The sequence below is a fragment of the Magallana gigas genome, chromosome 7 (assembly GCF_963853765.1).
Source record: "Magallana gigas chromosome 7, xbMagGiga1.1, whole genome shotgun sequence".
In the NCBI taxonomy this organism is placed as follows: Eukaryota; Metazoa; Mollusca; class Bivalvia; order Ostreida; family Ostreidae; genus Magallana; species Magallana gigas.
The window spans coordinates 20,749,746-20,865,000 of NC_088859.1; the positions used below are offsets into that span (position 1 = coordinate 20,749,746).

The 115,255-nt window shown below is 34.1% G+C and overlaps 8 protein-coding genes across 26 annotated transcripts; 5 read left to right on the forward strand and 3 right to left on the reverse strand.

Annotated features, from left to right (window-relative positions):
• The first annotated feature begins 323 nt into the window (after nucleotides 1-323).
• On the forward strand, nucleotides 324-6,079 carry LOC105335753 (uncharacterized). The gene is made up of 4 exons (XM_011439824.4): nucleotides 324-884; nucleotides 2,535-2,633; nucleotides 4,010-4,165; nucleotides 5,359-6,079. Exons 1-4 carry the CDS (start codon nucleotides 689-691, stop codon nucleotides 5,583-5,585), a joined length of 678 nt encoding a protein of 225 aa, XP_011438126.2. The 5' UTR covers nucleotides 324-688; the 3' UTR covers nucleotides 5,586-6,079.
• A 354-nt stretch (nucleotides 6,080-6,433) lies between these two features.
• Nucleotides 6,434-18,912, reverse strand: LOC105335754 (cell division cycle and apoptosis regulator protein 1). Its single transcript, XM_011439825.4, has 20 exons — nucleotides 18,541-18,912; nucleotides 18,054-18,235; nucleotides 17,730-17,956; nucleotides 17,488-17,605; nucleotides 17,134-17,245; nucleotides 16,760-17,015; nucleotides 16,405-16,630; nucleotides 15,681-15,961; nucleotides 13,339-13,558; nucleotides 12,637-12,720; nucleotides 12,172-12,306; nucleotides 11,936-12,016; nucleotides 11,561-11,755; nucleotides 9,712-9,852; nucleotides 9,500-9,562; nucleotides 9,204-9,315; nucleotides 8,448-8,620; nucleotides 7,957-8,107; nucleotides 7,382-7,609; nucleotides 6,434-7,137 (listed from the first exon to the last, which is right to left on the reverse strand). Exons 1-20 carry the CDS (start codon nucleotides 18,590-18,592, stop codon nucleotides 6,875-6,877), a joined length of 3,300 nt encoding a protein of 1,099 aa, XP_011438127.3. The 5' UTR covers nucleotides 18,593-18,912; the 3' UTR covers nucleotides 6,434-6,874.
• A 1,228-nt stretch (nucleotides 18,913-20,140) lies between these two features.
• LOC105335755 (3-mercaptopyruvate sulfurtransferase) lies at nucleotides 20,141-23,464 on the reverse strand. Of its 2 annotated transcripts, none has more exons than XM_011439826.4 (4): nucleotides 23,369-23,464; nucleotides 22,223-22,871; nucleotides 21,569-21,727; nucleotides 20,141-20,732 (listed from the first exon to the last, which is right to left on the reverse strand). In XM_011439826.4, exons 2-4 carry the CDS (start codon nucleotides 22,809-22,811, stop codon nucleotides 20,596-20,598), a joined length of 885 nt encoding a protein of 294 aa, XP_011438128.3. In that variant the 5' UTR covers nucleotides 22,812-22,871; nucleotides 23,369-23,464; the 3' UTR covers nucleotides 20,141-20,595. The 2 variants fall into 2 exon arrangements, with proteins under 2 accessions (XP_011438128.3, XP_019925969.3); XM_020070410.3 differs by having other exon boundaries at nucleotides 22,223-22,866; nucleotides 23,369-23,441.
• A 130-nt stretch (nucleotides 23,465-23,594) lies between these two features.
• LOC105335756 (uncharacterized) lies at nucleotides 23,595-30,362 on the forward strand. Its single transcript, XM_011439827.4, has 10 exons — nucleotides 23,595-23,770; nucleotides 24,783-24,920; nucleotides 25,168-25,272; nucleotides 25,508-25,578; nucleotides 25,776-25,848; nucleotides 26,019-26,117; nucleotides 26,407-26,643; nucleotides 26,889-27,009; nucleotides 27,136-27,202; nucleotides 27,315-30,362. Exons 1-10 carry the CDS (start codon nucleotides 23,627-23,629, stop codon nucleotides 28,549-28,551), a joined length of 2,292 nt encoding a protein of 763 aa, XP_011438129.2. The 5' UTR covers nucleotides 23,595-23,626; the 3' UTR covers nucleotides 28,552-30,362.
• A 2,071-nt stretch (nucleotides 30,363-32,433) lies between these two features.
• Nucleotides 32,434-40,936, forward strand: LOC105335757 (uncharacterized). The gene is made up of 17 exons (XM_011439829.4): nucleotides 32,434-32,592; nucleotides 34,501-34,587; nucleotides 34,717-34,883; nucleotides 35,031-35,201; nucleotides 35,522-35,663; nucleotides 35,818-35,959; nucleotides 36,150-36,224; nucleotides 36,351-36,439; nucleotides 36,541-36,711; nucleotides 36,799-36,977; nucleotides 37,162-37,306; nucleotides 37,490-37,867; nucleotides 38,008-38,325; nucleotides 38,724-38,906; nucleotides 39,611-39,801; nucleotides 39,942-40,119; nucleotides 40,516-40,936. The coding sequence occupies exons 1-17, from the start codon at nucleotides 32,535-32,537 to the stop codon at nucleotides 40,617-40,619; spliced, it is 2,778 nt and encodes a 925-aa protein (XP_011438131.3). The 5' UTR covers nucleotides 32,434-32,534; the 3' UTR covers nucleotides 40,620-40,936.
• Nucleotides 40,937-41,401: 465 nt separating this feature from the next.
• LOC105335759 (integrator complex subunit 3 homolog) lies at nucleotides 41,402-55,340 on the reverse strand. 11 transcript variants are annotated; one of them, XM_011439836.4, is made up of 10 exons: nucleotides 55,141-55,340; nucleotides 50,835-50,983; nucleotides 49,719-49,803; nucleotides 49,251-49,502; nucleotides 48,457-48,829; nucleotides 48,076-48,165; nucleotides 47,013-47,568; nucleotides 45,010-45,044; nucleotides 42,700-44,609; nucleotides 41,402-41,867 (listed from the first exon to the last, which is right to left on the reverse strand). In XM_011439836.4, exons 4-9 carry the CDS (start codon nucleotides 49,455-49,457, stop codon nucleotides 42,739-42,741), a joined length of 3,132 nt encoding a protein of 1,043 aa, XP_011438138.3. In that variant the 5' UTR covers nucleotides 49,458-49,502; nucleotides 49,719-49,803; nucleotides 50,835-50,983; nucleotides 55,141-55,340; the 3' UTR covers nucleotides 41,402-41,867; nucleotides 42,700-42,738. The 11 variants fall into 11 exon arrangements, with proteins under 11 accessions (XP_011438138.3, XP_011438136.3, XP_065922002.1 ...); XM_011439834.4 differs by lacking the exon at nucleotides 55,141-55,340 and adding an exon at nucleotides 54,111-54,233 and having other exon boundaries at nucleotides 47,166-47,568; XM_066065930.1 differs by lacking the exon at nucleotides 55,141-55,340 and adding an exon at nucleotides 54,111-54,233.
• LOC105335758 (transmembrane channel-like protein 7) lies at nucleotides 54,237-72,688 on the forward strand. 4 transcript variants are annotated; one of them, XM_066065935.1, is made up of 18 exons: nucleotides 54,237-54,382; nucleotides 57,286-57,467; nucleotides 57,748-57,917; nucleotides 61,964-62,024; nucleotides 63,151-63,232; nucleotides 66,733-67,028; nucleotides 67,378-67,535; nucleotides 68,459-68,609; nucleotides 68,886-69,047; nucleotides 69,392-69,558; nucleotides 69,956-70,100; nucleotides 70,385-70,482; nucleotides 70,622-70,735; nucleotides 70,979-71,054; nucleotides 71,444-71,574; nucleotides 71,817-71,984; nucleotides 72,307-72,385; nucleotides 72,520-72,688. In XM_066065935.1, the coding sequence occupies exons 1-18, from the start codon at nucleotides 54,340-54,342 to the stop codon at nucleotides 72,583-72,585; spliced, it is 2,349 nt and encodes a 782-aa protein (XP_065922007.1). In that variant the 5' UTR covers nucleotides 54,237-54,339; the 3' UTR covers nucleotides 72,586-72,688. The 4 variants fall into 4 exon arrangements, with proteins under 4 accessions (XP_065922007.1, XP_065922006.1, XP_065922005.1 ...); XM_066065934.1 differs by lacking the exon at nucleotides 54,237-54,382 and adding an exon at nucleotides 56,948-57,084; XM_034457169.2 differs by lacking the exons at nucleotides 54,237-54,382; nucleotides 57,286-57,467; nucleotides 57,748-57,917 and adding an exon at nucleotides 59,088-60,430.
• Nucleotides 72,689-73,560: 872 nt separating this feature from the next.
• On the forward strand, nucleotides 73,561-92,752 carry LOC105335760 (transmembrane channel-like protein 7). Of its 5 annotated transcripts, none has more exons than XM_011439842.4 (19): nucleotides 73,561-73,760; nucleotides 77,775-78,357; nucleotides 78,752-78,977; nucleotides 79,370-79,494; nucleotides 79,914-79,965; nucleotides 80,288-80,369; nucleotides 80,679-80,947; nucleotides 81,231-81,382; nucleotides 81,614-81,758; nucleotides 82,554-82,715; nucleotides 83,303-83,466; nucleotides 83,982-84,132; nucleotides 84,409-84,506; nucleotides 84,953-85,066; nucleotides 85,321-85,396; nucleotides 85,656-85,786; nucleotides 86,032-86,202; nucleotides 86,464-86,542; nucleotides 91,518-92,752. In XM_011439842.4, exons 2-19 carry the CDS (start codon nucleotides 78,119-78,121, stop codon nucleotides 91,590-91,592), a joined length of 2,511 nt encoding a protein of 836 aa, XP_011438144.3. In that variant the 5' UTR covers nucleotides 73,561-73,760; nucleotides 77,775-78,118; the 3' UTR covers nucleotides 91,593-92,752. The 5 variants fall into 5 exon arrangements, with proteins under 5 accessions (XP_011438144.3, XP_034313063.2, XP_011438141.3 ...); XM_034457172.2 differs by lacking the exon at nucleotides 73,561-73,760 and adding an exon at nucleotides 75,767-75,839; XM_011439839.4 differs by lacking the exon at nucleotides 73,561-73,760 and adding an exon at nucleotides 77,184-77,317.
• Nucleotides 92,753-115,255: the final 22,503 nt, after the last annotated feature.

The following is a 115,255-nucleotide window of genomic DNA, read 5'->3' on the forward strand; positions in this document are numbered from 1 at the left end:
AAGTGTTTAAAGATTAACTTTAAATACAAAGAATACAACTGTCGCAATTTTGTTGTACGTATCAATTTTAAAAACTTTTTAATTACATGTACACGCTTTTTCCATTTAAATTTTTTTCAAATTTTGAGAGATAAATAAGTAAACACTTTAACTCTATCGTGTTTCATTTATTTTCATTTTTCCGTTCTTGTCTAAAGGTATTCAAAAGTTGTGGACAGGTTACATTTTCATTAAAATTACTCATTAATCACAAGAAGGAAGTTTAATACGCAACAACTACTACTTAATGCACGCAAAATATTCTAATCAAAACCACCTCACGCATGACAGTGCACAGACGTATCGAACGGAAAAGTCAACATCTGTCGATCAAAAGGAATGTTGTACGATGTAAAGAAAAAAAGGAGGCACAGTACAAATATAGATTTATGTGTATAAATTACCTAGTTGACACAGTCATATGAAAAAGAGTCTCTTTAATTTAAAATTCGCTTTTGAGAACCGCCCCGTTTCCGACGCTCCTCGTCTCGCCATTTTGTATTCAGGTAAAATCCCAGGTATTGTGCCGTGACAGGGGAACCGTAACCGGTTATGAGTAGGTAACAATAAGCACAGGGCGCTGTCTTGACCACTGCTTCATCTCCCCCCGCTAAATCCAGATCTCTCTCTCGGCCCGTCACGGTTCAACATGGGACGTGGACAGTTGTGTCTCCTGTTCTTGGTCCTGTGTATGATTCTGATTTCTCTTGGACTTATCTTGACCAGTATTGTGACTGATTATTGGTACAATGTCCAGAACAGCAATTCCAATACTACCGTGGCCAATACGTACTCGTATTCTTTTGGCATGTGGAGGAAGTGTTATACTAAAGACGTACCTAAAGGTATGTGAATTTTGCCTGAAGTTATTATGCGATGTTTTTATTGATATTATCGGCTAAATACACGGTTACTATTGATAACCATCGATTTCTCAATTCTGTTCGTGCGAAGGGATTCCACATGTTTTGATATCGATCTTGTGTTGTCAACTTTGGGTCAAGTTTGTCAACACAAGCTTTTGTTATTAAAGAAAGTTTAGATCATTTGTTTTCTTCAACAATTTATCAAAATCATGTTAAAGTTAACATAGATGGCTACAATACCACTAAAGTTTTAACATGAACAAGTTTGTTTGGAGGAAAACAATTTAATTTACGATATAACATGTATGTTTTTAGTCAAACATTTCTCATTAATCACATTTTTTTTATTTCATTTGTCTTCAGCCTTGTAAAACGAGTTGTGTCATGTTTCTGTGTATAAATTTTACCTAGTACTCTAAGCTATATATGTAGTAAATGTTTGTAATTTTCAATGCTCCCTATATCAATTTATCAACACGTGCGTCAAAAAAATTGGGTCACACCCTTTCCTATATAAGCATGTATTCGGTAAATTCCTGGAAGGTGTGTCGGGTTTACATTGTAGTTATTCATTGGAACGGGTATATATGTTATAGGCCTTAAAAAAACTAAATCTTTTTGGTCGGGCGTATATCCGACTGCGAGTATGAAAGGAAAGCATTTAAATCTTACAGTGACACAAGGCCCCTATAGAGTGCCAGTGTAAAAACTGTTATATCATGTTGGTCATGAATTGTGTTGGTGGGTGGGTAGGTATGGGGTCGTTTAACAATCGCCACAGACTATTTTTGCATGAAAAATGCAATATTTTATTTTTACGTGGATAAAACTGCCTCTGCTGAACTGAAAGTCAAACAGAGAGAGAGAGAGAGAGAGAGAGAGGAGAGAGAGAGAGAGAGAGATGATGATGATGATGTAATAAAAAGTAATTCATTTTTAAAGTGTATTGAGGAATAAAATGAAATTGGTTCAAATAAAATATTAAAGTCGCAAATAGCACGGGAGATCATTTCATGTCGAAAGTATGATAATTAACTTTACAGATAGTGATTATTAAATTTTTTATTAAATTGAAAGTTCACAGCATTCATTTTAACTGTGGGAATAGCCTCACCTGAAGAATATACATGATACATGCTGCCCCCATCCCACCCAAAATTCGCATTCTTTACGGACACAAAAAATACAACATGTACATGTATTCCCTACGATGCATGCAGTTTGAAAGAATCTACTTATTAATATTACAATATATTAATGACCAGCTTAGATTACTATGGTATATATTACACTGTACATCTCCTTTACCAAAACTATTTTCAGTGACCAAATAGTGTGTTTTGCTGATGCTTGATAATCTGTCGATATTCAATGTTTTTTGTCATTTCTAAACCATGTATATTTTATCCGATAACACTGAAACAGTATAAAGAGTGATTCTTTTAATGGGGGGGGGGGGGGGGGGGGGGATAATAATTCTTTTTAATGTTAAGCCATAATATATCCAAAACATGTGTGTGTGAGAGATAAATTAAGGGTGGTTTTCAAAAACATCTGATGACATTTGTTAAAATTAAAAACTCACAGATTTTATATTTATACATGTGTATGTCCGTTTCTTGCTTTTAGACGTGCCTTATGAGAGACGCGTAAACAAATGTGCCTACACTTACCAGGACCTGGTACCCAGGACAATGCCATCCACGGACGAGGGGGCGCGGTATCTACGTGAGTATTAAAAAAACAACGACCCCACCCCCTAACCCCGCCTACCCCCCCCCCCCCCCCCAACAAATATTTTTATATAAATCATGTCCACTGACTGATTCATCTTGGGACTGTCGTTAGAATGATGTTTTTGATAGTCAGACTGAAACACTTGCTTTTTTTTTATTCAGCTGTAACGATTTTATATGTTGAAACCCTAGGCACTCCCAATCTATTACATTGTTTAAAATAGTCTACACCCAAACACTATAATTTGTTTTATACAATGACGTGGATGGGGAGGATCAATGTTAAAAGTGCGTCTAGAATCTTTAGATCAAGGTTGCTCACAGTCTGCGTTTCTTCGAAATGGTTTTAAATTACCGAAACACAAATGCTTGTCTTTTTAAGATGTGTTCCAGGTTTTCTATTACTCGTAATTAATACATGTATATCAAATTCAAAGAAAGAAAAGGTTTCCCAATAATATACTTTGTTCCGAAATAGCTTAACATTTCCTCTGAGGATGCCTCATCCACACCTATCCTTGTATAATTTATCTTGATTTGTTAACAACCTAACACAGGCGGTCCCTTAGTATCAGTCATATAGGTATAAGCCCCACCCAATCCCCGATTAGGATTGAATCCGATTGTCATGATTTGCGCGAATGATTTTTTTTTTCTGGTCAGAATTTAACGATACTACGTGTTGTAACACATTTTGAAAAAAAAAAATATGCTTTGAAAATGTTTTTCAAAGTGCGTGATTTTTCAAGTGCGATGGAACATACGTGACTGTTACAAAATACGTATAAACGCTGAAACTTTACTCTTTACGTTATGGTGATACTTCTAATGATAACTTATCTAGTCTGAACAACCAAGATATTTTTCGAGCAGAACTCGAATTTATTGTCTTGTCCAAAAGATTCCGTATTTAATTTTACCACTTCACTTTTTCCATTTTGTCAAAAGTATCTTTATCATAAAGAATTTTTTCATATGTCTATATAGCCAGTTCATACCTGACCAAACTGAACATGTATATTCTGCACCTATTTAGTTTCAAGGAATTACATATGAATTTCAAAAGTTTCAAATTTGTTTCCGCGGCATCTTTTTGTAATTCAATGTACCTTTATACAACTCTTTTATCCGTGTATTTATTGTTCGATAAAGCAATGTTTACACTGCAGTGGCGTCGGAAACAAATTGAAAGTGGGGGGGGGGGGGGGGCTAGACTTATCAAAAAACTTGACAAAAAAGGTCTTTGGTTATGGTTATCTATAACTTTGCAAAAAAGGAAGGGGGTTAACCCCCCCCCCCCCCCTTTCGATTCCGACGCCTATAATTGTTTACATCAGTGCTATTTATGTACACATTATATTTTTTCAGACTTGGAGCGGGCGTGGGTGGGCTGTGCTATAGCCTCGGCAGGGATTCAGATATTTGCCATCTTGACAATGATCTGTGGTCTGTGGCCGGCGGACTGTGCCAACGCCAAGAGATCGACCCTGTATCTAGTGACATCCATCCTCTGTCTCATAGCAGGTAACCATAGTTACAAGAACTATCAATTTGTCTCTCACTGAAGGTCTGTTCAGGAGGGTGTCGTAGGGATAAAAAAAATTTCGCGAGTGCTGAATCGTCTCTCATATATATTCAATTTCTTCAATAAAGACATGTACATCTAGTTGATTCAGATTTTAGTTTGATATCTCAAATAAACAACACTGTATGTTTTGGCATTTTTCATTAATAGTACCAAGCAGTTAGCACCGGTGCAAATTGTCAGTTTGACATGAAAAGAAACAGCACAGTGAATTTTTTTTTTACGATACATAAACCTTCAAATAATTTTTAAGACAATGTAGTAGAACCCAATTCATGTAACTGATATTATGATTTTCCAAATTTGTTCATGTTACACAAAATAAAAGGATTTATTAAATATATAATTATATATAATTCTTTAGAATGATATTTATGTCTCCCTCATGTTTGGTAATGGAAAAGATACGTCCATCTAACCAAGTGATGTTTCTATAATACGTTATCGTAGGAAGCCACGATTACCTTGTTTCATTTGATAGACCATTCATTTCAGTCTGTTGAATTTTATTATTCAACTTAGCTGTTGCTCAATCTAATTGTTTAATTGGCGACATGTAATGTTGTTTATCATGGATCCAGTGAACGCTTGTGCTTCTTAAATTAATATGAGGACATTATTTTCCCCCATGCTCATATTATCGAACCAGCTATGAATGCATTTAAAGAAGTTGCAATGACCTTTTCAGTACTTCGAGATTTGCTATAAAAACGAAGTTAAACTCTGGATGTTTAAAATTTTTGGTACATGTAAACCATTAAGTGTCCTTAGATGATTGTGCTCTCGATATTTGAATAGAAACTTCAGTTTCTCTTGTTTTAGACATATTAAAAAGTCATTAATTAGTTTTGTGTGTTGTCACAGACGTCATTATTTTGAACATTAATTGTCTCATGGGTAAAGAAATGTCACTGCAATCACAATTTATATAGTTTGACCGATTTCTTCAGTCCTAAATAATAGAATAAAATTTGCCAAAAAAATATATATATTAAAAAAACCTCAATGAACTACTTCTATCAACAATTATTGAACTTGATAAACTGACATTGTTTGAGAAAGTTACACGCCTCCATTTAAGCTTATTAGTATTTATGTTTTACCAATAATAAACTATTTTTTTTCCCTGCAGCTATGTGCGGAATAACTAGCGGTATCTGCTTCATCGCCCTACGTGACCTTGACTCCTCCTCTAGAAACATCTACCCCAACGGAACTACGACACTGTACGATTTCTCGTTCATGATGGAGTGGGCCTCAAATTCTCTCTGTATCCTAGAAGGATTCATCTTCCTGTGTCTGCTAAAGATGGACTATAATGATATAACGGAAACAGGAAAATATAACTCCTTCATGTGATTCTGTTCCGGCAAAAATCACTCGGAACATTTGTCGGACTTATAAACGTCCATACTGCCCTTTTCATTGGTGTTTCACAATGAAAACTGTAGTTTAAAGAATCGAGCAAGGTGTTTATTTTCGGAAATAATGATCATTTTCCAGTTTTTAAACCACCCATGGACAATTCTGGGTGTTAAAAATCGCATTCCTCTCTTTCCCATTTAGAATGGAAGTTATAGCAACATGTACTTGTATTATACTTCTGGACGAGAATCGATTGGTGTTTACCTTAAGAAGTTGTGGCATAAATAATTTAAATTTTAAGAAAAAAGTTACGTTGATTCTGAAAAATTACAAACATTTCAGTATGTAAATGTATATAATATGTATGCAATAAGAAGAACATTATATTTTTGTACTTAAAAACTTGTGTGTTTTATATTAAATACTCAATACATTGTATGATTATTTTTATGGCATTCATACTGATAAATCTATTTTTGTTTTGTGAGTTTTGGTTGTTGTTTTTTTTTTAAAGATCATGACACATGCTTTAAAGTTGGACAAAATGATAAGATCAAGAATTTCTACAATTTGTTTTTCATGATTTATATTTTTCCATTTTCTTACCAATGTATTCATTTTTGCTATACATATGTGGGAATGTAAAATGCAATAAATCTTTTTGGAATAACACCATCTCAGATATATTTTTCTTATTTCTTTTGAAAAAATCACACATAAAATTTAGGAATTAAACTTGTGGACTAAATTCATGACCACCAGAAAAGTAACAGTATAGACTTTATCAACATGTAAACATTCATTCATGTATTCAGGGGCATCAAATTTCAAGATAATATGAATTCTGTAATGTACATCTTTTATTTAAAAAAAAATCACAATATACATGTATATATATTCAATTAATTCGTTGCTTCTGATAACATACACATACGAATGTAAAACTAAAATGATCTTGATGCCATGAACAAAACTGCATTTTTTTTTTTTGCATGATGTCCACTCAATCCCCCCCCCCCCCCCCATTAAAGATTATATAAAACAATATAACACTATACTTATCAATCAATTCAAGGGCTCTATCAATCAAAGATATAGCCTTAAAACACACAGGAACATGTACAAACATACAATCCTGTATCATGAACACATTTAGTACATTTCTGCCAGCAACAACATATTTCATTCAATCAAAATCGACAGCACTCGCGTGCAATTAAATCTTAGGACCTGCCCTATACACGGAATACCAAGAAATAGGAAGTCTAAATGTAAACCCTGCATCATGAGTTTCCATTTGACTCGGGCTCTTTCTTTGCATCAGTAGCTGCAGTCTCTTTCTCACCGATGGCGTTTGTGACCGTGGACAGCATGGCGTTGAGGTGGTCCCGGGAATCCATCAGCGCCGCCAGGTACCGCTTACTGGTGGACTCCGAGGTGGTGGTGATCTTCTCCTGCACAGACAGCTTTTGTTTCAGGTTCTTTAACTCTGTTGACAGTTTCTCACTCTTCTCATCTTTGACATCAATGCTCTTCTTCATTTGATCTGATAATAATCATGTCAGCAAAATTAGCCCAGGAATGCATCAGCATTGTCTTGACATTTTCCAAGCAACAAAGGCTTTGTATTCAATAAATACTGCATACTTACATTACATACCAATACATGTAAAGCTGCTTTCATAAATATTACAGTAAAAAAAAACATAAGTGTTAGAAATGATGCCCTTGTTCGAGGGGGTGGGATCTTTCAGGGAATAATAATTAATACATGTAGCAGTTATGCGTACCTTTCTCCTTGTTGACCTCAATCATCTGTTTTTCCATCTCTGCCCTTGTCTTCTCGCTCCTCTCTAGCTGTGCCATCAGACTCTCCAGATCTATCATGGCTCCCTTGTAAGTGATCATGTGACTCTCAGCTCCCTCAGCATCCTTGGCAACAGGCGATTTCTTCTCCTGTTTTTCATCCACCGAGTCTGATTTTATGGATGAGCAACCAGGAAGGTATTCACTATTTCCTGCAATATATTCATAATCCCCATTAGATTTCATCAATGAAACAACTAAACATCATAAAAAGAATTAATTTACTATACTTTAGATAACTGCACATTGGAAATAGCAATGAGAATAAAGATACTTCATTTTTAATTTAAAAATCACATTTGAATTGGTTTAAACAACTTTAATAGACTTCAACTAAAAAAGTGAAAAATTCTTTTGTGTCTTGCATGTAATAGTAATTTCAAAGTTTTTTTTCACAGGACATATATTTTCGAATACTTAGTGTTGTGCATTTCATCAAGCAGTGCATTTCCAACTATGAAGCAACATGTAGAGTGCATATCATCCATGATCCCCCTACCTTTGGACAATTTCACTATGTCTGCCACCTTCAACTCTTTCTCCTCTAGGGCAGCCTCTTCTTTCTCTCCAGGTGTTGGCACAGTCTTGTCTGTCATCTTACGATAGTTCAAGGCATCTCTGGTCACCACTTTCTGTACAAGCTTTTTAACCTGTAAAAAATAGGCCAGATGTTTTTTTTTGCATAAAATTTCACATGTCCAAACTTCATCTAAACAAACTTGGAGCGGTGCAATTTATCCAAATCTTGACCAAACTGTAGATAATAAAAAGTTGACCACTTAAAATTCTTTATATAACTCCTACTATAATCAGAACAAAGAAAACCAAGATGTTTAGTGACAGACAAGCAAATAGGGAATATCCCAGTACCACATCCCCCCTTTTTTTCAAACAATACCCTTATCACATAGAACATTTGTTAATAAGTACAGCAGATGCATGACATGTCAAATTATCAATACTGTTATACTTAACATAGATATAACTTACCTGTGCCCGTGACAGCTGTAGTCCAATCGTATGGATGATTTCCTCTACATCCTTGTCGAGCAGGTACCCTGTGTGATTCTGGTCAAAGTAAGTAAAAGCCAGCAACAGAGCGGGCTCCCTGGTCTGGTATTTCTTCTTCTCTCGCTTCTTATCCTTATCTTTATCCTTCTTCCCTACAACAATAAATGATTCAACCAATGGTGCAATTTCAGATCTAAGCTCGATGTAGGGCTGGGACGATTCTGTACTTAGCCGATTCGGTACATATCACGATACATGAGATTCGATACGATTCATTGCAACTAAATGAAAACATGAATAAGAGTTTTAAAAAATTTCAATCTGTCGATGTATTACCGCATGTCCAAAGTTATTTTGATATATTTGAAATGAGCGTTGCACAATTTACAAATTACTTAAGCCTCATATACACTACTTTTTCATAAACAAGTAATCCAAAATTTGTCCACACTCCAGATTTAGCTTCCTAACAGTTTTGACAACTTTACAAGGTTTTCGGCCATCTTTGTACTTTCATATTAGGCGCTCAGACTAAAAATAGCCGATATATGAAGCTCGGATATTTTTGGAAAATAATAAAAGTTTGCTTAGGTATAGTTGTATTAATGGTAAATGTATCGATCCAAATATCGTCAAAATAAATACTGTGATGCACCGGTGCATCGGTGGATCGTCCCATCCCTAGCTAAATGTGAGAAAATTTAATTTACTATTGGCCTGAATTCAGAGATTTACCTTCTTCCTCATCTTCCTCTTCATCATCCTTCTTTTCTTGATCTTTCTTGTCTTCATCTTTCTTCTTGTCTTCATCTTTCTTCTTGTCTTTATCTTTACTTTCTTTTGAATCCTAAGTAAAATTATTCAAAGAGACTTTTAATATTGTCATATATTACTTCCGATTGTGTACGTTGAATTCCTAATGATTTGTTTGAATTGTCTGTGTTATCATCTTACATATAAGTGATTAGGTTGAAGTTCAAAATTAGAGGAATAATCTGAATGTACTTGTTAAAAACCCTATGATATGAAACCTTTTTGCTGGATTCCTGTTTTTCTTTTTCATCTGTCTTCTTCTTTTTAGCAGAACTGGCTTCCTACAATAAATAATGATAATGTTAAAATGTAACCATATCAAACTATTGCATCTCTTAAAATCTTTTAGCTCTTAAAAATACCTATATTATCCCCTGAACAATAAACATACAAGAATTGTATGACAAATCATCATTAACGTCTATTGTACCTTGCTGGACTTGTCGTCTGCTGATCTCTTTTCTTTCTTTTCTTCCTCCTTCTTCTCTGGGGCCTTCATGAGAGCCTTGTAGATTTCAAATCCGTAGTCCCTCATCAGCATTTCATTGAAGAGTTCAGCAAACAGTGAAACCTGGATGTATTTAACAAATCTGTGTGAATATCCAAGTCTAGCAACAACAACAAAAAAATCAATTTCTTGTGTTGGTTTACAAGAAATCATAAGTTGTAATATAATATTTTTTATACTGTAAAACGAGAAAATTTGGCGCTTACGTATTTTAGCGCAAACGCAAGTGCCAGTACATTAGCGCTATTATATTTTAGCGCATGCATCTTTTCTTTAAAAAGAATACAAAAAATGTTGTTGTTTGATAAACGATCACACCCAAAATTTAGTTCTGTGTTCACTCAAGCACGTGAACACAACGACTTTGATTTCTATCTCGCATGCACGGTAAACTGTCGTTGAGAACAATACACTTACTTTTGTGTAAATCGTCAGTAGATAGATATGAAAAATTCATTTATTGGCGATGATGTGTAATTTTTGTTGGTAAACAAAGAACTATATATGATATTAGTCAAATTTGGCCCCCAAAATTCGCTATTTTTAAAATGATTCAGGTACATTAACTTGTTGTGTTATTTTATAAAAGAGTTGACATGAAATATGTTTTTCACCCATTTAATTGATTTATATGCACTCACTGGCAGTATATGACGTCAGAAGTGACGCTATTTTTATAATTCAATCAAAATCAACCAAAAATTGACATTTTTCTTATCTTTTTTCGAATGGGAAATATAGAGCGACTCTTTGAACAAGAACGAACTTTTTGTCACTTACAAGTATTGGAAGGATACATCTTTGGTGAAAATATTTTGTTTGTTCAAGTAGTCGCTCAATGTTTCCTTAAAGAAAAACTGCCTCAAAACAAGCCGTTTTATGCTAAAAATGAGAAAATGGCGGGAAATGGTAAACTTTATGATGTCATATTTTTAAATTGTGGGCACTTAAATCAAAATGAAAATTATGAAAAAACTTCAAATGTATATTTGTACAAATAAAACAAAGAATTACAGTAAAATGACAATGTTCATTTTAGGGGGCCATTTTTGGCTCAAACCATATATAGTCCTTTGAGGTTAACGTGTCGACTTGTATAACACTAGAAGAGTCCCGAAACTAAAAGTGAAATCGAATGCTACATTTACCATGAGTTTCGATCACCATAAGAGAATCTTTTTTTTCACAGTAATTTTACATTAAAAAAACACAAAAAAGGTATCGTTTTGTTATCTTTATATTCACTAATCAGAGATCAAAGAAATTATGATCAATCATGTATTGTCAGCGTTAACGATCGCCATGCTTAATCACATTTTCACCTCGAGACGCTAAATGGAAGTTGCATGGGGAGAAGCCCAGTTTTCAAGGTGCTAATGAGAGATATTAAAAAGCAATTAAAACTAAATTAAATAATCCATGTTTAGGCACTTATACCCGATAACCCATACCGTTTACCTGTGTAATTGTTTAAACAAACAGAACCGACAGCATCTGATATTTAAATGAACACTTCGATATAGCCTTAAATATGGACAGACGTTATTGTTTTGCAACTTGAAGAAATTTAATACATATGGAAAATCGTTGGCGCACTATTAATTTTAGCGCTCGGATGCAGTTGCGCCAAAGACGCTAAAATTTGTAGTGCGCCATATTTTCTCGTTTTACAGTATTACATGTACTACCAAAATTCACTCAAAGACTGATACATCAGAACTGAATTAAAACCACATCTTTATAAAACCAGTTTCCACAGCAGTTTTCTGACCTCAAATGAGTGTTCCTTGTTATCCTCTGGCCTGTAGTCTAGTAGAACACTGAGGGACATGAGGGAGCAGTCAAACTTCCCTCCCTTGGCCACCGAGTTGGGGTGGACAATGATGACAGGGTTATCTGGCAGGGCGTACTTCCTCTCCAGCGAAGCTTTCTCTCTCTCTTCCTTTTTCTTCTTCTCCTCTTCCTGCTGAATAAATATCAACACGAAAATATCACACAAAATTAAAACACAGTAAGAGCTTGATTTTCTCCCCTTTTTTGAGACCTTAAAGACCTATAGCTGTTCTTGAGGTTCCTAAATTTTTAATTTTAGTCTAGATGACAAAATCAATATGTTATAGAACAAAAATTTTATAAAGTATTATACCTCTTTTTTCTTCTCATCTGATTTTTCTTCAGCTGCTTCCAAGTTCTTCTTCACTTCATCACTAACCTCTGAGCCTTGTTGCTGTTAAAACAACACACAAATAAATATATATGTCTTTTTCATCCAGTATACTATAACATGTATCAAGTTTTTTCTATTATACAGTTAACTTGCAAGTACAAGTTGTATATTTACTACAAGTAGTATTCTAAATATATAACAAGCTGTCCACTGACCGCCTCTGTGGCCTCCTGCTCCTCTTCCTTCTCCTGCTCTGTCTTTAGGGCTTTAGTCAGGCGAGCAATCAGCTGGGACTTCAGGCCTTTCGAACTCACTGACCTACATTCCAGTTCTTTTCGAAGATCCACTATCTGCATCACATAACAAAAGTTTGAAATATGAAACAAACCCTTGGTGTTACTTCACAGATGGTTTAACATAAATGTACTATCGCAAACTATTGATGGTTCTGGGATAACAGTGCGAGGGTTAAATAGCTCCCATCTTTCAACCTTTTAGTAATTTAACATACTGATCCACAACCACCCCACCTTCACTCATTATTTTGGGATAAAAGTTTGAGTGATGATTACCTTTCTCACTTTCAAACCTTCACTATAGTAATAATTAACATTTAGATACACCAAATATTTGATTGATGAACAACCCCCTTTCAAACCTTTTACTATATTGAAGCCCACCTTCATGGTTTTGGGGTCGAGTTCTGAGTGATGTGTGGGTTCCTTGTTCTCTTCAGTGGTCCCTCCCTCTGCTTCCTCCTCTTCCTATAAATAAGTAAACTTAGCATTTATAAGACACAAAAGTATGCATCCAAATGACTGCAGCCATGTTTAAATCTGTGTTACTTGTAATGTTTATCACAAAAATGCAGAAACCTGAACCAATACCAACATGGTGCGTCTCATTTAATTAACGTAGTACTTCAATTTTCAAATGTTAGATATTGTATGGGGTTTTTGTTTCAGTATCAAAAGTTGATATCTGTTCAGGAATCTGAAATGTTTTGTTTTTCATTTGGTAAGTTGCATGTAATTTGATAAACTGTGAGTAGATTTTTAATCATCTAAAAAAATTCTCTAAAGGCTGCATGTGGTATGAATGAAAAAATCTGAAAAATTCTGGATTCCTGATGAGGTCTTTGTTTGGATGAGAACCATGTTCATGAAGTGGAAGGTGCAATGCACACTAGGTCCAGGGAAAACTACATCTTTTTCTTGAGTTCAAAGCTTGGCCATAAAAACCTTGAAAAATCTTGGACACTGTGAATCAAACTGGATCATGCACGTTCCACGGCCAAAGCCGTGGCATGTGCCCCTAAGAGGAAAAAAACCTATATAAACTTAAGAAGAAAAAGCTGGATTTAATGAAATAGATTGCTGTGCCTGTGAATTTGCCTCTTTGCCTCCCTCTTTGCTCACGGCTGCTACTTTTTTCTGGAGTTGCTTTTTATAGGCTGCCTGCAAAGTTGCCCACTCGAGGCGGGTCGGATTACAGCTCCACACATCAGGTAAAAATATGACGGTGGTTTCAACACGGGCTGGGACCAATTTGCCCTTGTGCATCTCCTCTTGGCGTAGGTATCGCACCTCAGCAAACTGGTACCTGTGTGAAAGGTGTGTGGTACATTCAATACTTGTTCAGAACATGGTCAGGTTAGTGAAGCAGTATGTACAATCACAAAAAAATTCATACCTCGGAAGACAAAAACCATAATTTGCATATATATAACATATGTTGTGTGACTATAGAGATGATTCACTTTTCAAACATTTATTCAATACTGAAACAAGACACACTCAAAATATAAAATGGGATTGGGAATTTTTTTTGTTTAAAAAAAAATAGGAACGAAATAACTACCAGTATATTTCATCATCTTATATGATAAAGATGGAAGGATATCAAGCCATCGATTTTCCCCTTAATCCCTGTATCTATCAGTAACCATCAAATTACATGTATATTAATAAATATTCATTTTTCAACTCAATATTGAATCTGATGTATATAGGCATGCTGATAGGGTTGGATACTGTTAAGGATGAAACGGTAAGATACCATACCGGTATTTCTGAAACGATACGATATTTTTAATGATACGGTAAATGAAAATGATTTTTCGTTTTTTAATAAAATAATGTGTTTTTGACCTTTCAATGCTATAATTTATAAAGATAGTATTATATATTTACAATAAAATATGAGTTTAAAAACTATGTTTATGTTTCAATTTTTCAATGAAAGATCAACAAACAAATAACCTGAAATGAGACCAGACAACCGTATGCTTTTACTCAGTTGCCAGCCATTGTTTGGTCGCACTAATTGACGAAAGATCAAAATTTGAGAGGAAATGAACAACACATTTTTGCGCTATTTTGTCATTTTAATTTGCATTATTTGTCAGAAATTTAAACACTATTATTGTAAATGTATCTTTGGTTTTTATGAAATTTATGTATTGACTTATTACTTTAAATATTGGCAGTCGAATTAAGTATCGTACTAAGAATGATAAAGTATATATTTCTTTAATTAGCTTATCTTTTCAATATGGTAGACAGACATCTCAGCTCAACGACACCTCGACCCACGACGGTTGACACCTTGGCCCAGACAGGTCAGCCCAAATTCATTGACACGTCAGCCCATGTAAAAGACACCTAAGCCCAATGAAACTTTCGGTTTTAATGTCGTTGGGCCATGGTGTCATTGGGTCGACATGTCTGACATTTTTTACGCAGAGAATTCCATTTTAGCTAGTTTGATATCGCTTTTTGAAAATCATTCTAAATGTATGAAAAGGTCTCAAAGATAAAGAAATACCGTTATTAGTATCAGTATTTTTAAAGCAACTATTAGGTTCAGTATTGGTGCCGTGTACCGGTATCCAACCCATACAGTATTCTTTCATTTTTAACAACTTTTTTTTTACAAAATAAAACAAATGACCATTAAAGTTTGAAATATATCTTTGCTGAAAAGGGAAGGGGGGTTTAATTGCATTCAATAAATGACTATTTAGAGAGACAGTTGCTACTGTGCTCATTTTGTATTTGAACATGGCTTTTCTACATGTATATCTAATCATTCTAATGTCAACAAAATGAACACATAGCGACAAAAAAGTTTAAGCTGTAAATAACTCTTAGTTTATGAAGTCATATAATTCAGTTATTTCTTTGTCACTGGTACATATGGCAGACTAAAACAAAGGAAGAAAAAGAAAGCCAGAACTACAAGAGCACTCATTCATACTTATCCATTATATTTTTAACATGAATTTTAGAAATATATTTACTGTATTAAATTACTGCTTTGCAAGGTTTATAACATGAACTTAATTTTAAACATTTTACATAGATGGCTACTTTTGAGAAGATTAAACATTTTAATGTACTGTTAAGAGTAAATATATAAAATATGGTAGATTTTCAACAATCTTGAGATAAACAATAGTAAATTTAAAATGAAATAGTCAGGAGAAAAATAGGAAAAAAGAAAATTTGATGATAACTTTACAATGGTGTACAGTGCATGTTTTTCATGATTTTTACAGTACACATAGAATATTTTGAAAAATGAAAAGACAAGATATATACTTTCAAGCAAATATCATATGTATCTGAGCTAAGATGATAGCAAGTTTACATAACGATAAGCTGCTCAGCAGTAACTAATTATTTCATATCATTAGAAAATAATAACAAGTTGTTCAACCTACCACTGTGTGCAGCGTGTCAGGTCAATGCCGGTCAAAGCCTTCGTGGTCCGAATAGCTGTCCGAATCAAAACCTGGGGGTCATCCCGTGGGTTAGCTCCATCCAGGGAGGGGGACCATGGACCCCCTATGGCCATGGTTTCATTCTTCCCTTTGAGCCCCACCAAGAAATGAATCAGTCTGGTTGGGTGAACGAAGCCCTCCTGTACCTCTGGGGGGTCCTCAGCCAAAGCACAGGACTTGTGATACAAGTCTTCTAAATTGGGGCATGACATCAACATCACCTGCAAGGTACATGCATGTTTTACAGGGGTTTTTTTAATATTGAATTTCATTTACGGTTTTACCTGCATGTAGTAGCTATGAAGCCATGTACCGGTATGTATTGGTACAAAAATATAGTTTGAGTGCGGAGACATAGGTATGCAGGGATTTTCATCCATAAAAATCTTACTGTAGTGGAAATTGATTTTGAAGATTTTAATTACACACTTTTCATTGATTTACAGATGCATGTCTTTATAATGAGTGGTGAACAAAACATTTCACAGCCAAATGTCGGAGTCCTCTATCATTTGATAGAAAAAAATTTATACAAATCTGTTTTATTTTCTGTACCAATTTTACTCATTAAACTGCTGAAACTCCATCAAAACTTACAAATGGTGAATTAATTTGAAGTTGCACAATGGACTCAGAATTTTTAAAAGAAATAAATTGTGTTTACCTTAGCGCTAAACAAGTGGTCTGCATCAGGTGGATCCAGAACTGAATCATTGGCAGTGAGTGGTTCCACATCTTTGTGCATAACATGGAAGCCACAGTGGTTTCCAATCTGGAAAGGTCTGTAGCATGGGAAGGCTTCCGTCCACTCAAAACTGGCATTGAAGAAGTCACTAGGTATGTACAGATTAGTGTATCTCGACTTCAAAGAAACCACATTTGTTTCTTTCCTGGAAAAAAATCCCAAATATTCAAAATTGACACAGTTTACACAGAACTATTCTGTTGTCTATATATAAGACTTCAAATAAAATTTCTAGTCTTATTCTGACACCACATTCAACATGTTCAACACTTACATATCAAATGAAAGTTTTGGCACTTGTACGACATATCTTGGGACAATCCTGGGTCTTCTTCGGGCTGGACTCCTTTGATGGCTGTTACTGTCTGGTCTCTTGGATGGAGATTTCGACCTTGAACGCTTTCTGGGTGCCACAGGTCTCTCATTTCTCTCTCTTCTATCTCTGTCCCTCTTCCTATCTCTATCTCTTTCAAATCTGTCATTCCTTTTTGTATTTCCTGGGTTTCTTGGCATCATAACTTCATTAAATCCTAAAATTAGAAACATCAAAAGGTTGAACATTTTAAAAGATATGTTCAAACTATTCATCTGTTCTCCAAGATTGGGTCTTATTTTAAATTAATATCTACAATCTATAAAAACAGATACCTTGCTGCATCAATGGTTGGGGTGCTGGTTGACCTGGAAATCCTCCCATTTGATTCCCTTGCTGTACCCCAAACACAGGTTTGTTTAAACTTTGATGATTGTTCTGAGGTCCCTAAATAAATCATACAAATATATACAGTTGCATAAAATTACATGTGCATATATCCATTTTCTTTTTGTTTCACCTAGATCAATTTTTTTTAAAATTTTATTTCTGATTTTCATATAAATTTTTGGATCAGTTGAAAATGTGGTAGTCATTCGCTATTAAATCAGATTTTTCCCATGAACTGCATATAGTATATATTAAGCATATCATTCTCAATGCTTCAGACACTTTTGCACTATACTTACAACTTGATTTGGTAGAACTTGAATTCTAGTTGCATTCCACTTGAACGGCATGTTAGCATTAAAACTAGCCTCAACCAGCACTCTGTCGTTTACTTTTGGTGCTGAACCCTTGACACAACTGTAACAAAATAAATATTTAATCAAATTTCAATGCACAGTTCATAGACTTCAAGTTTCTTTTTTTAAGAAATAACTTAAAACATAACCCTATAGGGAAATGAGAAAATTATAAATATATCAACCTTGTCTGAAAGAACACATCTTCATCCACAAATCCAAAGTTGTCGTGCAGTTTGGTGATGGTGCCAGTAAATACTCTCTGTTTAGGTTGATTGGCCTGAACAGCTGCTGCTCTGGGAGCTGGATAGCTGACTGTGGCTACCTGTGTAGTCGCAAGGGTTGTCGGAATGGCAATACCTGGCTGTGGAATGACTTGTGCTTGTTGCTGGAGCGCAGCTGCTGCTTGTTGCTGCAACAATTTGTATTTTCATTAAAATGCCCAAAAATGAGGAAAATTTAATTTGAGTTTCTGTAAACCTTTCACACAGCTCCATTCATGATCTTACCTGTGCCTGCAATCCTAGAAGCTGTTGTGCTGTGTATTGCTGTGGGTTGACCACATTCTGGCCAGCATTAGCCATACCATACATAGGCTGGACTTGTTGCTGCTGCATGAGAGGAGTAGCCACCTGGGACTGAGGCAAACTGTTCATGTTTGATGGCGCTGTTACAGATGTGAAGTCTGTTACTGTCAGTGAAATTTATAGAAAATCAATAAACATTCTTCAACAATACTCTCTATATTAAGTATACAAGTTAAACTGCAGATCCTTACTTAAGGAGTTCAACAAACTCATTTATAAAACCTCATAATCCTGTCAACAAACTTAAACAAGGCCAAGTGATAATACTGAATGCAAAACAAATCGTTTTACAAAATAACATTAATCTGAGATATATACATATGAACAGGAAGTACTGAGGTCGAATAACTTATTTTTTTTGTGTAATAAAAACATGTCCTCAACTGGAGGACTACAGAATTTATAATACCTGCTTGTGGTCTTGCCCATGGTGGGTTTTTCGTCCCTCCGAACTGCGACATTTCCTCCTGATTTAAGAGGACAAGCTTATTCAATCAAGATGCATATGATTGAATGTGCTGTCCTTGTGATCTAACTCTGATCTGATAAATCTCAACAGCTTGGAAAAACGTGGTCGGCAAACAACCTTTTGTTATCGTTTTACTCCAGTTCATATATCAAATCATTGAATCCAAACAAAGCATATATATATGCACTATATAAAACAGAAATGATGGGGAACAAAGATTATAAAAACTGTCCTTGCGACCATAAAAATTATTTAAAGTATGTCCGAATGTCGAATCTGGGAAAAATAAGAAAGGTGGTTGCTAAAACTATTTTTAGAATTTATTTTCACAAAACGAAATATGTTCTTGGCCAACTCGTACAAATATCACAATTATTTCTTTCAATTAACGAGATATGGAAGAATAGCAATGTCCATTTTCTTTTTAAATAGTAAATGTTTAAAAATTAAAAATATATTTTTAACAATTTCATGTAACGTTATATCTAAGTTCGGGGGGGGGGGGGGGGGGGAATGTAATTTTTAGTATCTTACTTTATTTGCCAGTTAAAGCCTAGTAAGTCTACTAATCATCCTAATGGAAACCAAGGCATTGAACAAGAATATTATTTTTTAATAAAAAAAAATTGTCTATCAAAAACAATTTTGTTAAATAAAACAAAATCAAGTGATTTATTGATATTAAGAATTTTCATTTAATGATATAAAGAATTTATTTTATTGATACATGTATCAAGAATACTTTTTTTATTTCAGAAAATACATTAAACTATTTTGGCATAGTATGTGTACAATATACATTATACTGGGATACACATATATGTATTCACCAATACATGACGGTAAATCATGTTTAGATGTATCCTTTCTCACAGTACTTATTTAGATTTATTTTCACAACACATACTGAATAGATTTACTTACATTTTTAATTAGTACAATATCCATAAAATTTTTCCTATGGGAAACACCTTTCATGTTCATTCAACTTAATATCTATAATCATTATATTTTACATCCACCAATGACTGGGTAAAATAATATGCAATATATCATGCTAGTCCAATTACAACTTTGAAAACCATAAAATGGTATGTACCGGAGTAGCTAGTGTATCTATGTTCCCAAGGGACTATGTACAAGTTATGTCTCAGGAACTACATGCAGGGTTGTCTCTAAGACCCAGGGAGCGGGGAATTCCCCCACCTAAAGTGACGTAATTACCCAGCTATTTTTGGATTTTAAACACAATCTAGCTATAAGGTAGACCCCCAGACCCCTTTCTACTTTTTTATTTCTTCCTTCTACTTCAATTTTTAGAGACAAGCCTGCATGTTACATGTATACACATACACAAATATAATATCTGGTAGTTGAGACAAAACATTTTTTATCACCTTTTTATTTCAAATATAAACACAGAATAAATTCAACATGTCCATAGTATCAATTTAATACATGTGTATAATAACAAGATTATAACAAAGTCGACATATTACAACTTTTAAAGTCTGCCAGCAACCACTTTCTTTGCAGTTAAAAGCATTAATTGCATTTAAAGCAAATTAATTGATATATTACACAACAATCTGTAACAAACAAAATGTTATTTTAATACATATACAATTACATGTATATAATTTAACTGTGAACATCTATACTAGATGGTATATTTCATTACTATTATTATTCATAATAAGTATTTAAAGATCAATTTTAGAGTTGACATAATTAGATGTACAAAGTTGGATTTTGAGCATATTTATAATCATATTATATATCACTGGAACAATTAACCATGATTCCCCTACCCCCTTTCCCCCAAAACAATCAAAATAAATAGAAGAATACAACCCATGGGGACTGTAAATCATATTTTTGGAGTTTTAGTGCTTGAGAGAGGGTTCATGCAGGGGGGGGGGGGGTCATGTTACAAATCATCCATGCACCCAAGTCTTATGATCATATTCATAATGACTAGACACAGTTGCTAAATCAAACAGTGTCCTCTGGACAGTTTGCCCTTTGCTCTGGGGTTGATCTGAGGTACCATTCTACCCAGGCTCCATCATACACCGGTACAGTCTTCCCCAGCTGGAAGGCTGCAAAGGACAGAACACAGGCAGACACACCTACAAACATACAGTTAAACCATTCAGTTGCCAATGTTTCATTATCCAATGATAAATAGATTACATTTATGGAAGAATGTCATCAAGATTTGAATGGTCCTGTGCTTTGTTAATTAAGCTTAATCCTAATCCTACAACCTCAATTTCTCATTTCTTTTGAAACTTGTACTTATATACATTACTTTACTATATAACTATATACCATAACCAATTTGATTAAAATACAGGGCTGCATTTTACAAAAAAACTTATGACAAAGTCATAAATATTTAAAGTCTCGTAGAATGATCAGAAATGAGCAAAATTTTTATAAAACCATTTGTTTACAACTATTTTAATTCCCTTAATTATATTTTACATCTATAAGAATAAAACATTGATTGGTTTGTGATTAATTAGTATTCATTAATTTGGTCGTAAGTCATAAGTTCTTCTGTAAAACGCTACCCTGATTTCTAAGATAGAGCAAAGTGCCAAGGGATCTGACAATGACCAATTTAAAGGTCAGGTTCTGTGATGTCTGAATAAACTCATTATTTCATACAAGATAATTACATATATGACAATTAAATTCATCAAGCAATTACAGTAATCATTCCAATGTTGGAAGTAACATTGTTCAAAAAGACTTCAAAATATCACTTACAGAAAAGTGAAACTTGCCATCTGATTGGTTAAATCAAAGCTCATTCTGACGTCACTGAACATGACCCTCAATATCAAAGTACCAGAATATAAAATGAAATGACAAAAGCAATGTACCGGTACTCCTACCTCTCAGTAGATCTTGCATACAACAGATACATACAAACTCAAATGGGTCATGTAACACTTACCAGAGCCACAGGATGCCACCAACGGTTGCTCGAGATCTATCCCTGATGAAACAAACATTTCCTTGAGTTCCTCTGGTGATTTCAGGGTCCCTGCAGTCTTATCCACAACAGTTCCATAAGGAATATTCTTTGCCGATGGAATGTGTCCTGGTTTTATGCCTTTAGTATAAAATGATTGAATGATTTTATCGGTAAAACAACACTATAACAATCATTTTATAAATATGTGATAATGCGAGTAAAAAGTATTTGCATCATGATTTGATTTCTTCTGCTACAAAAAATCAATCTCTAAGAAACATTTACACAGCATTAAAAGACTTGATATACATGCATTTAATTATTATTATAATACATTATTAACTTCTTTCAAAATTTCTAGAACTATTACATAGAGCTCTCAATTAATATAAAGGGGAGACAGGGGTTGATTTTTAACTGCTTCAATAGTCAGAATTAGCTGCTTCAAATTAAAAATGAAATATTACAAATAATTCCAACATCCACATCTTGAAACATGTTATTCAAAACTTCAAAATTGGTTTACTGAGAGCCCTGCAACTAACCATCTATCATTTTCATGCAAAAATAATATTAGTGAGTTTAAATGTACATTTTACATGATTGCATTAGGTTGCAGCTAGGATAAAGTACCTGGTCTTGGCTCAGGGCCTGTTCCATTAAATCTGTCTGAACCCCTTGCATCAATTATTTCAAAAGACTTCTCATTTAGATTTCTTTCTATATCTTCAAAACTTTTTACCAATTCTTCTCTAAACTTGGGAATAAAAGTATCCTTTTTTACTTTCTCAATAATGTCACTTGTAGCATAACCATCTTCGCACCATTTTTTAAAGCCTCCATTCAAAACTGAAACCTGCTCATGTCCAAAAACATGAAACATCCACCAAGCTCTCTGGGCAGAGAAAAACCCATAACCGTCTGAAGCATCATACACAATGACATGGGTATCATTGTTTATTCCTAAATCTCCAACATATTTAGCGAAATCCTGTGGCTTGGGCAACATGTGCTCATACTCTGAGGAATGATCACAACAGTCTGTAATGCTGAAAAACTGGGCCCCAGGAATATGTTTCTGTTTAAATTCTCCATATGCATCCCTATTGGCCTTTGGAAGATGGAAAGTTGAGTCTAATATTCTAAGCTTGGAAGATGCATTTGAATTGGATATGCATTCAAAGAGCCATTTCGTAGAAACTAGAGATTGAAATCGACTCATTTTACTTGATTCTTTTATGGCATCAAAAATTGTTAACCTTCTCTTCAAAGCCTATCTATACTGAAAAAGAAAAAACTTTACACTAATTCATTCATAGCACGTACATGTAGCATCGTTTTTGAAAGATGAAGGGGCCTCAGGACAGACCCAAAACCTTTTAGTAAATCTTCAAAATCCTAATCCATTGTAGGAGCTAGTGGGAGGGTGTACATGCAGTACATAAATCTTCTTTTTTCTTGTTAATTTTCCTGTAAAAGTATTTTTTTCAAGCATGTCCAAAAAGTGGGGGAGGGCTCCTTCCAAATTTAACATTCTGTATGTGAATTTATGAAACATGTTTGAGAAAAAGGTAAGGGGGTCACCTCATGTTACATGCATGCTGCCATGGGTAAATACAGCTGAATTAGTGATGTGTTGTACATCATACAGCTGTCATACATGCACTTTCAAAAACCAAGTACATGTATATATAAAATCTGTTCATATAAAGCAGACTATTTTGTTAATATAAACAATTCTTTTAAAAATTATGTATAAATCATATATAACTCTAATACCAATAAATCAAATGATCCAGTGTCCTCTATCCAGAGTCAGTGAGTGGGCTGCCCATGTGTTTTGTAAACATCCCTTATATCATTAAAAATAATGGTATCATTTAAGGGAAAAGTAATTACATTTTTTAACAATAGATATATTTGCAAACCATATAGAAAATAAAATTCATTGCAAAGAAAAAACCATGTATTTATTCATGAATGAATTTCATTCAGCTCTCTTTTCATTGATGTAAGGGTATTTGTTGTCATGAAAATATGGCCGACGAGGAGGAACAGGAACCAAATGAAACGTCAGAGAATGTCGAATTCCAAACCGAGCGCTCGGTCAGACAAGCCAAAAAGAATGCAAGACTTACTCAAATTATCCTCAAGAATGAAAGAAATGCCACAACAAGACTTGTATGAGCAAATTTCATTTTTTCTTTTTGTTGAGTTCTTAATCCGATAACAGTTACAACAGTGTACAATGTGACAATGTCATATGTTTGGATAATGGGGAGGGTTTTAACGCGAAATATACCATCGATTGATCTGTCATGTATGCAGATAATACAACAAGCACTTAAACTGTTAAATGCATGTATAGAATATATGTACATTTTGTGTATTTTTATGGAGGTTAGGATGAACTACTACTTTATATTTTCTACTATTAACCCAAACAGTAACATGCCATAGTTAATACCAGGATTAGGTTTTTGATCCCCATTTCATTCTCTTGTTTGATTTTTACAGTTGTTCAATACTGATCGGGAGAAAAGCAATCTGATGTTATCTGATAAACACAAACCCAAAATTGAATTATGGAATATCAAATTTCAAAATATGTTTTGAACACATTTAGTCACTGGTCAGACCAGTTCGAATACCGGCACCTGATAGCTCAGTTTGTGGAGCACCTGACTAGAGATTCAGGAGGCCCGTGTTTGAATCCCAGTCCGTCATTATCTCTCCCATCCCTTTACATTTGGTGCCGTGACCAACCTCTGGAACTGACAGGTTAACTCCTGCAAGGGGAAGAGCCTGGGGTGATCTTTGAGGGCGAAGATCGTTTATGGGGGGAGAAATGTGACGGTCAGACAGGTTTGAATATCTGCCCCAGATAGGCCAGCTCAGTTGGTAGAGAACTCGTCTAGAGATTCAGGGGGCCAGAGTTTGAATCCCAGTCTTTTTGCTTCTGTAAAAAGTTAGAGTGAAAAACAATTATGTGTCAATGACGATATCTTAAATATTTTCCCCTTTATCTATTTCAATTGCACTTCTTTTACAGGTATGTGTATTTTTTATTTAAAATCATCCAAATATGCTGCATAAATATATTGGGACAGGCTATAGTAAAGCTATAATTATGAAGATGTACTTGATTTGCATAGAAATGCATTAACATTTTCATTTTTTTTATCATTTAAAGGTTTCTGGAATTTTAAAGAAAGCAGCAAATGAAAGAACAACAGAAGAAATAGATATTTTAGCCAAATCTCCAGAACTAACATTAAGATTACAGAAATTAGCAAAGAAAAGAGATGCAGCAAAATCAAGACATCTTGAGGTAAAACTCTATCCAATGAATAAAAATGATTACAGTTACAGTAATTGTAAATGGTATGCTAGTAGTAAAACAAATCTAAATGAACTGTTCGACTTCCTTATGCATTTGTTATTGTATGTTTTAAAAAAAGGGTAAGTGAAATTCTGTGTAAAATATTTACTGAATGAAGCCATTGAAAATTTTTAGATTACAATATAAGTTTTGACATTGATACGTTATCATATAAAGATTATGAAATTTAAAACAGGTTGAGGATCCAGAGGATGAGTTACAGTACAAGTGCCAACAACTTGCTGAAGCCATTAGAACCTCAAACAGTGTAGTTGTTTACACAGGTGCTGGAATAAGCACTGTAAGTAGAGCACCTACATCCCTACTTTTTGTATTCTTTAAAATTTTGATTTGATCCACCAGTATTTTCTTGTGTACTTGACCTCAATTTGGATGTTGTATGATATTATGGAATGGGCATACATATTGCTAATATGTACAAGTACCACAGTTACACATGCATTTTATGTGTGCAAGTACCAGTGCTTTTTTGTGGGGTTTTTTATGAGTGCATACATTGTATGTTTCCTTTCTAGGCTGCCTCTATTCCTGACTACAGAGGACCAAATGGGATATGGACATTGCTACAGAAAGGACAGCAGCCAGAGTAAGCTATGATACATATTGGAACATTCTTATAGCGATGAATCTTCATACAATTACAACTCTTTAAAACATTAAAATGTGAAGATAAGGGTAACAAGTGTTTGGTTACTTGCCAACCAATTAGCATTTTGTTGTAAGATTTTGGATTTACTCTGTGTATTTAGAACTTACTCATGTATTGTTCATGAAAACTTTCAGAGCCCAAGACCTAAGTGATGCTGAGCCTACCATCACCCATATGTGCATTACCCAACTTTACAGAAATGGCCATGTATGTTCATGCTTAAAAAATTCTGTACTTAATTGAATATTTTGTTGTGTTGTTAGTTCCTATAAATAGAATCTGTATCTTTTTAGGGTCTTTGCATAATAAATAATCAGATAGAGGCAAATTTATTTCTTAATTGGATTGAGGTTAATTTTGTTCCAAATCTGCTGCAGGTAAAGCATGTTGTCTCCCAAAACTGTGATGGCCTCCATCTGCGTAGTGGATTTCCCAGGAAATTCCTATCAGAGGTGCATGGAAACATGTATATTGAGGTATGTGTGAAAGTTTTGACTCATTCATAGCATATACTCACAGAAAATGTTAAAAATATTTTTTCAGCTTTCGTTGTGGTAAAATTGTTATTGATCAAGAAAATTTCATCTTTGCCATATGTAAAACTCTTTGTGTCATCATTAATGAACAGGAATTGGCCTATCTTTTATTGAAAAATCACAATTGTAAGAAGTTTCAAAGTAGGATACTATTATTTAAGAATGATATAAAACATAAAAGAAGAAAAAAATACATTTATTGAATTTAATTTTTTAAATACTTTCCTAGGTATGCAATCACTGTAAGCCTCAATCTGAGTATATTCGTCTGTTTGACGTCACTGAGAAAACAGGAGTTAGACGACACAGCACTGATCGGTCATGCCACAGCTGCGGGAAACCATTGAAGGACACCATTGTTCATTTCGGGGAAAAGGGTGGGCTGAAATCTCCATATAGGTGGAAGGAGGCTGCAAAAGCTGCCAATAACTGTGATATTATTCTTTGTCTGGGAACCAGTTTAAAAGTAAGAACTTAATCAATTCTATGGCTTGCAATAGATAGAAATTCTTACAGGAGCAATTTTTGTTTAGTATACATGTTTATTTAGCATAAAATACTTTTGTGTCCAAATACGTTGGAGCTTTAGAATATTTAGATTGAAGAATTTGTTCTGACATAACAATTTACAATTAGAATTCTATAACAATTTTGTAGATATTTTTGTCTGACATACCAATTTACAATTTGAATTCTATAACAATTTTGTAGATCTTAAAGAAGTATCCATGTTTGTGGTGTATGGATAGGAGACTTCAAAAACGTCCTAAACTGTACATAGTGAATCTCCAGTGGACTCCTAAAGATGACACAGCAACTCTGAAAATAAATGGTATGAATGCCTCCAATATTTTTTATTGTACAGTCACATTCATTTACATGTACATTGTGCATGAACCTTATATTTATTTTTTCTCTGTTTTACACAATGGTCATTTTGATTTTGTCTATTTTTAAGGTCGCTGTGATGATGTCATGAGAAGAATTTTTGAGATACTTCGAATACCTCTCCCATCATACAACAGGTACTTGTCGTTCTTGTTTCTGTAATATTCTGCATGTAGTCTTTTTTTGTTACATTATTTCATGTTTGCTGTCATTTTTCATTTATCATCATGTTTGTTGCTATATTTGAAGAGTGGAAGATCCTATTTTCACCACCTACTCACCTCTCCGACGAAATGAAAAACTTTCTACTTCAAAGAAAATACTCAAAGTACCAATTATCATTCAAAGGAGGAAGAACAGACGGCCGCAGAAAAAGGAAATGAACACTGTTGATGTGCCAAAAGAAGAACCACTGAAGCAGGAAATGTCTGTTGACCCAGTGACCCCTGTTGACCCTTTGACTGTGAACTGCACAGTGACAAGAACAGGTCATGTTCAACAACCCATGTCCCCTGCAGGCTCTGGGACCAGACCTTCCCCGTTACTTAACCCCAACAACTACTTGTTCCCTCCTACCCCTCCTTTCATGAATGGAACTAGTCAACTACCATTCATGCAACAGGTTTTTAATATCAATGCACTATTACTTGCCGCAAATCTTCAACGTATGTCTGGTCAATTTTCAAGCAGTGCTTGTGAGAAGTGTAGGATAAGACTAGATCCTAATTGTCAGTGTGCTAGAACTTTGCCTCAGGGACTAGGAGGACCCTTTCCAGGATTTCCTCCCTTTCTTCCATTCCTGCCACAACCGGCATTGCTGGATCAATTCAGGATGGGCATGCCATCTGTCTTGCCCCTGTGGCATCCTCCTCCTCAGGGAATGTATCAGACTCCTTCTACAAGTAGTAGTACTTGTAGCACACCCTCTTATAGGGTGCAGACTGTGCTAAATGACCATTGCTACCTCAACAAAGCTCAAATGCAAAAATTGTCTCCTCAAAGTAACGCATCATCTGCACCTGTCTCACCCATACATTCACCGAAACAGAACAAAGTCAAGCAAACCAAGTCTTCCTGCAACGAGAAATTAAACCTCAGGAGCAAGGTGTTGGAATCCCCCAAGTCTTCCCTCAAACAAAGTCGGACTTATACTTCTTCGGTGAGGTTTTCTTTAGAGAGTCCTAGTTCCAGTGAAGAGGATGAAAAAGACTGTCTTCGGCTGAACTTGTCAGATCCAGGCATCAAAAGGGAAAATTCTGACTCGCCACTAGATAAAGAGGACCTTAGCGATGACAAATCAAAAATTGCTGTGATAGCAAACGACAACTTGACCTTTGGTAGATCCGTTTCTGAACAAATCCTCAACAATAAGACTGAAGGTGAGGAACCAGAGGTTCCAAGTCGGAAACGCAAAATTGTAAGAAGTACCTCAGTACCAGGATGGTTCGGAAAGGGCCTGAATTTAAAAAAGAAAAGAAGATTTTAAGCAGTGGAGCTGTTATTAGTCAAGTGGACATTTTTTAATGTTTTGCATTTTTTGATTGAATTTTGTTTTTTTGTCAGCTACTATACATTTCATGCAGGTGCAATATTTCCCCCCTTTCAAAAATGAAGTATATTTTTGCTTATCACTCTGGGTAATTTGGATATTTCACAACATGATCTCATGATAATTTTTTGGTATGAAGACTGATGTTCGTGGACTTAGTCAATCAAGAGAAGAAGATATTTATGTACCATTTTGTATGCATGCATTGTACTTTTGACCTTTTTTTCATGTACATTTTCTTTCTTGTTGTAGATGTATTTAAACAAATTTGTTGCTTTTGTAGTGAAATTTTTGAATGGTTTTGGGTCACACTGGCATTTTTTTCCTGTGTGCACGATGGTATTTAAATAGGCCAATTCAGCAGATGCTGGGTTTTTCACTTAACCTTTTAAAATTACTGGATTCGCTACTAATGCTGAGTTTGTGTTATAAAATCTTCAACAGAAATACACATTAAACCTTTAGAACAACATAATAGTAGTTCTGAAAAATTATTCTCCTCAACTGCTGTTAGAAAACTATATAATCTTAAAAATCTATGTACTGATATTTAAATATGTACACATCCAAATCATTCCAGTTTTAAATTCAAAGATACAGGTACATGTAGTTTATTTTGATTTCACATATTATTTTTACATATCATTTAAAGGCCTGAGTGAGTCTAGCTCACTTGAAAGTCAGGTGAGCTTTTTTGAATAGAATCTATTCATTTGTTGGTTTTCAACAATAATTCTTTTATTTTTGAAGTGAATGTTGGAGGGGTGATAAAGAAATACAGTGTATTTCTTCATTTATTTCCCAGAACCATACATACTTTAAAGCAATATGAGCTGTATTTTTTAGAATTTTATTTTGATGCAAAAACCTGCTAGTATGATAAGTCTGGATATAACTTAAACTTTTATGATAAATAAGGTTTGAAAAAAAAATCATTAATTTTTGTCAAAGGAAATATTTTTCTTCTAAGGAATATATAGCAAATCAATTTTTGTACAGGACGACAGTAATTCAATTTTGCTCCAAATAAGGCTTCTTAACAGCCTTTTCCACAAAAATATGGCTAACAGAAACTTTAAAACCATGATATTTTTGTCATTTTATTAGAAAAAAACATTTAAGTAAAAAAAAAAATTCAACATGAAAAATGCAGATCATATTTCTTTAAATCAGTATTTGATTTTATAGAGCTGAATTTTTAATTTGAAAAAATATATTTTTGTCTGTTGATCAAAGCTACCTTCTTGTTTAAACTCTGAAATGATACAAAACATTCTTAGATTTTTTTTTTTCAATTAAAAGTAAACCCTTCAATATCTTATTGAATATTTCTAAAGATATAGAAACTTGTTTATTGTTTTGGCAATTAAAAACAATAAATAATCAAAATTTCTACCTAGGAACTCCCAGAAAAATTCATTGTTCTCTGTGTTTCATCATTAATTATAGGAATTTGCAAATCAAAGCTTTTCCCAAATGCACAAAAAGAGAGCGTAAGTATTTGATGCAAGGTTGGCATGCATATAAGTTGTCCTTTTGGCCAGTAGAACAAATTTGTTTACTATATGTATTTTTACTTTCACTTTTTTGTCCTGTTGAAGGAGTTTGTAGTGTCTTTTATTCTGTGTCAAGTAATGTTTATGGGTGACAGACATCACAAATCATGATTTAATTTAATAATGATGAGTTTTGTTGACTTTTAATTTTTGGAAATAGAAATAAAAAAAAAAAACCTTGAGTATGGTCTCTGTATGGAGTTATGTCTCTTTTTTTTTAAAGAAAGATTTTTAAAAAAAACAACTTTATACTTGCTTGTCTTGCAAGACTGGTACTTTCCAACTTGATTATGGAATAGCTGACTAAATGATGTGGACACTCCTGCTTGCATATGGTATATATATCAAGCTCATCTTGTCTTACTCGGTAAATATATAACATGTAAAAGTACATGACCGTTTGCATCCAATGCAATTATTGCAGTCGGAGATTTGCCCTCGGCTGCCATAGAGACACGGAATTCATGACGAGGCATACCGAAAGTTTAAAAATTTAACCAACATAATAAATCATTGTCTATTTGAGACGAGCTTGTGTTCAACAGGCACGGATTATAATCAAATTTTCGATTCGGGGTTTTTGGGACTCGCACCTTCTTAGCAGACTTTTCTTGGTAGGGACACACATGCGTAAACGCCAATTCGTCTAGCTTTTCTAAAGAAGTTCTAGCCCACTCAATTCGTATAAGATTGTGAAAAAGTCAATATAAAGATTTATAAGACTTGGGTCTAAGAAACCAAATTGACATGTTTAATTATGCATACACGTCTTGGATAAGAGAAGAAATATATAAAACGCAACAATTTGCCCTTTAAGATTATTGGTCGTATCACTATTACTACCATTATTTATTTGGTGTATGCTGAATGTGTTTGTATGTTGCCATGCATTTTTTTTTTCCAGATTTGCTCTATAAATTATAAAGATAAACAATGTTTATATATATATATTCCTTGCTTCTTTGGGACTCTTGAAAATATGCGTTAAACATGTTGTCGTAAATATACAGGCGATATCAGAAAAGCGTGTTATTTATCATAAATGGACGAGTGACTTCATGCATACGTAAAGACGGAATCAGGTGTCGTTGTACATGGAAGTCGTCAGGATGCCATGGGTATCCACCGACCGTCGGTTTTTCCGATGTGTGGGACAGGGTCCACTGAATCATTGACATTTTATTAAAATCGATATCTCAAATTTCTTTAAATGTGATTGATGAAGAGTGAAAATTGCTGCATGATCACCCGTGGATGAACTTGCGTCAATATTCAATGGGGGAAACAATCAAACAATGCATTTAAAGGTTTTGATCGAAAAGCAATACATTAGAGCCCGTCCTTGATTCGTATTATGATTTGTTATACTTTCATGTTAAATACTGAAATCTGATTGGTTAAGACGCAGTTAATAATATTTACTATTACCCTCAGCGTTAGCAACGCACTTGGCAACGGGTAACATTAAAAAATGTTACATGCGCGAAAATTATGCGCGTACGGTTCGCTGTAGAATTCACGTTATTCCTATATAAAAGCAGTAAAATTTTCTTAAAAATTTTAAAAAAGACATTCAGTATAACAAAATAAATAGTGCCTGTTTGGGAGGATAACAGTTGAAATTGACACCCCTCGAAAACCATTGTCAACCTCCGCTTCGCGTCGGTTGACAATGGTTTTCTCGGGGTGTCAATTTCAACTGTTACCCTCCCAAACAGGCACTATTTATATATTAGCACCTCTAATTGATGTAGAAGATGGTTTTTTTTTACTTTTATATTGACATAGTGATGTATAGTTTTTGTTAATTAATAAATGATAATAATTTATTCGCTACCCCTAGACCATTCAAAGATTATGAAATTACTAGTTTTAAATAAAAAGTAAAGGTGTGTGAAATTTCAAATTTTTTCGTTAGGTTGGTTTTAACTGAGGTATAATTTGTGAATTTTTTTAAAATATTTTCTTATTCACCCCCCCCCCCCCCGGGTCAACCTTCAAACAATGGTATTAAATATCAAATCGAGAATTACATGTAATAAAACTTATTTCTTGCAGCAACATCACAGTGAAATGATTTTGATTTCCCAACGTAAATAATATACATATAAAAGACTTATGCTGTTTTGACAACTTAAAACGTTCTACCCACAGTGGTATATATTTTTCTTATCAGCCGCCAGTGTCCAAACAATGACAATTCTGACTCTTTCAAGGGGTTCGGGGAGATTTAAATGTGCGCCGAACTTGACGAGATTCAATCAGTTCTGCGCTAGTGCCATTCGATCACCAGGATGTTTAATTCTTTAAATGTACACGTAAGTCTTAAGATCGAGTTGTGTATATGCAGTTGATCGAAGGAACATGGCTCCACTACGATCTGTGGTGCTGTTAATAGTGTTCACGGGGATACGATCGGAAAGTGAGTACTTTACAGTCATTTACATGTATATTATTCTGTTGTTACGTATACACGAGTTCAGTTGCAGTGAGAGAAAGAGGTTGGGGGAGGGGGAGAGTTGTCTTAAGGATCATCACTGAAATCTGATCTTTCCTCACTTTTTCTTAGAAAGAAAGATTTCGATGTAAACCCTACTTACTTTTACCAATTCCGTGTATTTTTTTTTTCACAGTCGTATATATTGTTAGCCAGTATATTCATTCTGTTGTAAACGAACATATACACGAGTTGAGTTGGAGTGAGGAAAAAGAGGGGTGCCATTTAGGATCATCACTGAAATCCGATCTTTTTTTCACATTTCTTAGAAATATATATTAAGCTGCGATGTTAAACATTATTTATTTATAAATCTTACGAATACTAACTATAAGTCAAATAAACTCATGTATGTTATCTTTAACATTTCTTTTATTGTTTGTACATGTAAAATATAGTTTTTACTGGAGTGTTTTAATTCCCCTTATTCGCTTGTATACCCAGTAAATGAAAAGGCTTACATAAAAGGAGAGAAAGAAAAATAGGACGCTGTAGAAAAAGAAGAATACGCTATATATTGAAAATTTCTGACAATGAGATTTAAAGTTTATGTTGTTTATTATTTTCAGTGTAAGTAAATTACCGGAGCAGAACATTTCCATAAAATATGTAAAGGCCTCGTTCTCCAAGAACAATTCGATCACCACTAATTGATTTCAATCAATTTGGGTGCGATACGCCGAGTTTTTCTCACTGGTTTACCAGTTTATAGATTTGAGTTTTTGTTGGTAAGCGATTTGCACAAACATCCCCAGGGGATAGATATATTTTCGGGACTCAAAGTTCATTACAGGATTTTAAACTGACCAATTTCTTACGTCAACACCAGCAATACAATGTAATTTGTCCCCTTTCACATTCTCTCTTTTCTTTCTTCGTGAAGTTCTTTGCCGTGGTTTGTTTTCATCTTTAAATGGCATTTCTTGGATTAGAGTGTGATTCCTTTGACCACCCATTGTCCTGATAGAAAGTGATATATTTGAACTAATTCTGCAGGTATTCATACCTGCATTTACCTATACCTTTCACTACATGCTGCACATCTGCCCATGTCACCATAAGTCTCTATACATTTATTTGATTTTAAAAAGTAGATAAGAGTTAGTTACTATAATAATTGTAATTAGTTGTCAGTTAAATTTTGATTTTTTTTAAAATACATACTTAGCCTTTTTGTTCACCAAATTGGACTTGTTATCGGTTAAGTGGATAAGGACCCATAGTTCCAAATTGTTATAAATATTTATTTTGAATATATTTAAATCACGCTTTAAACGGAAATATGAAGTTAATCAAATCGAATGAAATCATAGTTTAAACTGATAATATGTAAACTTTAAATGTAACTTATATGTCGTTTAAACAGTTGAATTTTGATTCTTCGTTTAATGGCATTTGATTTTGCAAAACATTGATTTTTAGATAAACGCTATTTAATGTTTACTTAAAAAACCACATGCAGGCACATGTAAATTGTATATACATGTATTTTGTTTACATATAGCATATATTTTAAGAGCTCTTTTTGCTCGATCATTGTGTTTTCAACTAGTTAACAATACTTGAAAATGGTGTTATTAACATAATGCATTATGTACACATATCTCAAAGGAAATGAGATTTTGTCATTAATTGAATAAACTGTAAGGGTAAATCAGCACATCAAAAGAATAACAAATGAAACATATAAATCCAGAAACCAATATTCTCTCTCTCTCTCTCTCTCTCTCTCTCTCTCTCTCTCTCTCTCTCTCTCTCTCTCTCTCTCTCTCTCTCTCTCTCTCATTTTGACTTTCCAAACTATAAACGTTTCTGTTATTCTGTTTGTTTCAGAGACCATTTTCGACGCAGATTCATTCACAGTGGTAGATCCCTCAACGATCAGCGATCCAACCGAATATGAGGATCCAACAAATTGCGGTGCGGATCAAAAAATTATTCATTACTCATAACAATGAACGTTTTCTTTCGTTTGATTTTAGGATTTAGGATTTTAGAGATAACTATTTTTCTTTATGTTTATCGATTTTTTTAAATTCTAATATCTAGGGAGCAAGTTATACAGTATGGCCGTTGAAAAGGATAAGAACATGGCGGTGAGCATTCGAGTGGCGGACTTCAATAAAAAAAATGCGGACTATTTTCGGGCCCATCCGTCCCTAGCTTTGTGTCTGCAAAAAGTTTTCTCAAGAGTGTACGACGTCACAAAAGAAAAGGTAACATTCTTAAAATATGTTGATCATATTCACCCATTATATAGCATTGACAATTATTTTTTAAATAAAACTCTTTTTTGCAAACAACAAATACGTGTACATTTATTTAAATTTATACACTTATATTTAATCGTTTTACTGTTACAGCTTAAAATCGAAAATGGATACGAAACTAATACGGTGGCAAGCAGTCATACCGATCCCGACAAGAGAAAATACCTCCGCAGCGGATGTGGTGCCGTCATATCGTATAGAACTTCCGGTGACATCAGCGAAATATCAAAGGCTGCTTTGAATTTATGTCCCATCATATTTGAAGTAAGTTTACCCCCCCCCCCCCCCAATATCATTATTTTAATTGTACTGATATTACCACATATATATTAGAGCTCTTTTTAAGTTTCTATTTATAGACTAGAAAAACTAAGATTTTACTTTCTTCAATACTAGTACCTTATATATATAGGCGTTCCGATATACATGTGTATGCTGATTGTTGATAAAACCGAAAAACTAAGTGTATAGCTGAAGATGTGTTAGCGAACAAAATGGAAATAATGCAATGATTTTAAAATAATACCTTAACCTTATCAACAGTTACTTCATGATAAAGTAATGTAAAATAATGATATCAACAGGAAAACCAAAGGGACATTGGTATTTATGTAGACTCCACCAAAGTCTTACTGTTTATGACGGGAGACATTACCGCCACTCCAGTATATCAAGGTGGTGGCCTTACATCGACAAGTGCACAAGCTCTTGTGAACGATGGGTTGGGTGAGTATCTCAAAAGTTGCTCCGGGTTTATTACCAGTTTTAAAAAAAAAACCTTCATTCAGTTTCGAATTGAAAAGTATCTAAAGAGGATGATTATGGGTCATTTTGAGATGAAGTGAAAAATAAAAATTGTTTCTTTTGGAAAAACAAACAGCTCCTAAAAGCATTCCGGATTGCAGCAATTTTCCGGAAATTTCCTCGGGAACAGAATATCCAACAGGGAAAACTGACCCCACGTCTGTTGTGGGGGTGGTAGACGAAGCTGTCACCCCGGCGATGGATACAGACGTTAGAAGGTTGGGATGATAACTTGACCATAGCCCCCAGCCCCCAGCCCCCAGCCCCAAGCCCTCATCCTAGCTATAAAAAAAATTGCTAATCACTCATCAGACATCTTTGTCTCAAGAATGAAAATCTAGCTACTCAGATATGTTTTTTGTTTGTTATACCCTTTATAAACTTAAATATTGCGATTGAACATTGCAGATTGGCTCAATATTTTGGAACGGATGTAGATTTCGCAGGATGTCAGCCTTATCCGGGAAATTTCCTGACTAACAGGTAAAGCAATGAAATCTAGAACATAATAAATATTTCTAAACAGAATGCATTCTTTCAAGTTGATAGAATTATATAAAAAAAACAACAAAAAACCACACACACACACACAAATCCATCTTGTTTCAGATGCCCAGTTCGCGTGATGAACCCACGACTTTTCAATGTCCTCGTCAATTTGAAAGCTTACGCGAAAAATGCCAATTTAGGCGGTCCAGGTTCGTTGCGTGATTAAATTCTCTACGGTATTAAACATATTATGTGATAATATCCAATATAATTATAATATCAGATACTAAGATATATATTTGATAAACAGGAGGCAAAATAACTGTGGATGAAGCTTGGAACGAGGGAACAGACTCTAGCAGTCTGCGAGCAGAAGGACGGATGATCAAAGTTAAGCTTTCTGCTGGAAACACAGCTGGGAACCTTGGAAAACTCGCCCAGTTGGCCATCTGTGCTAAAGCTGACCATGTTTCAAACTCAGGTAAGTAGAAAAAACAAAAAACACGAGTGTTGGAAGTAAATGCATACAGTTTATAAAGTTGTAAGGTAACAATTAATCTTTAAACAGGCTCTTACATTTTGATATCGGTGAAGAAACAGAAAGGAAGAAAAGAGGTCATGGTTAATTTCCCAAAAGCGAGTTTGGTGTCTGTTGAACCACCATCTTCCAAAGCGGAAGTGTACGCACTGCCCACAGAAATGATGGACGAGGAAGACCAATATCCACTATTCGACTCCAGCGGAAGAGTACGGTTTTATATTTTTGAAAATAAAATTCCATTATCGAATTTTTTTTTTTTGGGGGGGGGGGGTGGGGTGGGTGGGGGTGTTTTAATAATTTGCCAAAATTGCTTGTCGTACCGGTATTTGAACGATAAAAACGATTCTATGAAATTTCCAATGCATTCCGTACTATGTTACTTTTTTACAGTTGGATGTTCAAGTTAGTCAAGGGGCAACGCTTTCAAAATTCATGGCCAAGGACACCCAATTTCGCTATCTCCGTTTGGAGCCTGCCATTGCTCAGTGCTATTCTAAACTGATATACAATGAAAACAAGTGGCTAAACGCTTCCGGTAAAGAATACTTAGAATAATTGTTTTTTAAAGGAATTTCATAATCAATTAATCAATGCAACAACAGAATTTCTCTTTAATTCAATGAAACTCCCTACAATGTTTCTTTAACAACTTTCAGTAACCGGTATCCAATGTCCTCCCCATTTCAATATTTTGTATATATATTTTTTTTGTGTTAAGACCCACCAATTGATATCGACATTGTACGAGCCTTCATGTCTAACGAGGAGCAGAAGTCACTGATTCAGAGTTCCGACGAGCGCTACAACACCCACACTCTGGGTCAGGCACTGGAGCTGAGATACGCCAGCACCGTCCAGAATTCCACGTCAGTCTACAACAACGTCAGACTACTGAAAAAGATCGTGGACGTCTGCGGTCCAGTATTCCATAACTACGGCTTCAACATGAACCTCGGGTTATACCCCAAGTCTGTCTATGTCAGCATGGATGAGGATCAGTTCCTGTTTTGGTCCAGCTCCGAGTCACTGATCCCACAAGGGTTTACCGAGCAAGAGTTTGATCTGTACCTTGAGGCCAGAAGAGAGGCTGCACTACGTAAGATCTTGCGTATCTTAAAATTTTCGAAACTATGAATTTTGGAGTTTATACACAATTTTTGGAATTCTTCTTGAGAATTTTACCCATATGGATGAAAAATTTAATTTTTTTTTTTATGATTTATTTAAATTCAACAGAGTCGAGAATCGTAGACCCAGACGATCTGAAAGAAGCCTGTTTCGAACCGGCTGTGCCACAACGTCAACACATCCGTTACAAGTACAAGGAACCAAAAGCTATTCTGCGAAAGAGAAGGAGGAGGAGGCAGACAGCAGACGCGTGTGTGCCGTCTGATAGTACCGACTTCTGTACCTCCACCCTCAAACACAGGCAGGCCGTGGTGGATGAACTGTGGACCCTGATGTCCAAGAACAAACACATTTACCACGAACCAGAGAGTGAGGTGGAAGACGCACTGAAAGGATGCTTGTTGGCTTGTGGGACTTGTTTGGAAGGTACGTACAGCAGGGTGGTATTTATAACCATTTTAAGCCTTCCTTATTGTTATTCCTGTTTTGAAGTTCTTTTGTTGCATATATCTTATAAACACATTAATTCCCTACATTTTTGTTGTGTGCAAATACATGTAATTATCGAGTAAACGATAATAGGTTTTAGAGATGTTAATACGGCAAGGAATGGTTGATTTTTTTTTTAAAACGGCGGCTTCAAAAGCAATTTTTTTTATATCTCATTCAACTCTTCCAGTGATTGTTTTGATCTTCCTTTTATGATTAGGTCACATCTTTAAACCCTGAAATGAATTTTGAAGACTGATCGACCTTTACAATATTAACGTTTTTATCTTATCAACCTACTCCAAGCAAATTCTGATCAAATGTTTCCCATTAAGGCGCCATCTACGAGAAAAAATTAGAACACTGCAGCAACTTGATTCACTGGATGCCCTTTGACCTCATGAATGACCAAAAGGATATGACGAATTTCTTCGCACGAGACAATTTGGATACATTTGCCCTTGCATGTGAAGGCAGTGGTCATTGTTTATTGCGGGCACCCATCTTCTCTATTCTTGGTAAGTGTATTAAATTTCCGGATGTAAAAATAAGGACAACATTTTGATTATGATCAAAAGTTCTAAGCTTCGCGCATATTTCACTTTTAAAATAAGAGGCCTATTATACAACATTACTTACCTGAGCAACATATTCACTTAAGTAATTGAGTTCTAACTTTAAACAAAGTACATGTAGCTAAATAATTTTACTATAGTTTCAAATACAAATTTATACAACATTTAAATGTAAAATTCTTTTAATTAAACTGTTTTGCAGTCATTTGTTTTCATAAATTATAGTCTCTATTTTCTTCAGAAGAATTTTAAAATGAATTTCTTAGTAAAATCAAATCACTTTCCCTCAATTTGCCTCTGCATGACCATTCGGCATTGCGTTGTAAATAAACTTTAATATTTACATATTTCGGGCTTGATTGGATTTGATCACGCCCGATCTAAATTATCACCTCATAATACTCACAGAATGATTCCTTATTCCTCAAATAACCCTTGAACATGCTTGATTTAATAATTTAAAAAATAGTCTCTATTTTCACTTTTCATTTTATTTTTGACCAGTTAGTAAACTTTTACCATCGTTTTCTTCGGAGTTTAATTTTTAAATGCCCCTTCCCCGATTTTGGCCTCTCTCTGACCCATTCTGCTTTAATTGTGTACTAATAAAAGTGAAATGTAACTACTGCCAACAAAAAATATTACAGCTCCTAGCGTGAAACTTCGATATCGGCCAGACCCTGCCAGAAGTGTAATTGAGGACCTGTATTCCTCCGAGGAGAATCCCAGCCCCATGCTTTCGCTACTTGAGGAGTTGTATGCCATTCACGCTATTGGGGTCACCAAATTCTGGGTCAAGGACGAAAAGGAAATCAGTTCAATGAAGCTTGCCTTACAGGTATGTTTTTCTTGAAAAAATTGTTCCTTGACTATCATATTTCAAGGTAACAAATATAAAGATCATTTTAATAAAAAAAAATGAAAAATTGTCAAAATTGAACGTTTTTGCATGTATTTTACATGTATCGTTGTTCATAGGCAGCGCTGATGTACAACCCTGATGTCACAGAAGTCCACATCTACGTCACACAGTCCAACAGCAAGTCCCCCGTCCAGGGGGAAGTTGAGAAGTTCGTAAAGGAGTTTGCCCAGGGTGGCTGTCCCACGTATACCCGGGAAATTTTGTCGCCTTTCCGAATTATGGACCCGCCCCACAGTACGTTCACGATTATTAAGATTACTATACCTCTTGAAAAAAAGTGGAACTATCGCAATTTATTTTTAGCTAAAAATATTTTGTTGGCAAAAACATAGAGCCTTCCTGAAAGAGCTCGTGTATAGAGTATAGTACATTTGTTATAGAATATATAAACGTGGAAGTGTTTCAAAGTTTTTTCCGAATTTTTCACGACTTCAGTAATTTTTTAAACAAGGTACCGTAAATAGACTGTAAAGACAACTTTTGTAAATATTTTGATCTTGGGTTAAAAATACCATACTCAAAATTTTTTTAAATGGTTATCGCAAAACTTCACCCCGTAAAAATAACCATGTTGATTTACGCAAATTCACAATGCCTACGTATTTTCTTTACTATAACAATATATTGCAGGTGTAAGAAAAAGAAGTGCCTTGCTGCTAGGAAAAGGAAGCGAAGAGATGATGAGAAAAAGTCTCAGCCGAGAAATTGACGAATTTTCTCGAGAGGCCCCTTAGAGCCCCCCATGTAAACAAAGCTCTTTTTATAAACTTTTTCAAGCAAATTGTGATGAACTATGAGTATTATGATTATAAAATGGCATCAGATTGGTTGTATTTTGCTGAAACACGTGATAATAATTGTTATTCATTTGTTAAATCCAAAATATATTGGTTTTTTTAGTCGGAATTAATATAACAACAAAAAACCTTTCTCAGTAAAATGAAGATCGATGTCATTTTGAAATATTCAAACACTATAATTATGTTGACTGTATGTTTCTTGCATATTGTTATCTGTCTTCCTATTTTCTTAATACACAGTGTTAACTCTGTTTTAATTTTGATCAATCAATTGGGGTTTTGGGGAGTTTTATTGGGGGGGGGGGGGGGGGGTTTGGGGGGGGGGGTGGGGTGGGGGTGTTGTTTGTGGTCGTTTTTACATTTAAGATGTTGAGGCAAATCTGACTAAAAAGACTCATTTTTTCTTCCACAATCTTTATTCCACTTTCACATCCTTGTAAATTAAAAAAAAAAGACAGGAAAGCCTTTTATCACAAGTCATAAAATTTCACAAATCAAAAACAATTTAATAAATAATAATTCTTATTATATATACATTGCCGTGTTTCAAGCTAATACAAAGATATCCCTTTTGCATCCAATCATGCTAACACATTTTGACACATCAGCATCAAATAAACGGTTACTCTCTAGTGAACAACCCGAAGACAACAATGATTAAAGGGAGAGTCCGTCTACACACAAGTCAGGCCACAAAATACGGTTTTTTTTGTCTATATATATATTACTGACTATTTACAAAGGGGTGTATGTGTTTGCGCATAACATTGAAACGACTTCACAAGACAGACACAAGCGTCACCAGAGCGAACACGTAAATATAAAATCACAGTTTCTTTACGTTATTGCAAAAAAATAAATAAATATGTCTTTATAGCACCAATTAAGATAAGTGATTGTCATTGCCGCTGCATATATATTTTTAAAGATTAAATTGCGCACGCATCTATCTACAAGCTGACTTCCGCTTGTCTCGCTATGATGGCGGTCTCTAGAATTCGGATACACCGTATCCATCCTCCATTGTCGGTTGGTAGTCATACGAATACGTCTTCTGTGTCGTCTGGACAGTCTTTGTTGTGATTGGCTGGTTCCCTTGCCCCGATGGGTACACTTGTCGCTCGTTTGTGCGCGTTTCATTGATCATGCGATACACATGAGATTGGTTCCAGTCTCGATCACCTATAGAACATACCCATGATAAATTTAATAAAGAAACATGAAAATCATATAAAAATTAGATAAAATAATTTCCATAATATCAATTAAGAGGCAGTAATCAGAAGAATAAGCGAAATAATACGAAAACGAAGCTAGCATAGCTACGCAAAATGAGTAAAAGCATTTGTACTGAATCTAAAATCTAAGCAAAACTCGCATCAAACCATACATATTTGTCAATATGCCGAAATTTAGAATGAAACAAAAATAAATGAAAACTATTGAATCTCATTACTCTGAACATTTGAGTACAAGTTACAACATTGAAGTGTTTCAAAATTGAAAACTTACTATACGCTTCATTCCTTGCAACTTCCGACGGAATCTTTTATCATTGGCAAATTCGAAAGATGCAAACACAAACATGCGGTTTTGCTTCATACCAAGCAAATTGCATGCAAAACTTCTGTTGAGAGTATAATGAAATTACATAAAGTTGATTGTCACAATTATTAATGCTTATGAAATTCTTTTTTATTTCAACAAATGAAGGTATAAAACAAAATGAAACATTTTTTAAATGATGGAGAAGTATAGAAATAAATAATATCAATTTAAAACGTAGCATAAAAATAACCAGAAATCATATGTTGAATAAATTGCGTATGATCCACAAAAATAACTTTTTGCTGAATAAAAGAAAACAAATCTGGCAAAAGAAAACCGCAAACAAGAGAGGATTCAATTGCTGAGAATTCTATAATAGTCAGTTAGCACAAGTTGTCTAGAGGGAGAGGATCTGGCGTCACTTCAAATAACCCAGGAGCCATGCTTGGAAGGAGTAAGAAATTACCGAGGGCAAATGTCCTCAGCCAGGGCACAAGGTCGGTCATTAGGTCTCCCACTTCTTCGTATTCAACTTTCCTGGTGCCTTTTTCTCCTGCTTAAACTGTGATAAATCCAATCTCTCTTTCTTTTTTGGTTTTTTCTCCTCTGCAGAATCGATATCGGAATCTTCCACTTCCTTTGAAGCAGCTGCATCCTCTACTACTTCATCTTCAGGGACCAATGCCTCAGTTTCTTCTGCAGGTGTTTCTTTCTGTTGGTCTTGTGTTTCCTCTGCTGGTGTTTTGGACTGTTCAGTTTCTACAGGTTCTGCTTTTCCTGATTGGTCGTTTGTCTCTGACTTCTCACCAACACTAGCTTCTTGCTGCTCATCTTTCTCTCCATCATTAGCCTTGTTTTCTTCAACAGACTCTTCTACTTTTGGAGTAACCTCCTGCTGGTTATCATCTTGCAGCACAATAACAACTTCCTCCTCTACCTGTGATCCACTAACATTCTCGTCAACATTACTCGTTGATACTGAATCCTGTTCTAATACAACTTGTTCTACCATATCCTTCGTATCCTCATTAGATTCTACAATTTCACCTTCTAGTGTGATAGTTTCATTTATAGTCTGTTCCTTTGATTCTATATTTCCATCGGTTTCTTCGACAGTTTGCTCTACTGTTGGCTCTTTTGCATCGCTTGTCGAATCTACTTCATTACTTTCTGCTACAGTTTGATCTTCAGTTTTTACTTCCTCAAGATCTGGTTTTTCCTCTGATACATTTTGCTGTTCTTCAGCAGCCTTTTCTGCTTTCTCCTCCGCATTAGACGCGTTATCGTTCTCCTCACTGGCTGCTGGTTCGGGTTCAGATTTTTCTTTTTCCTCAACTGAATGAGATTCTTTCAAAGAACTCGTTTCGTCATTTTTACCCAGTTCCTCTGTATTAATTTCACCTGTTACCTCTGTGTTATCTAACTCCCCCTTTTCTTTGAGTGACTCTGTGTCAATACAAGAGTCCACCTCACTAGTACTTTCTTTTGATTCATCTACCTTCATATCTGTGGACTGTTCAATTTTGCCTGAATCTTCAACAACAGGTTCATTTATGTCGGATGTTAATGCTTGTTCTAATTTATCATTAATTGTCGATGAATTTTCACTAGATTCATCTATAACCGCTGGCGCACTTTCAGCTTTAGTTGAATCTATTTGATCTACTAGGTTCTTATTATCAGCAGCATTGCCATCGGCTGCTATATTTTCATCTGATTCAACAGTAACACATTTACCTTCAGCATTATTAGAATTCTCATTATTTAAAGAAAGTGTTACCGACTCGTCTACATTTTGACCTGATTCACTCCTATCTGATGGCTGATCTATGACCTTATCTTTATTTTCATCAGTACTTGTGGAAACATTATTCATACTAGTATCATTTAATACCGACTGTTCAGTTCTATCATCAGGCGGTTCTTTATTCAAAACTGGCGGTGACTCGTTCACCTGCACCGTTTCCTTGATTTCTCTGCTTCGACTTCTTTCAGTTTGAATGCTCTCTTGTCCAGCTTGTGTCATGTTTTGCACAGGTTTGGGAGGAACAACTGGTCTTGTAACGGGTTTGAGAGGTGGTGCTGGTGGTTGAGCAAGACCTTCAGCTGGAGTGATTCTAACTGGTGGCTCAACCTTCGAATATCGTGGTTGTCCTTCGACCATATCCATTTCTGGTTGATACTGCTCATGTATTTGAGCAATGGGCACATACTGGGTGACCGGGGCCTGATAATCATTTGGTTTAGGTGCCATGTTCTTTTCGACTGTTTTTCCGATTAAGTGTTTGTGTTGGCTAAGTAATTGGTATAGATACTCATCGGAATCGTCTACTGCGAACATGGTATGCGACATGCCCGATCCATCAAAGTACTCTCCTATTAAGATGCAACATGAATATGAGTTTACTTTTGTTATATTTTATACTACTTTATATTAGATGAATCATTTCCAACCATGACATTTTGGCATAGCAAATACACATGCATGTTTACACAACTTTTTAAAAAAATTTTACGACAGCAATTTATGAAACATGCATATATATTAGCATCCCAAAATGTTTTAACATTCATGCTTCAATGTCAATAAGGTGTATATAGCAGCTACAATCATTCCATCTCTGAACAGCCTTGAATATAACTTCTGGAAACAATCAACAGGCTATCATTACAACATTGGAAATAAAGCTATGGCCAATGTCAGGAGAATTAATTTATACGCTACAAACACCAAAAGACATTGTGACAAGGGAGAAAGGGGGTGCGGATTCCTTACCCGGTTTTGGCTGTGGAGACACGGTGGATGTTGTCCTGTTAAAAAAAACCAAATGAGAATATGGGTAAGTCTAATAATTCGTGTAATTTTGTATAGATAACAAAATTCATCTCTAGTATTTATGAAGGTAGAGAAGTTGCCAGACTGTGAAATCTTTGGAATTCGACAAGTCATTGGTTGTTGTATATTATCAATTCACAAAAGTTCCGTGCGTAACGTAATTTTGTGGTAAATTCAATAGTATGAATAAATGATTAAAGTGTTTAACTAAGGATTTGGGCTGGCATAACGTTGGTGAGGATGTTTTCCACAAAACCACGAAAATTTAAGCCACAGCGAATACTAATAATTTCAGAGCAATTTACGAAGGATAAAATTTTATAGAAGTGACAGCTAAAACATCCGCTAGCTTGAAATACAATACATGTTCTTCAGTATGCATGTACACATCTTTCTATAAAATCTACTAACATGACCATGATATGTCTCATATGTATTTCTATTACACCATGCTAGTACTTACATGTACATGAATATACTTTAATGCCATTTTCTTAGATGGACTGGGCATATGAAATTCAAACAGCTACTTTAAAAAATGTTATATCGGATAGAGAATTTGGTCCTTTTAATGTTACATCGGATGAAGACGTTTACTCAGAATGAAAAAAAACTAACAGAAAATATGCAAAATTATAAAGACCAAAACATAAATTCTTAACTTTTAATATTAGAGTACTGCCAAAAATGCTTTAGCGGAAAACAAAATCTGCAAAATTTAGTCCGAATTTCCTCTGTTTGGCTAAAAGTCTATTTTTGTTTGGGCATAATTCAATAATATAGTAGAAATATCGAATATTATGTCAATAATAATTCATTTCACAATTACTTTTTGTATTTAGAACAAATTTTACTCATGACATTGAACTTTATAACAATCCGAATTTGAGAACTCAAACCCTGAGTAAACAACACCCTTATGTTACATCGGATGGAGAATTTGGTTCTACTTTTCAGGTTATGCAAATAAGTAGGATTTAAAAAAAAAACGGTGATAAAGTTGACGAAAGTATCTCGGATTGATCATTAATCTTATTTATATCCATATACATTTGCATGAAAACAAAATAATTGCGTAAATACTTTTTCCGATCAGCCATCATTCTAACGAACTGTTGAGATACTTCTCAGATATCTGTACGGATTTTTTTAAAGATGCTATAGGAAAGTTTATATCAAATAATTTTTTTTATTCAAAGGCCTCCATTTTTTGTAAGACACATAAAAGACAATCAAGTCCTTTTTATTAAATAATTGTTAAAGGGAGATACATGGGTAGTGTTTTGTCGGTCGAAATGAGAATGCATTTGAAAGTTAAACTGAACTGGTGACTTCGTCTGTTTGCATTTCATATAGAAATCCAAAACATTTTGAATTATGTTTGTTAATTACTTATCTTAGAATTTTAAACTGACCAGAACGAGAATAATTTATTGTGGAATTAAAGAAAAAGATTTGAATGTTTTGTTTGAATACAAGTAATTATAATGCATCATTACGAAAACAATGCGCCCGGGGTTTTTTTTTACTTGTACGTAAATGTATATCAATTTCATATTAATATCCTAAAACATGTATTTTCTTTTAGAAGCGAAAATAGGAGCTAATGTAAATGTATACCCTGGAATGGCCTGACTCAATCTTGTGCTTCTATTGAAACCCATTACCAAAAAGGAATTAGTTGCTCTCAAACATGTATACCAGTCCTGGGGTAACTCGATGGGCGTGGTGGCGGAAAGGGGAATCGTTAAAGAATACGGTATTTTATGTTGAGTTATTTGGTACATAGAATACTAAGGAACTTGTTACTAAAATAAGCCGGATACGTTAAATTACTTATAGCTGGAGTAATTTGTCGTCATGCAGATACTTATCAGGCGGCTACACTACTCTTCCATGCTGGTCTGGAGGGATTGAAAACCCAGACCACCCTACGGACTTACGTATTTTGGCCGGGGTAACCGATTTGGGAATTGTAAGTATCCTCAATATTTTGATTCGAGTACAATCCCATAGGAGAATTGTACTGCAAGTGAACCGCCTTAGCGCCATCTTGCGGCGGTTGTTCTTGCTGCGCCTCGTCATTGGGAACAGACCTGACAACAATCTGTTTCTGTGGCGAAGCTGCCGGCTTTCTGGGCTGCGGGCTGCGTGATGGTTTGGGCGAAACAGCCGGAGCGGGTCGCCCTCTGGATTGCTGTTGCTGACCCTGTTCAAGCACGGATGGCATGATGTATTCTTTCTTCTCTTGTTCCCAAGGCCTCGGCCCCCCTGAGCTCTTCAGTGTTCCAGACCAGTTCTTTGAGATGCTGCTGGTGTCCGGCTCGTCCTGGGGCGGTGGGGCGGCGTTCACGGGTACGTGCACGACGGGGGGTGGCCGGGGTCTCTGCTGTACGGTAACAGCTGCTGGAGTGGGACCCTTGGAAAAGTCCGTTCCAAACTGGGAAGCTCCAGCGCCCCCTGGAGATCCGTATGTCCTTCTTCTTCCGCTTCTATTTACTGTGCAATAGATTATACAAGTAGAATTAACATAAAACACAGAATCGTAAGATTAAATGTTTAAAAATTAACAGAATGTTCATTAAAAAATAGTCTCTAACATACGGCAATCTCCTCAAAATATTCTTTGTTTATTTCTTAAAATATTAAACTCTTTAAATGAAAATTACCGATGCTAATTAAACATTGCATCTGTACAGAAATGATTAGTAGTTTTAAATTACTGTATTTTTTTGTAAAATTATATAAATAACTCTAAAACAAAAAGTTTAAACTGCAAACTCTATTAAAAATGACTAAAATATAAAAACCAAAACTAAAACAACTAGTAAAGCTAGTTATGTTTGCAGAGAAAATGTTAAACAGGCCTGCAAAGGAAAATAAAGAAAGTAAAAGTAATTCAATGCTGTGCCATTTATATTAGAAGGTGCCAGAATATAAAGTAAGTCTGACTAAATTCTACAATGAAGGTGCTTCTAGCTTCTAATAGATCTCTATTTTTGTCACCTCTTGGTTGGTCCTTCATAAACATTTTTCTGCGTTCCCAAACAGGACAGTTTGGGTAATAATATTCGTCTTCTGCTCCATTAACATTCACTGAACATGCAAAGAAACATGGTCATTCGGAGGAATGTTTCAAAATGAAAAAAAAAGATCTCGAGAAAAAAATCCAAACAGGTCAAGGTAAAGGTTTGGGACATTGGTGTATTTTCGTAAAAATATCAAATACAAGAAAACTCTGACTGCGAAAATACTTGCATACCATATTTGCAACCATCCACACGGAAGCAAGAAGTAAAGACATTTCTATCAGTGATATATTTAAAAATGGAAGGAACGTTAACGGGAAAAAATGGAAACAAGGGTTCAAAACACTACACTACTCACTCTGCGGTTGCTTCTCCGGCTTATCCTTGAACACGCTTCTCCTCTGACTGACAGGGACATACTCATAGTCCACCTCATCATTAACAGGATCCTCCGAGCGCACGTAGTCGGGCTGGCTCATTCCAGGCGAGATGTATTGTGACGTAGGAGTCGTAGGGGAAAAGGTGGCCGCGGAAGTCTTCTGCGGCTGGTTGAGAGAATACGGCTGATACTGAGGAGACCGCGGCGACTGTTGTTGCGGCGGTGCTTGATATTGCTGTTGAGGCGGTGCCTGGTATTGTTGATATTGTTGTTGCGGCGGTGGCTGGTATTGCTGTTGTTGCTGTGCCGGTTGTTGATATTGCTGGTATTGTTGTTGCGGTGGTGACTGATACTGATATTAAAAAAAACATATTGTAATCAAAATATAAACCATTCCAATTGCTGTTATAGTAAATATATATCATATTGCATACATTCAAAATATCTTCCTGTCGAAACTAGAATTTCGTTAGTCTCGAATTCATGCTTTGACATAGGTTGCCCTTTAAATCCATTCATTAACCCCCAGTTATACTTTACGAAGGCAATTCATCTGATCTTTAAAAGTGTTCGCTATATGCATCTGACTTGCAGCGCTCATTATACAGTCCTCAGAAAACGCACGTATAACACTGCTAATTTACCAGTAATATATCATGCAGTGTTCCTAAAATAAACCATTAAAGTTCCTACGGTCTTGTAGTGGGCAGATAACCACGCGATCCCCATTAATCAAGAAATTCCACGCGAACACGACCGTCGAAATTAATCACCTGTTGCTGATACTGAGGGGCAGTGTCCTCTCTTTGCTGCATGGAAGGTTGCGGTGTGTATTGCTGTGAATAGATGGAAGGTTGAGGGGACCAGCCTGGTTGCTGGGCCCGGGCCCCGTAATTGCTTCCGAAATTCGATACTCCTCCTCCAAACTTGTTCATCGTGATTTTCTTTGGTTGATGACCAGCGAAGGCGGGAGGAGGCATGATTTTAGGACCGTGGTCTGAGGATCGTCTGATTGGAATTTGAATCTGGGTTTAAAAAATCATTCATATTGGTATAAGGAACATTGTTAGAATTTTTCCCAAATGATGTGTCAAATGGGCGGTGTAAAATTGTGCAATGGAGAAAGATAAAAGTGAGATCGCTTGAGATTAAGATGATTTCATATGAAGACTATAAATAAGAGAAAATACGCATTCGCTTGTTTGTTGATTTTGCATTCAAAGCTCGATACAAGTACTTACAGAAGCAGTCTTGTGGACTGGAAGAGGCGGGGCTTTTGTTGGACTCTGTGGCTGAAGAGGTCTCACAGAGGCTCCAGAGGGTGGTCTGAAGAAATCAAATTAAAACATACTTGTAATATAGACCATAATTAAGATCTTAAGAAAAACCAGCTTGTAAAATAATACTATAAGCCATAAAAAATAAAAAATAAAACATAAATAGAACTGTAATACAACTTAAATTCTTAATTAAACGACGTACACTCTCTATGAAGATAAAACTTTGAAGTAAGAATCCAGTCTAGATATAAACCTGCCGTTAAGAGTGAATCATTCGGCTTGCAAGACGAAGAGAACAAAAAGTGAAAAATGTGTGTAGGTAGGAAGGAAGAGAGAACGGGCATTGTAATAAAACACATATGAAGCTACACAGGGCTCCAGAAATAGAAGATAAGTTTTGCTGTTTTCTATCATGTCGGGTTGTGTCTGTGTGTGAGAATGTGTACATCTAAATGGTTAGCTAGCTGATCTCTCGATCGCGCGCGTGCTTGTAATCACCAGTAATTAATGCAGACGTAGGCATCGTGTGAATTCTTTGACAGAATCAATTATTGGTACCGCGTACTTATCGATAGCATCATTCTTTTCTTTAAAGCTCTATGTACATTCCCCAGGTAGTGACGTGAATATTTTCATCCTACACAATGATGTAATTTACATTCTTAATGATGATCGGTTTAGCAGACGAACATCGTACAAATTAAGCCAATAAAGAAATGCAAATAAAATAGAGCAGGTCGTGAGATGCCGCCTCTAACCGATTTCTTAACTGGAAACACTTCTCTAATTTGTCTACAACATATCTTCAATTCAATGATTGTTTTCTTAGTATACATCGTGTTTTTAAATGGTATGCTCTTTGTAACAATGTGTTCCACATGTCTTACACTTGCTTTTACATTCTTTCCGATTACAGGTATGCAAATTTGATTCCAAAATATGTTCAAAACCTACATTCTCCAGATTTATTAAATAAGTTTTTGCGTCTTAATTATTATTAGACTTTCAACGTCAATGCACGCAGACTGAAAATGAATGGATCTTATGAAAAGATATGTTGATGCGTCAATGCGTCACCTGCTGACGAGTAGTTCGACCTGTCCTCCACCAAACTTGATGCTGTCCTGAGCTTGTTTATGCGTCAGCGTCGATGCGTCACGGCCGTTGATGGCAAGAATGACGTCACCCCTCTGGAGTTCCCCTTCTGCAGGACTGTTCGAAAATACCTGCCAATTAAATAACCCACTATGAAATTCTCTTTTAATGAGGCAACTTTCTGTTAAAACCAGGAATTAAAGCGAGAAATATATCTTTTTTTATCTGAAGGCTCTTTTCTGAAGGTGTGCGTATTTGCCAAGAATAACTGTGGTGATGTACATTATATATTACAAGGTTGAATTTGGCTAGGTGTCAGACCTTTCAACCGCTATGAGAATTTGCCTCAATAAATGTCTTTCTGAATCTCTCAGATCCGCATACAAGTCGAATACGATTGTGATTATAAAACGCACATAACTTAAATGTTAAAATATACTATTTCTAAATATAGACAAAGGAATAGTATTAGTTGGTTAGCATCCGTATCCAACACAAACGAAAGATTTATTACACTGCAGAAAAATTCATTTCCGGATGAAATCACTACACGCCGGTCCTTTTTTATCAAACCCAGCATATAATATTTCTTAATGAGACAATAAGCCTATAACATTGGGAAAATTGTAATAACTATTTTACAGTCAAATGCACACGAGAACAGCAATAGAGAAAAAATACAGGCAGAATACGTAAATCCTCAGTTAATCAACCCCCTACCGTAATGTCCAAAGGCTCAGACCCCGCCCTTCTTGGTAAAATCCGAATAGTTGTGGAAGCCATTTTTTAGATTTGGGATACAAAAAAAAGGTGTATAACCAGGAAGGGCAAATATAATACCGATAACAATAGCTCTGTATTGTGACAAGTGGGAAATTAGATGGTTGATATAAAGAGTAAGAGAAAGCAAATACAAATTGCAGCCGACAGGTACACACTACCGGAATCGGTGCCAGATTCGTCTCAGCTCATATGCATGTATTCCGCATACATTGTGTAAACAACCCATTCCGGCATCAAGGCCGGTAATGCGTTGGTTGAAAGGCAAAGGTCCGGGGAAAGGAATTTATTAATTTTCTGCACGGTGCTTGGGCATAGGAACCATCTGTTGAGTTATCCGAAAGGGTCGTTGCACCATACAGGTTGCATCCCATCCAGCACAATTCGATAGAGTGGTGCTAACTAAGCTGCACTATTTGTGTGCGCTTTAGCACATGGTTTTTGAGTGGTGCTATAACGAAAGTGTTGCATCAAATTTCATTCGTCAAACGGAATTTACTCCTTCTTGAAGCCTTTTCTCAACTGTTTTCGAATTATTTGAGACAAATCAATGTATATTGAATAAATAATACATGTTGCAATAATATACTACTTAGGGTGCAATGTTATCGAAATATTTTTCTACTTTCAAATTTTAGTAACAAAATTGTGCATATATACCGAGTATCTAAAACAAAAAAATGTGAGCACGTAAATATGTGAAGAAAAATATTTCATCACTACTCTCAATATCGGTATAAAAAATTATTTATTATAAAATCTTTTTAATCTTCTTACTATCATTGATCTGTATCTTTGGAATCTGATTCGTTACGGCTAAATTCTTCCAGTAGCGATGACGTCATATGTGAAAGTCGAAAGGAATGAACTTGAGCATGCAGTTTTGCGTCAGCAAGAATCAAACCGGAAGCGCTTGCAATTTTTGCTGAATCAGGTTGTAAACACACTTGTATATATCAGAAGGTCTCGACATTGGTAAAAAAAATTATCAATCGGCAATATCTGCAGACAACTGGCAGATTAGAATTATCAATAGAATTGACAATAACATTTATCAGAACCCCACTCCCCCCCCCCCCCCCCCCTCCATTTTCTTTCCTTAAGTAAAAAAAAAAACCTATTCCAATTTTCATTTCAGGCAGATTGATGCTGAAAGATAAAATACCTTCGGTCTGATTCATAATGAAAATTTATTTTAAGAAAGGAACGAAACAAAACACGATACAATCATTAAGATAACGTTTTTTCGTTTGAACCTAAAATTATCCAAAGTATTTCAACACTGCATTACATGAAATAACTTTAATCCTGGATAAACAACGTCTTTCCAGTAGACTATCAAACTAGTGAATCACCGCAGCCCGCCAATTTTCTATTCATTATCTTTTTTCATGTACAAGAGGAACATTTTTGATAATGGCAGTGGTCTGTAATCCACTTCTATCGGCGATGATGAAACAATCTGATAGATATATCGGAATGTGCGCATGGTATTGCATCCATTAATAATTAAACAGCGGGAATCGTAGGATGGTTTTTTTTTATCTGGGAGAAAAGTTCCAAGATATTTAATCTTTGCATGTTGGTTTTTTAAAATTTATTGAAGTTTACGATTGTGCAATAGTAATATTTTGAAATATTTCAAAAATTCAGAATTTCGTACAATTAAATTTTAAGACACTTAGTTAATTGTCATTGAAAGCTGTAAAACCCTAAATACAGTCAATTTCATCTTAAAAGAATGTAGAGTTTCTTCATGCGTAGCGACAACCAAACAGATCTTAACTTTACTTTCCTTATTTTTTTTTCTTCTATAAATCATGAAAATTTGAAGAAGCCAAAAGAATCTACGAAAGATCTCCTCTTTCAAGAGATCTTAATAAGATTTAACCATTGTGGTTTACTCTAAGGTAAAAATATTTACAAAAGAACCACTTCTCTTCCGCTATTATCAGAATATTAAAGACAATACAGAAAGGTCTGGCATATTGGACATCATGGATTGAGACTTCATATATATACTAATTAGTACCAATTCATCGTTATCTAATTAGCAACATCTCGGAACGACACGTGTAAGTAATGACCGATCAATGCACGAACAAACAAACGGTTTGTGATGTGCAGCACTGGCTGAAGTTTCATCAACTGCACATCAATTAAGTTTTAAGTGCGAAAGGTGTGTGCCAGGAAACCCCGATGCCAAAAAAAACCTCAACCGTATGCCTCCTCACAGCAATATGAAAAGTAAAGAACAAAAAATATTCGACTCACCTCGGTAAAATAGGAAGAAGGATAGAAAACAGGGAGATCCCGATAGTGGAACTGTAATAGCGGGGATATATTTCCCTATCAGAAACCGTTAATTGACAATTACACCAAACGTATTCTGTCAGTCATTCCTCATCACCAGAAGTCTGTGCGCTATACGCCTGCACGTGCATATCTATATAAGGATAGGTCGTCTGCTATACTCACCCTCTGCACAACGAGTTCTTGATTTAAATCGTGTCCTCCTTGAAGTCGAAAACCCCAAGGGGTTTCGAACGAGTCCCTAAAAAGCCGGACCAGCATCGCTTTATTTTGTTCAATTTTCAAGTTGCCATCCTGCAAAAATATAAGATTTATTTATCATGGGATCAGTTTTCACCTTCAAGCGAAACCGAGGCGGCAAGACGCTTCTTGGAATGCGACTTATGCCAATCGAATGCAAGGAAAAGTTGTAAATACAGCTATCCGCAAAATCAACGGTAAGATTTCTGCCAAGAAGAGGAGAAGAAATGGTGTGTGTGTGTTTGGTTACATGCAACACTGATGTTTATTGCGCAGAACAAAATGCTTTCTCCGCAATATTATACGGATACTATATGAATACGAAATGATAATGAACCCGATAATGCAGGTGTCATAAAAAATGATAATTCACTTCATACATAAAACAGCCTTGATTTTTTTTTTTGTTCTTTTAACCTTTGAATTTATAAAATATGCTCGGAATGTAGTCAAGCGTAGAGTTTGCTCTATTGTATACCATTATTTATCAATTATAGGAATGATAAAACAGACAGCCTTTGATATATACCTCGTTTTACACATTTTATCTTTTTCTGGTACTCAGTCGATATCGATTTTCTTAGAATGAAAGTGAAGTTTTCTTGGGAAATATTCGAATAAGGGTGGGGTGGATGGGTGGGGCGGGTGTAAATTTAAAGTTTTATTATCCTTGAGCGATGCCATTGCAAAAGGTTTTTGTGCCTATAAAGTAGATTCTAAATCAAGTACACGTACTTTGCAAAGACGAAAAGATTATTACATGCACAAATATCTCCTTAAGTTTGCAGAAGTGGCTATGGAGAACACATGTTAAGTAACAGTGAAACACAAAACAGGTGGAAACGAAGAAAAAACCACAAATTTGCAAAAATCAGCAGGATTGTGGATTTTCATTGCATGATATTGATATGGTCAAATTGGTTTTTTTATAACTAAGTATGAAATGGTTACAAACCTGTGTATCAGTCCTCGAGGTTCTGTCCCAGCTTCTACAAGTCCCCTCACAACTGAAGCCAATTATTGGAGGCACACGCCATCTCTAATTATCAGTTACCTAGATTTTCGCGGTAGGATCTGGGAGTGTTGCACAATATCTAATGGGGAAAGGATCTATTGGTTCGCGACCTGCCGATTTGCCATTCAGCAAGTAGTTGGGGCGCTGTAAGAGTATGTATTGGTGTATATATCTATATGTTATAATAGGTGGTATAGGTAAAACATATGCTGCCCAGGACAAACATTCTAGCCACGGGGAAAGGGATAACAAGGGGATCAAACGCGTATACAATCCCCTGTACAGCAGACTCCGTATACAAACGATAGAGAATGTGATTTATCTTATATCGCTCGGTCTCTTTATGACAGATATGCTGCTGGAAAAGCTACTCACATTCCCTCATGCAGTAAACCAAATATTACCTTTGATCTTTTTTTATTTACAAAAAATATTATTTTTATGTATTGTATTTTTAGATACATGTTGCCAAAATTTATCAAAAAAGATTTCGTCGTCCTCAATCTTAATTTACTGCTCATACCCAAAGCATTACCAATTTTTTTTTTACTTTGGGTTTTGAAAAAATATCGTTCGTAATAAGACCTATCAATGTTCGAAATGCAAGCTAGAACATTACTTTTCAAGGTGTCTTACGGTTTCTTATGTGTAACAAAATTAACCGGCGAGAATTATTATCATACCTCAATGAATTTTTGAAGAATAATTTATAGGTCATACACATAAATATATACACATGAGCATTTTATAGTGCATAACTTTCGGGTTGGAATAGATTTCAGTGTGTGTATACTCGTGTGTTATGCCAGTATTACATGTGCGTATTATATGAGCATGTAAACATGCATATGTTATCTGGTTCAGCCTGTATATTTCATTCAGAATGCGGCGCAACACCAACGAGGTAAACAACATATGGAGACATGCAGAGTATTTGTAGATATGTCAGTAACAAGCATGAGAGAAACGACAACATGTGATTGTCAGAAAAACATATACGCAAAAAAAAAAAAAAAAAAAAATGTGAAAAAAAGTAACTACATAAAAAATTAAAATGGCAATCGATTACAGGATTGTCAATCGCATTTAATCGCAACTCGTTTCGACCGATTAACTGATTTGTGACAAATAGGCCTATAATATCCTTCTTTGTTTTAAATTATTGTTATTAACCCAATAATAGTGATAAATACCGGTACAGAAAGTACGATATATCAGTGACTTTTATGTGTATGTGTAAACCATAATATTATAAAAATATGTATTTATATAATATCATCATGATAGAAAAGAGCCATCTTGAACAGTAATGAATAATAGTTCCCTGACATTTCGCATTGAATTTAAAATAACGATATCAAAATGCGATGAAATCTTAAATTATAAGTAGGCTATATCTATTTTAGCCTATAGACATTTTACCCGCCTCACTCATTTATTTCCAGTTTGATTTTAATTTTAGAACTTCTGAGTTATGCTTAGATATATATTAATATTATAAATTTACAATATTTGTTATTATAATTAAAAAGCTGGTATTATTTGTCAACACAAAAAGAAAACATGCGCGGATCTAGAGGGGGGGTCGGGGGGGTCCCGACCCCCCCACAATTATCCTTCGGACCCCCCCTGGAAAAATTTTCTGGATCCGCGCATGGAAAATATCTTCACAAACAGTGAACACAGTAGGCGCTATATAGGCCGAGATTTAGGCTAGGGCGTAACGTTATAGTATTTTCTGAGTGACGTAAAAATGACGTCATGTTATGGTGTCAACTATATGTTAGCCTTTTTCATGAGATTTTTGAAAAGACCGACAAAAGATGAATCAGACAAAGCAAGCCAAAGAGCATGAAGATGGTCCCATGCATCTTCAGAAAGAAGGTAAATCATGCGTTATCGGGTTCGGTATTCCAAACCATTTGCGGGAAGTTCGGAAACAGCAACTGTCTGCATGGTCTGCATAGGCTTACTATTCCACATCACATTCATCTGCTACAGCAGCTCTAAAGCCTACTGTATGTTGTCGATTCGTACTGTTTTCGTTTGCTAATAAAAAGTGTTGTTTTTTTTAAAATTTTACAGACAAAAACGAAGTCGAACAGAATGAATTGCGCTTCAGAAGAACTAGTCAAGCGGCGATTTTGGCCCAGCTTCCAAGCAGACAAACATTTTTTTCGGAGGCTGGTTTTACCTTGGGACGACGTCTGTCATGCATCGAAAGACGAAAGTCACATCTCCACCAAAGAGCATCCATGACACCTTCGGTAATATTCTTCTTTGAATCTTTTCAAAAGAAGATATTGGATCCCATTTTGTTGAAAAGACCATCTTTAATCAGTTAATCCAACATTCCTCTGACTTATTGTAAATGTCTTAAAATGATAGTGACACAGGCATCTGATGTTATATGTTTTTTCTCATAATAAAGATTTAAACCCTCTACCTAATTATTAGGTATGAAATGATAATTTGATATGTTCTTTAAATATGTAAAGCACCCTCCTTTGATCCAGAATTATATTGTTCTGTTCTTTAAATATGTAGATTGCTGTTGGTATGGAGGATGATGATGCTGAAGAGATGGTTATGGCCAACAGAAGAGTATCTCATGCAGTTAGCATCACGGATGGTGTTAAAAGTATTACAGACCAATGGGAAAGAACACAAAGCATCAAGGCTATGGTAGCCAGCATCCACACAAAGCGTAAATACAGGTAAAAGACAAATGTTGATTTCAAAATCCATGCTTTTGAGAATGATATTTTTTATGGAAAGAATGGTTTGTTGATTATATTACCAGTAATCATTATTAAATTTCTGGTTTTTCATTCTATTTTAAAAATACGTAAATCAAAATGTAGCATAAATGATAAAAATAAGCAGATTCATTTGTTCTAGTGGTAGTGATTTTCATTTGCTTAAGGCATGCATACTGAATATGCAATAATTAAAGTTTACCTCTTCTCAAACTTTGAAATTTATTTAATATCTTCATTATCTTGTATATGTTCTGATGACCATGACATTAGTTCATGCAAAACTGAGGAACAAAACATTAAGATATATGTAATTGGCAATGTATGCATGAAGTTTGTACAATCATCATTGCTCTCATTAGATATATTTCTAAGATTTAAGATATTTTAAAAAGATAAAAGAAATAAATAGGTCAAAATTTATTACATTTTATCATGATTATTGAAGAGTCCCCAAAACCTTTAACTTGCTGAGTGATAGTATGAACGAGGAAGTAGATTGGGGTATACCTGAGGGATCAGTGTGTACCTTGGACATTATGGAGTGTCAATGCATGCACTTGATATTAGCAGGATTATCCTACATAAATTATATTATTACCAGCTTACTGCTGCTTTTGTTTACTTACACCTGGCACTTGCAAAATCATGGAAGTATTTTGATTTTTGAAGTTTGCATTTCGTTCTCTTTGCAAACCTGGAATTTATTCTTATGTAACGAATAACCCCCCTTACCCCAAACACACACATACATACAGTCGATTCCAAGGAGTTGATTAGAGTTGAGTACAAAATTAACAATATAAATGTGATTTGATATGTCGGTATAAATTATTTAATGGATTTGGCAAAACGGAGAGAACTCTCTTTTGATGCATGGTTTATTATTCCTTTAATTAAAAACAAGGTTTAACAGGGATTAAATCAAGAAAGTATTCAAATAATGCTGTTTCAGTAAATACCAATGTATTCAGGCTATAAATTTACTTGTAACACATTTTGGATGTATAAATATCCAATGTGTGAAGTGCACCTTCTTATCTTATCTGTCACAGCTTGCATAATGATAATTTAAAATATCATAATCATGCACATCACCCACAAATTTGACACTTTACATGTTTGTGACCAAGCTGGCTTCTTCTTTTGAAATTATTAAATTGTTTTATGTTCTTGTATCATGCAGTGTGTGTTGACACACAAATAGAATGTTTAGAGTTCGATCGGTTTGTCTTATCAGTATTGAAAGCCTTATCATGAGCATTGTGCATGGGGACTAGGGCCTGTCAAAAATGTGTACCCTCTCAGCTTAGATATAGTGAAGGGCTGCAAGGAGTCCTAGATACATATTGCTTTTTTTATTCTCGTCTGTGTTTTAAAATGGCGTATCAGAGGCAAAACGGGAGTTACGATAATTATGGTGGTCAGTCAGTTGAGGAACAGTATAATTCAGGATTTGATGATCTAAATGACAGAAGGGGTGACCGTCAAAGTTATCGCCAGTTTCAGAATAAATCTTATGATAATGGAGAGGACAATTTTGATTCTTACCAGGATAGAGACTTTGACTCTCCAAGGAATGGTGGCTATGATTCCTCATGGAATAGAGATTTTAAGTCAAGACCAAATGGAAATTTAGATTATGAAAGGGATAGAGAATTTTTAACAAGTGATAGAGACTTTCTTCATCCAAGTGGTAGGGATTTTGATGTACCAGGAAGTAGGGATTTTCATTCTGAATCACAAATAAATAGAGATTTTGAATCACCAAGATATAATGATTTTGATTCGCCAAAAAGTAGGGATTTTGATTCAACAAGACATAGAGATTTTGATTCAACAAACACTAGGGATTTTGATTCACCAAAAAGGAGGGATTTTGACTCACCAAAAAGGAGGGATTTCGATCCACCAAATAGTGAAAATTCTCATGGCCGACAAAAATTTCATGAGGAAAGATCATACAGGGCTCATGACAATTATGCATACAGTGATAATGAAGAGGAATACCAAACAAAGATTTCCTCCACACAGGCAAGGGGACACAATTCCCAACAAAGGGCTTTTAATGAAAAATATAGAGAAGATGACCAATTTGAAGAAAGGTTTTACAGTGGAGATAGTCAAAATTCTGATAGGGAATTAACAAAAAATTTTGGAGGTAGAGATAGAAATAGTGAAAATGGCAGTGATGATGAAACATTTAGCACTAGAATTGGATTTGACCATTCAAATTTGGATGGAAAAGATACTGTAATTGTCAGAAAGAGAAAACCTACAAACATTTCTGATCAGCATAGCGAGTCAGATTCAAGCAGTCTTAAAGCTATCTCGAAATCAAGATCAATGAGAAAATCAGTCAATTTGAATACATTGCCAAGCCATGAAAGAAGAATAAAAAATTTTCAGGCAAGGAAATTGGAGGCTTTGCGTGATGCAAAAAATTTAGAAGAATATACACAAATATACAGGTATTATAAATAATGGGTTTTTCAGTGTTATATTGAGGAACAATATTTATAGTCTTTTCACCATATTTTTATGGAAACTCTTCTTGAAATTAAATTTATTCCCCTGTTCGTTTGTTTTTTTGTTCGAGACTCTTGTGTAGGGCACCCATAAATTGTTTGTTTCTCAGATATAGGGGGCATTTACTTTGTTTTCTTGTCTTGACCAGTGCACCACATGTCTAACTATGATTCTTAGAAAGTGATTTGAAATCTGAGTTCGCCTCAAAATGTGTACCAGTCGGTTACTATGGGTGATTGAAGAATAAGATTTAAGCAAACATAGATGTAGATAAAATATATTATTCCAGGTATTGATTTGTGTTTTAGAATTTTACTTCCGAGTTCCAATGTCTTATCTGGAAAGATAAATAACAATTGCTAATGCTGATTCTCTCATTGAGTATTTGATAAGTTTTATTTATGGGAGAGATTTGCTGATTTGCTTAAACCTTCACATTTTAGACACAATTTTAGCTTTTTGATTTAGACAAAGAAATCTGTTCAACATTTATCTTTAACACAGATAGATAATGCGTGAAAGTGAAATTTGAGAGAGATTGCATCATATATAACAGCTAGATTGCATTATATAGAGAACAATTAATTCAATTTTTAGCTTTTTCATTTAGTAAATTGAGTTATGATTTTGTCACCTATGGTAATTCCAATTTCATCAATAGAAGATATAAATGTAGCAGAATAATGGTTTCTTCATCCAAATGGAAATTAATTGACCATCTCGATCAAATTTCTCTTTCACACATTATCTATCTGTGTTAAAGATAGACGTTTAAGAGATTTCTTTTTCTAATCACCACATTCTCTGAATTGTCACTCATCAGTGTTGCATGAAGTTGAACCAGCAAGTATTAACATACGTATTATTCTTATACTACTGTTATATTTGTAACACATTATCCGAATTCTTTAAAATTTAAACTAAGATCATTGCATTTAATTATAAACAAATTTTTATTCTCCATTGCAATGTTAATTCTGACATTCAATTTTTATTTGTGAGTCTTCATGTCTGGAACCTGTTTCCAGACATGAAGCCTCACAAAGCTCCTGTAGCTTCTAAAAAGAATTTTTTAAAAATGTTTTAACCGAATTTTTTTCTTTAAAAATTGGAGTGCTCTAAAAATATTCAGGGGACTATAATAAAGATAACATAAGAAAGTTACTCTGAAGTATATGACAAAAACTGACTATATAAGATTTGTGATTCAGACTTGACATTTTGAATTTATGAACAGAGTTGGGCAAGGTCAAGATTAAATTGTTGATTTCCTAGAGACTTACTAAAAGATTGTTGCTTAGATTCACAGCATTTTTATTTTCATGCACAACTAAACTTTTAAACATGTTCATCGTGTAGCTTCCATTGACATCTTATATTATTGTGAAAATTTGCAATTTTGATGTCCACATTAGGCTGTAATATCATTTTCAAATCATAATTAAAACTAAGCTGTCACAAATTTTTTTTGATAGAGATGAAATTTTGCAAGAACCTGTTCAAAGAACCCAGATTTGGAAATATCAACAGAAAAAGGTATTCAATGTCCATCTAATATTTGATGTATAGTACATTATTACTTAAATAAGTTTTCTTGAATTAACTTAAACTTCCCTCTTACTCTTTGTATGAAACATGGTTACAATGAACACATTTAATGATTGTATGCTTTAAGCAAATTTTAGTATCATTCCCCAAAACTCAAAAAAATATATAAAATTTATGGGGAATTAAATTTTTCATTAAATAATTAATCAAAATGAACCATCTTTCGCTCTTTGTTTCAAAAGCTGTAATCATGATAAAAGAAATAGAACTTGATTACCCTTCTTTTATTGCACTGTAATACGTATATCCTTTTTTTTTTTCATGTGTCACAAAATTTGCGAAAATGGAGAAAATATGTAGCATTTTTAATTTGCGTCAGTCATTTTTTGCGATTTTAAAAGTGTCTGATAGAAAATAATACAGGATATGATTTCTGCATATTCAATATTTTGCAATTTGTAAGAGATCGCAGAAAAATGTGAAAATTAGATCATTGCAAAAATCACCGGATATATGGTATGTTAAAATAGTAATTAGGGGCTGACATAATATATACATGTATTGTATCGCGCATGAGCAGTTGGAGGTGTCTGCAAATGGTATCAATTAGGTAGACTCTGACCGCAACATATAGTTTTTATCCTAAAGACTGTTTTGAGCAAAATCGCAATAATTAACACATCATCTGCCAAGTTTATTCAGTCAACAGGGAAGTTAAGTTCAAAACTCTAGTAGTTACAAGGAATGAAGTGAGCCCTTAAATCTCTCTCGTGTGCTTTATATTTAACTTGTTTCGGTTTCACAAAATACCTGTACTTTATTACTGTAGATTCCTTATTTTACGCGAGTACTTAATTCCGCAATTCAACGGTTTTCCATCAATTCGCGAGAACATAAAATCGCGAATGTCTAAATTTTATCAAAGTTTCATGTGTTTTACATATGTTTGAAAATTATAAGCAAGATTTTAAAATTAGCGAGACTGGCTTCTTTGAATTATTTTAAGCAGATATTAATTCCTCATGTTAAATTAGAAATTTACAGTATTGAAAGAAAATAGTTTGAATTTATTAAAGCGTTTATTATGTATATAAACCCAATATGTTTATTGTAGGCTTGGCAGAATTTTAAGCAGCAGACTAAAAATGTGTTATATCAGTTGGAGTTATGGTCAGGAGCATTCAAAGAAATAGAAGGTACATGTTTAAATGGGCTGCAATATGGAAGACAGATAAAAAAGATTTTAACACTCAAACACAGGTCTTCATGCATTTACGTGTTTTGATTGCCTAAAATAGTCATTGTTGGAAACCCTTGGCCAGTACAGTAAAACTCAGTTATAGCGAAGTCCTAGGGACCAATGGATTTACTTCGTTATATCCGTAAATATACCCCCGCTCCGAAGGAGAGGGGGTATACTGTTTTACCCTTGTGTGTCTGTCTGTCTGTCCGTCCGTCTGTCCGTCCGTCTGTCTGTCTGTCCGTCTGTCCGTCTGTCTGTCTGTCCGTCCGTCCGTCCGTAACAAAAATTTCTGTCGCATTTATCTCAGCAACTATTTATCGCAGATGCTTGAAATTTTTACACAGTGTTTGTTAAGGCATGCCATATCGTGGGATATATTTTTGTACCAATCGGACGTCAACTTCCTGTTAAATGACAACTTTACTTATTTTTTAACCAAAATTTTCAAACAAATTTTCGTCAAAGATTTCTCAGCAACTATTTATCGCAGATGCTTGAAATTTTTACACAATATTTGTATAGGTATGCCATATCGTGGGATATATTTTTGTACCAATCAGACGTCAACTTCCTGTTTAATGAGTAGTTTGTTTATTTTTTAGCCAAAATTTTTAAACAAATTTCCGTCAAAGATTTCTCAGCAACTAGTTATCGCAGATGCTTGAAATTTTAACACACTATTTGTTTCGGCATGCCATATTGTGGGATATATTTTTTTACCAATCAGACGTCAACTTCCTGTTAAATGACGACTTTGTTTATTTTTAGCAAAAATTTTCAAACAAATTTTTGTCAAAGAATTCTCAGCAACTGTTTATCGCAGATACTTGAAATTTTTACACAGTATTTTTATAGGCATGCCATATTGTGGGATATATTTTTGTATCAATCAGACGTCAACTTCCTGTTAAATGACGACTTTGTTTATTTTTAGCAAAAATTTTCAAACAAATTTTTGTCAAAGAATTCTCAGCAACTGTTTATCGCAGATGCTTAAAATTTTTTACACAGTATTTATATAGGCATGCTGTATAGTGGGATATATTTTTGTACCAATCAGACATCAACTTCCTGTTTAATGAGTAGTTTGTTTATTTTTTAGCCAAAATTTTTAAACAAATTTTTGTCAAAGAATTCTCAGCAACTGTTTATCGCAGATACTTGAAATTTTTACACAGTATTTTTATAGGCATGCCATATTGTGGGATATATTTTTGTATCAATCAGACGTCAACTTCCTGTTAAATGACGACTTTGTTTATTTTTAGCAAAAATTTTCAAACAAATTTTTGTCAAAGAATTCTCAGCAACTGTTTATCGCAGATGCTTAAAATTTTTTACACAGTATTTATATAGGCATGCTGTATAGTGGGATATATTTTTGTACCAATCAGACATCAACTTCCTGTTTAATGAGTAGTTTGTTTATTTTTTAGCCAAAATTTTTAAACAAATTTCCGTCAAAGATTTCTCAGCAACTAGTTATCGCAGATGCTTGAAATTTTAACACACTATTTGTTTCGGCATGCCATATTGTGGGATATATTTTTGTATCAATCGGACGTCAACTTCCTGTTAAATGACGACTTTATTTATTTTTAGCCAAAATTTTCAAACAAATTTCAGTCAAAGATTTCTCAGCAGCTATTTATCGCAGATGCTTGAAATTTTTACACAGTGTTTGTTAAGGCATACCATATCGTGGGATATACTTCTGTACCAATCGGATGCCAACTTTCTTTTAAATGTCGACTTTGCTTATTTTGCATATTCACATCAGAGCGGGGGTATCACTAGTGAGCATTGGCTCACAGATATCTTGTTTGTTATATCCATATAACGAATTGGTAATAATAACTATTGCGAATTCACTATTTACATGTTTTCTTTCACCAGATTATAATTTTTGCTAATTGAGGCTTAAAATAAGAATACATTACTTTAATACCTTTAATAATTGGATTGTAAAATGAAAAATTGATATGAAAATAAATTCATTCAAATGTTTATGTTAAATGGTAAATCGAACTTTTTAATTTGTGAAGAAATTCATCATAAAAGTGTTAAATTTTGTGATAATTCACCTCTATGGGACTCAAAATCAGTTCACTATATCCCTGAATTTAATATATCCAAATTTGTTTTAACATTAAATTTTGCAAAGGTTTGATAAGAATTTTACTTGGGACTTAAAAAAACTTTGCTATATCCAGGAATTCGCTATATCCGTGTTGGTACTAAATGATATTTACTGTACACATCTCTCATATTTTATGTGTATTAACTAGCAATCATTCAGCTCGGATCTGTTATTGTTCTTATAAAAATTTTATGCTCTTTTTCTGATTGACTCCTTCACAGTTTTGTGTAGGAAATCAGCTGTCTTAGATTTTATTATACCCCCCCACAAACGAAGTGTGTGTGTGGGGGGGGGGGGGGGGGGTATATAGGAATCAACTTGTCCGTCTGTCCGTCTGTCTGTGCAATCATGTCCGGTCCATATCTCTCCTTTGGAGAAACATTGGAAGTTCTCACTTCACTCAAAGATTGCTTATGACCTAAGGATGTGTCATGACCTTGACACAAGGTCATTTGGGCAAGGTCAAGGTCACTGGCAGAAAAAATACAAAATTCGTGTCCGGTCCATATCTTTCTTATGGAGAATTATTGGAAGTTCTTACTTCACACAAAGATTGCTTATGACCTAAGGATGTGTCATGACCTTGACCCAAGGTCATTTGGGCAAGGTCAAGGTCACTGGCAGAAAAAATACAAAATTCGTTTCAGGTCCATATCTTTCTTAATTCACACAAAGATTGCTTATGACATAAGGGTGTGTCATGACCTTGATCCAAGGTCATTTGGGCAAGGTCAAGGTCACTGGCAGAAAAAGTGCAAAATTCGTGTCCGGTCATTATCTTTCTTATGGAGAAGCATTGAATTTTCTATATTCACACAAATATTGCTTAGGACCAAAGGGTGTGTCATGACCTTGACCCAAGGTCATTTGGGCAAGGTCAAGGTCACTGGCAGAAAAAGTGCAAAATTCGTGTCCGGTCATTATCTTTCTTATGGAGAAGCATTGAATGTTTCTACTTCACACAAATATTACTTATGACCAACAGTTTAAAAAAAAATAGAGCAGTTGTTATTCATAGAAAATGGACGGTGAAATAGATTCATCCAATATTTTCTATAATTGGAAAAATACACGCATTATGATTTTTATCTTAGCGGGGGGTATCAATTGCACAATTGCACACAGTACCTCTAGTTGACTTTTAGACTTGTGTCTTTTTAATTGTCTTTTAGGTTTGCCTTAACTTTTTTTTTTTATTGTCTTAAGGCTTATCTGTATTTTATATTTTTATTTTTTTTGGGGGGGGGGGGTGGAGATCGAGAGATAGGCACTATAGGGATGTCTTTAAATCTTTTGATGCATCTTGATTGTAGGTCAATTTGGGACCTCTGTTATGACCTATTTTCGGTTCATGAGGTGGCTACTGTTCCTCAATTTCTACCTGATGGTTGTCATGCTCGGTTTGACCATGGTTCCTTATGTGATCAAAATAAACCGTCCCTGGAGTTTCTTGGATTCCCCACACCCAAACAATACAGGGTCAAACTTCACTGGTGATGATTTCTTTGAAAAAGCTCTTAACTGTACTAAGAATTACATTGGGTTCCTGGATAATCAAACCAATTCAGAGGATTGGGGCAGCAAAGCCTTGGACACACTGCAAGGAACAGTAAGAATTGTCTGATAGTTCCAGACTGATTTAATACATTTATTCCTGATTACTGATAAACAAAATGGCCATCTAAAGGTATGAGAATTCTGTAACTTTTATCTATTTATTTTTTTTTTTGGGCAATTCATATTTCGCAATTTCATTTTGTTTTCTTATAGCAATAATTTTTTTCTTATTTTAGATTTTTTTTTTTCTTATAACAATAAATACTGATATCACAATTTTGTGCACATTAATTTTCGGAATGTGAAAGCAGTTGCAAAAAAACGGGAAAAATTAGGTAATAATAAAAATAACCAGATGCTGTATAAATTAATTATTTTGGTTTGTTTTTTTCATTCATCAGGGTTGGATGGAACACACAGTGTTGTTTTATGGGACCTATTTTAACAAGACCTACAGTCTGCCCTTGGTGGAGGGCCGCTTGACCTACAACATGGGTTTGTCTTACCTATTGGCCACTGGAGCAGCCTTCCTCGTCAGCTTCTTCCTCCTTGTCAAAAAGTTTGTACATTGTATCCTACATTGAATTATCTTCCTTTCCAAACAGTTAAACATTAAATGTTACTTAATTTGTGTTAAATTGTTTGAAAATCATTCTAGATGTCTGCAATTTATGTTTTGACTACCAATTTGAAATGGGTAAACATCATAACATAAATACCGGTAAGCCTTTTCTTGATAACTGTGGTACTTCTCTTTTGCAGGTCAAATATATGTCTTTGAAGGCAGATACATTAATGACATTAATTAAACAAATGCAGTTCTTATGTACTTCCATCTCAAATAAAACATAACATTAACACCCCATTTTTCTACAATATTTATTATTTTGTGAATATTGATGTCCGATACAGTAGTCGCTCATTAAAAAAAATTCCTTCAATTTCAAATACCATAACACACATTTTCATCAATCCAAACCACACCATTCGCAAAACTTCACGAAGTTTTGCTACATGACAAGCACCTTGTCAGTAACACTAGAAACTGTGCATCATATATGCATCTTTGCAACATCTAACATGTTCAAAATATTTAGATTGAATATTTAATTCTTAAATAAAATCAACTTTCTCGTGCCGTCCGGAATCGTCAGAATGAATACTACTCGAACTAACTCTACCCGTAATCACCTTCGAACTCCGCCTACCTCATGAGTATTCATCATTACCACAAAAGAAAATATTTTCAATCTAAATCACTACGTTCAAACGAAAGAAAATATATTTTTTGTATTTTGCCAAACTATATCAATTTATCCTTAAAAACTAGTACACTAGCTACATGTAACAGCAGTTATCATAGCCGTTTTTATATTATTTTCAAAATAACTGCAATTCAGTTATGAATACAAGTAGATTTCTAATGTTTGTACATGTATTTATCAACCATAATAAGCTGACTGGTGATTGTATTAATTCCAGCTCTGCAAAAGGTGTGAAGTCTAGTGTACTGGATGAGGGAAGTGGTCAGATGACCCAGTTCTGTAACAAGGTGTTCGGCGGCTGGGATTTCTGTATATCTAACCAGAAAGCAGCCAAAGAAAAGCACAAAAATCTGACCCAAGAGCTCAGGGTAGGACTGATAATCTTTGTTACTGGGGGTGTAGAAAAATCGTTTCTAAAATTTCTTAATTTTTGAAATTTTATTTTAGTTTGAAATTAAAATAACGTTTTGCAGTGCATTTTCAATTGATATTATTATAAGTGTTTTACTAACAAATGCTTAAAAGGGAGTAAATAAAAAAAAATATCCCAAAATTCCTTAGGAACAAATGTTTAGGGAATTTCAACTTTAGCTAATGAATGGTTAAAATACATATTTTACATAATATGTTTTATCATTCGATAGGGAGATCTGGACAACCAAAAATTACTGTGGAAGATAGAAAATCGGACCACTCGGGAGAAAGCCAAGCTGTATTCCATCAGGGTGGTGGTGAATACAGTGGTGCTTGGGTTCCTTGTTGGTTCCCTGTATCTGATTTACTACGCCAACAATAAATTAATTGATGTAATATTCTATTATTGTTATTGAAGTATTCTTTAAAAGAGTAATACACAGCTAAATTACAAATCTGACCCTTCACTGACCTTGAACTTTTCATTCACCAACTTTGAAGTATCCATCTTTAAAAGTTAAAAAAAATATGCATGGTAGTCAATGTTAAAGTTGTATGCAGACACAAATGTACATTGTAGTTTGTCCAAACCCAAACCCCAACCCCATCCCTCCATTTGGACATAAAAATAGTATTATACATATCTAAGGCTCTTGTCCCATTATGAACTAATATTTTATGTATCAGATTAAAAGGAAAAATGTGATAAAAATTCAGTTTTCCTTTGCTGTTTCAGTTACAGAGAGAGTTTGGGGATGTTCATCCAATTGTGCAGACCCTGATTCAGTTCATGCCCTCGGTCACTATAACACTCCTAAACATCATTGTGCCCATTATATTCAAGAAACTGGTGGAATTTGAGGACTACATGCCTGCTTTTCAGATGCAGATTACTCTGTTAAGGTAAAATGATATTTACAGGTAGGCTAATTTATAGATTCCACTGACTTGCCCAAAAATTGCATTATTGAATATTACAGCTAAATCAGAATTAAAACATTTTGTATAAATTGGAGAAAATATGTGTATCATGTACTGGGTAAGTTTGGACTTATGCTGGTACAACATAAAATTGCAAATCTCTCAAATGTTAACTATACATTATGCTTTGTTTATAAATGGCTTCTTCGGGATGAATGGGTTTGTCGATATAAACACTATATATAGTCTTGAGGAAAAATTATTTCAAGAAATTAAAATTTGAAGTTTGACATGTAAATTTATATCATAAATGTATTAAAATACATGCATATAATATTTGGTATCAATAAAGAGTTCTCATTTGTGTTTTACATTGTAGAACAGTGATTTTGAGGCTGGCCTCTCTTCTAGTTCTGATGGGATCTCTGTATGGAATGGTTGTGAAGGATCACGACCATTTTGTTGATGACTGCGGAAACAAGAGATGGCAAACTATAAACAACACCTCCGAAGCTCCCATCAAGGTAATCTTTGAATTTATCAGATACGGTGAACAATTCATCTAAATATGCTGTCCTAAACCAAGTATTCATTTTGGAAAATGAAAAATTAAAGTACTCCCTGATAAGACGGGTTATAATCTATGTGCACAGAAGTACATAGGATGAATCTTTTTAATGTGGAGTGGGGTTACTTAGCTCCCTTAGATTCATTGTTGGTGTGTACCAAAAATCCCAGAAACATTTGATGCTGAAATCACAAATTTCTCAAAGTAAATACATGTTTAAAGTGATGATTTTCCTTGCAGTGCTGGGAGACTTATGTGGGCCAACAAATATACAAACTTATCATCCTTGATTTCCTTGTACCATTCGTATTGACTTTTATCGTAGAGTATCCCAGAAGGTTTGTAATACATATAAATTTACACTTTCAACAAGAGGAAGTGTCTTCCTATTTGGGGGAAATTACATTTGTTCATTCATATTCGATTCCTTAACATATTACAAGTATATTTTCTTTTCACTGCATTTATTATCATTAGATTGGTGTACCAAAAATTCCATGAGAGGTTTAAAGTGGTGAATATGATGGGACAACAGGAGTTTGACCTTCCCAAGGCAGTCCTTGACCTTGTGTACACCCAGACACTTTGTTGGTAACCCAATTTTCTTCTTCTGTGACAGCTAGAATTTTATTGTAGTACTTAGTATAAGTATGATTTTCATAACCCAAACATTTGCAGTGAATTCCTAATTGCCAACAATTTCTTCAATTAATCCTTTTCAATGAAGAAAAAATCTTACAAAAATTTTAACATTGAAAATACCTAATATAAACAAATATAAGAAATATATCTTGAAGTTTAAATTCTGAGTGTTGATTTAAATGTATTCTCCAGGATGGGTCTGTTTTTCTGTCCATTTATCCCAATGATGTCACTTGTGAAGTGTTTCATCTTCTTTTATGTAAAAAAGGTTTGTGTTGATAGCTTAAATTGTCATATATTAACTTGTAAAAAAATACATTTATTGGAATTAAATGATTACCAGTATATTTAGCAAGTTATAAGTTAACTAAAACATTGTCACAGCTTTATTGATGAAATGAATTTGAAATTTTTATTAATATTAAATTCTAAATTATTCATGAGTCTGCTAAAAGAAATTGCATTTCATTTTGATCCCCCCCCCCCCCATAAATAATGCTGATATTTTATTTTTCATTTTTTTTTTTGTCATTTAGTAAAATTGATGTCTGAATTTTCTACAGAATTATTCATATAGTATATAATGTCCATTCCTGAATCATTGATTCCTTTTAGAAACTTCAGACCTTATTATCAATAACTTGAATTTTTTTTCAGGGGACTGTTCTTAATAATTGTATCCAACCGGTCCGTCCCTTCAGAACCTCCAAGTCCAACTCCTTGTTCATTGCTGTTCTCTTTATCTCTTTTATCATCTCATGTGGACCAATGACATACATGATTGGAACGTTAGTACATCAATGACAATAATTTTCAACACTGTGAATTAAACAATCAAATGGTTATACTATGTATTAAATTTTCTTTTTGGTGTAAATTTTTATCATATAATTATCAGAGTTAGCTCCCATATATTTTTGCTTTAAGTGTGTATGAAAAATTACATAGCACTTAACTTGTTCGAGTATGTGCAATTTTTTCATTACATTTTATGCATAAAAAATTTGCTCAGTTGTTTTTTATCTTGCAGAATTTCACCATCTCAGAGTTGTGGACCTTTTAGAGTGTACAGTGTTGAGAACTTCATATTTTTCGACACTATCCGGAACCTCATTTTCACATTTCCGTCCGATGCACAAAAGTTCTTTCATATATTTGGGACCATGGCATTTTTTATTCCTGCGATAGGTTTAACATGGTGAGACAGGTGTTCCAAGCTTAGTCTAACAGTTTTTTGCTATATTTTGTTTGGAAAAAAGAAGTAATTTGAGTGATCTAGCACTAATGTTCAGTAAAGTACAATAAAATGTACAGACATTATCATTATTACCGGTATATATCATATATAGTACATGTATTAACATTATTTTAATATCAATCGCTTTTTATCATTTTAATATGTGGTACATTGGTATAAGAATGCGTAAGAATCAAAATACATGTACAATTTACTGTTGCATTAAGCTACCAATATTGATTGTGATAAGAAATTGTTATCAAAATTTGCTTTCTGTTTGCAGCTTTTTCATGTATTATTACTGTGTGCAAGCCGTTGGATACAAGAGAAGAGCCAAACTGCTGAAAGAAGATCTGATAATGGTAGGTAAATCCTAAATAAATCCTCTTTTTTACTTTTTCTCCATTCATACCTACCACATTTATTAATGAATCAATTTCTTTATTAAAGACCATTTAAGAAACTTACTTAGCATGCCCACACAATTTTATTGTAGGAGGGCAAAGACAAACAATTTCTCCTGGCCAGAGTCAATGAAGCATGGATGTATATAGAGGGGTGATTGTGCATGGATTCATAAGAACTTGTGTTAAACTATTTGATATCTCTGTTGCAATAGTTTATACAAGAGCATTTAATTTTGTATGTAAACAATTATTTTATTTTTTTTTACAAAAGAGGGTTGTTAATAATTAATTTAAAAATCAAAACTTATTTTTTATTTCATATTGGTTATGATTTATTTTTTAAAAAGAGTGACTGGTTTAATGAAATTTAATGAAATGTTCATGATTTACAAAATGTATGTGTATGGAGAGGAGTGAAATAAGAGTTGTTCCCCTTTATACAGAATTTGATCAACTAGAGTTTGTACATCTAATAACATTCCCAAAAAATTACTGAGCAAATAAATCTTTTTATTTGAAATTTCATTTACTAGTAATAACAGAATTGTGTTACTGAGTAGGACTTAAGGACTTTACCAGGTAATTATTGTTAATGCATGCTTTATCAAATCAATATACTAGTACATGTACATGTATATATTGAATAAAATATAAAAACTTTTAAATTTGAATTCTTAATTCACTGGATGGTTAAACTCAAATGTTTATTCATGCAAATAAAGATTACTTCAGGTGCACAATGACTGACGTAAATGCACTTACAGATTAAGTTAAATTCTATACTTTGAAGAAAAGAAGGAAAACATTGTTATCAAAAGAGGGTTATTCATCAAGATAAAAATGATTTAGACTCCAGTCAGATATGTTGTTATTCAATGTGTCACATGAAAGTTTCTAAAAAAAAAATGTTTTTTTGGTTTAAATTTTGAAATGACTACTTCACAAAGTTATTAATAGAATAACGTGACATGAACTTCTAATTCATGGTTTAGTACTGTTTAAAAGGCCTGCATGACCACACGAGAATAAATTCATGTATATATTCACCAGTTGGCAATAACAATAAAAAAAAATATCCCTACAGGGTACCCCAACTTTTGAACAATACGGCTATCAAATTTAAATATGAACAGAAAATCAATGAATGCAGCCGGGCGGTACTTTAGATCTGGTGTTTCCTTCGGATGATAAGAGCTAGGACACACCCCAGTAGTTGGAGTTTTGATCAGGGTCAATAACTGCTCCATCGATTACAGGTAAATGTGCAGCGTGTTACTGAAGGAAACATTAACATACCCAGAGAAACTGTACAGGAGAAATTAAACTACAGGTAAGTTTTTCCTCTTTTTGAAGATGTTCATCCAAGCATGGTTATAAACACTTGGTGTAAGTGACATATGGTTGAGGTAATTTTATTGAAGTACATTGTATTAACCTGCGTTTGTGTTGTGGGTCAGAGATTTAAATTCAAGAATGCTAACATCTATGACCCTTAAGTTGACAACATTTATTTTTATTGCCCCATGCAGTCCTTCTTATTTTTGTATGGTTATAAAGGTTTATATGTTTATACGTTCATCTGAACCAGGAAGATGTAATTGAAGACAGAATGCTGGGTTATCATTTCAAGAGTTTAACATGTATATGGTTTTTGGTATCAGAAACATGTACAGTTTTATAATTAAGGAGCTCAGTTTCAAGCTTATACACTTGTTTTAATACAAACTTTTACAATCATAATACAAAGATTGGTGCAACTGTGTGTATTAAGTGTAGTCTCTGTATTAAATTTTTGAAAACAGTATTGTCGTCTCTTTAATTGAAGGGGAATTTTGAAATACAGTTTCACAACAATTAAGAATAATTTGTGTCGCACAACAACCTGTTTGCTTCTTTATTGAACTCTGTTTGTGTGCGTGTGTTTTGGCTTGGGTTTTTTTTTCGCATCCATTGATTCTATCACTAATCCATATAATTGTCCTAGTAATTGCCCAAGGGAATAGGGTGGAATACTTTGAAGTGTAGTATTACTCATACAAACACAAGCGGGTGTCAACCGTGGAACCAATTTGATGGATATATTGTTTGACATCTCTCACTATAAAGTAAGTATATTGTATATTGATTGCAAGTTTCTTTTGTTTCTGCTGTGTATTTGGAGAAGTATTTGAATTGCATCCTTTTGTGCGTGTCAGATATCACCTTTATTGTTTTCTTTATGACATGATCTTTTACGCCCTTTGTCTTGCTATCCCGGTCATTTCCTTATATATATCATCTCTGTCATTGTTTGCCTGATAAAGGGTATCAGGTACAGAAAGTTGTTGACACAATAAAACCTACAAACGTAATAAAAATATTGGTGAATTATTCTCACCTCCTCAATCATTAAAAAATAACTAATCTATGTACATACACATACAGTAATGCAAATAAACTCCTGATGAGGCAGATTTGCAGCAGTAAAATTTAAAAAAAAGGAATACCTAACTTATAAACTGATTCCTTTTTCAAAACCATTTATTACTTATTAACCTCGTATCACACCGCCGAAACACTAAATTAGTGTAGAGTCAAGTGAATGGAGGTGCGTGGCTGATGGGAGCCACCTTTTTGAAAAAAAAAACCCAAAAAAAACAAACAAACCAAAGAAAGTTTTGGAGATAGTGTAAAAGAAAATGATGTTTAAGAGATTTTAGGATGGATAGACCAGGATTGTCTAAAAAAAAATTGAAGTAGAAGGAAGAAATAAAAAAGTAGAATGGGGGTCTTGGGGTCTTGCTTATATAGCTACATTGTGTTGAAATGCAATAATAGCCGGGTAATTAAGGCATTATAGGCGGGGGAATTCCCTGCCTCTCGGGTCTTAGAGACAACCCAGGTCTAATAGACTATATATAATGATTAATTATATCAAAACAAGTGTTAGTTGAATATAATGGATGTATATAGTAAAATCAAAATCTATATAAGTATTCTATCGAAAAAGCAGCCCAATTGAATATAGGTAGCTGGCACCAGAGGCTATGTAACTGATCATTGCACCATTAAAATTTTTGACATTTCAAAACCAGGATATGCTACCAGAAAAAGGAAGAATGAATCTGTAAAGTTAATGGTTTTTCAAATTAGTTGAGTCAATTAAGGTACCATACCAGAGGAAGAAAAATACATGGGGAAGATGATGTGTAGGTTTCAACCAGAATAAAGAAAAAAGTTCATTGTTCAAGGAATTTAAGAGAGTTATTAAAGTGAAAGCCCAAAGTCTCTATGTATTAAGTTGAAGTGTGACAGTTATGTAATATGTATGGTCTATCTCTGTAGAACCTGTTATGTATACATGTACAGCAAATGTTTGTTTTAATAGCAAGGACATTGTGTGTGAGAGAAAACTTGTTCTTCTTACCAGGTATATGAATGTATATATTTGTGTTCTATTTATCAGGTATATGTATGTACAGTGTATATTTGTAAGTTATAACTCAATATTTTCACATGCCAGAGTTCTTTTCAGTAACAAAAAATTAATAAAACATGTATTTGGCATATAAAACCAGGTCAGGTAATTGAGAACCCCACTGGTAATTGATAGTCAAATAACACTTTGCGCAACTGAAGTAAAGAAATATTTAACACAAAAATGCATATTTAAAAAATGTCTGATATGGCACATGAAAGCCAGTCATTAGTGTTTTAATAATACAGTTGTACTGATAAATTGTACATGCAACCATGTTGCACATATTTATCTATATTATATAATTCAACCTAAAATGGTGTCAACTTAGCCGCAGCTGCATGTATTTGAACCGGCCTGCAGAGGTCAGTATGACTAAGTTTATCAAAATGTCAAATGAAAGTTCATCAATCAGAAACATTGCATTATGGTCAATTGGCAAGATGAAAAGTAATTAATTAACCCGAGCTAAATAATTATGAACATGCCGATAAGTCTGATCATTCACCCCCCCCCTTTTTAAAAATATCCCATTTGCCATTTTTTTACTGTACAGTATGCACTAAATGCATGGCCAATGCAAGTTTTTTCAATTTCTGTCAGCTATAAACTGGTAAGGATAAAGAGACTGCGTTTCAAAAAGAAAATTTGATTCTTCCTTCAATGAGTAAGACAGGATAGAGTCTCATCCAAATAGTGCATGACATGCATGTTTTTGTCCGTATAAATTACCCATAATATATCAACAGCATGTCAGAAATTAGAAGGACAATATTTCATTGTGATATTAAAATTTCATGTGTTTTTATGGCCAGTGATATTGATGGAACACCTAAACTTTGTTTATGATAGTACCTCAAACTTATTAATTTGTAGTTGTATAAGATTATATCAGATACAGTCTGCAGATTAGAAATTTGGATACTGTTATTGATTGAATTATTTATTTGTATAGCCAAAATTTATAGTTGATGCACTACTTCCTTAAACTTGCCAAGATTGTGTCTGCAATCAGGAAATCTTTTCGATTAAATAAATACCAGGTACTTAATCAATATGGTAGTTTTAGACTATGGATTCAGTGTTAAGAATTTCAAGCATTTAAAATTGTGAGAGAGAGAGAGAGACTGACTGACTTAGGAATCAGGACCGGAAGGCCAATATACATGCATTTCTCAAAAAGCATCCCCACCTACTTTGATCCGTATGTACAATTATATAGGATTAATTTCTCTTCAGGTTAATAATTTTATTAAAAATGTGTTAAGTAAGACAACTCGTGTTGCAGTATTGAGTTATCTCTCTTGTCATTGAAAAAATGTAAACAACAAAGATGGCTACGGGTAACTCAAGTGGTGGTGACAAGGGATATGGGGACTTGTGTAACACTTTGTGTCCTGAAGAGAGGGAGCCGCTGATGTCAGCGGAAGGTACGGCTGTCACAGCGAGCTGTCAGTAATGTTTACAGTGTATTTCTAGTTCTGAATTTCCGTTTTATCCATGAAGTATGTATGTATAAACAAACAGCTGACATGTCGTACGGTAAACTTTTTGAGGAGAACAGTAGTAAGTTTGTTTCATGCTTGAGTAGTTATTACGTACGTCATTAGGTAATACATTAATTTGAAAATGATTAGACAGACAAATATCTTGTAAGGAGTGTTAAACTGTACAGTTTGTATATTTTACTACAAGAATCATGGGTGAATTTTTAACTTTTTGAAAATTAATTTAATGAAATAATCACTCTTTCCACATTCCTCCTTCTTGAACAAACATGGTTGTTTTTAAATCCTGCAACTAATATTATGATGTTATTTGTTTGAAAAAAAGGGGGCACAATATTATTACAAAAAATCATTCAAATTTTAATTATTTTGTAATAAGGACGCAAACTTGCTAAGAAGAGGAGGGAGCTTGGAGATGACGTATCGACCTCTTCGGATTCTGAGTTGGTCAATAGACGACCTAAATCAGAGACGCCACCTGTAGACGTCTCAAAGCTGCGCAAAGAGAGGGATAAAAAATATCAATCTCAACCATTGGAATTACTAGAAACAAGTTCATCAGTTGATTTTGACAGATGGAGAAAGGATCACACGACAGAACAATCCGCATCTAGCAGTCCAGATAGTGATAGGAATAACACAAGGGAACGAAGACAGTTGAAATTTAAGTCACAGCCAGAAGAAATAGAAGAATTCGAACTTTCACATTCCTGGGATCACAGGATGTATGATGGTAGGGAACATCGCCCCAGGGCCTCAGCCCCTCCGTTGGGTTTTGATGATCAGCCAGGGCCTTCCAGGAGAAGAGATTATCAGTCTGGCCCTCCTGTTGGTGAACCTCTCATGGACTATGATGAGGGCAGGTATCCTGATGTAGATAGACAGAGACAAATGCCTAGTTCCTCAAGAGATGACAGTGCCAGGTATTACCGGGGAAGCCAGATGCCCCCATCTGATTACAGGTACCGGTAATTTTTTTTTTTGTGTACTAAAATTTTTTGAATTGATATCAAATAGTATGACAAAAAGATTGTTGCCTGATTGTGGCCTCTGATTTTGAGGTTCATCAATATACCGATGTGTGTGGTTATGAAATTTTTTTGGTAGTTGTTTATTTGTAGTCAAAATAAAGTTATGGGAACATGAATGCATGCAGACACAGTAACGTCATAGTTGAAAATGGAGAGTATTTTTAAAAAGATGATTCTCTCTATTATGTTGAAAAAAAATTTGTGTCATGTACTTTTGCATTAGTCTGTTAGGGTAATCAGTTTTTTAAGGTGGCCTAAAATCAGTCACTTTTTTTATTTTTTTTTAAATTATTTAATTTATCATTATTATTTTTTTTATTTTTAGAAATGACATGGAAAATAACAACATCAGAGACAATGGAGAAATCCAACTCTCTGATGTGTTTCCGAGTATCAACAAATCTGATGGAAAAGGAACACTGATCCGACATCGCCGCAAGTCCAGCAGGAAGGGAGGGTTCGGAGAAGTGGACTACGACTCGGAGGAAGACGATGGCAATACGCTGCCCAGCCAACGAGCCATTCAAAGGAATCGCACAAAGTCTATCAAAGTAAGTTCACATGCAAATTTGTTGCAGATTTTTGTTTTAAAAAATTGTGTATAAGCATAGACTGTACAAAGTACTGGTTGTTTTGTTGTAAAGTGAATGAAAATGTTTAAAAAATCTTATAAATACTGTGAAAATGCAATGCTAAAACAGATTTTTAGTGGAAGGAAACATGGAAAAAAACATGGATTTCTTTGATATCTGTGCAACTTTTAGCTATTAATTTGACACATGCACATTTAAAAATGAGATTGATGATGAATTTTGCTGAAATTGCTGAAAACAATCTCATTCAGAAAGCCCTTTCCTTGAAGCTTTTCTTGTTAGGCATTTTAATTATAAATTAGTTCATGGAGTGATTGATCGTTTTAATTTTTCATTGCTCTTTTGTGTAGGAGAGAAAATTAGAATTAGAAGAAGAGAAGAGGACCCATCCTCGCCCCAAGACTCTGGCCGAGAAGTACCACGATTTAAGGAACAAAGGGACGATAACAGCAGGGGATGTGGCCACCATTGTCAGGTTGTTATATAGTCACTGGTACTGCGTTTGTATTGATAATTATTAAAGTGTGTTTAAGTATTTAACATTCCCCTATGAAGTTCAGTACTTGCTGAATTGTAGAAAAACTTATGCAACCATTCCGACTTTATTATAATAAATGCCAATGTTTGCCTCTAAATGAAATGTAAATTATTTAGGAATACAGTAAAACATGGTTAAAGCGAACACACTTATAATGAATTGACGCTAATAGCGAAGTGATTTTTATTCCAGATGACTTTATTAGATGTTGTAAACTTGGCGGATACAACGAAATACGCTTAAAACAAAGCAAAATCGCCTGTCCCTGGGACTTCATTATAACCGTGTTTTACTGTTAATGGCAAATCATTGGATTCTCTGTTTTTGTTGCTTAATTTATACTTGTTGTTTTAAAGGGAGTCAACTCTAACTCGAATGCATACATTGAGTGGTACAACAGAGTCTAAGGTATTGTATACTTGGAAAATGAAATTGTTTGTTTTCTAAGAATAATTTAATCCATTGGAAGCTAAAATTAGCAGACAGTCTAAAGAATCCCTCTTTTCTAAGCTGAACCAGAAAATATTTCTTTAGAAGGAAACAAAACGACAAGCTAAACCAAATATTAGAAAAAACATTTTTTTTTATATTTGTAGCATTTTTTCAATAGCAAAAATTTTTTCATTAAATTGAAAAACTTGGCTGTGTCAGTTTGTTCTGTGCCATCAATCTATTTTAAGCTGTGCTTCAAATACATGTACTATTATCTATATATGAATATTTCATCAAGGCATGGCATAAATTCCAAATCAGGAAAAAGGCTTTTTTGGACAGATTCACTATATGGGCAGGGACATTGAAGGAAGTGGAAGGTTTGTTTGTTTGCTTTTTGGTTGTTTTTTTTACTAAAAGTAACGTGGTTGATGCAGGATAAATATAGCAAAGGGAAAATTGACTGAAATTTTATTTAAAATTTTTATTATGAAATTAGAATTAAGAACAAAAAAAAAAGTAAATTTGGAAACATGCTTTATTTCCTTTTGATAGAAATACCAAATTGAATATAAAGGATGTTATGAATTTTTATGTGCCCATGCAGTAATATATTTAATGAGAAATACATGTATATGAGTACATAGATATAGATGCGGTGTTTTCATGCTGCATATTATTCTTTACAGGTCAGTATGGCACAGCTGCAATGACCTACTTCCGTTTCATTAAGTGGTTGATGTTTCTGAATATCTACATAATGATTATCATGTTTTGTGTGATAACTGTCCCGTACCTGGCCCTGGGTCCTTTTACCTTTAACTCCTCCCTCACTGATGCGAATGTGTCGGGATACAGAGAGGCCATAGAATGTACAACACAATATGAAATTTACCATAGCAATCTGACGGAAACGGAGAGTATAGGACAGCAAGTGCTAGACCTACTACAAGGCACTGTAAGTTCACACAGGTCAATTATAATCCTTGACCTTTCACCTTTTGAAAAGATTTCCAACCAGCTTTTTAACACAAGTCATTAGTGTTTGAAAGCAAAATTAATTTTTTTTTTTAAGTACTTCAGTAAATGCTGGTAAAGTTACAAGAGTTGAAGTTTTTAATTATGTGGAATAAATTCTGAACAGGTTTGTTCTGACAATGTAAAGCTTTTTTGGATGTATGAAACAATTAATGCAATAAAAGATTGTCACTACTTAAACACATATTTTCTATTTGTTGCAGGGTTGGATGGAGAGAAGAATTTTGTTTTACGGAGTCTATTACAATAAGACGTACACTAGTGGTGACGAGACATATACTTATAACATGGGCCTGGCCTATATGCTGGCGTTTGGAGGTTGTTTTCTGCTCTCCTTCTTACTTATTGTCAAAAAGTAAGTATAAAAGTATTGGTATGCAATTGCATCATAAATTTTTTTTCAAAGCAATGGCTTTAAAGCTTATTATAAAATGTTGAAAAAACCTGAAAGATATTTCCATTCAGAGAACATGGAGTATTGTGTTTCACAATGTTCAGAAATTTTTTGAAGTTGAGTAAAATCACTATTTCTTTTTTGTTACCAATTTCATTCAAATATGGTTTCTCTCTCTCTTCCTCTCCATAGTGCCTCAAAAAATGTAAAAGTTTCACTGGGTTCAGCTGAAACTATGGCAGTTTACAGCAATATGATATTTTCTGGCTGGGATTTTTGCATCAACCAGCGAAGGGCAGCCAAAGTTAAAAGGAAAAACATCTTTACTGACATACAGGTAGATGTGACTGCATTTTACGATATATAAGAAGCTTTTTCTGTATGTTTTATTATTTTGTTTACAATAATTGCTTCAGGCGTATAGTCTGTCCCAAGATATTTATGCAGCACATTTGGACAATTTTTAATAAAAATACACATAACTGTGAAAGATGTGCAATTGAAATAGTTGAAAGGGATAGTTTCCAAGATAATTTCATTGACACGCTATCATCTTTCACTCGGAAAAAATTCACAGGAATGAAAACAGATTTCTTACGGAGATTTTTCAACATTTATTATCTGGGCTTGCTGTGATACAAAAATCACATTTTTTAGCATTGCATTGAAACCTGATAAGCTAACAGGGGCATTTCAACTGAGAAATCATGGAAATTTGTTCATACTTTTGAATTAACATCGTTTGATGCCTGAGGTATTTATAAATATAAAGCAGTTAAGCAAAATGTGAATCCAGGATACTTGGAACAGAGTATAATTTCCCTTCCTAATTGACTTGTGCATCTGTAGACCCTAACTGTGGTTTCATTAATTTTCGTTGGAATCAATTTTCGTGGATTTTCTGAAAACCTTAGTTTCAAGGATACGTAAATTCATGGCCAATGATCCTATCAATACAAAATGTTAGTCAAAATTGAACTTCAATGAACATTTAATTTCGTGGATCAACTTAACAACGAAATCCACGAAAATTGGTATTCAACGAATATTGATGAAACCACAGTATCTTTTGAATGTGTTTTATCTATTTAAACTGTGTATTTCTGTGACATCATTGCATTGATCTGAACAGGCTGAACTTCATGATCAAAGGAAAGAATGGAGAAGACAGAAGAGGTCAGGGGTAGAAAATTTCAAGTTGTATGCGATTCGATTCCTAATCAACCTCTTGGTGCTGGCTCTGTTAGGAGGAGCCCTATACCTCATCACATTTACTGCTGAGCAGATGATAGAGGTAAATCTTTAATCAGTTACTGTAAATTCCTAATTAAATGCAAGGAATTAATATCCGCATAAAATCGCAAGAGGCACCCTTTGCGGATTTAAAAAGTTATACTGGTACAATGTAATGATCAATTAATCATTACGATAAGAAGTATTTTGGAGTATTACATGTATTTACATGTAATTTGGAGTTGCAATCAAGTTCTTTAAAGTTACTCGTTAATGAGCGCAGAGGGTACAGTAAATTAGGGATGGGGTTGGGGTAATCATGAATCATAAACGATCATGAATTTCTGCTGTAATCTTGAGATTTGTTAAGGAATATGTGTACAATTGGGACTATATCAACACAAATGAATACTAAGACTCTTAAAACAACTGCAATATTTACAGTACATTTGTTCTTGAAAATAGGCTTGTGATGAGTGATGAATTTTTAACACAAACATGTAATACATCCAACAGTTCTAACATTCATCATGCTTTGACAAATAGACTATTCATTGAAATATACACATGTATTCTTTTTATCATACTGTAGTCACAAAGTGGTTATAAATTGCCTGCATTCTTATATCAAATTCCGTTATGTTTCAGCTTCAGAACCAGAAGAACCTGTCTGAGATAGTGGAACTACTGGTACAGTACATCCCTTTTGTGACTATCACGGTCCTCAATGCTGTCCTGCCCATCATCTTCCAGAAGCTGGTGCAGTTTGAAGATTACCGATACGAGTTTGGCTTTAAACTCACTCTAGCGAGGTATGCATTGCTGATTTGTTATGATGTGCCCATTTTGACTTATGGTATGGTAAATTCAGTTTAAGTACGATGTGTCTGTTTTGATTTATCATCATGATAAATTCAGTTTTAGCATGAATTAGGTATAGAACCATGAATGCACATCCATATTCCAAACTAATATACTAACTATTGAACATGCTATAGAGATGTTCCATTTCATATTACAGTAAAACACGGTTATAGCGAACACGCTTATAATGAATTGACGCTTACAGCGAAGTGATTTTCATTCCCCGTGACCATATCACATGTTGTAAACTTGACGGATATAACGAATTACGCTTATAACGAACCAAATTCGCCCATCCCTGGCGCTTCGTTATAACCGTGTTTTACTGTTACATTTATTACAAACATCAGATTTACATGTATCTTGTATTGCAAAGAAAATAAAAGGCATGTATTTATTATTCATCTTGTCTAGATATAGCAAAAACTGTTAATGAAATTCCTAAATGAATTATGACTTTCAGGGCCATTTTACTGAGATTAGCTTCTCCGATAGCGTTGATAGCTATTCTGTACAAGGAGCTGATAGAGAGGCCGGATGATGATTCTTCTTCCTCCTCGGGTCAGTGTGGCAATAAACAGTGGATATCCGACTCCAGCAGAGGGCGAATCATGGTAATATAGAATAGTCTGATCTGATTTTTTAATCTATAAATTTCAATTTTAAAAAAGAAAATTTGAGGTTTTTGTTTTTAGATATAATCCTAAAACTATCACAAAATTTTCAGTGTTCTTTACATGTGGTATATGTTAGAGTTATTTCCCTTGCTTGCATGTCTGTGAAATTTTATTTTAAAAAGTTTTCTCTGCAGATATTAAACTTACTAGTACATACATGTAATACATTATATATTACAATTTTGTATTAATAACAATTTTTTGTTTAAACAGTGTTGGGAGACCTATTTTGGACAACAGTTGTATAAATTGGTCCTACTGGATCTCATTGTAGAAACAGGAATTATTTTCTTCATGCAGGTACCAAGATGGTAAGTAGTAAAATACTTTTTTCAAAACATATTTTCCATTCAAGATACATGTACCGGTATAGAAACACTCAACTTTCTTAATGATGTAAATGATAAATCATGGGCCTTTGTGGTAGAAGTTTATTTAATTACTCTCATCTTTTAGTGTGACAACATTTCTCAAAAGTGGTAAATTGAAGCAAGCGTACCATTATACTATAGATTCCTTATTTTACTCGAGTACGTAATTCCACCATCCCTTCGTTATGTATCAAATCGCGATAATATGAAATCGCAAATGCGGAATTTTTATCCTTAACTCTTATAGTTCTCAACTCTCATAAAATAATAGCGAGATTTTAAAATCCGCAAGGGGTGCTTCTCGCGATTTTATGCAGATATTAATTCCTCACTTTTAATTAGGAATACAGTAACCTGTAATAATTATATATTATTTCTTTACACAGGTACTTGAACAAAAAATATGGTAAGACCAGTAAGCTGGTGAAGCTAGTGGGACCACAAGAGTTTGACCTGCCACAGAGTGTGGTGGACATTATATACACACAGAGTATCTGTTGGTAAGCTGTAAAGAAAAAATTTCCGCGTACATGTTTAAGATCAATGCTTGAAATGTTACGATCTTTATCATGTAATTCAATACTATAAAAAATAATAAAAACCACAAAATCTCAAATCATGTATAGTTAATTTATTGCTGTTTACTGCTGAAAATTTTTTTAAAAAAAGTTTATTGTTGTTTAATGTTATGATAAATGCATGATCATATTATGCTTATAGTGTAATTATCAATCTCTGATTTTTGGAATTGCAGGTTAGGGATGTTTTTCAGTCCTCTCATTCCATTCATGACATTTGTCAAATGTGTTCTCTTCTTTTGGGTCAAAAAGGTAAGTTCAATTTCTGTTCTATAATAGAAACATATTCATTTTCATAATATCAATATTGAAAATTCATATTGAAGTTTTATATGGTGACAAAAAAAAAACCTCATTATAGTTTATTTATGTCAGTGAATGAATAGATTTGTAGTTGCATGTTTCAAGAGATGTCACTACTTTCGTTCTTGTAGAGAACATTAATAATATTTGAAATTCTTTTTTTTGTTGCTTGCTTGCATGTGATTAGGGCAATGACTTTTATTTTCAGTTGGCTGTTTTGAAAATAAATGTACCACAAGAACGTCCAATCAAAACATCCGGCTCAAACTCACTCTTTATGTTGGTGCTACTTCTGTCTTTTATCATTGCTGCTGGATTGCTTGGATACATGATTGGAAAGTATGTAAACAAAAAAAAATTAGTTGTGTTAGGTACATGTACTTGTGTCCTTGGTTCAAACTTAAAATCAAGATTCCCCATGAGTTAAATGTATTCAGTGACCTTAAAACTAAAGCTTTCCTAAATACAATATGATTCTCTCCTTAGCCTTTGTACATATGTAATTTTCTTTCATCCTAATATCCTCTTTGAGTTGGTTACCATTTTAATGATATAAAATTTGATTCTTGTACCTTTATTCTCAGCATACCTCCGAGCCAGAGTTGCGGACCCTACAGAGTGTACAGCAATCAGACGGGGGCGGTCATGTTTAATGTTGTCACCAACACGGTCCAGAACTGGCCCACAGAGGCCAGGGACGTGTTCGAGTTCCTGGGGACGGTCGGCTTCTTCATCCCAGTGGTTATACTGCTTGTGTAAGTTGTACTGAGAAATTATCTACTGTACTGAAGTTACTCATCATTCTGTTATGCTGAAGATAAAAATATGACAATGTCAATCCATGAAAAGTTAACTAAAAAAACCCAGTTGTAATAATTTAGAAATTTATCGCAATTGATAATTTCAGATTGTCAAGATAGACTGCCTCTTTAAAGAGGAAAATTTAGAAGTTACTCAAATACATTTTATATAGGAGCTACATGCATATCTTTATAAATGTTGTTATGTCCTTTCAGTCTGTTGATGTACTACTACTGGCTACGTGGCCAGGGTTACAAGAAGACAGAGGAACTGTTACAAGAGCAGCTTAAAATGGTGTGTATAATTATTGCATTTATTAAGGTCTTCCGTTTCCAACGGAAGACCTTATAGTGATTGTTAGGTTTTTTCTTTCTTTCTTTCTTATTAAGGTCTTCCGTTACAACGGAAGACCTTCTAGTGATTGTAATTAAGGTCTTCCGTTACAACGGAAGACCTTCTAGTGATTGTAATGTTTTTTATTATTATTATTATTATTATTTTTTTCCCAGTTTTTGTCCACAAGATATCTCAGAGATGGCTGGATAGATTTACTTGAAATTTTCAGGATTGATAGAAAATGATCATATCTCTAGGCGATTTTTTCATTTTTTTTAAATTTATTTCCTGTCGTCCGTTTCCTGTCCCGCGACAAAAAGCTTGTCACATCGAGATCTCAGAAACGATAAAGATTTGAACATCCAAACTTTGAGGGATGATAGACCTATAGTTGTAGATGTGTTTAAACATTTTTGTTTTGTTCGGCGTAACTTCCGGTCGTCACCGGAAGCTCTTCAAATGTTTTTGTTTTTACGTATTTAATTTATTTTCCATAGAATACAGATATTAGTATAGATCCTTACATATGTCATCCATACAATGTTGAATAAACAAAAAAATTCTACTTCCGGTGAGATATCTCGATTATCTCAGGAAGCTTTTTTAAAACATAGTTTGTACCCGCAAGTTCTCAGGTACTGTACGTGATCAACACACGAAACTTTTACTAAACATAGACATTTGATTGAAGATGTGTTTAAACAGTTTTATTTTGTCTTCCGTCACTTCCGGTCCACAGCGGAAGAGTTCAAACAAATCAAACTGTTTATCCGTTAAACTGTTTTAATTTGATAGTTTTAGCTACTTCGATGAATAATAATGTAAAAGAGGAAAGTAACAAGATATAAAAAAATTAAATTTCATTAAGCACTTCCGTTTGTCCGTTTCCTGTCCCGAGACAAAAAACCTTATATCGACGAGATCTCAAAAACGGTAACGACTTCAACAACCAAACTTTTAAGGATTATAGACCTGTGTATGGACACGTGTTAACACTATTTTATTTCATCCGGCGTAACTTCCGGTCTTCACAGGAAGTACACCCAATTTTGATATTTTTAAAAATATTTTGGTTATTTAGCATTGAAGTAACATTTTAGCTATAGAAATACAAAAAGTCATCTACACATGGTAAAAAAAAATTCTACTTCCGGTGAGACATCTCATATATCTCAGATAGCCTTCTTTTTTAAAAACAAAGAATAAATAAGATCTCAGAAACTATGATAGATCAAGACACAAAACTTATATATATTATATTCATTTTCTGTTTCCAAGATAACTGGATTTCTTGTGCAGATTAATACATTAGGAACGGAAGACCTTTTTGTTGCTATAGCAACAAGAGTCTAGTGTTTTTTATTATTATTTTTTTCCCATTTTTTGTCCACAAGATATCTCAGAGATGGCTGAATCGATTTACTTCAAGTTTTCAGGAGTGATAGAAAATGATGGTATCTCGAGGCGTTTTTTTCATTTTTTCAAAATGGATTTCCTGTCGTCCGTTTCCTGTCCCGCGACAAAAAGCTTGTCACATCGAGATCTCTGAAACGATAAAGACTTGAACATCCAAACTTTGAGGGATGATAGACCTATAGTTGTAGATGTGTTTAAACACTTTTGTTTTGTTCGTCGTAACTTCCGGTCGTCACCGGAATCTCTTCAAATTTTTTTGTTTTTACGTATATAATTTATTTTCCATAGAATAAAAATATTAGTATAGATCCTTACATATGTCATCTATGCAATGTTAGATAAACAATATAGTTCTACTTCCGGTGAGATATCTCGATTATCTCAGGAAGCTTTTTTAAAACATATTTTGTACCCGCAAGTTCTCAGGTACTGTACGTGATCAAGACACGAAACTTTCACTTATCATAGACATTTGATTGAAGATGTGTTTAAACAGTTTCATTTTGTCGTCCGTCACTTCCGGTCCACAGCAGAAGAGTTCAAACAAATCAAACTGTTTATCCGTTAAACTGTTTTTATTTTGATAGTTTTAGCAACTTTGATGATAATAATGCATAATAGGAAAGTAAACGAGATATAACCAATTTAAATTTCATTAAGCACTTCTGTTTGTCCGTTTCCTGTCCCGAGACAAAAAACCTTATATCGAAGAGATCTCAAAAACGGTAACGACTTCAACAACCAAACTTTGTAGGATTATAGAGCTGTGTATGGACACGTGTTAACACTATTTTGTTTTATCCGGCGTAACTTCCGGTCGTCACAGGAAGTACACCAAATTCTGATTTTTAAAAAATATGTTGGTTATTTAGCATGGAAGTAACATTTTAGTTACAAAAATACAGGAGGTCATCCACACATGGTAAAAAAAACAAAAAAAGTTCTACTTCCGGTGAGACATCTCAAATATCTCAGGTAGCCTTCTTTTAAAAAAACAAACTACCCCCAAGATCTCAGAAACTGTGAGAGATCAAGACACAACATTTGTATGGATAATGGACATTTGAATGAACATGTGTTGAACGGGTTCCATTTGGTCGTACGTCACTTCCGGTTTTCACTCTGAGCGTTCAAGCAATAAAAGGTTTTTTGTTTTGTTTTGTTTTTTAACATTTTACTCAATGTGATGTACAATAACGTATCATGGGTAAATGTACTAAAATACGTATTTTCAATTTCTTAATCACTTCCGTTCGTTCGTTTCCGGTCCCGAGACAAAAACCTTTTCTCAACGAGATATTATAACTAACAAAAACTTGAACATCCAAACTTTGAGGAAAGACAAGGCAATGTATGAAGATATGTTTACTATGTTTTGTATGATCCGGCGTAACTTCCGGTCATCACAGAAAGTACTCAAAAAATGACGTTTTGTCTTTTTGTTTTGTTTATTTCTTGGGAATTCCTTTACAGTATAAATTATATCCGTTTTCTGTTGACAGGAGAAATGGATCTTTTGTACAGATTTATACGTGAGGAACGGAAGACCTTTTTGTTGCTATAGCAACAAGAGTCTAGTTATTATTATTATTTTTTTCCCCTTTTTGTATCGTGAATATCTCAGCGATGCCTGGATAGATTTTCCTAAATTTTTTAGCGATGATTGAAATGAAAAAGATCTAGAAGTTTGTGATTTGAGTTTTTTCTAAATTCATTTCCGTTCGTCCGTTTCCTGTCCCGCGACAAAAAGCTTGTCACCTCGAGATCTCAAAAATGGTAAAGACTTGAACATCCAAACTTCTTTGGGATGATAGATCTATAGTTGTAGATGTGTTTAAACATTTTTGTTTTGTTCGGCGTAACTTCCGGTCGTCACCGGAAGCTGTTCAAATTTTTTTGTTTTTCTGTATTTAATTTATTTTCAATAAAATAAAGATATTAGTATAGATTCTTACATATGTCATCTATACAATGTTAAATAAACAAAAAAATTCTACTTCCGGTGAGATATCTCGATTATCTCAGGAAGCTTTTTTAAAACATATTTCGTAACCGCAAGTTCACAGGTACTGTACGTGATCAAGACACGAAACTTTCGCTAATTATAGACATTTGATTGAAGATGTGTTTAAACAGTTTCATTTTGTCTTCCGTCACTTCCGGTCCACAGCGGAAGAGTTCAAACAAATCAAACTGTTTATCCGTTAAACTGTTTTTATTTGATAGATTTAGGCTACTTCGATGAATAATAATGTAAAATAGGAAAGTAAACAAGATATAAAAAAATTTAATTTCATTAAGCACTTCCGTTTGTCCGTTTCCTGTCCCGAAACAAAAAACCTTATATCGACGAGATCTCAAAAACGGTAACGACTTCAACCACCAAACTTTGTAGGATTATAGACCTGTGTATGGATACGTGTTAACACTATTTTGTTTCATCCGGCATAACTTCCGGTCGTCACAGGAAGTACACCAAATTCTGATTTTTTAAAAATATGTTGGTTATTTAGAATGGAAGTAACATTTTAGTTATAGAAATACCAGAGGTCATCCACACATGGTAAAAAAAACCAAAAAAGTTCTACTTCCGGTGAGACATCTTAAATATCTCAGGTAGTCTTCTTTTAAAAAAAACAAACTACCCCCAAGATCTCAGAAACTGTGAGAGATCAATACACAAAACTTGTATGGATAATGGACATTTGCATGAACATGTGTTTCACGGGTTCAATTTGGTCGTATGTCACTTCCGGTGTTCACTCGAAGTGTTCAAGCAATAAAAGGTGGGTTTTTTTAACATTAGAATTTTTTTTAACATTTTACTCAATGTGATGAACAATAACGTATCATAGGTAAATGTACTAAAATACGTATTTTCAATTTCTTAATCACTTTCGTTCGTTCGTTTCCGGTCCCTAGACAAAAACTTTTTCTCAACGAGATATTATAACTAACAAAAACTTGACCATCCAAACTTTGAGGAAAGACAAGGCAATGTATGAAGATATGTTTACTATGTTTTGTATGATCCGACGTTACTTCCGGTCGTCACAGAAAGTACTCAAGAAATGACGTTTTGTCTTTTTGTTTTGTTTATTTCTTGGGAATTCCTTTATGGTATAAAGTATATCATATCCATTTTCTGTTTACAAGAGAAATGGATCTTTTGTACAGATTTATACATGAGGAACAGAAGACCTTTTTGTTGCTATAGCAACAAGAGTCTAGTTGTTTATCTTGTTATTAAGTGTAGAAAGGCATGATTGATGACATTGTGGTAGTTCAGATTTGACATGAATGTATATTTATACCACCCGTGTAAGATAAAGACTTGATATTTTAAAACAAATATCCGATCAATACATTAAATGTGGGAATGTGGGAATTCAAAGCTGATGTTTTAACAAAGTAGGAAAACTATATCAAATTTCAACAAAATTGACAAGACCATATACATATACAGTACAAAGTCAAACTATTGAGCTGATTTTTCGGGTGACATTTTTTTTTTCAGGAGGGAAGAGACAAGAAGTACCTACTGGACAGAGTCAATGAAGTCCTGACTCAGAATGCAGATCTGTTGTCCTGAGGAGGTGGTGTCAAAACCTACATTATCTTTAGAAGGCGGTGCCAAATCCAGTGTCAGCCTCATTGTTGTCGTGTGTCAATCATGTCATTCAAACTTTGATTACCAACTAATTTTAAGTTGAAAGATACTTGGTACTGTTGACAAAATTAGGTATTCATTGCTATTGGTAACTAAATGTATGTGATCATGAGGAAATCATCAGGACAATCATCATCATCATCATCATCATCATCACCATTCTTCCACTTTTGGTTATATATTCCAGAAAAGTGCTATTTTTCACAGGTTGCAATTCCAGTTGACCAATTTGTGTTCCTTTTTTGCACCCTTTTTGTTTTTTGTTTATACATGTATCTCTGTGTATTCAAAAACTCATTTATTATCCGTCCTTTGTATAGAAATCCTCACCTTTGAAATAAAAATGGACACAATTAACATCACACTATGTATTTTTTTTTAAAAAGACAATCTTAGTATTGGCAATTACATAAGTACATGTACTAGTATTTGTAATTCATAGATTTGTATACAAATTATTATCTTTTCAGTCTTTACTTTATACACTTATTTAATTAAACACAACTTGATGTATAATTCATTCAATTGTAATTCACAGTAACATTTACTGACAACAGTTTTTGTTTTGTTTATTATAATGTCAAATGCACTTCATAATTTTATATCAACAGTGTAGATAACTGAGTTATAATTTGTATATTAATATACATGTACATGTATGTAATATTGTCCAGTATATGTTTCTACATGTAATTTATGTTTTTCTAATGGGGCATGCTGGGGTCTTTCATTGTAAATGAGATTATTCCCAAAGGAAGCTATACATGCATCAAGGAATGTACATGTATTTGGATTAAGAATTAACTCTGATCTGATTAACATATGGTTCAAAGCTGTAATAAAATGAACAGTTTAAGAATTTAACAAACTTTCCATATGTTTATCAGTAGAATGTTATGACTGTTTGCTACATGTTTAATCAATCTGTAACTTAATATGTACTGTTATACGAGTATACATTTATTATGTAATGTGCCTTTTGCTTAACAATGTCTTCCAGTTAATTTACTTGAACTGTTGTCAAAACCAGAGAAAAAAAATCTGTAACAGTCAAACAGAAATAAAATTCACAAAGAAAGTAATTGATTGAAGTTTTTGTGTATATGTTTTTTAGTGTTTACGATTTCGTGTTTTTGGAGAACTTTGCTTATTTTTGTCAAGTAGTTCTCTTATGCATCTAAGGTAAGAGGTAATGAAGTTGTAGTCCAGTTATCTTTTAATGTTAAAATCAATGCAACAAAAATATTTTTTCTAAATATAAAGTTTACTACTCGCAAAATATGTTGGGATAAAAATCTACTAAATCGGAAGGAAGAGGAGCATTATCTTCAAGTTGTCATTACTGTTGAATTTGGTGATACTTTGTACAATGAAAAAAAACCAGGAAGTGAATTAAACGGTTTTAGTTTTCTATTTCAATATATTTGATTTCATTCTGTTCATACTTTTAATGACAATTAAAAAGTTCACCTCCTTGAATAGTGGGCATACAAGCAATAACTTCGTATCCTAAAAATGATTTAAAAGAATAAGAATTTTAGTATTTGAATGCTTTACGCCCCAAGAGCATGATATTCAAAACCTTGTTAAAATGCTCATGTAATGTACTTCAAAAGAATTTATATCGCATCTTAAAATGGCTTGAATTACGTAGTCTTCCCTCAATGTTTTTGGCAGTTAATTTGGAAACTGCCATGGCATGCCATATACATCCAGGAGAAGATTTCTTTTTAACAATTCCTCAGATCCTTATATATTTGTTTTGAAGCTAGCCATCTAAACATCAATTATTCATTAGTATTTTGTGTACACGTGACCTTGTAAAAATGATCTTTGTTTAAGTCGACAATGACAAACCTAAGTAATTCCGAAGCATCCCCCTTAAGAATTCTTTTTGATAAGCAAAATTAATTAGTAATTTTTCATTCAGGTTTGTGAGACAATATATCGTGGTCTTCAAAGCATACTAGTACTTTTAAGTGACATGTGAAAATGTTAACATTTTCTTTGACATTGCTGTCTTCCAGACAGGGTGCATGTATCCGTGCACACTTTTTTAGATATCACATTAATAATCTTGATGTGAATAAAAACAAAATAATGAGAAAGTGCAAAATAATTAATGACAAGTCTCGAAGTTTAGCAGTACAGGCCAAGATGTATCTATATCTATCAAAAGAGATGGGCATTACCGTTTGATACCGGTCCAGTAGTTTTCTATTAGATATCATGATGTTTGCAGAAAAGTGATATTTTATGATTTTTGTCTATTGGAATTTACATTATGACGCTTTCTTGCCAAGTCATGGCTGGGTCACTAAATATTTGCCAACCAAAAAACTCTCTCTCTCTCTCTCTCTCTCTCTCTCTCTCTCGTTTTATGCAACACTTTGCTTATTCAACTTTCTAAAAATTCTTCAAAATTGACACCAATAGGTGATCAGTTGATTACAAAGTACATTTTTCATGATTTTATGGTTCTTTCAATAAAATCCATCACTGTTTTCGGAAGAAAAATGATAAAGTCAGATGTATACTTGATCTGATGCTGTCAATATTAAAAGAAATTGTAGGCTGTGTTCCAGAATGAAGATTATTCTTCTTTTGAACAATATGGAAGGGAGTTAAGGTGGAATAACACATCATCACAAAATGGCGACTATTCTGAACACATTTTGTCTGTCGTCCGTCTGTCTGTCTGTCTGTAAACTTTTCACATTTTCAACATCTTCTCAAGAACCACTGGGCCAATTTCAACCAAACTTGGCACAAAGTATCCTTAGCCTAAGGGTATTCAAAGTTGTGAAAATTAAGGATGAATTTATGAACAATTTAGAGAAATTTTCAAAAATCTTCTTCTCACGAACCATAAGACCAGGAAAGCTGAAACTTGTGTGGAAGCATCCTCAGGTAGTGTAGATTCAAAGTTGTAAAAATCATGACCCTTGGGGGTAGGGTGGGGCCACAATGGGGGGTCAAAGTTTAACATAGGAATATATTGAGTAAATCTTCAAAAATCTTCTTCTCAGAAAATAATCAGCCAGGAAAGCTGAAACTTGTGTGGAAACATCCTCAGGTAATGTAGATTCAAAGTTGTGAAAATCATGATCCCTGGGGGTTGGGTAGGGCCACAATGGTTGGTCAAAGTTTTACATAGGAACATATAGAGTAAATCTTTAAAAATCTTCTTCTCAGAAAATAATCGCCCAGGAAAGCTGAAACTTGTGTGGAAGCATCCTCAGGTAGTGTAGAATCAAAGTTGTGAAAATCATGATCCCCAGGGATAGGGTGGGGCCACAATGGGGGGTCAAATTTTAACATAGGAATATATAGAGTAAATCTTTAAGAATCTTCTTCTCAGAAACTAATCGGCCAAGAAAGCTGAAACTTGTGTGGAAGCATTCTCAGGTAGTGTAGATTCAAAGTTGTGAAAATCATGATACCTGGGGGTTGGGTGGGGCCACATTGGGGGAGGGGGGGGGTTAAGGTTTTACATAGGAACATATAGAGTAAATCTTTAAAAATTTTCTTCTCAGAAACTAATCAGCCAGGAAAGCTGAAACTTGTGTGGAAGCATCCTCAGGTAATGTAGATTCAAAGTTGTGAAAATAATGACACCCCCGGGAGTAGGATGGGGCCACAATGGATGGGGGGGGGGAGGTTGTGGACAAAGTTTTATATAGGAATATGTAGAGTAGATCTTTAAAAATCTTTTTTTCAGAAACTAATCAGCCAGATGATTCTTTATAATTGTTAAGACTTTGGCCCCAGGACAATTCTTCGGCCTCGCAAGAAGGTTCAGAGTTTGATGTAGGTTTATATCCCATATATAAACAATTGTTAAGGATCTTTTTGAGAACTGCAATACTCAACATGTGATATGACTATAAAATCATCCTGTTAGGAAAGGGACTAATGATTATAAACATAAGAATATCCAGGGGGAAAATGGATTTTATTTATACAGGATCTACATGTATTATTGTACATTGTCCAGATAGTTTGTATTATGACTCCATTAAGCTGATTTTATCATACCTGTTGTTCCTCAGGTGAGCGATGTGGCCCATGGGCCTCTTGTATTAAAAGGATTTTATCGGCATGTAATTTACTCCATAGCCGAGTGGATAAAGTGTCGGACTTGTGATCAGTACAAGAGTCAGAGTTCGAATCCCGCATGGGCTTTTGTTGTTACTTACTGAAATAATTATTTTAGATATTCATTTTTTTATCCCCAAACTGCAAATTTTTCGCTTATTTGACACATGTACAGAGTTTATTTATCATTATATCTTTCACTATCAAATAATGTCCTGTAAATTTGAGTGACTTTTTCCAGGTGTGTTATTCCACCTTAACGCCACAAGTCTTTGTGTCTTGCTTCAATTCTTATTTTGTTTACTTCCCTATTCTTCAGTACATGTACAATTACATTTGTACATGAATTTAACTTAATTCATTCTTAGAAAATATATTTATTTTACATGTACATGTATGTTCTATTTGAATTCATCCAAACTTTGCAAACAAACTAGAGTTTGGTATAATTTACATATGGTTAAAAAATAAAGAGTTTTGCTATTGTAGTTTTTCAACGAAAAACCCAAATCGGCCTCCTTAAGATGCTTAAATTTTTTTTCGGATGATTTGATTATAAAAATGAATATTCATATTATACCGGTATGAAAAATTGTACGTGTTTGATTATTTCTAAAAAATAAAATTGTTTACCAAGTTAAAACTGTCGATCGAGACCTAACTTTCGATATTGTGTGAAAACCAATGAGAAAAGTCATCTATATTTTCTAGTCTAGCTCATTAATTTACGTTTACAGGATTGTGGGAGGATTGATTTATATATATTTGCAGGGGAAAGTTTTAGTACTAGACTATCCCGTCTTCAGCATATTTTACCTATCAAATATGATGTAATTGTTGATTAGTATCTTATTTCTGTAAAGAAAATACCTAGCAAAGCGTTGGGTGCAACAGTATCGAGTTTTATGCCCATGGATTGATTGTCAGTTGTTACTTTCCAATAGTGCTCTGAAATTCTCACTCGGTGTTTTTGAATACATTTTATATCGTTTAGCACAGAGCAAATGTCTTTTTTTTTTTTAACGAACTCGAATATTGATTTCACAACATAACAAATTTGAAATAGCTCCCATTTGTACAATCTATTTACTTTGCAAAAAGCTTATTATTGTGAAATTCATGTAAAAACATATTGAAACGCACTGGTTAGAATTTTTAAGGGCTTCTTCTGCTGTAGCATACGAGACACGCACACCCCCCCCCCCCAATAAAAAAAAACATAAACAAAAAAACATCATGTATACTTGAGATATCACATTATCACATTTTTCATTTATCAAAAGCAAACTTGAGATTTTTTCTACCGGCATTCCTTTAAATAATACATCATAATTCTCTTATTTTGCATAACAGCATCAGTCTTTCTCACTTTCTGCGCAATTTTTTGTCGGTCGCCATCTTTTTGCAGATTAGAATAATACCATTGAAAAATTCATCTTTGATTTCAGAGTGATCCTCGAAGTAAATAATTCAATTTGACTGCAATGAATCCCAATCTTCTCATTTCTTCTGGCTTCTTATTCTTCAGATCTGCAGTAAACTCAAATCCCGGCGAAATCTCGCGAGACTAGACTTCGGATTATAATTCCCATATCACGGAACTTCACCGGCAGAGCTTCCGAGATCTTTTATCTAAGAACACTTATCAGCGAGAAAGAAGGAAAACAAGTTTCCTTTAACATGCCACCAGGGAGATCATTGGGCTCGCTTTTCCGTTTGATTTCCCCCCCCCCCCCCCCAAAAAAAAAATATTAGAGGGAAGATTTTCTGATTCATTAACGATAACGAATGAATACCAAAGTTAGCAAGACATTAAACTTCAATGGAACTTTACACAGACCAAGACAAATGTGTTATAACTTTACGAAGCCTAATGACCATGCACAATATGCAATCAATATGGAACGTACCGGCAATTCATACATTGTCATCGGTGATTTATGTAACGAATAATAAACACCCTCGTTCACCTTTGTCATAATCACCTCTGGAATGAATTCAAAGGCTACCCGATTTATACGAAAATAAAATGGGTTGGGGTAGTTTAGGCTTTATAAACCGCGAGTCAGTTTTGAAAAAGCGTAATTTCCTTTTGGCCTCTTACATATACAGGAATATATTTGCTGATTTTTGTTACATTAAAAGTTTAAAATTTATCAATTTAAACTCAACTATAACAGTTTAATTTATGCATGTAGTTAAGTTTAAATTGAAAAATTTTAAACTTTTAATATTACAATCTATTGAGTGGTGCCATAAGCGTCTTTTTTTACATACATATATGTACATGTATAATCAGTGATTAATTCATTTTGGCCGTAATAGAAATATTCAAAAGACGATTATTTTCATATTACTCAACTGTTAAATTATATGGGATGAAATTATTTAAAAAACCGAAAAGTCCTGGATGTAATGATACTAGTAATAATAATAATAACCTTTATTTTCTTACAATGTGGGAGTGATGTACAAATGTTTTGTTCAGCAAAAGATTTTTTTTAATAAAATGTGAAGAACTATAAAGTGGCAAAACATACCTTAAGAATAGTAAACCTGATAGCATCTCTACACTGCATACGTAGTTATTGACATCCTATAAACACGCTCTAATGGGATAATTCATATTTCCATATTTACTTGCATTCATGTCTTTCAAAATTGATTGAATTTTAGGCACTTCCGGGCCACACATTCATGGCCATGAACCAAAGTTATAAAAACCTGAAACATCCATATCAAATTAAAGACGCAATATTATCAAATGATTTATAATTTTTCTGATTTTCGTTTTCGGTTAAAGTGTATAAAGGTCATGGAGAACATTTTATCCTCCCCTCCCCCCGAAACAAAAACACGTTCGTTCTGGTGAAGAATCTGGGAATTGAAGGACGATGGATCGAGCGGACTTTATGACATCTTGTTATTAGAGTTTATGATTCATGGCTTAAGGACGGACAAGAAAAATATGTTCTCTCCTTCTGGTGCCAAGATCTCTCATCCAAAGGATTCAAGGGACAAAAACCCGTCCGACTCGGTTATGCCGAGGTTTTTTGCAACTGAACTCCAAGTGAACTTGAATTAATACTGAATAGATGTTTGTTTCACCCTCTTTAAGTCAAAGTCTTGTTTTTTCTTAGTTTGGTTCTAGATAACCTGGGAACATGTGTTTTTTATTGATAGAACGTTGGCAAGAGTAAACTTTTTTTTGGGATAAAAATATCTGCGCTATAAAAAAAACTTAATTTTTTTTTTCTTCGACTTAAAATAGTGAACAGTCAATATCAATATTATAACACTATTTATAAGTAATGTACGTAAAATCATCACTAATTGCACATTCTTTACTCAACCGAACCACCATCTGGAATGCTATGAACTTTGGTCACTTCACCTAGATGTGATGGTGAGTGCACATTACGTTCGGTTGGACAGATCGCTAAAATTCGATCGTACAGCGTCTACTGAAGCAAGTAAAAGAAAAATATCATAATAAAGCAACTGCAGACTTCTAGCCAAAGAGTCTTGAGAGCAATAGAACAATTTAGAGGCCTGTGCATTCTTATTCATCATCTCGAATATTTGATATGATGGAGAATCGCAATTTATTGACAATTATATCTTATGACCCCTCCAAAATTGATAACCAAACGTTATCATTGGAGAACTTGGAAACAACAGTTTAAACCGAAACCTTGCAGTATACACTGTATGATTGGCAATGTTGATACTCGATTTAGACAATGGACATTTGTGCCATATTTCAAACAAAAGAAACCATTGGTTGCAAATGGGGGAGTTACATAGGACTATTTGGGCGAACTTGAAAATATAGAGAAATGGGCATATTACACACGTGATGTTTATATTCTTGGTCAATTTGTTAATGTTCAAAAGAGTTTCTTTGCATTTGGTTTCACAAAATGTATTAGTTATGTTGATAAATTGAAAGTTTTATTCATAATTATTGAACAAATTAACACCAACAACGATCAAGCCAAACCAAAACAAAAGAAAAATAATGGCTAAAAATGTTTTACAGTTAGGACATTGCACTTAAAAAACTTCGCGTTTGTACACGTCAGCACAAGAAATAAATATACACTATGTCTTTTTATATTGGTTCGTAATGTAATCCGTAATGACAAATGTAGAAGCACTGTTTCTTTTTTCGCCCGTCAAAGGCATTAGCAGAATGCATAGAAAACTGCCGAGCTGTCCGTATTAGTGTTGAATATGCTGTCCAAAAATTGTATTAGACAACGCCAATATGGCTCCTCACAAGCGTTCACGGAAGAACGACTAGAAGTGACATTTTCTTTGGTGAGCAATTTCTCCTACATCTCCTTATAACGAGAAAGTTTTAGCGCGTCGGAATCTTTTTGCATCAGTCTTCATCAAATTGTAAAGTTGATGAAGAGTTATTTTGTCCCATTAAAAGCATTTTGTATTTACATTTTCTTGTGTCTTTGTCTGTGATAACGCTACGAATCACTTTGTAATGTATAGTCCAATACAGTTCATCAATGACTACTTCAATAGGTAGTCGTACAATTGCTGAAAATAATATAAATACGTGTATACGTAATTAGGAATCATTCTTTGAATATTTTGAAGTGTGATCAAATACGATCGGGCGTGATCAACTCTATTATAAAGCCCTTTGGGCTTTATGCAATTTGATGACCCCGATCGTATTTAACCACCTCATAATAATCCAAGAGTGATAACTTATTCCTTAATTAAAGTGGCAGTTGCAGATAAATATAACCATGACCTTGTAACAAATAAAAATTGTCAGAAGTACTATAATTATGTTGAAAGCTGTATAATGAATTGATAAATAAAAAGTTCAATGACATGAGAGAATCTTTCTTATGTTTTTTTTTTCTCATTTACTGCTATCAAGATAAAGATGTAAGGTTATTTTCATATCATATTTCCCGATAATCCCCGCCTAATTCTACACGATCAGTTTTAACACCCCGCTAATTGAGTTTTGACTCCGGTCTGGTCATTACTCCCTTCGTTTATTATACATGGGAGAGACGGCTCTTGTTTAAGTGTGATTGGCTGTATCTATCTTTGTAATTAAGACAGTCTTTTCGAAGCTAGACACCTAAGTTGACAGAAAAAATGCTGTTTGACAATTTTATAGGAACTATAGAAAAGCCTGACTATTTCAGGAACTACAGTGTAAGTTACAGTACAAGTTACAGTGTACATTTCACTGTAAGTTACAGTGTAAGTTACAGTACAAGTTACAGTGTACACTTCACTGTAAGTTACAAATGTACAGTTTACGTTACAGTGTAAGTTACAGTTTACGTTACAGTGTAAGTTTCGGTGTAAGTTAAAGTGTAAGTTACAGTCTAAGTTTATTGTATATAATCGAAGCTGTCAGAAGTAACTGACTAATGATCATGAGTTGTAAAAATGACTTTAATTTAAACTAGGTGAGGATATATTATTGGTGTGTTTGTAACCCAGAACGATATGTTTCGAAACTAAGTTTGGTTTATTCGCGTTTACTTTCGCATAAACGTCCCATTTACTCAATTGTCTCTAGAGATATGCAGGTGTAAACATCCTGAAAGGATTCATAAACAAAATTCTCGATTGGACTCGTGCCAACATTTACATTGTAGTTATATAGAAATTAAATGAAAATTAGCTTTCTGTCATTTACATTTGTATGAAAATTTTTATAATGGATCTTTCAGTTGGAGTGCGTGTTGCTTTGCAAGTTCTTTTTCTGGTGACGTTTTGGTTAAGCTGCAAAATGCATTAGAAGAACGTTAGATATAAATAATATATGTTATTCTTATTTTGATCAATGGAAAAATGATTTAGTAGTGATACGTTTTTTTTACAAAAAGGAAAGCCCAGTACCTAATTTAATGATAACAAGCTAAAGATGATTTTAACAAAAAATACAGTCATATTCTTAAAAATGATATTGGTTTTGTTGCAATCTAAATCTACAAACAGAATACACGTTAACGGTTCTTGGCCTTGAATATGCTCTGTACCACATGATTTACTCAAACGATAAGTTTCCAGACCTTTCAAGCGTTATGATTCTGGAACTCTTTCTTTCAAATTCTATATAGACGCGAGTACTATAGTATAGATGAGAAAAGAAACAACAAGTTGAACCAAGATGGTTCCTTTGATAATTTTATTTTAAAATGTTTGTATACATTGCTAGGCAAAGTTTATGCGCTATCGAGTCAAAGGAACGTTTATTACCGTCTTCCTTGGAAGACGGTATAAAGAGTTGAAATAATTTACAGTCTCCGGGTTGTGCACTTCCTTTCCTTTGTGATTTGTAGAAAATACATGATGTGAAAATTTACATTTATTTCATTGGTTGAAATACTGTTCGGCGCAAGGGAGATAATTTTCAGATGATCTATTTCATGTACGACTTAACAAATTTCGTAGATTTCAAATCTTAAAAAGTGAGAAAACAAAAAAGCAATACAAATTGCTATGAATAAAATTCAGCCTTTGGTTTTCAGGTCCAATTAGTGAAAGTAACATTCTATAATATCTATTGAAATTATTTGTTTTTCTGTTTATTCAAATATTTATACTAAATAAAAAAAATAGATGCGGTATGCCTAATATCGGTTTAGTTATTTGCACCTTAGATAGATAAACGCAGTGGTATAACTTTGATTTTATAAAAATAATACGAGTCTACGACCCTACCTAAGATCTCTTTTACCCTATAGTCGATCTCAACTTACAAGCTCGGGTACGCAGTTCTCAATTTTAGACACGCAGGCTTAAACGACACATGACATAAAATGTTCCACTCGCCATGCTATGTAGAGGAAGGTGACATTTATATTAAAAGAATTAAACTGTCTTTGATAACTAATTGCTGTTTAGGGTTTGTTCTAAAGACGGTCAGCTTTTTTAAACAAGAGGCCAATTGGCCTTAACGGTCACCTGAGTAGCATATATCCAATACACAAACTTGTCATGGAGTCTCATAGAAGAATTATAAATTTGTAATGACAACCACATTTAATTCAAAAAGAACTGTGAAACCTATAATTTTGGTGAAAAACTAAAAGATCTGGTCTACAAAATAATGAATTTAGTTTTCCTTTCAGGTGTGTGGGAGTAAAGAAGATAATTTTTTAACGTTATATGCATTAACATCTATACATCCATTTTGGCCCTGCCCTAGAGTCAAAACCCATACCCCAGGGGACATGAAAATTAAAATTTCAGTAGAGGACTTCCTGGTAAACATAATTATTAGTCGGTTTTTTTTAAACAGATGTGTGAGAATAGAGAAGAAGATTTTTAAACTTTATATGCATTAACACTTTATTGCCATATTGCCCCCCCCCCCCCTCATGTCCTGAACCCCTGACCCAGGGGCCATGAATTTCACAATTTAGGTAAAGGAGATTGTGGATATCATAACCATGTATTCAGTTTTTTGCCCACATGTGTGGGAGTAGAGAAGAAGATTTTTTAAGATTTAAATCATTTTTACTATATGGCCATATTGGCCCCACCCTAGAGCATGAACACCTAACAAAGGGGTCATGAATTTCACAATTTTAGTAGAGAGCCTCATGGACATCATAATCATGCATTTAGTTTTTAACAAATATAATTATATAGGAGTAGAGAAGAAGATTTTCTAAGATTTAATACATTTTTACTATTTGGCCATATTGGCCCCACCCTAGAGCCTGAACCCCTGACCGAGGGGTCATGAATTTCACAATTAAGGTAGAGGGCTTCATGGACATCATTATCATGCATTTAGTTTTTAACAAATATATATGATAGTAGAGAAGAAGATTTTCTAAGATTTAATATATTTTTACTATTTGGCCATATTGGCCCCACCCTAGAGCCTGAACCCCTGACCCAGGGGTCATGAATTTCACAATTTAGGTAGAGGGCTTCATGGACATCATAATCATGCATTTAGTATTTAACAAATATATATGAGAGTAGAGAAGAAGATTTTCTAAGATTTAATACATTTTTACTATATGGCCATATTGGCCCCACCCTAGAGCATGAACACCTAACAAAGGGGTCATGAATTTCACAATTTAGGTTGAGGGCTTCATGGACATCATTATCATGCATTTAGTTTTTAACAAATATATATGATAGTAGAGAAGAAGATTTTCTAAGATTTAATACATTTTTACTATTTGGCCATATTGGCCCCACCCTAGAGCCTGAACCCCTGACCCAGGGGTCATGAATTTCACAATTAAGGTAGAGGGCTTCATGGACATCATAACCATGCATTTAGTTTTTAACAAATATATATGGGAGTAGAGAAGAAGATTTTCTAAGATTTAATACATTTTTACTATATGGCCATATTGGCCCCAACCTAGAGCCAGAACCCCTGACCCAGGGGCCATAAATTTCACAATTTTGGTAGAGGGCCTCTTGGACATCATAACCATGCATTCAGTTTTTTCCTCACATGTGTGGAAGTAGAGAAGAAGATTTTTGAAAATTTGGCTTTTTTTGCATATTTGGCCCCGCCCATGGCACCCCAGGGGTGGTAGAGCCATAAATTTCACAATTTAGATTCTTCTTACCATAGAGATGCTTCACACCAAAAATGGTAACGATTGGCCTGGTAGTTTTCAAGAAGAAGTTAAAAATGTAAAATTGTTAACGCACGACGCACAACGCACGACGACGGACGAAGACCAATTGCAATAGGTCACCTGAGTGACTCAGGTGACCTAAAAAGGTAAACTTGTATACACCAAAAGACTTGACCTGCAGGGCCGGTATTGGTTTCTGTCTTTACAAAATGCATATCGATTTCCGTTCCACTTCTTGATTTTTAGCCCATACACGAAAAACTCTTAGGTTCTAGTTCACATAATGTATAGTGATTGAAAAAAATAATTTTAACAGTTGTTGTCCGCGCAGTATGAGTTATGAACGTTTGTTTTAAAAATTTTGTTTTTAGTTTACATTCTATAATAGGATACTTTTTTATATGTGTTTATTATTTACAACCAAGGACATATTAGCAACTATCGAAAGTCTCGCATGGTGCAATTTCAAAGGTCGCAAACCCTTTGACTCTTTGCGACAAATAATGCACGTCGCCTTAGTGTTTCCAACAGAAACAAGCATTCTGAGAGTATTGCATAAGCAATACACGTCCCCTACCGGTTTGTTGAAATTGTGAAACAATGCACTGTTATGCAGAATATCGAACCCGAACATTAAAAAATTGGAATATAAAAAATTCAATTTCTCGAAAATATGTCAACCAGACGCTACAAAAGTGTAAACTTGATCTGTTGTTTGACATTTTGAAGCTGTTCAGCAAATTTCATATTATTCCTCAAACGCATAAAGAAAAAAAGTGTGGAAAACTGAAGTGGGACAGACAGACGGACGGACTGACGGACGCAGAGGAAAGTTATAGTCCCCTCCGGTGAAAACCGGTAGGGGACTAATAACAGGAAGAGTGATGTTTGTAGATGTAGAAGGCCATTTACTAGGCGTTCGAACACTATCATCATTCACTGTACATTCCACCGAACCCTTTTCCGTATTAACAGCTGCATTCTTTGCATAAGGGAACGTACCTGATGGCGGGATGACATAGGGACGGAAAACTCTAACTGACCCACCCCCATTTTTTTCTAATCTATAAACATTCCTCCTGTATTTTTGGCTTAAAATGTCACCAATGCACACGTGCTTTGCAAAGAATGAATTGCATCTACTTTGCAGTACTTCCCCCAAAATTGCACCATTTGTATATATGTTCTGGAAAGGCAAATGCAACAGTTTTTGCTCGGCGTTTTTTTTACATGGCAATTGTCTCTAATAACACAGAGTGAATGATTCTTGTCCTCAAACAAAGCGTGCTCACACTAGGGTATAGTTCCGGTTGATTGAATTTACATGTAGTGTAGTATATATATTTTCCACTGATATATTTAATTCAAAGAGCAAATATGCATTTAAGGAATAAGATCGAAGTTTAATATACAAAATGCGCCATTCTGCATAAAAAAACCGGTGTTTATGAATGCCGCTAGTTTTATAAAAGAAAAAGACTATACGTTTTGTTTTTTCACGTGCCTGGATTTATAGATATAATCTGAATGTCTTTGAATAGAAAAGACATACATAATAACAGAAATATTAATTTCCTGAAATATGAAAAAATGTAGATTTTCTTTGAAACTGGAAAAACGCCATTGTGGTGTTTTCTATATATTTTAGGACACTATATCCTAAATATTGCAAAGTTCACACATTTTCTGTGTTAAAGATCCTTACATTAATTAAATGGATATAAATCTTTTCAATATTTTGCTTTTTCCTGAAAAAATAAATTACTGAAAGCAATATACCTTTGCTGTCTTTTAGAATAATGCACAGTGCTCTTAGCTGGTAAATCTTGTACACTTCACCATAATTTTTTCTAATTTTATTTCAATAGATGGTTTTTTTTACTGTTTGAAGACATGATATATCGTTTGGTACAAAGTATATATGAATTATTACTAAACAACATCTTAAGCGGGTGCAAGAATGCCACCTTGCCACTGGCATGATTATGCGGCACAGTGTTCTGCTACATGTAAAACATTGCATTGCAAAACACCCCCCTCCCCCACGAAGTAAGCCAATTTAGAGCTCGCTATCAATAATATTTGCCCACCACTTGAACGAATATAGCATAATCCAAAAGCTAAAAATATATATTAAGTTGTTTGTATTGTGTCCAATCACTATTGATATTGAGGCATAGTGGAGATTTATAGCTTTTTGTCTGATGTGTGAACGTCTTGTAAACTATCTGCTAGAGTACATTTCCCTTTGTTCCACACACATACACATACACATACCTTTTTTCATATAAAATATTGCTTTCTTTGAATAAATACATTGACATAAAAGTTCCTCACAGGAGTAGTTAACGTTCCATTAAGAAGTACTTCTCGGTTTGTTTCATTTTTCAGGACATTGTGGAAATTATGCGATATCAAAACGTATGACTTGGTAGGATATTACATAACAACCATACCACTTGAAAATGCATGCATGTGCAAAGTTGCGAACAAAAAACCCATTTGTCCAAATATCTTGGGACAACTCGACCGAGAGAACAAAAAAAAAAAGAAGAAACTAAAGACAGGCAAGAGCTTTCGGCGAATGTAAAACAATTTTATCTAACTAATATGCATTAAGGGTTATTTTCACTACATTCTGTATTGCGCGTGGGTGTATTCTCTAGAAGTAATTAGTCGAAAATTTAACACATCAGATAGGGTTTTTTTTAACTTGTTCCCGCCAAGACAGACCAAAAGGCATGAAAACAAAGAGAATAAGACAAATCCTTATGGTCTTTTAAGTGAGTAAGATATATGTTTTAGATTTTGTTAAGGTGTAGACGTTAAGGTATTAAATATTCGTTCCCCTTGAGTGAATTTAGATTGCTTTTACATATTAGCATTATGAATAATAGATACATGTAGACAACAAGGGAACATTGTAAAAATAAATAGAAATAGAATGAAAATTCTTTAAATCAATTAAAATGATTTTCAAATTGGGTTTATATATTTGATATCAGGGGAATTTCAGCACTTAAAAAGTAAAATGAATGAAAAAAAGATACACGTTTATTTTAAATGCTTAGATTGACAAAAAATACAATTAATGTTAATTATTGATAGACTGGATGACATTCGATCGCACAGTTCACGTATACAGTATATCTAACTCTAGCTTCAGTTGTTAAGTTTGTCCTTTGGGTCCATAAAAAAGCATACGTGAAAATCAATTAATAAAAAAAATATGAGTAGTGCTCTTTTGATCTCCTAGTGTTGACTTGAAGAGAATGAACTATCATGCATCAAACAAATCTTTTATTTTGGATATTTCCTATACTACCAAACTGAATATCGTGCATTTATTTATTGATTTGTTTACAACCATTGCAGAGGGTCTTCTTTTGACCCTCCCCTCCCCTCCAAAAACATAAAAATCACCCAGTGTTGCATAGAGGCAATGAATGTACTTCAAAGCTGGCAAAGTCCCTTGGGGACCTATAGCAATATCGGGATAGTTATTAATTAATGACCAACTGCTCAGTAGTGTTATGCGATCGATCCGAAACGCGGCAAGAAGTAAAATAAAAGAGGACTGGCCGAAAGTAAAAGCAGGACTTGTCAGATCCCGATTCCAATCTTGACACAACTGTCAAAAGATGCGTATCCAGCGATAATACAAGATTACGACCAAGCAGTGCATATCATAAAGATCGGTGTCAGAGACACGATTCAGATTCATTTGTTTCGTTTACCAATGGGAGAGAGAGAGAGAGAGAGAGAGAGATTCATTACTCAGCTTTAGTTTGTGAGTATTTTCTCCTGTAAGTTGAAAAAAAAATACGGATAAAAATAGTACACAAAACTCATTTGAAGTGGAGTTGAAACAAAAATGAAACAAAGCATCAAAGAGATACTCTTATGTTCCCAGAATTCCCAGACGATATTCTAGATTTATTCAATATAGTTTTCACTGTAGTTGGCACATCGTTTCATCATGGAAAGAATATGCTTTGCATGATAAAACAAACTTAGATTTTGTTTAAATATAAATTCCAAATTTAGCAAGATACATTTCCATACCATTGAATAAGAATAATTTGAAAATCAGTCATTCTGTCATTCACATCTTATATAATGGCTGACAATAAAAATCGATGTTGAAATATAACCAAAAAGGGAAACAAAACTTTAACCACTAAGAAACTCAACCAATTTTAAAAACATTACACTGTTGTGCATGGTTTCATATATATATATATAGAAAACCAAATTTCGTAAAATTCGTTGATAATACGATCCACGAATTTTATATTTATGCAAACCTAAAACTGAAAAATATGACTGAAACACACGAATATTGGTGCAGTATTTATTACAGCATTTAAGATCGAAAATTTTGCTTTTTACATGATTTTTTGAAATATTAACCATACATTTGTTCTACACCTACTGGACCTCCATAGTGGCCTATTGGTAGAGCATATAGCATAGAATGTTAAGACAAACCGATCATAATCGTTAAATTCCTAGACATTCACTAAGACTTAACAAGACGGAAAAAGAAAATCAAGGTGGGCATATAGTCGTATACGCGAAAATATCCAATTAAATACACAAAAAAGGAATAGATTATTAGAAGCAGAAGAGGTTTGTTTTGCACTATAGGACAAAGAAAAGCATACCTGAAACACAATTATTACTCCGTCGTATTTAATCGAAAAACTAGTTTATTTGCGAGTCTAATAGGACGAAAAAATGGCTTCAATCCCAAGGGGTGGTCAAATGATAACTAATTAAGGTCTTTCGTAGGCATCAACGAATCAGAACCAACGATTTCTATAGATGATTGTGTTGGAACATAAAAGTTTTAATTTGAAAAAGACTTTCGTATTGTATGAAATCCTCGATTTTTTAAATTCTTTAATGGAAAAAATTTTGTAAGTACATATATCTATGCCAAAGAAAAGGGAACTTTTGTTCCAAAAACTATAATAATAATTTTGTACTGAAATAGAGTTTTAATGACAATTCTTCTCTTTAAAGGATTTGAAAATATCAATTTACACCAGTCTTCGATCATTTTCATATTGAAGCAAGTAGATGCATTTGAATATCGTTTTGGATAGAAGTAGAAATAATATATGGTTATTATATTGAATAACTTTCTATGTCATATTGAATTATGTAAAGAATAAGAATTAAAACGTGTCCAAGACTCAAACTATAACTATATTTGTCTTCATGTTCAAAAAAGCAGTTAAATGGAATATTAATTTACAATTTGATAATTTAAAGAAGTTTTGATTTTTTCTCCGATTAAAAATATCTAATGTGTTTATAGATGCTTTGCAATACCCGGTAGGAGAAATTATAGAAGCTCATAGAAAAGCAAATTAACCAGTCAAATCAAATGAACAATAAACTATAAACAACAACAACAACACAAAAAACCAACATCAAACCAGTCATTCAACCAATAAATCATCAAATTTTGGCGAGAATCTCCTACATAAGAAGAAACAATTATCGTATTACATGTACATTGTACATATACATGATTGTTTTTTTTAAAGAAGAAAAAAAAGTAACATTGTAACTGAGAACAAAGCTAACACTGCAACATACGGTTGCGACAATATTCATAATTATAATGTCACAGCATTCATTGAATTACTGAAACAAGGTTACATTAAAATTAACTAATATCCATATTTTCCCCTAATCTTTTGCCGATTGACTTTCGTATCACAAGATAGAAGGAGGCGAAGAACAAAATTAATGTCATTGGTGCTGATCTCAAGGAAAAACCCCATTTGAATGTGTTCTTGTTTTATTTTTGTTAAAGTTATATGTTCCTTTTTAATGTTGCTACGAGGGAAAGAAGATACATGAAATTCCATTTTGATTTAAAATCTGAAAAATAAATGCAACTGCTTCGAAGCGTTCAGCAACTCCACGGAAACGCATTTTAATTTGACAGTCCGGAAGTTTGTCTTCAATATGAACTGTTTTGGAAAAATGGAAAAAAAGAGTCGAGCTTTGTTCATCAAATTCATTCTCCTCTTTCCGAGGTTCTTGCGGACGTAGCTGTCTTACTTCCTAGATTGACTCAAGTTTTTTCGAGACAAGAATTAGATTATACAGAGTTTATTTCTTGAAAAGGTTAGAGAAGCACTCAGATCTGCAGACAAAGCACAGCCTTACACTAGGAAGATTAAGACACTCTGGAAGTGATTGATTAAAACCCTTGATTGAAATGCGGGTACTCTAAACTCTATTGCTCTTTCCTCTCGTCTGTTTGATTGTCTGTGTGTCTATCCGAAATTAAAAAGTGTTTGAAACACATTCTGCCACCGACCCCCCCCCCCCCCCCCCCCCCAAAAAAAAGAAAACATCAGGATATATATTCTCGTACATCCTGGTACCATATGACAGTGTCAGATGATTGGTTGATATATAATATTAAAGAAGTAAATTGTCTAATAGATCGTTCTTAAGTGATGGCTGCAATATCGTAGTGTAAATTTGATTAAATTATCGTCCATTTTTAATTCATCTTTCCTTATAAACGGAGTGACTTTTTTCATATTGACCTACTTAACAATCTGATAGCTGATAAACAAGCTAGCTGATATTGTCATTATATAATAAGGGGGCATAATAAAACAAGTTTGTAAGAATATGACTAACGGATAAACTTGTGTTTCCTATTTATTCAGAGTTGCCACTTGATATTCAATTGAATTGTAATAGAAGATGCAATGCAATCCTTCAGACTGTAATTGTTCATGAGTGTAAATTCATTTTTATCAAAGACCATTTGTCTTCCTTGAGAAATTTCGTTTTTTATGTGGGATTTTGAATTTCAACCAAGAAATGAGGAATAAAATAAAAAAAATATAAATAAATGTGGAGTTATAGGCCTACTCTATAAGCATTGGTCTATCAAATGACACGTGAAAATCTTTTGGAGGCTGGGTGGTCAATACATTAACCATCAGATCTTACCAAAATGTTAAGATATGAATTGTTCAGCTAAACTAAATTGCTGTAAAGAAAAATTATATATGTTTTTAAAGTTGGGTATTTTCCTATAATTTTATATAGAGTTCTTCTTTCAAAGCAGATCAATACAGTCTATAAATGACCACGACCATCGATATCTCTTAATATCATGCATTCTGAGAGTGTAATGTGCGCTATGGACACCCATTAAATCTACAAAGAATGTCGCATTATGTTGTTAATGTGTTACATGTACATGTACGTATGGGTTACATGTACAGTGTACCCTGTTATCTGGCTGTACGATATTAAAACATAAAATCCAATAAATCAAAAGAAAATAATCATTCGCATTTCATATTATCTTTCTAAAGTATACTTTGCAATAAACGTTAAACGAAATAAAAATAGTTCCGACATTAGATTTATGTACTTTAGTGATAAGAAATGATGTTCATGTCCCAAATATTGATTATCGTGAAAGGGACAACCCCAATCAACCACCAAGAGTCAAAATTAATTTGTTTGTCAATCTTAACAAAACTAAAACTTTTGATATAAAGTTTATCATTATTAAGCTACCATAGAAATTTCAAATCAAAAAAGTTTCAAATCAATTCTCTAAACCAGACCGTAAAAAAGTCTGGAAAACAAAATAAGAACAGTATGACTGACAGACAGACTGGGGGGCTGTACAGTCGACTGGGGACTACGGATTTACCCCCCCCCCATCCCTTCGTTTACAAATGTGAGGATAATCAATACTAGTCTATCAAGTTGGAATCGATAACCGTTGTACAATAGGGTTCGATTTCTTCCCATTATGATTTGTTTAGTTTTCCAGTGACGTTTTTGAGTTTTGAAACCGCTTAAATTTCATACAGTATAAAGGAATATAGAGATGCCTGTTTACAATGCATATATATCAATAGATTATCGCATGGCTTTTTAAGTAACATGTAACATTTTAACAAGGCCTTGGTCTTTCAGCAGGATGTAACTATCCATTTTGCGTCAAAACAAGTTTAAAATGACGCTGGTTTCAAGCGAAACATACACCGATTGCGTAATCTTAACTCAAAAGCCAGAAAAAAATTGTTGATTTCAAAAAACCATGGTTGAATGGCCAGCAATGAAACAGACAGGCCTACGTCACATTGCTGTTTGACAAAACTACCCAAAGTCCAGGCTCCTACATGTATATCAGCACAAGGTCACTTAATATCAGCTGGCGGACCGTTAGAATCGTAATACAAAATTAATGTTTATTGGTATGCAATATTAATTTTTATGTTTTAATACTGCGTTTTACATATCTATAGTCTGGTGGATTGAACACCCTCATCAAACTTTTATTGAAACCAAAGGAACAAACAAAAGATTCGTCAGTATACTCTGACAAGTACAATGGTCCTTTAGCATTTTTTTGTTCTTATGACCTTGATGAATCAGAATAGCAACATATTATTTACTATTTTATGATATTAGAGATTGCATTTGGTATTATCACGTTACACAATATACCATTCATTTCATAACCGCCTTCCACATTTTGTCATATTGAAGGATCCCATGAATGCCACATTTATATTCAGAGAAAAATATTACACTTTGTCGTTGGTATTGCCCTATAAAGTCTTTACTCTCACGAAAAATACACCAAAGAATTATTAATTTCAGAGAATAAAAGGTTATTTATAACCTTCGGAAATCATTTCTGTCCATTGGGATTCAGTTTAAGGTGTTTCATCGTATGCAATATCATCGTGTCATAGCTCCGGGGTTCACTCATAACTTTTCAATTAAATCCTATTTCACGTAAATCTTTAATACATCTAAACTAGTACAAACGTCATGTCCCACAGGAAGATGAGTTTCAATGTAAGTTGGTGTATTTTGCACCTGTTCTCAGTCATTAAAAAACACACGGTGGCTCAATAAAGCATGTGATTATGAATAAAGTCTTTGGTGACGTAATGACAAAAACAAATGTTTAATCATATTTATAAAAGTTTTGGTTTAGATCATTTCCTACTGTATTTTTCGCGAATAATTTAACTTAGGTCAAAGAGGCGGAACTAAATGACAAGTTGGATTTTACTGTGACGCAGAGAAGTTTTACTGGGCCCGAAGTTCCCTGTGGCGCTCGTGATTGTTATCGGTAAAATAGTCTCCAACTGAACCAGTGCCACCGTTAGTTACAGGTAGATGCAGGTCAATATCTCCCGGTCTGAACAAATTCGGATATAGGACCTGGGAGGTACAGTGCCACCCATTGAAAAAATTGTGTTTTTATTGCACACAAAAACATGCGTTATTTTTATTGCGCACAAAACCTGCGCTATTTTTGGACTGATTAACCTTTGACTTCTGTGAAAGAATTAGTACAATTAAATTTTGTTATGCAATTTACTACTGATATCGTCTCTTTACTTTTTAAGTTTAAGATAGCTAAAATACTAGTAATTTTCAGTCTTTGTTAAAAGTCTCTCTGTCTTGTGTGATGCTTTTTCCGGAGCAAGACAGCATGCAACGGGGAGCCAATGATATTGCGAAACAACGTTTAAGCATATCACCTTTTGAGTAAAAAATTTTGATGATTTCAGATAGATATGAAATATAACGCACACCACAAAATATATCTAAATTTATCTAATTGCCAAAAGAGCGAAAAATCAAAATGTACAAAAATTAAAAAAAAAAATTACAAAAATATTTTCAAATGAGAATTACGTTATAAGTTTTTAATGCGGATTACAATGCATATAAAACGAATATCACCTACTTTTTATATTAATGCTTCAAAACAAGAGTTGACTCAAAATGTTCAGTTATTTACATGTATTTACAGATAAATACATCCCGTCCTGTCAGTTGAATTACAAGCCAAATCTTTTTCAAACATACTTAGATTTTCATCGAAGTATTCTAGCTTATTCCACTAAACAAAGGGTCTTATGTTCCAAATAACATTTCCTGAAGGAGGAATAAAACTGCCATGCAATTAACTGTTTAAAAAAAAATAAAACTCGCATGATATATGTACGAACACAATTTTCTAAAAAAGTTAATATACACGAAGTTGGAAAATACTGTTTAAAAATGAATCACCATGTTCAGGAAACAACATAGTCTATCAGCTGTATTTTCGATGTATCAGTCAAAGGAATAAATAAAAAGCGTATAAAGTAATGAATGCAAATAACTTTCACAATGTTTCAGTTGTCAAACAGGAAAACACAACCAAGTGAAATGCCTTTTCCAGGAGACAGTGTAGCCGCCTGATGGCTTCAGGATCTTTTTAATACCTTATTTTTTGTCTTCAGAGCTGCGTTGTCTCTGGTAATAAAAAGACCAGAGTTCCTCTTCGCGTCTCTGCATCCTCTTCCACAATCTTCATTTTCTAATATTTTCACCATTGGTATTACACCATGTGTTAAATTATTAAAGATGGAATAGCAATTTACTGGGCTGGTTGAGTGCATTTCCCTAACTTTACGGTGACTGTCAAAATGACTACATGAAGACTTTGTCGTAGAATTTTGCCTCTTTTTAGATTGTTAGAAAGCTTCTCTCTTTGAATTTAGCGAATCATTAGCATTGTGGTTCCCCGTAATGGCAGTTGTAGCAATTATGGGTGCTAGTTTCTCAATTTCTTTTTCTATTTTGACCTTGACGTAATGTTGACGTGGTGTTGACTTGATTGCCATGTGACGTAATTGCGGGTATTGAAAGTTTGTCAATGTCACTGATGTTTAAAAAAACAGTCTCCTCGATCTTTCTTTCTTTCTCTTAAAGCCCTCTCCCTTCATAACAATTTTGAGTTGATCCACAATCCAAAAACTGATCAAACTCATATACTGAACAATAATGAGATACATGTAA

Excerpts from the sequence above, each read along its gene's own strand:
- LOC105335758 (XM_034457169.2), top strand. The coding sequence starts at position 59,229 with ATGGGGACTAGGGCCTGTCAAAAATGTGTACCCTCTCAGCTTAGATAT. Across the intron at positions 71,055-71,443 it reads TCTTCTTTTATGTAAAAAAG|GGGACTGTTCTTAATAATTG; the intron begins GTTTGTGTTGAT and ends ATTTTTTTTCAG. Across the intron at positions 71,575-71,816 it reads ATGACATACATGATTGGAAC|AATTTCACCATCTCAGAGTT; the intron begins GTTAGTACATCA and ends TTTATCTTGCAG.
- LOC105335759 (XM_066065930.1), bottom strand. The coding sequence starts at position 54,206 with ATGCTGGTCCGGCTTTTTAGGGACTCGTTCGAAACCCCTTGGGGTTTT. Across the intron at positions 49,503-49,718 it reads CAGTCCACAAGACTGCTTCT|ATTCAAATTCCAATCAGACG; the intron begins GTAAGTACTTGT and ends TTTTAAACCCAG. Across the intron at positions 47,569-48,075 it reads TATGAAGGACCAACCAAGAG|TAAATAGAAGCGGAAGAAGA; the intron begins GTGACAAAAATA and ends TCTATTGCACAG.
- LOC105335760 (XM_011439839.4), top strand. The coding sequence starts at position 77,221 with ATGGCTACGGGTAACTCAAGTGGTGGTGACAAGGGATATGGGGACTTG. Across the intron at positions 80,370-80,678 it reads GACATTGAAGGAAGTGGAAG|GTCAGTATGGCACAGCTGCA; the intron begins GTTTGTTTGTTT and ends TATTCTTTACAG. Across the intron at positions 85,067-85,320 it reads TACACACAGAGTATCTGTTG|GTTAGGGATGTTTTTCAGTC; the intron begins GTAAGCTGTAAA and ends TTGGAATTGCAG.
- LOC105335754 (XM_011439825.4), bottom strand. The coding sequence starts at position 18,592 with ATGTCGCAGTTCGGAGGGACGAAAAACCCACCATGGGCAAGACCACAA. Across the intron at positions 9,853-11,560 it reads ACAAGGAACACTCATTTGAG|GTTTCACTGTTTGCTGAACT; the intron begins GTCAGAAAACTG and ends AAATACATCCAG. Across the intron at positions 7,610-7,956 it reads CATAGTGAAATTGTCCAAAG|GAAATAGTGAATACCTTCCT; the intron begins GTAGGGGGATCA and ends AATATATTGCAG.
- LOC105335753 (XM_011439824.4), top strand. The coding sequence starts at position 689 with ATGGGACGTGGACAGTTGTGTCTCCTGTTCTTGGTCCTGTGTATGATT. Across the intron at positions 885-2,534 it reads TACTAAAGACGTACCTAAAG|ACGTGCCTTATGAGAGACGC; the intron begins GTATGTGAATTT and ends TCTTGCTTTTAG. Across the intron at positions 2,634-4,009 it reads CGAGGGGGCGCGGTATCTAC|ACTTGGAGCGGGCGTGGGTG; the intron begins GTGAGTATTAAA and ends ATATTTTTTCAG.
- LOC105335757 (XM_011439829.4), top strand. The coding sequence starts at position 32,535 with ATGGCTCCACTACGATCTGTGGTGCTGTTAATAGTGTTCACGGGGATA. Across the intron at positions 34,884-35,030 it reads ACGACGTCACAAAAGAAAAG|CTTAAAATCGAAAATGGATA; the intron begins GTAACATTCTTA and ends TTACTGTTACAG. Across the intron at positions 38,326-38,723 it reads TTGTGGGACTTGTTTGGAAG|GCGCCATCTACGAGAAAAAA; the intron begins GTACGTACAGCA and ends TTTCCCATTAAG.
- LOC105335755 (XM_011439826.4), bottom strand. The coding sequence starts at position 22,811 with ATGAGTCGATTTCAATCTCTAGTTTCTACGAAATGGCTCTTTGAATGC. Across the intron at positions 21,728-22,222 it reads AGGCCCTGAGCCAAGACCAG|GCATAAAACCAGGACACATT; the intron begins GTACTTTATCCT and ends TTTATACTAAAG. Across the intron at positions 20,733-21,568 it reads GGTGGCATCCTGTGGCTCTG|GTGTGTCTGCCTGTGTTCTG; the intron begins GTAAGTGTTACA and ends GTATGTTTGTAG.
- LOC105335756 (XM_011439827.4), top strand. The coding sequence starts at position 23,627 with ATGGCCGACGAGGAGGAACAGGAACCAAATGAAACGTCAGAGAATGTC. Across the intron at positions 24,921-25,167 it reads CAAAATCAAGACATCTTGAG|GTTGAGGATCCAGAGGATGA; the intron begins GTAAAACTCTAT and ends AATTTAAAACAG. Across the intron at positions 25,849-26,018 it reads AACTTTACAGAAATGGCCAT|GTAAAGCATGTTGTCTCCCA; the intron begins GTATGTTCATGC and ends AATCTGCTGCAG.